The sequence below is a fragment of the Argiope bruennichi genome, chromosome X2 (genome assembly GCF_947563725.1).
Source record: "Argiope bruennichi chromosome X2, qqArgBrue1.1, whole genome shotgun sequence".
NCBI classification, from domain to species: domain Eukaryota; kingdom Metazoa; phylum Arthropoda; class Arachnida; order Araneae; family Araneidae; genus Argiope; species Argiope bruennichi.
In genome coordinates, this window is record NC_079163.1 from 80,396,353 (window position 1) to 80,499,988 (window position 103,636).

Here is a 103,636-nt window from a genome sequence, read left to right on the forward strand (position 1 = left end):
GCCATGAATACAAGTGCCTGAGTTGCTTATGGTGGTTTATCACTGTTTTCTTCTCTGAATGTGGTGAACCCATCAACTGAATCTAAGTCTGTAGCATACGTTAATCCTGGTTTTATAGACATTTCATAAAATGAAAGAACACATCATTTATCCGAATCACTTATCCGGGATGATTGCGTTTTTAAACACTTGACCAAATTTGGTCAAAATCCTGGAGTTTTAGCAACATATTAAGTATATCTGAAATAAAAAAAAATTATTATAAATAATTAAATAATCAGGATTAATATTTTTGTTTATTGCAGGCATATATTTTTCATTACAGTCGACTCTGCTTAATATGATCACTTTAGGATGGTCATTAAAGAATGTAAAAACTTTTGGGTGGTAATGATGCAAAATGCAGAACAGCTAACCAAAGAAGAAATTAAAAGTAATGCAGAAATAGTATCCTTTTCTACGAATGATACAAACTCAGAATATTATCTTAAACAAACTAATTAATATACATTTGGAAAATATTAACAATTTACCTGTGTAAGGTTGCTTTGCTTGGAAAAGCAGTTTTTTTGTAGCATCTGATATGCATTTGAACTGTGTAAATAAATATTAAGTGCAAATGCTTTTGCTGTGGATGAACTACGCTTTCCTTTGTTTGACCTCCCTTACATATGCAGTTGCGATCGAATAAATTCAAACAAATATGGCTTATCCGCAAATTTTGCCTGTAACTGTCCCATAAGGCGAGAAAAGGTATGATTTTCATATTGACGTTTCTTTCCTTTCGAAACACTTGAAAGCAAAATCTTTATTTTCTTTGTTTTGAGAGTTGTCTGCAGGCGATTATTTGTGGCATATGTTGATATTGTTGGAGTACATACAAGATGTTTAGTATCTTCAACAGATGAACAATTGGATGCAGGTAAAGGCAGAGTCACCATAGGTTGATGTTGTTTTAGAATTTACAGATTACTGTAGATATTCCTTCTATAATAATTGTGTATGCAAATTTGTTTAACCTATTCTTCAGCATGCTAGTAAAAGAGGAATCGGAGAAATGTTTGTTACACACTCTCACACGTTTGTTACATACCTTAAGATGTACTTTAATTTTTCTGGTTGAATGCTCCATTTTAAGGCTAAGAATCATTTTTTGAATCTGGAAAATATTTATAATCAACAGAAATTACATTTCATCAAATTTTAAAATACAATTATACGAGTTAAGATATTAATCCATATGATGAACAGTATGTACTGGCTGAGAAAAAGCAAAGACGAAAGTTACCTCACATATCATGCAAATATACAAATAGTCTGATAAATCATACCTGTCCTCATCTGGAGTGATTCCGAATAAAACTTGTCCAGGAGTTTCACACACAGAACACGTCCTTAAATTATTCTTTTTTCTAATTTTCGGATAGGCATCTTCGGCGTTCAAATCCATAGCGATCCTGAAAAATATTAAAAAAAAAAAAAAAACAGAACACACAGAAACGAATATGTATACAAAGTTATATTCAGGAAAATAATAAGCAAAATATAAAATTTAATCTCAGGAGCAATGAGAACGCAGGCTCGAGAAAAAGCACAATAGAATAACCAACACTAGAAATCCAATATGTCACCCACGTGATGTCACCGTATTGTCTTTTGTAGTTCTCTAGACTTGCGGGATTGAGATGGCGTTGCAATCGTTAACCAAAAGTTGAAGTGAAACCTCTGTCCTCTCCTTTGTGGACATCGTGTTCGAGAATAACAAAGGAACGTCATTTTGGACGATCGATTGCTTCTTCCTTGGTTGCGTAACGGTGGTTCTGCATTCCATATGTCAAGATGGCTATGGCTATGCCTTCTTCACGAAGTGAGTTATCTCTAAAAGAAAAAGCGCTTTTTAAATATACTCAAGAGCGAAATTATGAAGAAGTTAAACGCTTAATTACTGAAGAAGAAAATATATATGTTGATTGCGTTGATGCCGAGGGCATGACACCTCTTCAACATGCCGCATACAAAGGCTGCACTAAATTGTGTAAGTTATTGTTAGATTGTGGAGCAGATGTGAATTATACAAGGCAGGTTTCACGTTATACTGCTCTTACATTTGCTTGCGTAGCTGGAAAAGCCGACGTAGTTCGCCTGCTTTTGGAATACGGAGCTTCAACCTCAAATGTCACTTCCATCAATAAGACCTCAGCCCAGATGGCTGCATTCGTTGGAAATCATCATATCGTAAGTATAATCAATAATTTCATACCTATCCAGGAAATCGAATATTTCAATAGAATACAAGGGTTAGAAACAGAACCCAGACTTCCACCAACAATGAATACCATTGTTCACAAAATGGCCATTATGACGAATATTAATCCGGTAAGATTGATAATGTATGTTCAGAGTAATCCAGTACTTCTTCACAGTGTAAGGAAAGTTGTAAGAGTTTTTAATGCTATGGCTGAGAAATATTTGAGAGTTGAAAATAATGATTTACTGTCTCTCAAGTTCCACCATTTGGCATATGTTTTATCTGCATGTGAGAAATACTACATTGAGCATGCATCTGCAGAGGAAAGTGAAAGAAAATCAATTAGAGAATGTTTAAATCCTTTCATTAAATATCTGATCAAAGGGGATGTCAATGGTTTCCCTGTTAATCTGGAGAAATTTCTTCGACAGGATATCCAAAGGTATCCATTTGTTGAATGTCATTTATTTCTGCAGCTTGTGAGAACTCTATCACCAGTTGAAATTGGAGGTGAACCCAGTGCAATTTCTATTATTGGGGAAGCTGTAAATGGTCAGCGTATGAGTGATAATACTTGTATTTGCTCAACTTGTTGGGAGCCGAATGCTGAAAAGAAATGTTCTGTTTGCAAATCGGTTCAGTATTGTGATAAAGCATGCCAAAAGATGCATTGGTTTACTCATAAATTAATCTGTCCCCACCTTACTAAATTGAATGAGGGTGTCGAAAAGCTTCATTTGGAATCTAATTTTTATGAAAAAGATCCTAATGCTCCAGGTCAACCTGGTTGTAGTTCACGATCATAAAATATATATTCAAAAGAAATCTTATTTCCAACTTCCCTATCTAAATTAAATCCTTTGTTTGCATGCTGCATTGTATTTTATCATTTATTATAGATGTATTTAAGTTGAAGTTCTGTGATTTTATGTCTTTGTTTTTAAGTAGTTTAATTTATTTTTGAGTTAAGTTTTTAGATTGTTTATATAAATTTTGTTTGCCACATGGTATTATGTAATTATCACAGCAGGTATCAAGGCAAGATTGGTATGTTTGGATTGGTTTTATTGGCATAGAGTCAACAACTAATTTGAGATTCCTGATAAAGCATTAACTGTCAGATATCATTAAAAATATGTAAAGGTAAAACCTGTTTCAAGTTTTATAAAAGTACATTGTGGCATTGACCACTAGGATAGCCTTTTAAGTTATGTGTTTAATTACTTATATCAAGACATATTTTAAATTTGTAATTGGATATAGAAAAGATGCATTTGGTTTAGGTTTATAAGTACTGAACATCTATAATTTTTTTTAAAAATTATGTATGTAAAAGAAACAATAAAATTACTTGATTTCTAATATATCATCATTTGAATTTGTTATTTACCACATCAATGAATTATATTTTGAAAATCTTCTTTTTAAAAAAATATCTACTTTGATCTGCTATTTATTTTGAATTTGGTGCAGATTGCTCAATATTCCCAAGATTAAATTTTTATAATAAATTAATAAATGCTTAAATGAAATGAAGTTTTAATATGTCAGAAATTGTAAATGCTAAGAAAATATTATCCTAGAATTTGCTTTAAATCTGTTCTGTAAAAATTAAGTCTTTACCTACTTAATATGTTTTCCCCATCTGAATTGATCACATGTTTTTAAAATGGGAACTTCCTTTATTTATGTGTATATGAAATGTTCACTATTTATTGTGAAACATTGGTGCTTTTGTATATGACCAAGAATGTGAATTTAGTCCGTATTTTATATAATAAATCAATGTATATTATATTCCAGTCAATATTAAATTCTTATAAAATGATTTTTAAAAAATAGACAGATTACAGTGGTATCAGAATGGTGTAAAACCGGTTATGTCTTCCTTTTTTTCCTTCCTCGCAACCATTTGTTTAAAAGTGGGTTCAAAGGAAGTCTAGGTGTTGAAGATAAAATATTAGTATATTTCTTTCATATGATAAAGCCAATAAAAAATATGAAGTATAGTTATTCCTGCCTGGTATCATGTCAAAATTGTCTTGTTTAGGTTAGTTATATTAACTTTGAATCAGTGACTAATTTGAAATTCTTGGTGAAGCATTACTGTCGGATATCATTAAAAAATATATAAAAGAAAAAAAGTTTTTCAAGCTAATAAGAAAAAAAAAAAACTGGCTTTGGTTATTTAGATAGATGTACAGTTGCTTCTATCAAATAATTTCTTTTTAAACTTATAACAAATTCATCCCCCCCCCCCCCCCCCGCATCTAATTATATGTTTTGTTTATGTTTGCTCATGAGTTACGAACTTAAAAAAAAATTTCATTTATGCTTACTGCTGAAAAGATGAATTTGCTTAATTTATAATATATTATTTTGTTATATGCTATTTCTTATCAATGACTTACAGTTATTGTAAAAATTTTCCTTTTAAACTGCAGCGTATAATCATATGAATTTGGCATTGTTCCATTATGTGGGATTTACTGCATCTAGGAATTAGTTAATATGAAAATTTTCCTTTTAATTTGTAATATGCTTTTATGTAAATTTATATCATTTTCTTATGAAGTTTACTTCACCAATGAAATACAATTCTTATTGAGAAAGTTTTCCTTTTAATTTACAATATATCTTCACCACCGCAGCTACAGATTTGGCGTTTTATGCACTAATGCGCCAATAAAGAGCAATCCTGTTGTTCGCACACAACACTTAAAAACCGCAAAATCTGTAGCTGCGGTGGCGTTAATACGTAAGTGCCCTTCCTTTTAATTTGCAACATTTTATTATATGAATTTATGGTTGACTTGTACTTTAGTGTGTTCCCGAGTTTGTCATCAATATGGTAACCCAAGGAAATGATCTTCCAGCAACCCTAATGCTGTTTTGTTTACTACTTTTTACAGTGGTTGAGTTGTACATGAACTACAACTAGTTTATGAAAAATGTTAAATTAAATATAAAAAATATCAATTAAAGATTTTAATTTAGTTCTGTATTATAATTTTAAAAAATTGTATTGTTAATAAGACATTGTAATGTTATTTTTAATATGAATACAAACAGAAAATATTTATTCTTTTTCAATCCTTAATTGTCAGTTTACTGGAAATTTTCCCTTTTAATTTGTGAAGCATCTTCGTATGAATTAATGTCATTGTTATATGTTATGTGTTTTACCTCAACAAGTTACAGCTAGTGTGAAAAATTTCCTTAATTGTAATTCGTCATGTGAATTTATCATTGTTCCATCTTAAGATTTACTACCTCCAAAGAATTAGTTATTGTGAAAATTTTCCTTGTAAATTGTCTGTGTGAATATATATTCCTTCCATTGTTCCATCTTGTGGGATTTACTTCGCCAGTAAAATACAATTGTTATTCCGAAAATTTTTCTTATTTATAATCTCTATGTAAATCCTTGTTACTGCTCCATCTTGTGTATTTTACCTTATTAATGAATAACAGTTATTGTGAAAATTTTCATTTTAAACTGCAGCATATATTCATATGAATTTGGTATTGTTCCATTTTGTGGAATTTACTGCATCTAGAAATTAGTTAATATGAAAGTTTTCCTTTTAACTTGTAATAAGCTTTTATGTAAATTCATATCATTTTCATATGTGGTTTACTTCACCAATGAAATATAATTCTTGCGGAGAAAGTTTTCTTTTTAATTTGCAATATATCTTCATGTATATGTATGATAAAGTTCCATCTTATTTGATTTGCCCCATCAATGAATTACAGTTATTATGAAAAAAATTCCTTTTAATTTGTAATATGTTATTGTATCAATTTATGGCTGACGTACTTTAGTGTATCTCCGAGTTTGTCGTCAATATGGTAACCCAATGAAATGATCTTCCAGCAGCCCTAATGCTGTTTTGTTTACTACTTTTTACAGTGGTTGAGTTGTACATGAACTACAACTATTTTATGAAAAATGTTAAAGTAAAAATAAAGAATATTGATTAAAGATTTTAATTTAGTTCTGTATTATAATTAAAAAAATTTTTATTGTTTATAAGACATCGTAATAGTATTTTTAATATGTACAGAAAATATTTATTCTTTTGCAATTCTTAACTGTCGGTATACTGGAACATTTTCCCTTTTAATTTGTGAAGCATAATCATACAAATTAATGTCATTGTTCCATGTTATATGTTTTACCTCAGTGAGTTGCAGTTATTGTGAATAATTTCTTTAATTGTAATTCTTCATGTAAATTTATCATTGTTTCATCTTAAGATTTACTACCTTAAAAAATTACAGTTATTAAGAAAATTTTTCTTTTAATTTGTAATTTGTGTGTGTAAATATATATTCCTTCCATTGTTCCTTCTTGTGGGATTTACTTTAACAGTAAAATACAATTGTTATTCTGAAAATTTTTCTTATTTATAATCTCCATGTGAAACTTTGTCACTGCTTAATCTTGTGTATTTTACCTTATTAATGAACAATAGTTATTGTGAAAAATTTCTTTCCAATTGTAATATGTCTTCATGCAAAATAATGTCATTGTTCCATCCTATGTGGTTTACTTCATCAATGAATTAAAATTGTGAAAACTTGCTTTGTGTGAATTTGTCATTATTCCATTTCATGGGGTTTATCTCATCAATGGATCACACATGTGATTGAGAAAAATTTCCTTTTAATTTGTGAAGTATCTTCATGTACATTAATGTCATTGTTTCATATTAAATGTTTTATCACATCAATGAAATGCAGTTATTATGAAGTATATCCTTAGTGGTAATATGTCTTCTTGTGAATTTATCATTGTTCCATTTTAAGTAATTTACACCACCAATGAATTAGTTATTGTGAAAATTTTCCTGTAATTTGTAATGTCTTTGTGTGAATATATATCATTGTTCCTTCTTGTGGAGTTTACTTCACCAATGAAATACAATTGTTATTGTGAAATTTTTCCTTCTTATCTATAATAATTTCCATGTGAATTTATGTCACTGTCCCATTTTATTGGGATTATCTCGTCAATGGATTACAGTTATTATTGTGAAAATTTTCCTTTTCATTTGTGAAATATATTCATGTAAATTTACATCATTGTTCCTTCTTAAAAGGTTTATCTCACCATCAGAGCCAGCCTTCTCTATGAAAGGTGCAAGAAGCTATTTGGGGTCCTAAATTTTTTGCAAAGTAAAAATAATAATAATAATATGAACACACATTACTATTGCATGTTTATTTAATGCGTGCTTTCGTTTTTGCTATTAATTAGTTTAGAAAAAATTACAATTTTTGAAGTTTCTTTTTCAATGCTTAGTATAACAAGAGCATTTAAGAGTTATGCACACATGCTTGACCCAAGATAATTCTCTATTAATTTTACTTTTCTGAAAGAGTGCTCAGAATTTATTGTAGTATCTGGCAATGTAAAGAAAAGATTTAATACAGTTATTACCTTTAGAAAAAAATCATTATAATCATTAATTAGTATATATTGCAATATGTGTTGAGCGTTATTTACATCCCTTTCATTCAGAATCAAATCCCGTACCCAAACAATTATTTGGTTTAGGTTTTCATCTACATCGCTATTGTAAAACATTAAAAAATTTTCTAATTCATGTTTTTCTAAAGTTTTTATGTCAGTGATTAATTTAAAATCTATCTTCTGTCTGTAGAATAACAGTATCAGTTACAGAGTTAAAAAATAACATCTAAATTTCTCTACTGGGTTTTCTATAATTTCATCTTCTGCTGTTTTGAAATATAATTTTTTGCTTTTTCTAATTCTTTTTTCAGGAAAATGTTCCGAAAGATTTAAATTGCATTCTATCAGTTTTGCTTCATCTATAAATGAATTAAATTTTGAATATTAGTTTTAATTTTATTGGATAAATTAAAAGCCTAGTCAAGAACAATTGTTTTTACTTGAAATATTTTATTGGTAGTGCTCATTTTTGACAATATTGTAAACCGTACTATTAAGCTTGAAATAAATGCCATTTCTTGTAATAAATCCTATAGACCTTTAGCTTTTGAACCGCTGAATTATTGTTATTTGCATCAATAAATTCTTTTAGGGCATTACAAGTTTGTTAAAACTGTATGTATACTGCTTTAATCATACCTATTTTGGCTTCCCAACAAGTGTTGCATAATGGTTTAAGAGTAATGTTTAAAAGATTTGTAGAATTTTTTTTTTTTTTTTTATTGTATAAGCAGAAAATAAGCAATATAAATGTTGCAATATCCAAAAAAAAAAAAAAAAATGTACATTCAATTTTGCTGGAAGTGGCAATACAAATTATTAAATTAAAAGAGTGTGATAGATAAGGCACATAAATTGTGTAAGGATTTAGAGCAATTATTCTAGATTGTACACCTTTATATTTCCCTTTCATGTTACTAATGTTGTCATATGCCTGTCCACTCACTACAATTCATAATAACTAAATCAAGCTCACTTAATATTTCCAATAGAGCTTTTGCTAGTCCTTCTCCAGTCACATCAGTTAGTTACTTCAATAAACCGTATGAATGACTTATTTATACTTAATCTTTTTTTTTTTTTTTTTTTCAAAATTTGCATGCCTAATAAAGCCTGGAGTTTGATTTTTATGGGAAATATCAGAAGTAGAATCTATTTGGATACTGTAATACATGACTACTTTTGTATAGTCTTCAATTTTGTTAAGAACTTCATTTCTTAACTGCAGGAATAATTTGTTCTTGTGATGTATGGCTAAATCATGCACCATACTATTTTTAGAATTTTTTTATTCTGTTTATATGAACTATAAGCCCAGAGTCGTATTTACTTAATAATTCGATTAAACTTAAAAAATTTCCATTATTAGGCGTTCCTATTATTTCACGGTTTCCTTGAAGTGGAGGATTCTTGCATGCTAAAAAAAGAATCGCATCTACAATTCTTTGAAATAGTGATTTAAGCCATTCTGTTTCCTTATTTATATTAACTTCATTTGTTTTATCAGAGTCGAACATAAATTTAGTCGTTTCAGTAACTCTTTCTAAGCAATAAATGAATTGACAAATGGAATACTCATGGTCTGGAATTATAGTTGATTACTTTCACTAGTTATTATAAACACCTGTAAATAGTGTAGATTTTTCATTTCTTCAGGAAAATGTACAAAAAAAGAAGAAAAAAAACTAGTCTTTCGGTGATCATTTCACCATTTTAGCACTTCTAAAAAAATAAGTAGTGGAAAATGATCTACCTTCAGCATTCTTAGCAAAAACTCCTTTGTGTTCAACAGGTCTGTTTTTAACACAAAATATTTTAAACTTATCATTTATAATGCTCGTTCATAAACCTGAATCATTTATATGCACTTGATCACATTTGTTGTTGTCATTTTTGTCGTTATTTTCTAATTCAAACCTATTTATATAAACATACAGTTCTTCAAGGATTTTCAGTTTCTATTCTTTCATTGTAAGATTATGTAGTTTGTGCAAAACTTTCTTCACCAGTTGAAGCTTGAATTGTAACTTCTGAAGTTGAAGCAATTTCATTGTGAGAATTACATCATAGAGAAGAAAACAGATATACTCACGACTTTTTGAAATTTAGTTTTTCTTTTTTTGAAACCAAGTCTTGACACCCAGAGGGAGACTTCCTTGCCATGGACATGATTATATCTAATAATATTAAGCATTTTATAGTATGAATTATCAAAGTAATAGATGCAATTTAACCTATTCAGTGAGGTAAATGGCCGTACTTTATGTTTATAATATGTTGCACACTTGCACTAAAATGTAATATATTTTCAAACTTTGCATATTTCAAAACATTTTTAATTTCTTTCTATCTTCTTTCCGTCCCTCTATTACCGTTCAGAACATTATTTTAGTTCTTAATTATGCTGGGGCCTCCATTGAATTTACATTGTTATTATGAATTTTTTTTTCTTTTAAGAAAATTCTGCTTTAGTTGATTATTTGTGTGAAATTTTGTATAAATTATTCATTATTCCCTAGATTTTTTTCATTACTGAATCAATATTTATGGAATAAATGTTGTAATTTAACAAAAAAATACTTTTGTGAATGATTATATATTCACAATAATCCAAGAAAATATTATTAGAAAATTTGCTTTAATTCTGTGATGAAAAAAATGAAATCCTTCTCTGCATAATATATGTTTTCCCATTTAAATTAATTTCCAGTGTTTTGTGTGGGAATTTCATTGTGTCATATGTACATGCAAAATTCACTATTTTTTGTGGAAAATAGATGCTGTTGTAAATAACTAGGGATATGAATTTAGTCTGTATTTTATATAATGAGAACCAAAGTATATTTATATTCCATTTAATATTCAATTCTTGTAACATGTTAACTTAAGTGAAAAATCAATAGATTGCAGTAACATTGCTTCAGAGGGCCATAAAACTAGCTATGCCACCCTTTCTTTCTTTCTTGACATCAATTTCTTTCTTGACATGATGTAGGATCCAGTTGTATTGAAGGGGTTTAGAAAAAAATCTGTGTGTTGGAAGATGAAATAGTGTATTTCTTTCATTTGATAAAGCCAACTTAAATGAGGTAGATAAAAAATAATAGTATTGACTTTGGCACAATTTATTCTAATTAATTGCTACTATCAGACTGAAAGTGCAATTGAATCCATTAATTTATAATCTAAAATTTTTGAAAAGGAAATCATTTACTGATGTTTGAATTATCTTTTCAGTAAAAATCAGTGAATCATTTCCAAAGGTTAAAAATCATATAGAATTTTATAATGTTGGAATTTAAAAGTTTTATTGAAGATATTACTTCTCATATCTGCATGTATGGAATGAAAATGTTCAGTAGATTTTATTTCACAATTCAATGAAAAATTATCATTTGTACTTTTAACATTAACCTATTAATCAACAAGAATACTGTCTACTAATATGAATAAATTTTTACTATATTATCTTGCATATTGATGCTACTCTTTATGATAAAAGCAAAATTTTGATATGTATCTCTTGCTTGTGCATGCTATAAGTCACTGTGGCCCAGATAGCTTCAGATAGTTCTGCTGATTCAAATGTTCCATCATATTCTGATTGTAACTTAATATTATAATAACTTTCCATAGTAACTCATTTTATAAGTTAAAATGCAATATCTAAATATAACTTGGTTAAATAATTACATTTATTTGATATCATGATTTTGATGCAAAATCTTCCTAAACTATTAGATGAAAGGAAATATATTTGATGAGGAATGAGCTAAAATATTCATAGTTTTCTAAAAGTGTTTTTGAAAATGTCTGAAAAATTTAATTTTTGTACTATCAAATTTTTGCATATACTACAGTTAACATTATTGACTGTTACCATATTATATATTTTGTATGCAATTCTCATCAATCGCATCATTGATTGGAGAGGGTTACTGTGAACCCCTTCTGCTTAAAATTTTCTTTTTGTGTTCTTGCAGAATTCTAATAGCAGTTCTTTGCAATGTTGTTCATGCTGTTTTTAAATGTTTATATATGTACATGTATGTCATTTAGATGTTGAAATAAAAGGTTGTGTTTTGTGAACGAGTGAGTTTTGTTATCAAATTGGTAAAAAATATGATTAACTATTCATAAAATATCAAAAATGACTATTTCCTCAAGGAGGATCTTCTTCTCTCATTCCTCATAAGCTATTCATTTTCAAAGAAGTATTTTGTCCTCATTGTTGAAAATGCTATTGTATTAAATTAAGTGAACAGTGTTAATTTTTGCTTTCAAGTGTGACAATGCAATCATTTTAAATCCAGCATTTTTATGATTGACTGTTTCTAGTCTATGCATCAGATGATATTAATCAAAAACAGGAAGTTAAACTTTCAGTACCACATTTATTTTAAAATCTAGTTTGATTTGTTGCATATGGAAAGTTGGCAAAAATGTTTGTGCATACTGCCTAAAAAGTTGCTTAGGTTTTACACTAAGCTATGCATTTATAAAATGAGAGAAAGTTTATTGAATTGTAGACTTTAAAAGTAAAGCTGAAGGGCAATCCTCTTGCAAATAAGAGTGGCAGTTTTTAGTGTAGGGATTCTGTCTGAAGAAATCTAATATTCTTATTCGTAATTAAATATTTTCTATTGCATGACAGTTCTTCGTGCAATATTGAAAGTAATCACATTTGAACTTCATGGTATTGTATAATATCTGCTCTAAAAATGTTATAAAATTGCCACAAGTAACGGAAACAAGATAGTCTCAAGTAAATCTAGACTGTTATTATTTTTTGCCTACGATATTGAATTGAAAAAAATTACTCATTACCGCTTTGTACATTTCAAGAACAGTAAGGTGTGTATTCTGATTTTGGTGAACCAAATGCATTAAGAATTATATATAACAAGCGTGAACGTCATTCCGATTTAATTTATGCGAAATGTATTTTGACCGACCAAACGACTATTCTTTAATTGCAATTTAAATCATTGACGCCATAAAACCAAACCAATGTAACAGTGGAGTATCGGTACGTTCTCAATATCGTATCATTGCATTTCCATTTCCTTAGAAACTGCAATAGAAGACTTGTATTGTTTTACAATAAGGGTCGGCTTGAAGAGTGCATAAGCAATCAGAATTCAATGCACACATTATTTGATTTCTACGCGTGTTGCAATTCTAATTTTTAATTAAATGTAAAATATATAGTAGAGATTTATGCTTATTCAAGTATTTTTTTTCAAATTGCTATTTACTGTACAGAATAAATAGCAATGTATATAAATCCGCAGCGTCATATTAATTTCAACAAGTAAAAAAGTGCTGCCATCTATTGCATATTCGAAGAGACGACCTGGTTTGCGGAATCGGATAATACACGCACAATATCCTTTTCATGTATTTTAATAAATAAGGAGATGCGGGTACCAGTATTTGGTATTGATATATATCCAAAGACCGGATCTAATGAATTGAAGTATTTCAGTTGCTTGTCTTAGTTAAAAAAAATTAAGAAAAAGAGTATAATAATGAAATTAGTGTCACTAGAAAGCAAATTTTTAAATTTTAAGAGTGCACTGAATACTCCATCTACAATTTTGAAACGAAATCTCTCTCTCTCTCTTTTAATGTAATCAACTGATATTGGTAGAGGGAATAAAAATAAAAGTTTCTGCCAAAGGAATATTTTTTGGACTTCTCAAAGCATTTTTAAATATTTATTAAAAGTCGAAAAATTACAACTTTGCCATGTAAACAATTTCAGAAAAAATTCTATCATAAATAAAATAAAAATAGTACGCCAGAAACATCCATTTTGATATTTTTTTTCCCGATACATATTTTAATCTTTTTTACCTTTTAGACGAAATTATGAAGTATTAAACAAATATATATATAATATATATTATTTGGTATACTGGGTACTACAGCATAGAGTATCTTATAAACAAAATTTAAAGTCTATAGATGAAAAATTTAAAAAGTTACAATTACGAAGTCGGAATGTCCAGTATTCCGAAACAACAGCTGTAAAATGCATTTAACAAAATTTTATCTTTTAACGTGTTGGTTTTAAGTTTTAGAACTTTCTATATTAATATAAAACATTATAAATTTTACTGATATTATTTTTTCAAAAATAAAAAAAAATTAGAAAATTGTCTATAGAAACTCATTTCTACTTTATATTATTGTGCAGTATATAAAACTGCAAATATATTTTTGATAATCTGATAGTACTTTCTTTAATATCGCTTATTTTTAATTTTATTATTTCTTAATAAAAAACGCAACAAAAAGAAAAACTTGTATTCATTTTTTTTTCTTCTAATTTTTAAAAGTAAAATGTATAATTTGTAACTTTCAGAATTTTATTGTCAATTTAGTGAATATATATTGTAAATAGCTATTCAGTAAATAAGGAAAGTTAGATAAAAACAATTATACAATGTGAAAAGTTTACTTAAATGTCTGAAAAAATAATCACTGCGAAGAGAGTATGTAAAGTACATGGTATAATTTTTCATGGAAATTCTTGAAATAATTTTTTAGTTTTTCTAGATAAAAGCACACTTTGTATTTAATATATGTTGTTAGTCTTACCTCTGTACTCAACTTAGAAATATCATATTTTCAAGATTTTGATAAATCAAAACTTGATCATGCGGGTTTGATAATCTAATATACAGAGAAATTCAAAAAAATTAAATAGTTATATCAATGTCATATTTTACATCTACAGAATTTATTATACTATTCTGTTAAAAAAAAGATTTGAATAGAATAAAAATAATAAATTCAGGTTGCAGCTTAGCAGCATTACAGCTGCTCGAAGCATGCACTGAGTGAGTCGGAATGTCCGGTATAGCAGACATACATTTTGATTTAAATATTTTTACTAACGAAAAATATGAAATACCAACAAAATTCATTATATAATGTTTACCAAATAGTAAAAAATCATCATACAAGCATTGGAAATGGCAAATAAAAGATTAAATACTAATAATAACTTAAAAGAGTAGAACTCATTTTTGGGGAAAGAATACGTGATTCCAAAAAAGTAAATAAATTAATCAATTGTCAGTCCCGCAACCAGAAATTTTTACAAAGTTAATAATAATATGAAAGTAGGGAATCAACTAAAAAAAATAGAATGGAATTCCGTCATTATTGGATAAATAACAGCTATTCAGTGTTGATGTCCGATATACCCGAGACCAGGTCTGAAGGGGTTAAAAAATATACAAAAGCTATATTTTGGTCATATATATGTATATATATTTAATATTCTGCACCTTCCCCCATAATCCTTTAACCCCGCCTATTTTTCGGAGGAATAAGTCGTAAACTCTCCCTCTGACCACTGATTGATTGTGACAGTAGCCTAATCGCTACATTGTAAAATCTTACCTACAGCAAGTAAATACTTTTTTATTTATGTTTTGTTTGGTACACAGCTGTGGTCATCTGGACACTTACAATGTACATGTGTTTCTACGAGTGGATATGGCAGACTAGACCAAAAAGATGCTAAATTAGGCTTGCGGCTTAATGTATATCGAAATAGCCCTAAGAATTGTTTCCCAACAGTAGTAAAAAATTTATTCTAATAAACTATTACTGCAATTTAGAAATGACGTATAAACAGAAGGATACGGTATTATAGCAGCTGCAACAACTTATCCCTAATTGTAGAGAAATTCAGAAATCTATCTTTCACTACCTTCCCTCCTTTTTCCCTTTCTTCTCCTGGAAGGTTTTTAAATGATGATAATGCGATTAAAGATGCTGTTGAAAAACAGAAAATTTGAAATATGACATTTAAAGTAAAAAATTGTGATGAGTTGTAATTAAACGACAATTTTCAATAATTTTCCCCCGTATTGATCGTGTATATGCTGGCGAGCCCTCACTGCGCTAGTGAATACTAAACTAAAACAATAAATTTTATTAAACTATTCACTTCTTAGTTTCTTTTACCACTAAATCTGTCTCGGATTTTTGAGCAATTGTTAGAAGCATAGAAGCACTCATCTCATGCCTTAAGATCTTGGAGGGAGGATTCAAAATCTAAACGATATGAATCACACTGCTAAAGTTATACAATTTTACACCATTGGATAAAGATAGGAGCTTCAAGGCAATTTTGAGTGCTGCCTCGTATTGGCTAAATCTGCCACTGCGCCCAATTGGCGAAAGGACGAATTACCCCCAACGGATTTAAGTGTAGCAGGCATACGTCTGATCCATCTTAAGCGAAATCTGCTACTCTCCTGTTCTGGAGCCAATATTCTACCGCACCTTTACCTTTCTAAAAGTTACTTTCACTCTTCTAAGTTTCAGTTAATTAATAAATAAATAGATAATCAATTGTACTTACTTCATTAGCGAATTTTTGACAGATTAAAAATAAAAATGACGGAAAAAATAAAAGCGTTTTATATTCACTTCGTAGATATATGTTGAGGAACATCATGATTATTTTAACCAAATAAACCATTCTAAAGCATTTTTCATGAAAGTATCTTGACCAAATATTATTGAAATCTAAATTGAGATCTAGACTACTAATTCTAAAATTCACTGTATGCAGCTTTTCGATTCTAACAATTTCTTAATTATCCTATATTGCATTTAAAATAAGTGAAACAACAAATGTTTCATAAAGAAAGAGAAAATTAATTTTATTTGCAAATCTCAAAACAAAAATTGTTGCCGTATATAAAGTTGTACTGAATGACGGCATTGTAAAATATTAAATAAAATATTAACATTAATATTGTTTATTTACGATTTTAAATGAGAAATAAAAGAATAATGTTTCTGAGTCTGAATTAAATACAACCTCTGGAACCTACGATACTTTATCTAGGTCAATAGCTCTCAGACTGAGATATATAGACATACATTTTGATAAAAAATGCAGGATTTCGGGAAATGTATTTTTTATCCTGAAATTTGAAAATGGTTTCCATTATAACTGTAAATTTTATTAATTTTTTAAAGTTCCTTTTATAATTTTCATATATTTACAGTTCAGAAATATAAAAAATAAACAGTTTTGCTCAATTTATTTTATTCTATACACCGTATAACTAGGTTTTTTTTTTTTTTTTTTAATTATAAAACTCGTGTATTCAGGTCTGCCGGAGAAAAAAAAATCTTAATACATGAATGGTAATATAATAAAATAATTTTATACGTATAAAATTAATCTCATTAAATTTTAGTTATACGGAAAGTCTTAAAATTAGTAATTTTCGTTTATTTTCGTATGTAAATAAAAAAAAAATTACAGCACTTTTTTTATCCTAGTATATATATATATATATATATATATATATATATATATATATATATATATATATATATATATATATATATATATATATATATATATATATATATATATATATATATATTGTAACTACTTTCGTGGAAGAATATATGGAGGAATAAAATATCAAACTCAAATACTTCACAATAATTCAGGATTGAAACATAAAGTGAATTTTTAGATTTGGACTGGATTTAACTTTCAAATATAGGCTGATGTAGAACTTAAAAGACCATGAGAAATTTGGCAAGTATATACTTGGTATCCAAAGTCATCCTTGCCTCTTTGAAGCATGTTCTATGATGTAGTGCCAGGTTTGAAAAAAAAATTACTTTCTCAATCATTTCGACACAAAGACGTTGTTTTTCAAACTGGCGAAACCAGCTATGATACTCCAACTTTTGGAAGGAATAATTCCATACTTCTGACGAAATAGTCTTTCAATAAACTTAACCAACCAAATTGTATAATACAGAGCATTTTCTGTTGTAATCTCATCACTTTGATGTTAACACAAAAATCAAATTATTGTAGTTCTAATGAGGATGCTCCTACATAGTCATATTTCTGACGAACAAATGAAATTTCAGAATGTCTGTCTCATAATGATATTCAATATATCATTGTGAGGGAGACATTCTGAAGTTCATTTATTTAGTTGCGAAGATACAAATTTTCAGATTTGATATATTCTTTTGTAATTACGCTGTGCTTTTCACATGTATTATTATTCATGATAGAAAACGCTTTCAAAGTTGATTATTTAGTTTTGATAATGGCACAAAAGTTTCGAAGACACATGAAGGAGCTTTATCTTTGACTTAAAAACAGTAGTTATTCCCTCTGTTTTAACCAATATGATATGATATACAGAGCAAAAAGGTACATGAAAGAAGTTTAAGACACAAATTACTTTTAGAAGTTTTTCAGTGTGTTTAACTAGAAACACCAATGTATATTCAAAAAAAATATTATTAGAATTAAATAATGTCCTCTTTCCCTGAATTAATAAATGATTTTAAAAGTTAACTACTGCGTTAAAGATTTTTTGTTCAATGAAAAGTCATAATTAATCATATAAATTATAATAATTAAATGGGAAATTGTTTTTATATGTTTCTTTTTAGTAAAGAAGGTCCTTTATCTGATTTATCTATTTAACCCTAATTTTTCGATATCAATTAAAAATTATTTATGACAAAATTTATCTTTGCTATCTGCTCTACGTTTAAAAAACTGATTATACATGGTGAGTACAAATGATAGACAAGATTTTAAAAAATCATATTTTTGAAACTACTGCACATATTACAATAAGTAATGCATGAATTTCAAGAGAAAAATATCAAGTTTTTTTCAGTTACAAATGTTCTATGTGTGACCCTCTTGTTACACTTCATACGTCCAATCTGTAATCCAGTTCGTTCCAAACATTTTGTAATATCATTCTGTCAATGATTCTGAAACCTACACAAATGCGTTCTTTAAATTCTGGCTCTGTTTTCGGCATTGGTGGCACATAAGCAATGTCTTGTCTCAATGATTTCTTTTTGTAGGGTTATGTCAAAGATAACAGACAAAACAAAATGCTGCAAAATGTTTGGAACGAACTGGATTACAGTTTGAACGCATGCCGTGTAACAAGACGGTCACACATCGAACATTTGTAATTGAAAAAAATGTGGCATATTTCTCTTTAAATACATGTATCACTTATTGTAACATGTGCAGTAATTTCAAAAATAAGATTTTTTTTTTCACCCTGTATATTGTTATCTGAAGGAATATCCAATACATGAAAATCACGCAAAACTTATTACTTTTAAGAATAATGAAAACGCTACTGTGGCCGTAAGCAACTTAAAGGGTAATTTCCTATTTTCAGAAAATAGAATCTTTTTGCCATCTTTTTATCCTCAGAAGCTTACAGCCGGGCTTGCAAAAGGTCTATAAATGTCTAGAACACAATGGAAAGAAAACGTTAGTGGTATTAAAGCCAATTATGCTAGGGGGCGAAAAATTATACCTCAGCCCGGCCATCATTTACAGTTACCACTCATTATGGCGGGGGCTAAAAGCTGTTTTATGAACGTGCCATCATTTAACCTCGCTACGTTACTACATGTCCGTAGATCCTAAATCTCTACGCACGGCTTATTAAATGGTTTCTTTTCGCTACTAAGTTCTATTCTAAAAAAACGTCTTGCAATTTCAGACATATATGTATGCAGAGAAATATTAAATCTGCGAATGAAGAATGCTGGTACTTTAAAGCATAATGATGTATAATTTTTTTACAAATAATATCAATGAAAAGTTTTACATCAAGGTAATTAATAATATATTCATTATTGTTTCTGAAGAAACTGATAGTTTTGTTAGTTTAACGTCCCATTTTGAAACTAAGACCAAAGCAATTTGGGACCGATCTGTTAATTATGAGCTATGGTCTAATTACAACGACGATTAGTGGGCCGGGTTCTCCATTCTCTCATATCAATCTATGCTGATAGATTTGATCTGCACCGAGGACAGATATATAGCGAATTTTCGGAAGATAACTAAAGTGACCAGTTTTCTGGACTTTGACTTTTTGTCCTGTCTTGGAAAATATATTTCAGATTTAAAGCAAATATCACTGACTGCTTCTTTTTTTATTTGTCTATAAAGAGTTCACTGCTAAACAATAAAAATGTTTACTTAAAAAAATTAACATCTGAAAAATTTTCTTACGTAATGCTTATTATTCACAAAATATGGCTCCACTATTTCAGTGAATAAAGGCATTACAATTTTTATTTATAAAGATTTCTTTAAATATTGTTAAATTCAGTCATGATTATCACATGATATGCTTTATGTCAGTGGTAAAGTTACCTGACATCTTAGATTAGTCGGAATAATACTGAACTTTGACTGTTTGTCATGACTTTACACTCTACTCCCTCAATATGTACATCTTAGGTTAAAATTCAGAAAATATGTTCACCATACTTAAACCTGCGATTATTCGATATTGAAACCAATACTTATACCAGCAATTTATTAATATTTGTGATATATGTAAGATTAACGTTCCTTCAGTTTAAGATGGTTTGTTATTAGCGACCAGTGATTTAAATTCACTGATCACTAATAGCAACTAGCAATTATACACTAGTTCAAAATTTCAATTTTACTGAAAATATATTATGGAATATAATTAATACTTAATTATTAAAAAAGGTTTTTAATCTGTTTACTAATTAAGAAACTACAAATATTTGGGAAATTTGGTAACCAGGAGGATTAATGTAGAAGTTTTAATCAAAATAACAGAAATTAATAAGCACATAATTAAAAAATCGATTCTCCCCTTAATTTTTTTTAGGCATCTAAACTTTTTATATGCCAAAACTGATTTTATATAGATGATATACAGAAAGCATACGATTGAATATATTTTTATTGAGTATATATTAAGTACAGGCCATTAGATGATTACAAAAGTAAGTACAGTTTGTGAGCACAAAAAGTTCAATATTTTTCATTTCAATATTGACATATGAATTGAAAAAAAAAATTCTAAATTAGCAGTTTGATATAATCGCAGATATTTTAGAAATTTATGACTTGTGTTGATTCCTGGTTGTAAAAGTGATGCATTTGATTACCAAATAAATATAATCCATTACTTTACTTCTTCAGGGAAAGGTCCTGCCATAACAGTCTTTGCAAAAGCTGCAAGAAAAAAGAAGTGTTTATTAATATAATTTGCATTCTATACTAAGCTTTGATATAAAATGTAAAACAGTATAATGTAACATATTTTTTTTTAAAAATGTCTGGCCACCTCTGTATAGGAAATTTTGTGTATATTGAAAAATTACGCAATGTAGTTTTAAGGACAGTTATATTAATTTTCTGGTCAGCAAAATTTAATTCGCTCAGGTAAACTTATAACTTTAAAGATGCATTAACTTTTTCAAGTATCAAAAAATTTCCGAAATAGAAATAGTTAAGGATTTATCATATAGAATGATTTCAAGAACTAACGATCTTCTGCAATTAAAAGAAAGAAACACACAAAAAACAATTTGATTGAAAATATTAATAGAGAAAGTCCGTTAAAAGTGTAGAGATATAAATCGGTTTTACGGAAATAAAATGAAACAATTTTTTATTCTTTTATTTCCCTAAAGTAGTACAGTATTACTATTCTTTTACATTTCTCTTACATCCAATATGACGTAAAAGATATCAACAAAATTTTTAGTGTTACTATTATAAATTGGACTCAATCTTATTTATTTTCAAATTTTAAAAGTCACGATAAAATTCTAATTTAATTGGGATCCTGAGCGGAAAAAGTTAAACATTAAAGGATTAGGAATTGAAAAGAAGTTTTCAACCTATTATAAGCAATACAAGATTTTTGACATTTTATAAAATTGCAATTTGCATTAATGCATACAGACTAAAAGAATGTTCCATTGTAAGTTAAACTGTAGATTGCTGTCTTTTAAGTTGTAATATAATTTAACTTTACTTTCATCATTTATTTTACGAAGTAACTGCTTCTTAGTATATCTTTGAAATTTGTTTCTACAATAGTTTTCATTCATATATAAAATTATTCGTTAAAAATATTTTGTATAAATGAAATGTATAAAGTCATTTGTAAAAATGATAAAAATTAGTTACTGTACTGCAGTTAATATAGTTAATGTCTTGCAATTTTTGTATAGAATGAAGGCGATAGCTAAAAATTGTTTAAAAAACCAATTATCTGTTGTTATTTTTAAAAAATGCAATTCAATTAATTAATTTAAAATTGACATGCAAACCTTCAAAAAATATTAAATAATTTAACATTCTTTGAACAAATGGTTTTTTTTAATTCATAATATTTAATGTACTTTATTTAATTTCTTTATTATCATAATAATATTTTCTATAAGCAGCTAGAAAAATTGGCTTTGAAAATATCCTTCCAATGTTGAAATTTGTTTCAACCAATTTAAAAATCTATGACATCATGTGTAAAAACAAAGATAAAGTATTTGAGATGTAAAATAAAAGCCTGAAATCTATTTCTCGTAATTTCATGAAGTTGTCAAAAGTGTCAAAATTATTTAAATCCCTCCCCCATATAAACTACTAAATAATAATATGGAAGAATACCATAGCATTTTATTATCTATTATCTCAGAAGCAGCTATAAAAACTAAATTTATTGGTTTGTAAATTAACTGAATATTCCTTTTTTTTTATTACAATTTGAGTAAAGTATTGAATTGCTGAAAAAAAAAAAAAACTAATAATAATTTCTTACTCATCGCTGTGGACATTTGCATTTTCGAGTAATGAAACACATTAATTAATATAAATGATCCTCCTGAGCTGAATGAAAAAATGGAATTCTTCTATCGATCAGCTAATGAATTTTACGGTGATTAGATTACTGCTTTAATTAGATAAAAGATTTAAATACAAACTCATTTTATGAGCAAGTATTTGAATTTTTTATCTAATTAAAGAAGTCATCTAATCACTTCGATATTTAATCTTATTATATTTAATCTAAACAAAGCTGCTGTTTATTTCTAAAGATAACGTATTAATAATATGTTATCGATGAAAAAATGTTAATGACTTTTTTATGTCTTCTTTCTTGGGAGACAGGATAAGATTGATAAACAATCGTTGGAAGAACGAACTTGCTCAAAACTGGATACTGTAAAACCATTAGAGATGCTTATCTTATCTAAATATGGTAAGTGCGAATAATTAATTGCCAAATATTTCATTTTATTAAAAGTTTTGTTTTCTAGTTGAAGAAAATCATATAACACATGTCATAAAAATGTTTTCCGAGAATTAACGAATCAACATTATAAATTTTAAATAGATTCTTTATCTGAAATATAATTTCAAATTTAAGATTAATAGTTCAAGCGAGGGCGTACCACAACAAAAAGCATTTTTCTTTTCTAAAGACGGGCTAAACTTTACCGTCGTAATTACGACTATAGTTAACAGTTTATTTTCCCAGGAGATTATATCGCTTGAAATTATCTTGTTATATTCACATTAATGTATTCTCGAATATGTATCGCCTCCCCCGTAAATTTTATTTAATCTATTAATCTGAAATCATAGCTTTTTTTATTCAATAAGTTATCGCTAATTTGATTCAATACAAAGTTAACGGCAATTTTCACATAATTTTTAAATTTGCCCTCTCCTCTGGCTTTTGTTTTTTTTCAGATAGAATTTGTAGTTCTTCTCAATATTTCTGGAAAATTATTATTTGCTTAATTTTCTGCCTCTAATATAGACAAAGAGAATGCTTCGATTCTTATTTTAACAGAATTTTTTTTTCACAATCATTTTACAATTTAAATGTATTTAAACACGACTATTTTAAACTATGCAAGTTATGCGAGCTAAACAACGAGGTTTTTTTTTTTTTTTTTTAATAAAAAATGTTATTGAGAATAGATTTTATATTCCTCAACTCTATTAAACATTACTTTAGCTAAATAAATTTAGTGCTATTAAATTATTTCAGAAGAATTAAGTGTTTCGGTTATAATAATTATTATAGGCTCATTGCATTCACCAGACTTATTATTTTCGCTATCTCACAGCTACAAATCACTTCTCAATCTCTTTGACTAACAGCTCAAACATTGCTATGATCTTAAAAGACGACAGATGACTGCTAAACTTTTGAACTTAAAATGTTTATTTTACACATAATTTGACATTACTTAATATGCAAGCAACTATTTCTCCTTGGAAGAGCCAATGAAGCGAAGAAGGTTAAACGAAATATTTGCTTGAAGAATGCACAATTTTTTCTTATAAGGAAAAGGTTTGCAACTATCCAATTGGAAGCGAAAAAAGACAAAATGCCGCCGGAGACCATTTTTATATCAATCCTTTCTATTATTTTTTTATATTTCATGCCCTCCGGGACAGATTTAAATTTCCAATGCGTCGCATCAGCCGTGTGCATTGTACTTTTTCATAAAATCTTCTTTAAAAAATGTTATTTATTTTTCCGTATGCATGGGTTGTCTTCTTTTCTGTGTTTACATAGCATCACACTGTTTCCCTGGCTTATCACCTTCTTTCTAAATATCCGGTTGTCGGCAAGGGAGGGTAAATTAGTTTCAGATGACGCTTGAGTTCCGAAGCAAGCTGCTTTGTTATTGCAGCTGTGCGAAGATCTTAAAAACTGCAAAAATATGGCAGCGATTGCATAAATAGTTTATATGATTTATGTTACAATAGACTGAAAAGTAAATACTTTCTAAAGATACAAAAATTTCAAATACTTTCAAAACTTTTTTTTTTTTTTTTTTTTTGAAGATTCTTATATATTAACTCTAAGAATTTTCTATTGGCTCTTTCAATTTCCTGAAATATGATATAAAACAAAAACATGTTCCATAAAACTTCAAAATTGTCGTATATTTGTTTTAGAACAAATTAATTTCATTTTAAATTAAACCCATTTAGGAACTAAATAATACTCATAAATATTTATTCATATTTTTTAATATAAAAACACATACATTTTTTTTTTTTTTACTGGAGATGAATTTGATGAAAAATATATTCATTTAAGTGTAAGGGAATATCTTTTGAAACTTATTACATATTTATTAAAAAACGTTTACTTAAATAATTTAAAATAACATTTTCTATTTTTGAAGAGTAAATGAGCCACTGGATTTAAATAATTATTTTTTTCTTACTATAATAGAAACTTTTTTTTGTTGTTGTTGAAAATGAATTCTTTAACTTAAGACAATATAAAATAATGTTTTTTCATAATTTAACATCAGGTAAAAGGTATTATTGAAAAACTTAAGGACATCCAACAACATAAGCGTAATTTTGATGTAAACTATTTTTCTTAAGTTCTTTCCTTCATTTATTTATATTTATGTAGTGAAAGCGTTTGGTAAAAATGCTTAAATAGCTTTCTTTATTATAAACAGATTAACCTAAGCGAATGAATTTTTAATGCTTCATATATTGAATATCAATTGCAAAACAATTTGCTCCCTTCAAGTAGTCCTTTTCTTATAAAGGCAATACATTTTAATATAACGTATAATTCACTCAAAATTTTAAGTTCACTAAAATTTAATATTTTATAAATATTTTTAAAAATATTGAAATTAGAAAAAAAATATTGAATATTGATTATTTGTAGAAAAAAAAAAACTTTTCTTCACAGGCACTATTCAATTTAATAAACAAATTAACATCAAAATTTTGAAATTATACCGACTGATAAATCCTCAATAAATCCATCAAAACAAATTCTGTAACTATGGGCTCATTTTTCTTTCATAATTAATTATTCTTGGGTAACATAAAAACAGACAAGTTTTGAAACTTAATATATCGCCTAATATATTAAGTTTATGAAAAATATGCAATTACAAGTTTATTTTACTTTAATAATAAATCTCTCTATTTGCTGCTCCCTACTGATACCATTAAAAAAACATAGTTTAACGCTATTAAAGTAATTATCTCTGTGTATTAAAAAAAATTTGCAATTGAATATATATACACATAGCCGAATTAAATTCTGTAGACCTCAAAGCAATGCACGTTTCGGGGTCCTCTTTTCCCTCCATAATTTTCAAAATCAAATATTTTTTATTGATTTTTAATTTAATATTTATTTTATCATCCCCTGAGAAACAATTATTCTTTTTACAGTGTTTATGTATATACTTGTGTTTAATAATATAATCTTTGATTGCGAGTCACTTTCATAAAGATTGTTTTTTAACATCTTTCGTGTAATATATAAGTATATAAAGAATATAATAATATATAGTGAGAATATATATATTATTATATAAAGAAATTTTGAACAAAATGGTAAGAAAATTCCAGAGTCTTTTTTAAACGATCCAAATACTATATTTTTCCTATATACCAAATACTACAAAATTTATTTCCTTCCTAAAAAAGGGGGGGAGGGGATTAAAACTAACCTAGAGTCAAGAAAATCAATAGAATAATGTTTTAAAATTTAATTGATATTTGATTTTAATTGACATAAGTTCGAATATATGGCCTTTGTAAAGCAAATTAAAAAGCACAAAATTAAATATCTTCGAAACGCTGCAAAAAACTCAAGGTCTTGGGGGAATCAAAACTTTGTTGGGCCACTAGGCAGTTGTCTAGTTTGCTTATTTGATAATTCATCTCTCTATATAATTAACGAAACGATAAAAAAATGATCAGAATGTATTACTTTACGCACTTTTCACTCTGCAGAACTGTTGATTAATCAATGAGAAATAATCCTCAGTATGATTCCAAATGTTGAACTTTTGTGACTGAAAGTATACAACTAGCAAAATAATAATAATAAATCTGAATGAGAAAGCTAATGCCAAGCATTTTTCATTTTTCAGAACTGTTTATTTGGCAATTATCGCTGTCTACTGCTTTCTTCTCTTTCCGGAAAAAAATTTGCTGGTGATTCATGAAAAATTCTAAAACTGGACCAATGATTACGATACTTGCCATGTAAAATTAGTTTTAAATTATTATTTAAATGAAATCATTTTGTAATTTGACTATGTTTGACAAATTTGTAAATTAAATTAAAGGTCGTTTTTCTCCATTCTAGCAATTACAAAACAAGATATGAAAATGTTTTTGAATAAGATCCTTTTTAATAACCCATTCCAAAGAAAGATATGAATCGCAATGAGCATTAACTTTCGTCTAACCGAAAATATCATGCTCTTTTACTCTATGAATCACTTCAATACTTTTCTCTTTCACAAATCTTTTTTAAGAAAAGAACGTCTGCGAAAATAAGTATCACTTGCTATGCACAATCCATTTCGAAATGTCCGAAAACCAAGAGGAAATATAACTCATCGCCTTTTAAAAAATTGTTCTCCCATCCCTCCTTCGAAGAGAGATCATGATTCCTTCCCCTTACACATGCCTACTTTGTACATCTTCCAATGCATAAATAACCGAGCCACTCAAAAATGGGGTAAAAGTTAAAAAAGTTAATAAATTTTTCTCGCCTGTTTTCTGTCAACGGCAGTCTCCGGAATCGGGAAGTGTTTTCTGCTGATTCATCTTCAACTCCCCCGCTTCGATTAAAATAGCGTCTGAAGCAAGTAAAATGTTGCATACTTAAAATGCAGAGATGGTTTGTGAAGAAATGTTCCTTCCGCTCAGATATTTTTAGTAGGGGCAGCCTTTATCCAAAACCCCTCAAAGATTAAAAGTTTGGATGCCTTCCAAAAATATTAAACACCGAAAGGTCGCGTCTTTCGATCACCGAACATGTTTCGTAAAACGTCCGAGAAACTTTGGAAAATAATTCTTCCTATCGTCATCAGAAAGAAATTTTCATAGAATTTTATCTATTTTGGCCTTTATTTTTGAATTACACTGATTTAAAATACGAATATCAAAAAGCAATGAAAGGTAATTCGATATAATATTCTACGTGGACTTAGGAAATTAACTGAGCATTCCCGTGTTGACGACATTACTCCCCCTCTCCTTGAAAGCTATATAACTGCTTCAGACAAAGAAATAAAAGGCTCTCAGTTTGTTAACGTAAATGATATGATATCGAGTTATTAGCTACTTACTCTACATTTAAAAAACTCTTATAATAAAGATACTGTTGAAACGACTTGAATGTAGATACTATATAAGAAATTTGTTTTTTCAGTCACATCACAAATACTACACCATATATTGAATGTGAAAGGATTAATTTTATCGCGTTATTCACTATATAGAAGGTGTTTCTATGAGTCATATATTTTGTAAATCAAAAATATATCTTGAGAGATTTTTAAGGATCTTTCATCTTCCCTGCAGTTAATGCAACTCATTGATGTAATAAGCTCAGTAATTTTGGCTAGGTGAGATAAAGCGATTACTAGCATATAACAATTTTTGCGCCTATAATAATTTTACAGTGATGAAAATGATATTTCCTCTACTTTTCTAAATAAAGGCACCTTATCTACACCACTGAAAGAGATGTTTCAGGCTTGCTTCGGTTTAGCTTTTCTTTCTAGTAAAGTAATTTCAATAATTTTTTATAAACTAGTTTATAAATAAGTTACTTTTTTGTAATTGATTTTTAACTATGCATTGCCTATTACATATTTCCTCATTCTATTTACATCTTTAAATAAAATCTATGTTGAAGGCAGCGCAAAAAAGTTCAATAATTTAGATGAAAAACAGAACCATAAAAATGTAGCTATTATTAGCATTTAAGATTTAGATAGGATGAGCCATTATATAAATAAAATGAGCCATTCGATTATTGTTAAATAATTTAAATGAAATTTCGATACCAATCATATGACCTTTGAATGACCGACGATTTGAATATGAATGAGATTGCCAATTTGGTCAGGCATTGATTAATAAAAAAATCGAGTAAAATGTGTACCTTGAAAATTATATTTGGCATACAAAATGATGAAGGAAGAATTTTGTTGATAAGTAATGGAAGTATTTTAAACAAATGTATATTATCTTTATCAGGAACTTAACAATTAAGATAATGAAGTAACAGAAGGCATTTATTTAATAAAATATATTTGATCATGAAATAAGAAGAACGTTAAGATTACATTTGGGAATAAACGGAGAATTATAACGGTGGATGAATATTTTATTGAAGAGGGGATTTTTCTGTATATTTCATTCTCTCTGTGTTACTTACAGCAATGATTTTGAGAAAATTTTCAAATGCATTTAAAAGTTCAAAAATATTGGACACGAGTAAATTTAGTAATATGTTGCTGTTAATAATATAAATGAAACTATATGTATATAAAACCAAATCTCAATATATGCTTGTAACTCATATCTATTATCATATAAAGCAGCAGAACTTAGAAATAGAGGAATTTTTCAACGTTATAAATGCACCATGAGTACTTACGTTCATATTTAATGAATCCATCATCATCTTCTGTTCCACCGCATGATCTCAAGATGTCCTCACATTCAGCATCATTTAAACGTTCACCTACAAGAAAAATAAAATTGCCATGATAAAATTAAAATAATAATAAAGAATTATTTTAGATATGCGCTAAAAATTACAATGATTCTAGATTTTCAAGGATTTTTATGGTTTATTCTGGGCATTCATATAATGATTATGCGTGTTTTTGAAAAATTTATTTAACGATTCACACATGTTTATGCAAAATTCTGCTCAACGAACCACGTTGTATGTTTCATAGCTGTATAGCATATACAATTACAGAAATTCTCAGATACTAATGAATTAAAAATAAGGTATTAAAAATCTGAAAAAAATCATTAAAGAAATTATATTGTAATTCACTATTTCACTATTGGGTATTTGTTGGCATATGGACATTTATTTCCATTCTCATTGTACACATACGACGCTAATTTTTTTATTTTTTTTATTTTTTAATGTGGATGTTAGACGACAAAGTAATATCCGAATACTCAAAGTATCAGCTAGCAGGAAATTACTTCAACAATTTCCTCAATTGATAACAGTAGCTGAAGTAAAACGCACATCATTAACTAAATGAATTCAAATGCAAGCATATGTAGGAAATGGTTTTGTTCATCATGAATAGAAAAGATTGAAAAATATCACTCAGAAAAATGATTCCACAAAATTGTTCCATATTATCCGAAATATAAGTAAGGTAATATTCTCAGAGAAAAGATAAACGAACAGGATATAACGATGCCGAACTATTGGCGCAAACCGAAACATTACTGTATCTAAACAGCAATTTTTGCAACAGCAGACCTTTTGGATACCCATATAAAAGTAGTATTACAAATGACCTTCTATCCAAGGTATGAGGTTTTCTCCTTAAACATCTCTACATAATTAATCTGGAAACATGTTTATGTAGAATAATTGTATTACTTTTTTAAAAAATAAGGTTTATATTAATCTTACATTATTCTGAGAATTCGATTAACTCTTCCTATCGACTGCAGTGGATTTTTATATGTAAACAAATAGTTCTTTGAAACTGCTATCTGAATAGATATTTGCAGTAGCCGGAAGGGACCTTCCTATCTCTGGACCAATCACAAAGGAAACCGAAGGGGATAATCTGGAAATGGGATTTTTGCATGTCGAATCAGCCTTATCAATTGATCATGCCCTATCGAATGACTGTTTACAAAGCATGATCACTAAAGATTTAATCAGAACTTTCCTGCAAATGCAATAAATCTACTAAGAAAACACGAAGTTTGCATTCTTTTAAAAGAAAGTTCGACTATCGAAATTAATCAGACAGCAAATAAACTTTAAAAAAGTTATGGGGGAAAATTACCGCATTATAGATATACTCAGTCGCATCTTAAGCCAAATATTTTTTGTCTCTAATAATCAAAACTTCCAATAATTAGGCGATTTTAAATTTGCTTCTGTTTAAGATTATTTTTTTATTATTATTACTTCTTACTGGCATGCTACTGTTTATTATGCTTGAAGACTAAAATTTAATATTCTGCTCAGATATACTACATTCTCAATCGAAATAACTATCGATTGCTATTTGTTATTCTATGAAATTTCTCTTCAACATGCAAGTTGAAATGAACATGCTTGAGAAACTTACCTAGGGAAAGTAAAACGTGGGCTAATTCTGCTGCCAGCATAGTTCCATTTTCAGCTTTATCATATACCTTCAAACCTTCCATAAAGTCTTCTAATGTGCCGACTTCTTTTTCTTTCCTAATTTGACTGTAGATTGGTAAAAATTCTTCAAAGGTGAACTTTTTTTCACCTGAAAATTAATCGCTTTATAAGTTTAGCTTTATTGAAAATATTGTTTACAAATTTATAGATTCTGAATTAATTATTCTGTTAAAATACTGAAGTAATTTTCCTAAGTTTGTTGTAAATATTACATTTATGATACGAAAATTTATAAAGAAGTCTGATTTAAAACGACATTATTAAATAAATATTCTAGAAATACAATAGGTAGGTAAAATATTCTTCGCTGACCTTTCTTTTTGGTTCCTCCATTCTTTTCTACAGTTGCAAGGGTAGGCTTACAGTCCAAAGATCTTAGAAGATCTCCGAGATCCCTTGCATCGATCTTACCTTCTCCTTCGAAATCATAGATTTCGAAATGTTCTCGGGCCTCTGTAATTTTAAACAAGAAAAAAAATAGACAAAATAAGAATTCAATAAGATTTTTAAAATTAATTTTTTAAATAGTTGCTTTAGCTACTTTGTATAATGTTGTATAGATTAAGTGTTATTATCAGGTATCGCACCGTTTCAAAACGGGATATCACTACGACACCCAGACTAAATGAAATCAAAATTTCTTATGTGAATACTATTGAAATATCTTTCTAGTATGCTGAAAGTTTTATCATTGTGAAAGTGCTAATGATGGAATATTTCCTTAAATAACTAACTTGTTCTCTATTTGTGCTCCAAAATACATTATCGTCCCAGCACGTAATAGTACAACTTCAAACTGCGATGTCGACCCAGTAAATGAAGTCGACTGTTATATTTTAAAGAAATTCATGAAAACTCTTAAAATACCAGAAAATCCACTCAGCATAGCATAAATGAATATTGAAGTTCAAGATTATATAAACCGATTTTCAGTTATGAAGGTAATTAGGATTTGGTTACTAAAGGAGCGACAGTTCCCATGCTTTGAGTACAAAATATTATAATCTGTTTTTTTTAATGCAAATGCCAATTTGATAAGAAAACCAGAAAGCATTTAGCATAAAATTATTTTCCGAAAATCCAAATTATTTTCTTATTATCTTCGTCGATTTTCGAGCATCTATGGAATAGTCATAGATTTCAAGAAGTTTTCAAGAATTCGTTCTTTTGCAAAAATCCAGGATGGTGGCAAATTCTAGTATCCATTCTTTGTATTAGCTTTTTTAATAAGTAAATAATGAATAAATATCTCCACTCTCTCATAACGACAAACAGATAAGTTTACCTTACTTGGCAGTTCCAAATGATGATTCGTTTTTGTTTCGTTTTCCTAATAATTTGACACTTTTATTCATTGTTCACTTAACTATTCTTTTACATTGTATGCTATTTTAGAAAATTCTGAGAGAAAATACTCTTTTAAATAAGCATCGCTTTCTCCCTTTCTTTCCAAAATGATGGTTGAAAGGTACTACTCCTGCGTAATAAAGCTAATGAACGTCATTTCCGTTTCTTTCTGACAAGATGAATGTTTAGTGCTTTCTTAGTCATCCCTCCGTAAAAATTTTAAGTGCAGGAAGCTTCCAAGAAAAATACAAGTAGGTGATACACCGTAAGAGAAATGACCTAGTTTTCATTTTTTTTTTCCTTTGAAATCAATATAAAATTATGAGATCTCGCTTTCCTTTTATGAGATAATTCTTAAAATTAAGAAATGTTATCTAAAAAGTAGAGAGAAATGCTCATCCGTTGAGTTAAAATCATTACCTTTCAATTCTGTTATCAGAATTTCACAATTCTCTTTACTATTCGAAGACTTTTCCTCACAGAAATTTTATAAATATATATATATATATATATATATGTTGAAGAATTCGGCATCATGACCTAGTTTTCATTTTTTCTCTTGAAAATCAATATAAAATTGTGAGATTTATCTTTCCTTTTATAAGATATTTGTTAAAATTAAAAAGTGTTAGCTAAAAATAAGAGAGAAATGCACATTCATTGAGTTAAAATTCATTATATTTCAATTCTGTTATCAGAATTTCACAATTCTCTTCCTCACTAAAATTTCATAAATATTTTTTTTTGAAGAATTTGGCATTATGTATCGATTTTTAAAGTGACTTTGTTTATTTAACTTAATTATAGGTAAATCCAACAAAGTTATTCCATCATATAAAATTTTATACATGATTTATTTTTCTTGTAGCAAATATCAAAATCGCTATAATTTACGAGCCAACAAGTGGCCGATTTTATTGAGTAAAAATCGCTTCATCTCTGATTTTTTTAAAATTAATATAGGGTTAATCAGACATATTTCAATCTAGAGAGGAAACAAATTATTCAAGCATCATTTATTGGACTTACCATTATCAATTTTAATCAGTGATAATTTTTTCCTTATAAAGCTTTGAATTATAGAATATTCCCTAAAGTATGCATATATTTCACAAGATAAACTTTATTGTAAAATTATGGCTTCGAGAAGGGGAATTTTGCCCGAAATAATTTTATATATTTTCAAATATTGCAAACGCTATTCCTGTAAAAACTTGATCTTGCCTGTTCAATGAAAAGTAATTTCAAATTTTGTAATAGTAAACTAGTATTTTCCGTTGCTTTGAAGTAGAAGATATACTAATATTTTTAAGAAAAATCAAATCCTAACCTGAGTTTTAGTGTTTTACACAAGTTGCAATATTTTTTAATTATAAAACTTCTCATTTTGCAACATTTCATTCCTAAATACCTTTCTCAAATAGTTCAACAATGCAAAGTTCAAAACTGCTTTGCATATAATTATTACTGACTTCGTAATTATTAAAGTAAAAAAATATTTTAATAAAAGACAGCTATTTGTAACTTGGAATTGAGCAAATTTTTTAAATGGTTATCTGACAATCGTCATGAAATTTGATTATCCATTTTCTTTTATTATGCACTTTCACTAGTAAGGATGTGACAGTTTATTGTAAATACAGAAAATTATTTTTTCATTACAATAGAAACATTAAAATACAAAACTTTATTTCATTAATTATTTATCACAAGAATAGCAAAATCTTGTATTTATTACCAAGATTTAAGAATTAAGTAAATTTTTACATTTACATAATGATAAGGTATACATTATCACAAAATATGTTTAAAATATATTGATTTCAATACATTATTTTTCTTAATTTTAAATTAATTAAATTTAAATGTTAACTGGACATAAGAAGTTGTCAAGAACGCCACATATTTATTAAAATTTATACACTGAATATTCGTCCAATATTAACATTAAATAAGGTATTCAAAGAATCAAAGACGTGCGAATCTCATTTATTGGTATAACATAAATAAAACAGGGTTTCTCCTCAAAATTAAAAGATAATAAAATATACAAATACACGTTAATGTATTATAATTCCGTGAATAAAAATACAAGATTCAATGTTTTCTATCAAAAGGACAGGAAGAGACTGGAAAAAGGAAGAGACTGGAATTGATGTTCTTGCAAAACATTCTTGAATAGTTTGCTTTAATATTTCTATCATGAAATGTTTTCTCATTAAAGAATACGTAAAAATAAACCAGTAAATTTTAGAACAGATTAGTCGCTTCGTATAGCTGATATTAGAATTTGAATCAGAATCTGAAAAGGTGGCTATCTGGTCTATTTCAATATTAATTAACGATATGAAGTAGTCAACGTGTATCCATTCCTTGGTTCCAATTCCTTTTCTGTGATTAAAAGTTTTCACACCACGGCTGCCTCTTTTATATATCCAATCGATAGCTTTTTAGAATTCTAAAAATGTTCTTTTAGAATGGTCTTTGATATTCTTATCTAAATATAAATATTCGGAATGTATTGTTCTTTATATCCAGTTACTAGTCAATGCTAGTGACATATTGAATGAAGAGAGAAAGAAGAAATGAAAATCTAAGTTCTAAATCACACAAGAAGTAAGTTGAAAGAAATGGGTTTACTAACTGTTAGCTTTATTAATTGTGTATATGAAATTTCCAATGTACTCAATAGTTACATGTTTACTTTTAAAACTAAGAGAGAGCTGCATTTTCATGTTTTTAATTTGCAGCTTTTGAAAAATCTCGTGATCTTATCACAACATAAAGTACCAAATAGTACAATAATTTTAATATAATCCTTTATCGGATGTAATACGAAGTACAGTTTTAAATTTGTTGACCATTGAAACAGAGTTTTGCTGCCTTACAGTCACTCGTTTTAAAAAGCTGCCTGTACAAAAAATAAGCATTTGAGATATTAGAAATTCCTTAACTTTAGAAATGGTAATGTAACTACTAAGTGGGTGCATTATCAGAACTCTTTGTATAAAACCATCTTTAAGTATACCTCGTCCTACAATAACACTGAAAATATTGCAACACTTTCTATCCAACCCCTTGATGATGATACGGAAGGATGGCTGCTCCTCTTGGAGAGAAACGATAACTCCCAGATGAGATAAGGTGTGGGGAAAGGAGGTAAAGGAGGAGGTACCGTTTCTGAATCAAATTGGATGCCATGGTGAGATGAAGAGAGGATGAGTGGGAGAGAGAGAGAGGACAGAAAGGCGGATGCCTCTTAGATTCATCGTTGCCCCAGAGTAAACAGGCAATTCCCGAGGTTACGTGGTCCAAGTAGTGGAAGCGGGGGTGTTATCACCACTCGCCTAATAAGGAAGGCACGACAAGATCTGGATGAGGTTCATGAGGCTCTAAAAATGGCACGCACTAATATGAAGGACCCAGAAAAAAAAAAAATAAAATTTCCGAAAACATCAACATATTTGCCAAGAATGTAGTCAACTGTCTCAAAGTAAAAGCACGAGAAAAAAAAAATTGATGTTTGTTTAAATTTTGAATTAAAAAAGAAATAAGCTGTGAAGAACTCGTCACAAGTAACAGTCAGTTTTTCCTCGTTTATTTAGAAAATAAGGAGTGAAGCCAAAAATGATATTTTATTTCTTGTATTTTTTCCCCCTTATCCCAATAATCCACTTTGCACATCTAGTTTAATTTGGATAGATCGTTACCAGGTAATTAGAAGAACACGAAAAAAGTGTGATGTTCTGTATTTACAGGGGAAGTATCATTTTCGTCAAGTAAAAAGAACATCTGCTGATATGAGCACAAATAATCATGCAGCATTTCACTTCAAAATTTGTGAAAAAGATCTTTTCAAAGAAATGCAATGAAATGCTCTAGATTTCAGCTTATTTGAGGTACAAATTCTTTTAGATTATTTTTGTATTTAAATCTTAATAGAAAATTCGGGAAATTTCAAACTGCAGAAAATTAAAACCAAACAAAAAGAAAAAAAAAAAAACAATTTTAAAACTGTAAATGACATTACAAATCTCAAAACAGCACCAAATCGCTGAAAATCAAACGAGGAATGTTATTTCCAAATCCTTAATTTTTATAAACATCAAATGAATACCAGAGGAATGTTTTAAAGGGAAAGTAACTTCAGATTCAAAACGATTATTCGAAAGGAGACTGCAAATTCTATTTCTTTTTCTTTTTTTTTAATGTAACTTTTATTTTGAAGAAAAAAAAGAAGCAGAAAATGTTGTTTTTTGGATATCTGGGCTATTATAGAAATTCATTTGCTAAATCTATAACTAAGAAGGTTTCACAGAAGAAAAAAAAATTTCTTTCGAATCTTCTGCTGTTAAAAAATGATATTCATATATTTGTGATGGTCTAAATTTCTCTTTTGAATGCAGTTTACATAAAATGCAACTGTTTTATGAAAGAACCAAGGCACAAGCACCAACAGATTTGAAATTTACTCCTCCATTCCTAACAGTCAATATCAGAAAGTTCCTCTTGTCTAAAATTGATAAATGATATTATAATACTTTTTAAGGAATCGAATTTATATACAATGTTTTGGAAAATGCTATAATTTCAGAATTTTCACAACTCATGCTTTTCAAATAATGTAATTTTTTTTTACGTATCTAAAATTTTCATTAGTAAAGATTAATATTAATGTGCAATTAAAGCATTGTAAGGAGACGAACTTTACAATTGAAATAAAAATAGCTATTTCAATAAAAATAATTTTAAAGATAAAATTTACTTACTTTCAACTTCAGCAGGTTTAAGGTCAGCCTGTAATAATAAAAAAAAATCACATAATTAATTTATATCCATATGTGATATTTAAAATTATTTTATAAATTGTTCATAAAATTCTATGAATAATATTTTTCATTGATAAGCACATTAGATAACTGCTATCTATTTCTCGTTCAGTTAGATATAATTCACACAAGGAAATCTATAAAGCATATATATAAAAAAATTATATAACTTATGAAAAAAAATGAAAAAAAGCACAGAAAATAAAATTTTCTAGAAATTTTAAAATTGTTAACTTAAAAAGCACTCCTTTTTTGTATTAAGATGTTAAGTATTCATATTTCTTTATCTCCTGTTTTATAAACACTCATTTTGTGGAAGATGAGTTGACTGATTATCGATGAAGTAATTAAAGCATGAAACAATATCAACCCAATTTTTTAAATCACAATTTGGCAGCAGCTCTTCTTTAAATACTTCCCATTAATTACGATTAAAGAATTTAATCATGCAGTAAAAAATAAATAAACTTTAAAAAATTGTTTATTTTTTAGAATAAAACAAGGAATCAAAAAGCGTTTATTACGTCTTTCAGCTATTAACCGATGGAGCATTTGTAGGGAAAGCCTGGGCAGGAAATCTATAATTTCCGTTCTTTAAAAATTTCTTCTTCAATAACATAACAAGAGTAATTTAAACCGGATAATAAGCAATGTTGGTAATAGTTATTAAAGATAAGATTTAGTTTTAATTGTTGAAAACTTATGAGAGAGAGAGAGAGGAAGGCAGAAAAAGAGAAAGGTGAAAAATTCGTAAATTAATGTTCACATATTTGTAAGTGAAGGTGGAGAATTTCGAATTCTAGCGGGTTCAAAAGCATTCGGGTCTTCGTTTTCCGACTAATAGAGGAACATATAAGCTTATATGTAGAGAAAAACTTTTCAAAATAGGTTGCAACACAAGTAGAAGTAAAATAAATTTTAATCAATAATTCAATTCAGGACACATTAATCAAGTTTCGGGGGGAGGTCTTTCTTTTTCTTATTTTTTATAAATATAATTATCTTAAACAAGCAAGCAATATATATATATATATATATATATGCATTTGAAGCAGGATATTATAAGTAATTATCATGGGCTCAAGAAGGAATATCAGGATTTAGTTTCAATAACAACCTAGTTTATGCACATACGTAAACAATTTTTTTTAAATCAAGTTTTGGAAGACATGCCATATATTCTGTGATTTTAAGCCATAAATAAAATTCAGTGGCAGTAAACTTATGAAACGATGCGTTTATGTAATTATACACTTTTATGCCGGAGAGTCACCTCGGGAACGATGATGAAAAGCTGTCGTGTAAGTAAGCAAATCCCCGGCTTTTAGGCAGCACAATAATCATATTGTGGGTATTTAACGACTTCACAACTGATGACAGTATATATGATTAATACATGTACGAAAAACTTGTAATAATTTGCATCGTTCTCAGCACTCGTGCTGTTAACCATAGTGGTCTGATAATATAGTTTTCTACTTCACTTAGGATTGGATCTTTTAGGCTTTTGCATTTAAACGAATCATTTTTACCCAAAAGAGGCTTTAATATATTATATTATCTACATGAAATGCTCACAATCCAGATTAAAGTCCTCCCCATAGAGTTATTATGTAGTAAATCGACCAATTATTATAGATAAGATATTTTCTATTGATAAAATTTTAAAATTAAGAAACTGGTAGATGAAATAAAGAAAATTCTCTAGCTACATTATACTTGTTATATAGAATAAACTTTAGTTATGTAGAGAATGTTCGTATAAAATTTTCATGTTGTTCTTTGTAACTTCCTTATTATCTAAGAATCACTTTTATACAAAAAGCCGCATGGTTAGTAAATGAACCAGTTTACGAAATAATATCCATAGAGAAAGGAATAATTAAATTTTCATAGACACAAAAGGGTGTATAAAAAAAAAGACAATTTTTATTAATAAAAAGATTTATTAGTAGAGACAAAATTTATAACGGAATTTTACTATTTTCCGAGGGGGAGGGTAGCTATAGCAAGATTATAAGTTAAAATTTTCTTATTTTGTCGCTCTGGAATGTTAAGGAAAATTAATATTTCTAACGAAGAGCTCCATCTGAGGCCATCTCCCCGATATAATATTAATTTTAAATTTAATTATGGATTATCTTCAAAAATAGGATAAACAAATAATATGTTGATATTTTGGAATACTAGGAAAATATTGAGTTTTAATTATGCGCGTTTTATGTATTTATTTACTCTTTTCTTTTAATTTTCACGTTTTCAGGGAATCTCTAAAATTGTGAAAATGCAGTCAGATATTTTTCCTGCATTCAAGCTGATAAATAAAGTACTGATGAAAGAAAATAGACAAGCAGAGAAATTTTCGTCTTCTGTGGAGGCTTGCTCCAAAAGTAAAAAACTTATTAAAGTTCGCTCATAAATACAAAATTAAGTTATGGAGTATGAATTAAATACCTAACCCAAACTTCATATCTGCAAAATACCAAGCTTTACATTGAAAGTAATGCTTGATGAATGCGCATTATCGATTTAATATGAAAAAGATCTATCAAAACTTCTATTTCACTTAACAGCAAAATATCGCATGACGATATAGTTTAATTCTACGTTTTTAAGTTACAAAATTAATATTTCATTGATAAGCAACGACAAAACAAAAATGAATTAAGTAGTCTGTTCACTTTAAAGAGGGAAAACCAAAAAATGTAATTCGTTTCGTAACTAAGCAGTTTCATAATAACTACCAAAATTTCAGATAAAAAGAAATATTATTTGAATATTCAGTAATCATGCTATATAAGATAACTTAGTATTCATCTTGATAAACGTGTATTACTTTTTAAACCATAGATTTTTCGTTACAATCGAAGGAATATATTTTGAACATAACTTATTTGTTATTTAAAGCAATCTATTTTGTTAACAGTTTATATTTATTCTTTTCAAACCAAACTGAATTGATATAAGCATAAATTAAGCCATACCAGAGAAATGTTATGTCTGAATATCGTATGTTGTGTTAAAATTAGTTTGATTCTTTTTTTTTTTTAAGGAAAACTGAACTGATTTATTTTAGGCGAAAGTGAAAAGATGTTACATTAAATTTTGAAAAAATTTCAACCACCCATGGTTACAAAAAAAAAAAAAAAAAAAAAAAAAAAGGTCAAATCATTCTGAGTGCCTATATCAATATTTTAAAAAATCATTTGCACCATTCAAAATGCTGATCTCTGCGAGCAGTTAATAAGGGAAGGAGGATGATTATTCGAAGAATGCTGCATTTTTGCAATGATTGGTTAATTTTTCTTTGCTACTGAAAAAAAAAAAAAAAAAACTTATTTATCATTTAAAATTTGACATTGCAGAGAAAATTTTCAAAGATAATTTTCATTTTCTATAAATTGTACTAGGAAAATTTCGAAGGTTTGAAAATTATATCGCTAAGTTAGCATTAAATAAGTGAACAGCTTATGAAATAGAAAATAATTTGATCAAAATTATCGAAATATTTAGATAATAATATTAATAATTGGAATTAATTTTTGGTTTACCGAATTTTCTTAAATTACGAATCATAAAATTTTCTCACTATTATTTGATATTTTGGAGGTATCCAAGACAATGAATTTCATTCTGTTTTAAAATAATGTGTGCTAATAACTTTTTTGTGCTTTTAACATCCTTTATTAATTTTTAATACGTTTGATACAAAGTTATAAAATCGCAATAAATTTGCAGATTAATCTGATTTATTATTAAATCTATGAATAAATTTCTTGTTAATTAATTTTTTGGAAAAAACAATTCAATGGCTTTAATTTTGTATTGAATTCTTTCTCCCCACTTGATAAAAAATAAAAAGGAACCAGCTAAATTAATGAATAGAATTTTTTATTTAAAAATAAACAAAGCACTTGATAAAGCTCAAACATTATTTAATTCTTCCATGAGAGGAAGAACAAACATTAGAAATCATTAGAAATTGCATTTTCAAAATAGTTAACAATTTTTAAATGTTGGTCTATGAATTCCAAAACTTGGAGAATATGCAACTAAGTTCAAAAGAAAAAAGCGGAATCTAAAAATATATTAAAATTTTCACTTCCAAGTAGAAAATTTCAGTTAATGAACAAATGAATATTTTTTGGTAAACTTTCATAAAACTAAACAAAAAAGTAAGATTAAATAAGAGATCAAAATCTCCAGTTTTTATATTTTACAAATATATTTCCTACTAATTAAAATTATCATTTTTTGAAATAGCTTTTAACAGAAAAAAAATCATAAAATTAATTATCTTAATTTATTTCTTAATATTGAAAAGAAAACATATTTTCATTTGATACATAAATTTTTACAAGTATTTTCGAACTATGTAATTTTTTTCAAAAATATAAATTTGAAGGAACAGTGGGGACTTAGATGAAATCGAAACTTGTGGTAGTAATTTTTCTCTCCTTTTTTAAGCGTGGAAAATATTTCGCGCAACAAAAGTATTTTATCATGCAAAGTTAAGTAGAATAGTAAGTCTGAACTTACCATGGCACTCAAGAAATATCCTTTCTTGCGGTCTATGCACAAAAATTTTAAATGACGGGGAAACCGCTCCAAAAATTTCGAATTATATAGTATTTTAGTCGGTTTACTAAAGAGGGCGCAACAGTGTTCTAAATTAACAAAAAATAAATGGACTTCATTTTTTGTTGATTGTATCTCCGTTAAGATGAATAATTTTATGAGAAAATTTAAAACTCGTAATTTTAAGGAATTACCATTTTTTAATCATATTGGAAATAATCTGCGGTACATCTGTGACGCAAACTTTTAGGGTTTCGTTTTTAACACTCTATTGCGGTTTTGGCGTATTTAACAAATTTTCATATTATTTTATTTAAGAAAGCATTTATTTTTTTATGTTACTCGTAAACTCATGAAAAAGAGTAAATTAATACAACTTACAACTAATAGATTGTATTTTCTATATAAATAAATTAATTTCATTACATGATATCTTTTTTTAAGACATTGGCGTCCAGTTAGCTTCTATGGTAACCCAGCTGGCGGAAAATGGAGTTCATGCCGTATTACAGAACGTAGTACACCGGATGGATAGATATGTTGTCAGCTAGTATTAAAAACATTAATGAATGAGTTTCGAAATTTAGTCTTAATGAGATGACAAAGCTGATTTGTTAGTGTATTTAATTGCCAAAGTCTTCCTCGATCTTATAATATCGTTTTGTTTACTGTGTCTATCATTTTGTATGAAGAACAAGATTTTATCGAAATACCACTGCAAACTTAAATGTTTGCAAATTAACAAAATAGCAAATTAAACTAATTTGAATCTCGAATAATGGCAGAAGTGACCCATTCAGGTAAATGTATGCTTAAAAAGAAATTAAGACGCTTTTTTAATATGTTTACATATGATCGATGCATTGTCACACGAATCGGAAATTATTTCATTATCTGAATCTTTTAATAATCTAATTTTAATCGTTTTTTAAATATTTAAAAAAACTCACGACATTAAATGAGTAACGGTTAATATTTGGTAATTTAATAAACTTTATTATGTATGCTCTTTAAAATCACATTATCATTTTTTAAGCAATACTATGTTACAGTGCATCATATAGTATTTTGTTTTTGTAAAAGAATGTATGAAATGTTTTAGAACCTCCAAACCTATGAAAAAAAAAAAAAAAATGCACACATAATAAGTTAATTGGGAAGTGATTTTAAACAGCGTTCAGCCACATTTTTCCAATAAATAAGTTGTTATTGTTAGGAATAATTTATTATTTTACATGTATTGCACTTACTCTCAATTTTTTAAATATCAGTTAAATATAATTTAAAACTATTAATGCTATAAAAAATTTATAGTAAATAAAAGAAAATCGTTTGTCTTTTTTATCAATATTCTTGAATTTTTCTGTGCAGTAAACTTCCTTTAAAAATGTTATTGATTCTCAGATTAAAATTCATTGACATGATTTTTATTTTACTTGGAATAGCTTTCAGATTAGGTCTTTTTTTTTTTTTTTGTTTATTTGTTTAAATGGAAAAAATCATTAATTTTTTTAGTAAAATTAAACGGTATGTGTATGATGGAACATTATATTTTATTTTCAAAATAACTATATAAATTTTCAGTGTTGAATTTAAAACTATTTAGCTCTTTTTATGAAAGTTTTATCATTAAATTCTAAATCGCATTCATTAAAAATCTTGTTTAGACTACTGTCTGTCAGGTTCTTTTTTTGATGTTTTAATGCATTTCAATTTCTTTGTATGGTATATTTTTCTTATTGCTTAGAAAGATCTGAGAATTTTTTAATATTGACAAACATCCATATGAATGATACAAATTTTTTCTTCATGAAAAGTAGGGATTTCTTATTAAAAATATTTTTAAATATTGTATGTTTTTATTTAATTCTTCATGTTCTCTTAAGTATAAGCATGCTTGTTTTGATTTCAGTTTTTCTTATATTGCTTTGGAAAATTTTAAGAATATAATGAAAGTGCTTATTTATAGTTACATCTACACAAGAAATTCCTAATATTCCAAGACATCAATTTTAATTTACTTAAACAGTTTGAGAAAAAAAAGAAAGATTAGTGTTATTTTTTTAAATCTCTATTATTTGAAATTTTAGCACAGTGTGATTAATGGTATATGGTTAGATCTATCTCGTCCATTATAAAATTCAACCATATAAACAAGTGAGTGTATGTATTATAGTTTTCAATTAGAGGGAAAATATAATAAGTAGTTTGTTGTTCATTGCTAAATAATTTATACTGTTTCTGTCATTTAAATTTATTCATATAATTACGTTATACAGACTAGCATAACAATGAAGTTTCCATTTATTACTGCGATATATATACACACATTGTGCATTAAATAGTGGGGCAGACCTTTTTTTTTTTTTTTTATGTATATATATAGTTTCAAGACATTGCTAAACTTGATGTGAAAGCATAGCATAATCTTATTAACTTTTCTATTTAAAAAATTTTTTTATGGGTTTTAGGGTTTCATATATGTCTAGAAAAAATATACTTAATTTTTTCATTATTTTTACATTCACAGTGGTTTTCTCATCTGATGGACAGTGGAGGAACAGACCACCCAGCAAAATACCATCTTTGTGGAAGTCTTACTGTAAGAATATTTTTTTATTAATAAAACGTATTGTGTGCAGCTAGCAATTTATCATATTTAATGAATCTTCATGTATTTTTTATTCAATTATGTTATATTTAGCTTTGAATTTTGATGTTACATCTTCAATTTGTTACTGCTGTTTTTTAGCAAATGATGCAAGAAGCTTAAATTTTTTTAATGTGTTATAGGAAAACTGGTTTTTTTTTTTTTTTTTTTTTTTTTTTTAAGTCACTATGAAGTGTTAAAGCACATAAATAAGGCTCTAGTTTGAGTAGAAAATTGGCTTTAAAAATGTGTTAACCGTAAAGATCTCTTATGATTAATTTAGGACATTTTAAACTTATTTGGACTTGAGGTACCCCATGTCAGATGATAGTAAATTGAATAAATAGTGACCCTATTTTCAACTCAAAATTTTTTTTATGACTCTGAAATTGGAAAATATAACAAAAATGTTTTGGATGAGAATGGTAGTGATAAAAAGTAAATTATTCAATTTAAAATAACATTTTAGCTATTTATAATCAGAATTTTTAAGTTCATCTTTTTTACTTATTTATTTATTTTTGTGCAAAAATATGAAAAATTCTGAAAAGTATCATTTAAAATGTTTTGCAACCTTAATATTTTACTTTTCTAAACACCTCTTGGGGGTTGTAACTTATAATTTGAAAAGCCTTGATGTAAATATGTGTTTGAGATTTGAGTAAAATAATGCTACTGAGTATTCATTTTATTTTTGCTTGTAAAATTTTTAAAATTGAATTTGTATGTGTTTAAAATTTTTAAAATTTACAACTGAGTTTAATAGATACCAAATTTAGATTGTGGAAAGCTGAACTGAAAATTTAATGATGTTTCATTATTTTTAATCTATTTTTAAGGTTAAAAAAATGTGGATGTTGGAAATACTCTGTATTTAAAATTTAATGAAAGGGTATTAGCATAGTAAAACTGTACTGGACATATAGTTTAATTTTATTTATTTATTTTTTCCCTTATGGGATTTTTCTAAACAGTGGTATAGCATATAATTTCTGGATAAAATTACCAAAAATTATTTTTATATTATATTCAATTCATAAATTAAAAATAAAAATGTCTGAACTGCATTAATTTTATGTAATTATAAATTATATAGTTCATTTAACAGTTATTCAGTTAGTAAAATGTAAAACAGGTTGCTGACCTTTATTTTACTTAACCCTGCTGTTCTGTTCAGGTATGTAAAAATATATAATACGGGAATATTTTTATGAAACTTCTTGACATCTTTGGTAAATAATATAAATATGCACTCCTAGAGGGATTTAGGTTTATTCTTATTGTGAAGGAATATTTTTAAATTTATACCTAATGTATCGTTCGGGTCAATATGACCCAATGCAAAAAAAAAAAAAAAAAAAAAAAAAAAAAAATTACTCATACTTGTTTAATTTTGTTTGGAATAATTCAGAAGAAAAGAGTAACAATAGTTTCTGTAATTTATCAGTTTTCGAAACCTGTTTCATTGACGTATGTGTTTGATCACATGACAAGAGAGCGTGCAAGGTCCAAAAGTTGATACGATTGGCAGGGGTCCAATCTGTTTGCTCTTATTGCAACATTTCTTTCTTCTGCTGTATTTCACTTTCTGATGCACTGTAAAAGAGTTGTGCCTGGGAATGTGAGAAAAAAAAATGGTGAATAGTAGAAATTAGAGTCACACTGATATAGCTAAACTAATAGAAGCTTCTGACAGCGAAGAAGAAGTATCGAAGTATAAAAATCATACAAGTGATAAAATTGAGAGTGAAAGTTCTGACAACGATTAATACCAATATTCAACAAATGCACTATAAAGTGAGTACTCAGTTCAAGAATCATTAAATAAAGTGGAAGTTGGATCTACTGCCATATTCTTCCCAATCAACCGCTTAATATTATAAAAACTACTCCAGGGGTCACAAGATATGCAATGGCAAGGATATTAGGGGTAAAAAGTGCATTTGAGGTAGTATTCAATTCTACAATTGAAAACGAAATCATAAATATGACTAATATTGAAAGAGAAAGAAAGGGTTTATGGAAAAAAGTGGAAAAGTATTGAAAGTAAAACTTTTCAAGCATATATTGGATTATTATTGTTAGCTGGTGTTTATAAATCATATGGAGAATCAACAAAAAGCTTATGGGATAAAGAAACTGGCAGAAATATATTTTGTGTAACAGTGTCCCTTAAAACATTTTGCACCATATTGAGAGTTATTCGTTTTGATAATAAATTCACTCGTAGAGAAAAAAGAAATTTGGATAAATTAGCTGCAGTGCGAGATATTTGGGAAAAGTGAATAGCATTTCTACCAAAATTATATTATCCAAATGAAAAGATTAGGGTAGATGGACAATTAGTAGGATTTCGTGGCTGATGTCCTTTCAAACAGTATATACCAAGTAAGCCATCTAAATACGAGATAAAAATATGGACTTTATGTGACAGTAAAACTTCATATGTACTGAAAACACAAATTTACACTTGAAAAGAACAATGGTCAAAGCCAGAGAAAAATCAGGTAATACGAGTAATTTGTGATCTTACTTATGAGTATTCGGGGAGCAATATTGCATGCAATAATTTTTTCACATCTTACAACTTAGGACAACTTCTTCTAAAACGGAAAATGACTATGCTTGGCACCATTAGAAAAAATAAATCAGAATTTCCTGAACAAATGCCAAACAAAGAAGTTCACAGCTTATTATTTAATTTTACAGAAGACCCAACAGTTGTAAAGTACATCCCAAAAAAGAACAAGAATGTTATTCTTATGAGCACTTTGCATCATGACCAAGAAGTTATCAACAGACCTGACAAAAAAAAAACAATTAATGAATGATCTTATATTATAATTCAACTAAAGGGGCTGTGAATACTCTTAATCAACTTTTAAACACATACACTTATAAAAGAAAAACGAATCGCAGGCCCATGATAGTATTCTATAACATACTTGATATTTCTGCATACAATGCATTTGTTCTAGGGATTTCAATACATAGTGAATGGAATGAAAACAAATTGACTAAACAAAGACTATTTTTGGAAGAATTGGGGAAATCACTCATTTTTCCACACTTTGAAGCAAGGCCACACCTACCAAGAAGTGAGGACTCAATAAAAATAGTGAAACGAATACAGAGAAATAAGGAAAACATATCATCGGGATGTGCTGAGAATACTTCCTTGTGTGCCAAACATGCAAGGTGCAAGCTCTATCTGTCAAGCAATGATAGCAAAACTACTATGTTATGCTACAATTGTAAGAATTGCATTTGCAAATCTTGTGTAAAATATTATTGTTCAAATTGTAAATAAAAGCAAGTTTCAATTTCGAATATTTTTGTTATTTTTATAGATGCTTTATATTATTGTAAGTTTCATTTTCAAACATTTTTTTTATTTTTATAGCTGCTTTATATTATTAGATCTATTTTTAAACTTATATTACTATTGTTTAAACCATTTCTTAAATGACACCTGTCAATTACTGCAAGAAAGGTTAGTTTTCTGAGTCGGGTCATATTGACTCAAACGCTACATACGTGAAGTAAATACGAACAGAACAGCAGGGTTAAATTTGTATTTCCATGAAACCTTAAGAAATATATTATGATTGTTGTTTCTGAATATTTTGTTTGCTAACTTGTAAAATAAAAGATGTTAAATATATATATATATTTCCTTCTTTTCTAAATAGTGTATCAGTTGCAACAAGAAGCTCCAATCCCTAAAAGAATTCTTTGCAATCGAGAAGTATGTTTTGATTTATTTTGCCTGTATTTAAAATTTGCTTAATTTGATTATTTATTATACATTTATATATTTTTTTTCCTTTAAAAAGATTCCTGGGAGACCAGCTCATTATGGAAGAGAGTAAGTAAACTAAAAGTTATCTTTAATTTAATATTTTAAAATATTTTTTTAACTTTGCATGCTATTAATTGAATAACTAATGAATTGCTAATTTTATTTAGGCTTGAAGTTACTCTTTTAATGAATTAAAAATATTTGACAATTTTATATTTCTCTTTTTTTTTTTTTTTTTTCAAAAGAGCAAAATAAATTTCTGATTGTTTTGTTTTGTCACATTTGCAGTTTGCATGTCTTGTTTTGGAATTTCATGAATAAGACATGTCTTTGAAATCCATATTTATTAGTTGATCTTTTAATCCTATTGTAAAAATAATTGTTCTCTTTGAATAATTAATAATTGGATTCAACGGTAACTTCTGAATCGATTTTGCATGGCAACATTTTGCAGAATAATGAAGCACACATATTTTTAAAAACATTTCTTTGTTTGCATGTATTGAGATTTAGCGTTATTTCGTGTGTAATTGTGCGAATATACTTTAAAAAAATAAACTGCCTAGTAAAATAATTTTGCGGTTCAGGGAAACTTTTTTTTATATATAAAAGAATTTTTTTATAGTTTTATGAATCAAGGCTTGTTAATCCGTTAAAGTAAAAGCTATTATTATATGTAATTTTTTTAAAGAGAGAGAAGAGATTTTGAATTATTAAGTTTGCTTTTATTCTATCCTGGGAGGCATAATATATGTACAAGCAGGATGTGACAAGGCACGCTCATTCACAGAGTGGCACGAGAGCAGAAGAAAGCGAAAAAGGGAAGAAAATAATTTTCCTGACTTATTTATACTATGAGATTTTGATAGGGATTTCTTTACACGTGTCAATTTAGGCAAGGGAATTTAAAGGGATCGTTTAAAAGAATGTCTTAGATCAACAAATTTTTTCCCTTCATTCAGAGTGTGGGAACTTGTTGATGTTGCAATTTTACAGAGCTTCTGTTGCATTAATTAAATAAAAAGGTGGAATTGGATTGAGAAATAAGAGTATTTTTGAATAAATATGGGCTAAATTAAGATTAAACTTTGGAAATTAGTTGGGATTAAATTAAATTTTAAAATATAATTACACACACACACATATATATGCAGTAATTTCAAATTAGCTATGCTCTTAAATTATTTCATGATCATTCAAACTTCGTTTTGTTTGCAAATTCCATCTAAAACTATATAAAATTAAAATTCTTTCCCATACTCGCTCTTTCATCTTTTTCGCTGTTCTACTCGGTACACCTCTCTACTCTTGCCATGTCTTGAACAGAAGCTAAAAATTGGATTATGGTAATTGGAAAAATTGGATTATAAATTATAAAGATTAAAAAAAATATTAAAAACTTAATGACTGCTTCTTCAAGTTTTACAAAAATGCCACCAGGATTATCATCTGTGTGGTGAAACCCACCCTTTAGAAAGTCAATTCTATTGCTCAATTTTGCCTACCAATTTTTCTGAAATATTTGATGCTTCATCTGAAACTTCAAATTGTTTTCAGTTTCATGCATATAAATCTTATCTCCGTAGTTAAATTTGTATGATCAGGCTTCATATCATTTCTATGAACCTCCATCATAAAGGAAAGTCTATTCATATCATTGAAATGTTTGTAGAATTAAGTTCAACGAGAGTTAAAGTTATGTAGCCTATAAAGTGTAAAGTTTATTCTTCTAGTAAAGTGAAATAGTTTCTTCAACCTTCTTCAGAATCTGACATATTTTAGTTTTACACTCTTCGTTTCTGGATTCGAAAATCCTCCTTCTTTTTGCTTATGCATCAGGATGTTTTTATTTATTCAAAATAAGGGTGAAAGGAAAGAATAACAATAAGATGAATTCAAATTATCTGCAAATCTGGGAGTCATGAAAACTGCAGGTAACTTTTAGTATTATCAGTTATTTTATTGTAAATTGGTACTTTTGTACTAATTCATAATAAAATATCTTAGAGCAATTTTTATTTATTGCAGGGGGCCTAAATATTAAATTATGATGAATAAATGAAGAATTCTGTTCTTAAAATTTGCTTTTTTATGAAATAATAATTTTTTTATGTTAAAACACTTATTTATTATGGAATTTTTTATTAACATTTTTAGATTAACAGTAGATAATCTCGGTTACATTTATAATATTATACAACATATTTTTTCATGCCACTCCTGGAAGTTTTTTTGCCATTTCAACTAGCCATCTAAACAATCAGTATTCAATTTTGATTTAAAATAAAATGATCTGGTAAGAAAAGATGCAATACTCACATACATGTGGGAAAAGAAAAAAAAACTGAATGAAAAGGTATCTATTGGACCAGAAATCAAGGTCAAAGAATTCTGGAAGTGCACCCTTCCTTTCACATCTCGCCCCTTAGCTAGGTAGAATCATTGAAAAGTGGTAATCTTGGAATACTGAATTGAACAGTAGACAGTGTAAAAATATAACATTTTCTACCAAAAAAAAAAAAAACCACCAAGTCACCAAATTTTTTATGCAGGCATAAAAATTACAAAAAATGATGTTACTTAATTATCAAGATTTAAGGAAAAATATTTTTGCTTTCCAGATTTTAAAATTTAATATAATTTATTGTGAAAAAAGTTTTCTTTTGCTTGTTTATATATTGATAATTTAGTATATTGTAAATTTTTTGGTATACTTCTGTAAGTCTTTCTTTAGTTTTAACTTTTGTGACTTCATGAAGCGGATTTCAAAATGAATAAAGATCAAAATAAATCTTTAATTTGTTAATGTAATCTCCTCTAACTTTTTTAGCAGTAGTTCTCTTAGCTGAATTTCTTATGACCCAGATAATAACATGGATATAAATTATTGGTTAAAATATTTTAATCAATAATGCCAACTTTACAATTCTTGATGACAGTTGGAAAATGTTACATATCTGTAACCACTTAAAAAATAATACTCTGAGTACATTGATAACTATGAAAAAATTAAAAATTGCAAAGAATTTATATGGTTTGTAATTGAAAAATATGTTTAACTTAAAATCATTAGATTAAGTGACTTCACAATTGGAATTTTAAATTATGGAGATTAATGAATATTTTCATGCTAAATTTAATTTAGGATGTTGATTGTCTCTTCAACTCGAATGATCAACATTTATGGTATTAAAAGGATTAACAGATGGTTTTCTTACTAATCTCTAGTAACTTCAATCTATAAATCCTCCTAAAACCCCTACAGAATGATTGATAATTACTATTAAGATTCAAAGAAATAATAATAGCAGTTTTGAAAATTTTGGCTCTGGCAAAAATTCCGAATTATTTTCAAGTGCAAAAAAAAAAAAAAAAAAAAAAATATTAACATTGGCAACCTTATGATTTCAAATAAAAAAATTTATCAATTTCTCCTCCTTCAAAAAATTTTAGGCCTTTAAAAAAAAAATTTAAAAAAATCTTTTTTGGCAAGTTGGAAGACAATGGTAGATTCCTTTACATCTTAGTGACATCTATCTAGCAACATAAATTGTTGATAGTAGAAACAGTCAAAATTAGGGCTTGAAAATCATGTTTCATCCTCTAAGAAATGAAGAAATTTTCCCAAAGTCTTGCCATGAGAACCATTGCAATAGGTAGTCTTCCTGTAGGAGTCTTTCTAAATATGCACTTTCAAATTAGTTGCCATTTGCTCTCTGTAGACTTCGTGAAAACCAAGGAATGGAAAACACCTATCTAATAATAGGTGTTCCGAACAGACCTGTCCTTTTAGACTACCTACTGTACCACTAAACCTTCCTAACTCTAATTGACCTAATGTTGCCTTTCAAAGGAAGAGACCCAAGTTGGACAATTACTAAAAGTATCTAGATACTATAAAAGCAAACCCCTACCTGGCGTCCTAGATACTTATTTGACAATGTCCATCATACAAAGGCATTATTGTGTAGCAGATATGGTGTTCGTTTTTTCTTAAAATGATTAATATATCGCGAAAAGTGGCTTTGTATATTCTAAATTGTACTTTACCTTTTATTATACTAGGCCTGCCTGAGTTGTAAAAATATAACCTTACTATATACTTCTGTCCCTTCTCTGATAAAAATCTGAGTCAGTTTTTTAAAAATGTAAACAAATATATTCTTTACATATATTTGAAAATAAAAACTTCAGTTCCGACTAATCACAGACCTCTGAAGATAAAACTTGCATACCTCAGATTATCATAGAGGATAAGTTAATTTAAGAAAGCAGTGAAAGAGTTAATGAAAAAAAACATGATTACATTTTTGGTGAGGGTGATGTAGATGAACTCAGAGTTGAACCACTCAAAGAATGGTGCTCACCTCTGACTTACCAGTTAGTCTGAGACTTTATCATTCTTCGCCTCTTAAAGAACACGGAATAAAGAGTCAGATTGAGCAATTATTGCAAGCATATATAATAAAAGAAAGCAATAGTTCCTTATTCATCTTCTGTAACTTTAGTTTTTAAACATGATGAAGGTAAAAAGACTATTTTATATATTCAGAAAATTAAATGCTTTATGGAAGTCAAATTCTGAACTTTTACCTGTAATGGATAGTCTGATAAATAAATTGTCAAAAGCAATTTTTTTTCCCTTTAGATTTGGCTTCAGGTTGACATGTAACTGTTTATCCAAAAGGTATTGAAAAATTGGCTTTCTGCACAAGTTTTGGTTTATATGAATGGCATAGATTTCCCTTTGCATTGAAGTAGCTCCTGCAGTTTTCAATAGATTAATCAGAAGCGTGTTAACCAAATGCAAAATTTATTTTGCCTGCAATTATTTTAATGATATCATTGTGTACTCTTCATCTAAACAAGAACATAGGAAACATCTTAATACTATTAGTGATATTTGTCAGAAAGCAAACATTAAGTTGACACTATCTAAATATGTTTGTTTAAACTAAAATTAACTTCTTATGTTATGAGATTGAGTAAAGTAAAGTTACTCTAAATATACTCTTAACATAGAAACCATCAAACAATTTAAATCCAATTAATGTAAAATAGCTTCAAAAGTTCTGTAAATTTTTATTATAAATTTTATCTTAAATATGCTAAACTAGATATCCATTAAATAAGTTGTTGAAAAGAGATGTTAAATTTAAATGGTCTGATGAATGCTAAAATGTTTTTCAATTACTAAAAGAAATATAATAAAACCTGATTTAAAATTATATAATCCTGATGTAACCTGTTATGTTTTTGTTTGTTGTATCACAAAAGAGTGTTAGAGTTGTATTGAAATTACTTGATGCTTCTAATGTGTCATATTCAATAGCCTATCATTTCAGAGATTATGAAAAAATTACTGACTACGAAATTAAGTACCAAAAAGACTCTACTAATATTACAGCAGGTATGTTATCTAGGCATCCAGTTTCTCACCATCTTCAAAATTTATCTTATTTAAAGAAATCAAAACTGAGCAAAAGCATCTTAATTTATATGGAATTAAATACCATGAAATCAAAGATGTCATAATAATTAAAAAGAAAAAAATTGTATATAATACTTGCCCTCTTCTTCTTAAGATTTAAATTATTAAAACAAGCTCATAAACAAATTATCAACCTGGCGTTCAAAAATGATTAATTTGATTACTTCTTAATACTGTTGGCCTAATATTACTTCTCATATTTTTGAATTTATTAAGCAAATGTACTGTATGCCAATTTAATAAGAAAAGGAGAAAACAACAAATTGTTTGTCACGACATATGCCTTCTACAAGTAAACCTTTGGAATGCATCTCTGTTGATACTCTTGCAGATTTTAAATATTATAACTCAACAGAAAAGTTTAGTATATTGTAATTGTAACAAGACATGTTTAGGCTTTTTCATCAAAAAATGAAAATTCTGGAACTTACATTGATATTATAAAAACAAATTTTCCAAATTCAAGTCCCTGTAAAATTATTACTGATAGAAATATTGCATTTATCCCTTCTAGATTCAAAAAATTCTAAAGAAGCTTAAGTGCCAACCATCTTTTAACTTCAGCTCATCCTCAAACTAACGGTGAAGTTGAACACGATAATCAAATCTTATCTAAACTTAAATGTAAATTCCCCCTCCGCTAAAGTTTCATAGACTAAATTACTGGAACAAGCTGTTAGTGAATATAATTTTACTCCTCATTCAATAACTAAATATCCTCCAGCATACTTACTGTCTGGCACATAATCCTATGTTTACTCTATTGATCGATATAATATTATAACTTGTTAACGGAATCTATAATTTGGCTTTACACAGAACAAGACTTCCAGAACAAAAATAAATTATGATGCTCACTTCATTGACGGGGGTGACCAGCCGACCTGAAAAACCTGGAATCGTTAGGGAATTCCGGGAAATTGGGGAAAAAAGAGTCAGAGGAAAGTGAGAGAATTTTTTTTTATAAAACTGGAGATCATTTTATAAATCGATAATTTTTTTCGAATATTAATTTGCTGGAATATTTTCTTAAGTAGAATGAAACACCGTTGGCAACTAATAAAAATCAATTATTTACTGATAGTCTAAAACAGACTATAGAAAAGAAAGATTAACGACCATATCTAATTTATTGCATATATATATATATATATATAAATATTTTCTTTTAAGTTTTTGTTTGCTTTTTACAGAACGTTAAGTTATCGACATAATTAGCGAAAGTGGTTTTGCGTACTATGGGAAAAGGCAGCCTAACTAAGACCCAGCTCTTGTCACCGTTATAATTTTGAACTTTAATGGGTGTCTATTTAATAAGGATATATATGGAGCCATCCCCTCCCCCTCCTGCTTTCCTTCCTCCTTCGAACGTCAGATCGATCATACGTCATGTTATGAAAGCGAAAGTATGAATTTTGTGAAGTAAGATTTAAAGCTATTTAAACTGAGTGTAAAATATTGGCATTATTATCCGAAACAATTTATTTTAATTAAATAAATATTTTACAATATTTTTTTCCTCTTCTCGAAGATCTTTTAGTTGAATTATGAACTATGGGGCGGTATTGCTATTATTTCCGTAAAACATTTTATTTTTAAACATTATGAATTACTGATATACTAAATTGTTCATATGGATCAATGTTATGGACGACATGTAATGGACGTTATTGCTAATATTTTCTTTTAACGCTCGCGCGCGCGCGTGTGTGTGTGTGTGTGAAATTCCTCATCAATTCACCAAAATGCTCTATAATTTAAAAATATTAATTTGTTTGATATATTATAGGTAAACATTTCTCATGTAATTTTTAAAAAAATTTTTAGAGAAGGGTAACATTTTTAATATTTTTTATGTATATGAAATTTACATTTTTTTTCACCATTTTATGATTAGATTATTTTTTTTATGACAGCTGATAAGATAAGCAATCATAATAATAAAAAAAAAAGTTGGTGAGCTAAAAATCAATGCTATTTTGATATCATTGAAGAATTTTTCCTATTTTAATTAAGAAATTTCATTTTATATTTGTAAAGGATTTTTTTTTTCTGTTAGTAAAATTATTGTTTAGTTCTGATTTGTGCATTGGTAAACAGTATAGATTGGGGAGAGCCCACTGAAAGGAAACAAATTTTTTCATTCTTAAGGTCTCTGCGAAAGTGCATATATTTTTGTGCTGCATTTTTGATGAATAAATTTGAAATATTACTGATTGGCTAAAAGTCGGTATAGATGGCTATGTATCTTCTAGTATTAGTTAATATATATATATATATATATATATATATATATATATATATATATATATATATATTAGTATACGGGGAGGGAAACGTGTTACGTAACTGAAATTTACCTGCAATTCAATAAGTAAAAATAAATGAAATCTTTTTTTGGGCAATAAATTTTATTTTACATTGATTTTAGTTAAAAGAGTAAACAATTTATCAAATGCAATTAAGAGCATATTGCGTAGTAATTAAAAAAAAGAAAGTAAACGACATCGTTCTTAGAATACAGATACATCCGAAAAAGTCAGGGAAATTTCTTTAAAAACCTGGAAATGTCGGGAACAAATGTCAGTGGCCCTTAAAGTTTGGGCTCTTGCTAGCACCGAGATTGGGACGTTCAGAATCGGTGGCTGCTGTCTTCCCTTGTTGGGCTCGGTGGCGGGCAGTGCCGTCTGAACCAGAATTTTGTTGTTCTTGCATTGTTCCTCTTACTAACACAGTCATCAAATTCTTCATTATGCATGCTACTAATACATTTTATAATGTTTCATTATTTTTGGTTCACAAATATATCATATCAATAGCTGGCAAGGTAAAATTATTAAAAAAAATTGCGTTCTGACGATTCGCTAATCGAAACAGCAAATCCTTCCCAAACTGCAAATTAACTCAATTGATAATTTACTAATAACAGTCTCACCTCATCAATCGTGTAACGTTTCCCGTGATGTTATTTCCAATCAAACCCTGAAATCTATTTCTGAATTTGAAATTGTTGCTGATTAAGTGTAATTAGTGTATTAGGTAATTTTTGAATAAGCTCTGAATGAATAATTCTATACCCAAGATGCTTGAAATGTGTTTTCTGCATTTAAAAAAAGTATGCAAGGTCATCTGTAACTTCCTTTAAAGAACATAGGGGAAGTTATGTATGTCTGTAGTGAAGTGATTATGTTAAATTTTTGACAGATTACAGTGCTCCTTACGGCGAAATAAAGAACTTACAAAATATAACTATAAAATGGCGATCGATCAAAAAGTCCATTTAACATGTTGGATAAATATTAGGCACGATGGCCTTATATCTATTCAGCATATCGTTTTGACTTTTTCATTCCCAGAAGCACCGAGCTGGTTATATACACTGCAATATCTGCAAATATGTGTCGAATCCTGTTAGATGTTTTAAGTGTCAACGATACGAGCACTCCCATTCTCATTGTAGCACACCAACATGCGCCAGATGTACCGATACCAGTCATGAAATAAATTCTTGTGGGTCTAACACTCTTAAATGCATGAGCTTCTCTGGGCCTCATCCTGTCAATTCAAGAAATTGCCCAAAATAGAACTCTGAAAATGAGATTTTATTTGTTAACAACAACAAAAAAAAAAAGGCCATTTCTAGAGCCAAGGAAAATTGTTACAAGCCATACACCAAAAGAAGGGATTTCATATGCTTTATCCCTCGCAGGTATCGGTAATTTGGCGGAATCCAAAAGATCTCTCAGTACCTACTAAAATTCTTAACCTTAGAGTTTCTCCAAAAATAACTTCAAAATCCCCTAAAAACCCTGTAGAAATTCTAGTTCCAGAACAAAGAAGTCTACTGAACCTTCTAAATCGCAAAAATCCTTAATTACAATTTGTATTCCTTCAACATCGAATAGAACTCCCAAACAATTTCACAAACAATTAAAAAAAGACAAAACTTTGCTTCTAAAAAAGAACAAAAGACAAAAAACGTCGTTTTTTAACACTTAACTGAGAAACAAGCATCTGCTACATTCTCAAGCCGCCACACTTTAACTAAAGAGGATTTTCTTAAAAAAGCAAAAATTAATAAAAGCAGCGACTATTGCTGAGGATCTTTTAGATACTGGTGAAATGCCTACCAGTGAAATCGAGGATTTCGCATCCTCTACTTGTGATATGAAGACACTTCTACGATTTTGAATACTGGGAATTGCAAATAAAAGCTAAAAAGAAAAATATGCAATTAAATCCTAAACATAATGGCGCTTTTTTTTTTTTTGTGTGTGGAAGTTATGGGGTTTACTTCTTAAGTTTGACCATATCAAACATCTGATTTATAATAAACATTCAGTTTACATCGTATTGCAAGGAATCTTTTTGAAACCGATGGACATAGCTGAAATCAAAATATATGGTACAGTACATAAGAATCTTATCGCTCACATAGACTCAGGAGTTGTTGCTATACTTGTTTCACATAGCAATACATCCTTCATTATTCCTTTGCATACAAACTTATAAGCTGTGGCTGTGAGAGTTTCCAAACAATAGTCAATTAATGTATTTAGTTTGTAACTATCTTCCATTGCTCCCATTTCTTGAAGAAAGCTTTATTAGCTGATCAAGCTCTCTTGGAGACCCATGGTACTAAAGTTTTTGGAGGAGTTTTAAAAGAATCACAGACATTAACTTATAAATTTTGACTTCTAAGGTATTCATAGAAATTTGTTGCGTTGTTTTTTCATATTATTTATTCTATTGCTTCTGAATTTTTGTACATTTGTTATTATTTTGGTTGTATTTTTGCATAAAGAATATTTAAGTCATGACGAATGACCGTTTAAGTTTTAAATTTATTTACTAAACTGCTTTTTCCATCTTATTTTCTAATTCTGCTCCATCTCCGCAGAATCGTATAACAGAAGCCCAACATTCATATAAGAATTGCTGAGAGTGGAAATTGTAATAATTTCAAAACAGCTACTCTCCTAAAATGATTTCCTTATCGCCAGAACTTTGTAATCTTAACTTCTTAATTTAGCGGGAAATTTATTTTCTCACGGATTCAAAATGCTGAACTTTGCAAATTTCTTCCAAATTTGTGTAAGATTCAATTCTTTTTCACGCTCACTCTTTCATCCTTTCTGTTTACCTGCTCAGTTAGCCGCTCTGCTCTTGTGAAGGCTTGTACAAAGAAAACTTGTCAAAATCTAAAAATGGGACAATACCCATAAAATTAAAAAAAAGGGGAAAAAAGGGCATTAAAAACGTTGATTGCTTTAATCGAAGTTTTACATGTATAATTTTGATTCTCTTAACAGATCCTTTTTAAACTTTCAACTAAGATTTCTGTAGAGAAATATTTCTCATTTTTAAATTATTACATAAACAATATTTAAGTATAGGATGTAATTTTACTTCTAGATTTCATGGTAAAATTTCTAGAGAAGAAGCTGAAAGATTATTAGTTGAAGATGGATGTTATCTAGTTCGAGAAAGTCAGCGAGCTGTTGGTCAATACACATTAAGCATGAAGTATGATATAATCTTTGTCATTTGTATATTTATTTTTTTAATAGTGGAAGTTCTATGTTAAACATTATTATTGAATAAAGTTATTTTTACTTTTTTTTTATTGTAGTCTTGGCAAATTTTAAAATATATGCCTTGTCATTGTTTGTTGTCAAAATTCAAAAATATAATTTTCATGTACATTTTCTCCCCGTGGTGTTATGAATTTAGCAGTTCTTTTCCTTGTCATGTATAGATAATTTTATCTTGATTTATTATTTTTAGTGTCGTAGTTAGCAAGAAATATTCTTTTTTTCATCAATGAATAACAGTTTCATTTAACATTTCATCTTGGTCTAGAAATCTTGAGTTCAATACTTCAATTTAAAGTACTTTATCTTTTTTCCTTTTTCTTTTTACAACTGAAAAAGAAACCCTGAATAATTGTTGATGAAAAACATTCTTAGTGTATTATAATTTGTGAATATGGAAGGGTGAGAGTTATGAAAATGTAAAAAAGTTGCAGGGGAAGACATAAAAAAAACATTGATAATACCTTGAATGAATTATATATTTTAATATTTTGTTAGAAAGCACTAAGCAAAATCCAGAATAACTAAAATTTGAAGTAATATCTTCCTATGAACATAATGCAGTACCACAAGTAATATAGTCCATATATTAACTGTCCATGGCTATTCCATTACATGTTGTATATTACTTTCATGTTTCTTGTAATACTTTAATGTGAATATGGTTGGTTCGTATAAGATTGATGTCTAAAGGAAATATGAATTAACTGTTTTAGAACTTCTTATTCAAGAATGGAAAAAAAAAAAAAAAACACTGAAGAACTCAAAAATGTGCAAATTAGGTTTTAAGCGAAGTTAAAATCATTTATGCTGCATTATGAAATCCTTGCACATGAAAATTACTGTAATTTTGTTTCTTTCAGGATCCGTATTTTAGTTTTTACTGTGAGTAGTGGAATTCTTTTAAAAATCCAGTGGAATTTTAATTTGTCATATTTAATATTGTTATTTTTATTTTAATTTTTTTTTTTTGCTAGTCAGCATATGCGTTTCTTGAGTGCTGCACAACTGTGTTTATGTAAATGAAGAAATTATCTTTGATTAAATTTTTGCTCTGAAGTTTCCTTAAAAGTTAATTTCAAATTGTTGAGGACTGATGCTCAATATATATCTTCTGTAGTTAAATATTTTATTATTATTTTAATAAATGGATATTTTTAATATTATTACTTTTTGACTGATTAAATAATTACTGATTATAAAAATTTTGTTCTGATGTTCTCAAAAAAGCACTATTTATAATCCCAACACAGCAAAAGGTTCGATTCATCAATAATTAAGGGACACTGGATACAATCACAGTATGAATTCATAACTAAATAAATTTTTTTTTCTTAAAGCTATAGCTTTGTATATTATAGAAATTTAATTTATTTATATATAGAATTTAATTTCTATTTTTGCTTACTTTTTTAACTATCATGATCAAACATTATTTCTTTAATGTTATTTCCTTTAAATTAGGTTAAATTTTCATAAAATTCTAATAGCAACATTCGAAATTTCTTATTTTCTTTCACTATAGCCAATATTACGCAATATAATTTCATTGAAATATTTTTTCTTTTTAGATTTGCTGGTGTAACTAAAAATTTTAAGTTGTATTATGACAAAAAGCATTATGTTGGAGAAAAACGATTTGACACTATACAAGATCTTGTGGCAGATGGTCTTATTTCAATGTACCTTGAGGCTCATGCGGGCGATTATATTGCTACAATGTGTATGGAATCCAAATATGAAGATAGCCCATATATGACTTTAAATTCATATAAAAGAAAAATTACACGCAATCGCTCTAGAAGTAGTATAAAACATGCTAAAGATGAAGTTGCATTAAAAAAGGATATTTCTAAATGTGATACATTCCATGAGTATGATAGACCACCTATTGAAGTAAGTTTTCCTTTTTAAAATTTCTCTTTTCAGTTTGTCAAGTTCTTGTTGTATTAAAAGGCTTTTTTATTTTTGTTAGACGTCAACAAATGATGTGTTTGTTCCTGAAGATGGAGACGACATAGATGTTCTGCAGTTTGAAAAACCTCATGTGTTTAAAGTGAGATATTACAATGAAGCTCTCTAATTAAAGATTGTAAAATTCCTTACATTCTCAAGATTTTATTTTTCTTCAAGTTTTAATATTTTTGCAGATAAGGGCTCTAAGCTACTTTTTCGTTTTCATTAATTTACGAACCCCTGGATCAGCAAATCAATATGTTACCAACATGGAAAAAAAAAACTTTTAAGAATGTGTCTTCACTTAAAAAAATCATAGTTGGAACGTCATTTGTTATTTTATTAAATTTTTACAGTTTCCAACAATTTTCGGACTTCCTGTATTTTTGCGATTTTCACCTACTAGGCGTCGTTTGGATCCTATGTTGTATGGTTATTTTTTTTTTTTTTTTTTTTTTTTTTATCCACTTAATGCCTACTATCACTTCTCTGAATTTGTCGGTCGAATTCGGCAACACTGTGTGTGTGTGGCAGATGGTCAAACTAGTTTTTTTTTTTTTTTTTTTTCACAGATGTAAATAAATACAATTGGTTTAATAAAAATTATCTTATGACAGGACTTATTGCCGTGCTTGTACTTTTTTCTGGCTTAGTCTTGATTTTTGCCTCCAAATTATTGATTGTTTTACTATTTGAATTTTTTCCTTACGGTCTATTTTGTGTTATCTGGCAGATGTGTTACTCATTTATCAAATAAAGTAACGTATGAAATTCTGAATGTCAGAATTTTATAACGTTTAATAAATATTGATGAAATTATACAAATTCTCAGTAAATATAATACTAAAAAATCTTTTGACAGGCATAAACTGTATGCAGAGATTCAAAAATTTAAAGTTATTGGATGCCTTTTCATTTAGGAATATGGCTTATTTATTTATTTATTTAATCTTAGAAAATTTATTGTTTTTTAATGCAAATAGCCATTAATATTTTAATATTAAATTTCCCTCAATTTCTTATAGTAATAATTTTGTTTACTTTCCAGACCAACAATTTCATTGGATTACCATGGTGTGATTTTTGTGGCAATTTTATGTGGGGTTTAATTGCTCAAGGTGTCAAATGTGAAGGTTTGTGCTCCTCAGTTTTTATTATTTTTAATTGTTGGATATAATGTTAGCTGATTGTTTAATGAGCGAAGTTAATGTCTCTCAGCCATTAGTGTAGGTTAGTATCATCTGAGGTACAGTGTATATTCCTCCCTTGTCTTATTTATGAAATTATGAAAATGTCTGCCTGGATGTTAATACTGAAATAAGATGTTTTAATATATTATCTGTGCAAAACGCATTTATTTACATACATTAAAATTCATAATGAAATTTATTTTACTTTATAACAATCATTGAATTTTCAATGATCTTGCATTTAACCAGCTCTTTTCATTTTTTTTTCACAACAGCTGTTGTGCATCTTTATAAAATAAAATGAGTGAAGTATTTTCAAAAATTAGCTTTGAACTTAAAAAATTTAATTAAAATTAACAAATTAAACTGGGTAATTATTTAATAAAAGTTTTCATATTAAAAAAAAAAAAACATTCTAATTTAACATAAAAAGGTGTAATTTTTAGACATTTCCTGTTAAATTAATCGTAAAGTTGCAAAACTGTAAATGAAGTAATTGTGCATTATTCTTTTATTTAGGATTAAATTGGGAAGAATAGTTCAAATTTTTTTCAGAAACATTTGATAAAATATATTTTATTTCCAAAATTATGGAAGATAATATGATTACTTCACTGCATTTAGTTCTGTGAACTGTTTCTTTTCTTGGAAATGCAATTTTATTTAGATTGTCTTGTGACATTTTTCTTCTCAAAAATGACAAAATGGATTTCAATTTTCTTGAATGTTCACAGCTAGCAGTTTAACCCTGAAATTGTTAAAGTACAGCAATGAAATATTTAGAATTGAGAAAATATCTTGAGATTATGAAATGATAAAATTTAAAGTGCTTCTTTTAGTTTTTGTACAAGCATCTTCTGTATTATGTAATTATATTTTGCAATCACAGATTTTAAATAAAGTTTTTTTCATCGATTCATGATATGAAATTTGTTCTGGCTTTTGCATTTAATTTGCATATTTTTATCTAAGGAAAAATGGTTTCATATAATTTTCATGTCCTCCAAAAATCCAAATTTTGATTTAAAATAATTAAATCAAATTAATTGTATTTTATTTCCTATCAATTAAAATATCAAATTTAATCAAATTGAAACAGAATAGATGAAAGCAAAAACCCAAAATAAAAACTTCCTTTATATGTTGATCATAACAGTGATAATTTGTGATAAAGTAAAAAAATATTCTATTTCGGGTATATTACATAATGCTGACATAGGCATAATAATGAAAATTGTGAGATTAACATTCACAATTTTTATTTGCCTATGTGGAGAACAAAATACAGTGAACATTGTTTATTACTTTATATGAAAGGTAGTAAGGTAGCTACTTGCTTCCTTTAAAGCTAACAGAATTTGTGATATATGCTTCAGGATTTGAAATTTAAATATTATAAATTATCTTATATATGCTAAATCTTTAAGTCCTAATGGTAAAATCTTGGCATCTCAAAGAAAACTAATGACAAATATTCACACTATTTTTAGAAAGCTATTAATGGTGTAAAATTCTTTTTCTTTTTATTTCTTTTTCTACTTTTGCAAAAATCTAACTTCAAGTATGGTGATCATAACTGTATTAAAAATCTGCATTTGTTTTCGACATTTAGTGTGGCACAAGTGCATTAAAATTTTGTAAACTAATATGAAACATAGGTATAATAAACAAAAAATGATTGTCATATTTATGTCAGTTTTATTTTAAATACTTTGCTAATTTGACAGCAGAAATGAGTTGTGGTCTGACTTTAAGCATTGTTATTTATCTAGAACAATTGTATAATTTACTCAAAGTGCAAAAAAAAAAAAAAAAAAAAAAAAAAGTCTTTAAATAGTGGGGTTTTTTTTTTTTTTTTTTTTTGATCAAAAAGTATTTATTTGTGCTGATTGGTTGAAGACCTTTTTATTTTATTTTTATTGTAATGTTAAGTTACGTTAATCATTTTTATCTGAAATGAATTCAGTTGCCTTATTTACTGTTAAATATGTTACTATAAAATGGAGCAAAGATAATAGCAATTCATCTCACTTATCTCAAACAAGAGATGGTCCTCTTCTTTGTCTTTCATTCAAATGGTATCATAATACTTTTTGCATTTTATTTGCCCTGGTAGATTTTATTTGCCTTTATTTAAGAAGCATGAACAGGTTCCAGAGGCTGTACTGTAAAACAAACTGAATCTTTTAAATTTTCCTGCATTTGGCTGCAATTAAATTTTAAATAAATAAAATCCATGGAATTGAGATTAGACAGTACTTCAAGAAATAATCCAGAATCTTAAAAAAAAATGTGAACTAAAATAAAATAATATACATGTAAATTCTTTCACAATATTCCCCTTCCCACCAGATAGACATCTGAAGTGACATTACCTCTCTTCACTCCTTGTTTCAATTTCACTATACATTTAGTGCCTATATCTTTATGCAACTAAGTTATACTCAAACAAGGTAAGCTAGAAAAATAATAGAAATGTTTACCCGTAGCATATATTCACTTTACTTGACATTATTTTTGCAACTCTAGCTCCCTTTGAAAGATGCAGAATGTTTATGTAGTGTATAAGAATACTGTGTATAGTTTAATTTTTATGCTTTGCATTGTTTTAAATGTTCAAGAATGTTAATATTCATAAAATGTTTCAGATTGTGGATTTAATGCTCATAAAAAGTGCTCTGAAAAAGTCCCTAATGACTGCATGCCTGATTTAAAGTATGTAAAAAGGGTGTTTGGTGTTGATCTTATTACTCTTGTTAAAGCGCATAATACCTTAAGGCCATTTGTTGTGGATCTTTGTATTAAAGAAACTGAAAAAAGAGGTGAGATACGGCATTTTTTTAATGAATATTGTTTATATTGTTTGCAATAAATTTAGTAGTCTTTGTGTGTAAATATGCAAAAAATATTAAACATTTGCACCTGAATTCATGTTTGATTATAGCAGATTTAATGAACTAAGGAATTGGAAATTACTTGATTGCTCTTGCAAACATATGTTTTATTCCGTGCAAAATGGTGTAAATTTTTCAAATGTTGTTTGAGAATTAATGTGAATCGTAATAAAATTAATACAAATTCTTTTGTAACACATTGTAACATTGTTCGGAGGATAAACGTATCGATTTCATTGAAAATAATTTTGCCTTTTGTAAAAACTTGGAGTTTTATTCTTAGACAAAGCAATTGGTCCACATTCATAGATTACAAAATTTTGACTATTATAAAATAAAGTTTTTTTCTCCAATTGAATCGTATCACGAAGAATAGATTATAAATCAGTGTTGTGTGAAAGATTAAAATTTAAATTTATTTTGTATTTACACTGCAATGACAATCATAAAACAGATATAAAATGTAATCCAAATATTTTAATTTGATCCCAGCAGCGAAAAACGTAATAATTATCATACTTTCAATATTCCACCATCAGTGTATGTTTTTTGGCCGGGATATCCTGGTTTTTAGGGCGTTGGATTCGCATCCCTTGGATTGTGAGTTCGAAGCCCGCCGGCCAAAGACTCTTTGTACATGGTGGTTGGTGTACTTATAAATCTGTCGTAGCCACAATGTCCTCCAAGTCGAGACAATACCACTGGGGGTACTGGATCAGTGGTGATCGTTCTCAGATCCAGGTCTAAATTATGATTTGTGGATGAGTGAATGAAGTCTTCCCTATGAAAAGGGCTGTGACGCATGAGTAGCTAAGACATACGCTTGACCCTAGATGGCGCTACTGAAACAAGAGACGCTAAAACTCGGCTTAAAAGTGCTGACTACCTCAGCGGGCTTGTCTATGACAAGTGCCATAAGCAACCACAACATGTATGCTTTTCTATATTTCGTAAGATCTTTAATTATTGGAGTTATAAAATTTATTCTGAATGTTATGGATCTCCTGTAAAATTGTAATGATGAACCAACAGAAATTAATTTCAGGTGAAACATTATCAACATATATCAAATGTACAAATTTAATGAAAGTTTTTTGCAGACTGCTTATTTAGGTTTCGTAAATTAGTAGATGCATCGAGTTTGAATAGTAATGATCAGAAATAACTTCTTAGAAATGAATGAAAAATAATCCAGATAACTAATTTTATCGCTGAATAAAAATTCCTGATTTTCTTCATTAAAATGCTGACATTATTTAATTTGCTATTTTACCATGAGGAGATTTTATCTTACCCTTTGTTGAGTTATGTTTTGTAATTTCTAAGAAATATGTTGACTGTAAATTGCAACATATTTATATCCAATGAATGCATTTATTTTTTTAAGAATTTTGCTTTTGTTGGTGATCTTTTTATTCTATTCTAATGTGATCATGAATAATTTGTCCTTAAAATGACAGATAATATATTTAAAATTCAAGATATTTAGCTTAAATTTAAGAAGGTGCTTTTCTTACTTATACTAATAAATTTCATAGTTATAGTTCTTGTTAAAGAACTGATTTCAGACAAATTGCACAATTTTTGCTGCATTTCTTTTGGAAGTTCTGCACTTCTTTTCCATTGTGCCTTGATTATGTAAATTGAGTTGAGTGTGAATAATTAAGTTACTTTTCAAAAGTAATAAGAAATTGTATGTTGTTAATATCATTCAGATTGCATAATTTTCAAAAATTATTGATTACTAAAACTGCATTTAAACAAAAATGAATATATAAATTAATGACTACTTAATAAAATCAAACTTGTTCATTGTTTCCGAAATGAGAAAACTGTATGGAGAATGGAAAAATTCGCAATATGAAGATTTGAAGTTAAATGCATTGTATGCATTAACAAAAATTGTATTCTTCTAAATATCGTTGATATAATACAATCCAAAAGATCTGTTGCTACTTAAGTTATTAAATAGCTGTTTTTTGACATTACAGAATTCTCTGTTGCTGTTTTACATAGATGATTTCACTGAAATTTCTTTCTTTCTTTTTTTTTTTTTTAACTTTAGGGCTTGATGTTGAAGGCCTATATAGAGTATCTGGCTTTAGTGATGAAATCGAAATGTGCAGGATGGTATTTGAAAGGGGTATGCTTTATAGTTTATTTTAATATTATCTGTTATCTCTCTAGCTCTACCCTTAAATTTTCTTAAATAGTTTCAATATTATATTTTATAGACAAGTCAAGATAGACTTGATGATTTCTTAAATTTTTTTGTCTCAAGCATATTTTGTTTCTTGTGTTGTTTGTTTGGTTTTAAGACAGTTTTCTTTATAAATTTTCTTTTTATTGATAAATCTCTGTGAAACTACCACCTTAAAAATTTCATGAAAATCTGAAATAAATGTCTTAGAAAATATAGTAAAAAAATTTTTTTTAAGTATATTTAATTGGAATACAAAATACTTTTGAGAAACAGTATATGTTATGCTGATAACATTAATTAAATTTTTAATTCCAAATATGCTATTTCATTTGTTGGATATTTATGAACATTTTCATTTATAGGTGTTATACTGTGCATTTCTGTATAATTACATTGCTGTATTTTAGGGACTTATTAGGGTTAGAATTTTGAAGTTAACCCTAATGATAATTGAGAAACAACCTTGGCTTATCATTACTAAGATTCAAATATCTCTTTCCTAGACCAATTTTTTTTATCCTTTAATTAATTTTTAACTATAATAAAAGAAAAAAATTGAATATATATCTGTGATATTGGGTTTTAGAATTGAAATAAAAGTATTTCCTTGAAAAATTTGTATTGACATTAGAGTTGAATTCTGATATGATGTAACGTACTTGCGGGAAATTCAACTAGCTATTCCATTTTAAAAACTTTTATTTTGTCATTGTATGGTTCCAATTATCTGTACCTTCATGAAGGTCAGAAATAAAAGAACAAGATCTACAAAGAACAATACATAGATAAATATTCTTGTATCTCACATGCCAGGCATCTAAGAAGAAAAAATCTGCAAAATGAAAATTTTATTAAGAATTATGTTCAATAATTGGAAATAGATTAATTGATGTAAAAGCCAAGAGAAAATTAACTGGGACATAATTCTGTCTGTAAATAAATGTTCAGATCAGGATTATTTTCAAGTATATTTCCTTTGTTTATGAATTTTATTAAGACTTTTGTTTCTACTGATGCACACATTTTGATGCCTAAATTTAGACCAATGTAGATTTGTGTAAAAAGGAAAAACATATCCAAAATTGGACGGGAAAAGAAACATCCGAGATTTTAAAACTATCATAAAAAACATTAAAGCTTTTAAAATACTATCAAAATTTCATTTCTATGAGCAAAAGATTTCTATGACTCACTTAAAACAATTCTAATTAATTCATTTCCAGTATTCTTAAAATTGTGGTATGGCCTGAAGAGAAGGTTAAAGGTTTATGCTGGGTTTTTTTTTAAAATCAATTAGTAATATTATCAGTCAAATGAGCAAAGCTTTATGATGTGGTTAATGTGAAAAGTAACTGGTGCTCATGAGAGTATGTAAAAAGAGCATAAGGAATTCACTAATATGAACATTCCTGTAGTTAGGTTGAAGAGCTTTTTCCGACATTTTCAGTTTTGGCATTTGAAATGTTTACCTGTTTAAATCTGAACTAAAACGTTCAGGATTTAAGACATAATTAATGCGATGTTTTATTTAAGTTTGTGTTAGACTTGATTGTGACTTAGGTAAGGTTTTGATTTGTTCAATCAGAAAAAAAAATATTATTAAACTACTTCTTATTCCGAAACTCATTATCACTCAATGGAAACACATATCACTGTAGAAAATGTTCTCTATAAGTATGAAATATATATATGTAATGATATTTTAAACTCTAATTCAAGAGAAGCTTTGTAAAATTGCTGAATCGGCTAAAAGCCTAAATTTCCCACAATCCGAGTGAAGGCACAAAATACCGCTGACGTGACAAATTCTTTTTTAAAAGATTCCTGTGTTTCCCTTGCCTCTTCGGCGCGTGTAGCGAAAATCCCTATCGAAATCTCATCATATTTAAGCATTATGGAGAAATATTTTCCCTATCAATATCTCAAGTTATATAAGACCAGGAATAAAATATTCAAGAGCTTTTCTCTCATTTCTTGCTGTGTCGTTCTGTGTTGTGAGTGTGCTCGTCGCTTGTAAATAATGCGTACTTCTCCAAGATGAAATAAAACGACTTCACGCAATCGAAAGTTTTCACTGTCTTCGAAACTGCATTCTACTTCATATAAAATAATGCTTACATATATATATATATATATATATGTTCATGCTTCGTATTTAGATTTGCATAAACTCAATTTTTTCTAATCTCAGTGCCTAATTCAAATACATATCGTAATTCTTCAAATAAGAATAGCTCGAATTCATAAGGCATGTTGTAATTTTGACGAGTTATAAACAATTGTTTTCAATTTCTAATGCTAAATTATAGGTCTATATTTTTCAATATATTTCGAGATGTTATAATTCTTTGACAATAATTCTCATTTTACAGCAAAATATTGAATAAAAAGAAAAAAGTTATGCCTTTCTAAAAATATAAAAGTGCATTTTATATTTTTAATTTTTAAATTCTTAGGTGAATAATTTTTAATAGAAACTCGCCGTAATTTTGATGTCAATCATTGGGAACAAGACCTGAAACATCACTGTCCCGGATTTTATCGGTTTCCTTCAGATATTTTTTAAAGATATTTCTATCACCAAATACTTTCAGAACAGCGTGATTTTTGCTTTCTTTCGGGGGGGGGGCATCTTAACTTCACAAAAGGACTTTATTTGCTGAAATAAAAAATTACTTAATTGGAACTAGAGAAAATGCGTCTGCACATTGTTGCTTCAGATTAAGATATATATTCTTTTTGAAACAGAGGTGATGTAGAAAAATTAGTATATATAATAGATTTTACTTCAAGCATTGTTTAAAGCAAATAAAAAGCAATGACAGTTGTAGAAGTGATTAGTAAATTCTTTCAGTAATGAAAAAAAAAAAAAATTCTGTGCAAAGTACGTGTTCATGTATTGCTAAATGCATTAATGAATAAGGCATTGGATAAAATACAAAAGTAACTCCTTGTGTGTGGATAATGAAAAAAGAATTTCTGCACTTTTAACAAAATGCATTTTTTTAAACCAGCGGGAGCGGTCTGTCCGAAACTTTTTCGCATATTCTTCTGCATAAAATCTTGGATGAGGCTGCGAATACTTCACTAGGCATTGGTGAAAGGTAATTAAAGAAATATAGATATTTAGAGTGAATCTAACATTTTTACTGTATCTATCGCAAAATTGTGAATTTTGGATGCCTTTTTACAGGTCAGTTGGCATCAAAATCACAAGATAACATACCGAATTTCATTGATTTAAGTCATTGCTCTTACATGCTCCGAAAGTACAGACAGACGGTCAACTGTTTGACAGATTTCGTTCAAAATTTGATAAGTGTATCTATATTTTAGATGCTAAACCTTTTCACCAAATGTTATCAACCTAATCTCTTTCCATTTTGTTGTTGTCGAGTTCATTTGTACGCGAACGGCCAGACTGACAGACTGCCTGTGAATGAATATTGTTCAAAATATAATAGAAATCTGCAAACTGGGTCATAATTCCTTATACCAAATTTCAGCCTTCTAGCTCAAAATGTTAATTGAATTGTCGTGTTTATAGAGAGACAGTCAGAGATAATTCCAAAAATGTTTTTTCGGTCTCACGGAGGTCTGCAACTCGGAGATTCTTCAAAAGCTTGTGATCGAATTTTTCGACGATTACAATACTTCCTCTGTACTTCATATACGCAAAAGTAAAAATGAAACAAAATCTTAAAAGTGTTTTGGTAAATTAATTTGTCATATTTAATACTCTTTATGATAAAAAACGATTCTAAAAATTTTTTAAAAAAATGATTTAAAGTATCGCTTGGTGGAAGTTTGAATGTACATATCAGCAACATCAGCTATTTATGTTTCCGTTATAAAGGAACGTTTGAGGAAATTAGCGTCCGTCTATATTTTCTGCTGCAAAAATTTTTTGAATTAAGCTTGTTTTATTCATGTTAATTGCTAAACTTATTTAGAATTTTTAATTATTTTAAACAAAATACCTTAAAAATATTATTTAACTATATTTTTAAAATTATGTAAGTAAAATCATGTGTTTATAATACTTATTTTGTTATATTTCATTGCTCCTAAGAGTGAAGTTAAAATAGCAACAACATTGAACTTTTTTAGAGGATAACCATATTAATGACTAATGTGAAAAAAATAATAATGTGACACATTTGCTACGTTTGCATATGTTCAAAACAATCCCTAATTTTTTTTATTATCTCCTATAGTTTTGAATTAACCAATCTTCAGATTTTATATCTGGGCATTTCTCATTCAGAATCATTTAAAAGAAGAAAAGTCTGGAGTTGCTGTTTGAAAATTCGATAACGTAAATCTAAATATGTGTATGGTTTGTTAAGTAAATGCAATTTGAATATTTTTAACGAGAATATATTCCTAAGGGGAATGACATTTTTTCTCTGAATTTAGTTTTTTATAGATTACAAGCAATAAGAAATGTCCAGATACTTTTTGGATGAATTGTCTAAGCTTTTACTAAAACAGTTTCTGTTGACAGATGCTAATTTTTTATAAGAATGATGCCTTGTGTGTTTGATATAAAAAAACAGAAAAGGTAAAGTCTAATTTTAGCACCATTGAGCTAACGCAATCAAACAGTTCTTGTCTTGACCTTGCCATAGAATGGGGAAAATTCAGGTCTCAAAATGAGGCACACACTACACCTGAAATTTTTCTTAGATTTCTGTTCTGCTCTCTTTTCCCTAGGTAGATGGAGAAGACTTGCCTGTTCAGTCTACAGAATTTAAATAGGGATTATTAGTTGAAATTTATATGTGTTTCCATGGATCTCATATTGCATTTCCATTCCAGTTTTAAAATCTAATTAATGGATTTTGTTAAATGTGTTTATTGTTCAACTTTTTTCAGTTTTTAATATTTCAATATCATTTTATTTTGGCTAACTCTGCTGCTTTTCATTCGTCGTGCGAAAATCTAAACGAATAGTTTTAATTGCTGTGATGCAGATCATTTTGCATTTTCAGTGTCAGTCTAATGCAGATGTTATGAATTGTTGATACTATATCCATTTACATTCAGGTTTTATCCTGTTTCTCTGTCGCAACTAGAATTTGCTATAGAGGTGCATCTAAAACAAAATGAAGAATAATGTACTTTGGAAATCGCTGGCTCCTCAAACCTCTGACCTGGATTCGAACATCTGATTTTCATATTTGTTAATATAAATCAAATTTTGAGGATTTGCAATGTTTTTAAGAAACAGTGTGGAAATAGCAATATTTCTGTCTAAGATTTTATAGTTCATTCACATATAATGTAAAATTTGAAAGTGAATAATTTTCTTTCCATCTGCTTTCTCAGAATGTTAATATAAACCATGGATTTTTTTTAAAGAATTGATTTGTTGGACTAATTCGCGATTTTGAAAAATTATTATTTATTTAACAAATTCATTGATTTCAGTTAAAATATGAATGCTAAAAACATAAGGTTAATTCTTCTGGTTCTCATTTAAAAGTAATATAGAAGTTCACACTCATAATAATCATTTTAAACAAAATTTTGACATTAGCTCTAGTCTATACATCTGTACACAGATTCTGAAATATATATCTTTTACTTTCTGAATGAACATTTTATTACTTTGTGTGAATTTTTATAGAAATTCTGTTTAATGATTGTGGAAAATATTCTGGTTTCTAACATTGAAGCATATATTGAAGATGTTCTACTATCCATTTATCATATTAGGAGTTCTTTTAGGTGAGTATGGAATTCAAATTCTCAAGATGACCAAGTGATGCGCATTTTCATCTCATGAAGTTTGTTTTTGGTAATTGTGGCTGACTCATGTTACTGAATGGTCCTTTATATCATTGCCTTCCCATCTTCTGTGTATTGTTTGTATGTTCATTGCCTTGGTCCTATTGTCAGATATATATGATTTATATGTTTGTCCTTCATGATTTTCTCTGGAATCAAAAAAATTTCTTCATTTGCGGTCTATTCTTTCTTTTTCAGTAACATAAAAATGGAGTACTCGGTTTATTCATTTGCTACATGAAACATTTCTGTTTTGAATTCCCGAGGAGTTGTTCTGTCATTTAGAAATTTTTCTTATACCTATGCATCCTTTGTATGTTTTTATCTTCTTTATTGGACTCCAAAGAAAAAAGTCATTATTTTAAGTCTTAAATTAGTATTTTTGATAAATGTTTCCAAAACAGGAGGGTTCTATTTTCATTTATATGTATTTTTAACTAGAGACATTACCTGCTGTTCATTTTGAAAGCAAAGTTTATTTTTTCTGAAGAATGAATTTGAATTTTTTATGTTTCAATCTCTTACCTTGTTCTGGAAATTTATGCTTAAATCCGTGATGAAATTTGGACTTCTGAATGATAAATAAAGAATTCGAATATTTTTTGTAGTTGTAGATGTGCATAATGCTCATATTTACTAAATAATGATTTTGATTAAAATTCGGATTTTTTTATTGATATTCAAAATGAATACGGAAATTTAATGAGAAAAATTAAACTTTGTTGAATTTGGAAATTATAAAGGAAAGATGTTTGTGGTCTTGTACAGAATACCATGTCTATAATGAGAGAGAAAGTATCAGTTCAACTAGTGATTGGTTATAAGTGAAAAATTTGTTGGATTTAAGTTGTGGATGCTGAAATGCTCTTGTATTAGTTCAGTGTGGGAAAATATATCGTCTAATTAGATCTTTACATTTTTATATCTATATATTTATTTGCTCAAGATTCAAAGTTATAAGATTCGATTTTTGTTGACCAATTTTAAACGTTTTACATAATGAAAAACTAGAATATTTTTGCAGTAAGCATCTTATTACCTATATTTTTTTAGTGCAACATTATTTTGAAGTCCTCTGTGTAATCTAAAATAATGTTGTGAAATTTTCTTTAAAGTATTTAATTCTTTGCCATATCTAGTCTTGAATTACGAAAAGTTGTTGGTTTAACTTTTGTCTGAAATCGAATGGCCTGATTTTTGTCTTGCCAATTTATTTAATCTGAATCTGTGCTTTCAAAGCTTATATTTTCAATTCACTTAAAACTAAAAATTTATTTTGGAAATGTAGATAAGAAAAAAACTTGGTTGAAACAAGAAGTGAATCATAATTATTCTTATTGTGCATGCATATCATAGAGCTGAACTTTATGATACATATCCTTTTACTGATTTTTAAAAAGTTCCATAAATGGTATTTGAAGGGAGGACGATAAAAAAATTCTTTCCTTTTCTTTTTCTCCTTCTGTGTGCTTTTGTGTATGTCTATTTATTGCATATGTCATATGTATATGTATTACATTTTTTTTACTTACATTTGTTATCCTTTTGCTTTTTTAAAAATCTAGATTGTGAATGTGCTGATATCAGTAGAAATGCCTTTGAAGATATTAATGTTATAACCGGTGTTTTGAAATTGTTCTTTCGCCTTCTTCCTATACCTCTTATAACTTTTGAAGCATATAGTTCCTTTATTGCAGCCGCAAGTAATAATAAATTTTTTGAACTTTGTACTGCTAATTATTTTTTAATTATCTTGGTTATTATATTGTCTTAATATTGTTAATTTGAAGTAACATATTAAACTGTCATTTGTAATAAATAATTTTATAAATATACTTTTCTTCTAATCTTAACTTTGCTTTATAATACTCTACTTAAGATGTAGTTATCAGTAATATAATGTAATCCTTGAATCTAAAGCCTTATTTCTTAAATGTATATGTTTTTATATATTTTTTATTATTGTTTAGATGTTTCATTAAGATACTATTCCTTCTTCAAGGATTTCATTTGTTTTATAAATTTGTTCCAATTATAAAAATGTATTTATGTATACATGTAAAGATATATTTATTTTAAGGTCTACTATAGACAAAAGCAATTTAATATGTAATATAGTTTAAATATGAGATACGATTTTCATTTTTAAATTAAAAAAAAGTTATTATTGAAGAAATATTTTATTAGTGTTAGTTTAAAATAGGATATAAAAGTGTGGATACTTGTTTCCTTCATTTTAAAGCTTAAGTATAATGGAAACTTTTTCTGTAGCTCTGGGAGAATTCGTAATTTAAAATAAAGTATGTGAAGTATGTTCGTTCTTTATAAAGCAGTTTTGAAAACTTAAAATATAATTATTATAAGTGTTTTCTTTAATTGCATTTGCATTTAATCAAAATGATCAAACTTATTTTAGAGAAACCTGCCTTAGGAGAACGATTAGAAGCTTTAAAAGAGGCATTGAAAAGTTTGCCTCCAGCTCATTACCAAACCCTCAAATTCTTAATGGCTCATTTGTACAGGTAAGTTATTTGATTTACCTCTGATATTAATGATTTTATTAATCATTAATTAATAAATTAATGATTAATAAAATGATAATATTAATCCCAACAAATACTATTTGATATGAAGCATTAAGACTTATCAGATTATTATTTTAAGATATTTGTATCTAATAATCCATTAATATTATCCTTGAAATCTCCTTTGAAACTTATTTCATATTACCTCTAATCATCTAATAATTTCATATTACCTTTTTTTTAACACTAATGATTTTGATAACTTTTAGATTCACATTTTCTAGTTGTTTCTGCTTTAGAATATATCATTGGTATGGCATATCATTTGAACTATCACAAAACCATTTGTATTTCATATAATGTTCCTTCTCATTTCAGTATTATGACTATGTAAATTTTTGTGGTCTAGTCAATAGTTAGTAAAGAACTTTGTTGCATCATCGGCCAAATGTCATTTTATCAGGATTTATATTGTGTATTTAATTTGCAAAAAAAAAAAAAAAAATTAATTTTTTAAACCTTATATTATATTGCTTGTAAAATTCAGAAGTTCTATACATATTTATTTTTAATTCTTGAATATGTTTTTTTTTTAAGTTTTATTTGAAATTTCGCTTTGTTGTATTAGTTTAAATTTTTCTGTAAATCCATAAATATAGAAATTAAGAGAGAGAAAGAACTTTTCTTATTGAATTTGCTCTCAAAGACTACTTTAAAAGCCAGCTTTCCCCTGCTGAAAATATTTGCTTATTTCTGGGTACTTGTTTCCTAAGATCATTTGTATCTGTTGTGTCAATTTTAGGAATTTTGAATTCACCTAATTCATTTTCAAATCAATTTTCCACTATTAATAATGACAGATGTTTAATTATATTAGATCGTATTAAACTTCCTTAGATCAATAAAATTGTATCAAATTAAATGTTTCAAATTGTTGACTGTATTCAAATTTATCATCATTCTTATTCCATGCCAATTTTCTTAATTCTCTTCATACAAAGACATTTTAGTAAATGCTTTTGGCTTATACATTAAATGGCTTTTGGTGATCATTCCTCTTTGTAGTGTATTCCTTGAACACTTTCAAAATGCGTATAGAGTAAGAAATTCTTCTCTCTTACCTATATAAAACATTTAATTTCATAAGCAAAAGTGTAATATTCCAAAAAAAAATTTCAATTATTTTTATAGTTAATGAAAGGTATAAAATAGAATTGGCATTTGTATCTTTGCTATAGGTTTAGGAGGTAGCATTTTCTGTTGATACATGTTTCTGCAATTCTGTAATCTCTTGTTTTCCTGTCTTTTGTCTTAACTCGGAATTCTAAGAAACTTAATATTTTTAATTTACTATTTAAATGTTTTGCTGCATGAACTCTTGTTTATTCTAAATTGATGAAAGTTCAGAAAATGTACATGCATTTTTTTAAAAATTGCTTTCATAATTAATCTCTTAAAATAATGACCTAGTTTTGATAAATCAGGAACAAAAATTATATATCTTAGTTCTTACGAAGTAAAATACCTAATGTAGCTTTGCAATTTATTGTAGTCAATATATATATTTTTTAATGAGTAGGTTTCATTTTAATATTTTAATTGTAAAATGCATTGTATAATTTTTCAGGGTTGCTGAAAGACAAAAGTACAATCTAATGACTCCACAGAACTTAAGTACTGTGTTTTGTCCGACTCTTATGCGATGCCCTGAAATAGGTGGTGTTCCGGATCAACTGACTGCTTGGCATGCTGAAAGTACTGTAATAGAAATGCTAATTACACATCACAGACAACTTTTCGATCATTGACATAATAAGGTATTTCATTTTGTGATATAAAAATTTGAATTGTTTTATATAACTTACTGAATACCTCTATATTCATACTTCCACTTATATTATGGAACTGTTAAATTTTTCAAAAGATTAGAATTTCGAGTTCAACTTCAAATATAAAATCGCATTTCAGAATATAGAGATTTGTTTCAGGCATGCCTGCCATATATTAGAAATATGAGATTTCAGTGATTCCTAATTCATTTGAAGTTTATTCAATTTAATTTCAGTTCAATTTCTCTGCTCTCTTGCAGTTACTAGTTGTATTTAAAAAAATTGTTTTCGATTCTACAACTGTAGAGTTAGCATATATATATGCTGTTAATAATATATGAGAATGTTTAGAGAAAAATTTTAATGGGAAATCTAACCACCATAGGCTTTGAAGTTTGTTATTTATCTTTTGAAAGATATTAGTTCTTATTTTTTAATTACAATGGTGTCTATAAATTAGAGAATTTTCATGCACAAAAGAAGATGTCTATATTCATGCACAAAAGCAAATTGTAAGTGTCTAAAGGACGTTGATATAATTGCCAGGAAAATAATCTTTACTTATTAGTTAGATATGCAAATATTTTGAATCACATGACAGGCATATTATAAGTCACATGAAGGGATAAAATGTGTAAATTTGTATTATGAAATGAATATACTAGATATGTGCAGATGGTAAATGGGTCCACTGTAGTAAGAAGAAATCTCTGTAGTTGCATTAGTGGCTTACTTTCAGAGTTTGAACATAATTATCAAAATTTTATTCCGGGAGTGCATGCATTTTACGTAGGAGGATAAACGTCTAGAAAAGTCAGAAATATTACTTTTTTTTTTCTCACGTTGAGTAGAACAAAAAAAATGATGCAGAATAAATAAAAAAATATATATGTAGTTTTTTTAAATTATTTAATTTTTCATCTTAAGTATGCGATTTTTATGAAACAATCGGTGTCTTGAACATCCGATGTTGACATTTTTTAAAAAAATCGAGTTTTTAGAGAAAAAAATATAAATTATTATGAAACTTTTTTCCTTCAAGGAATGAAATGCTCATGGTGAATCATAAAATTGTGACAGTTCTTAAAATTCTCAAAACATTTTATGATTTGAATAATGTATGTATGTATTGATGTATAATATGCACCCACGTTTAGAGAATGTTAGTTCAGGATTTCAAGAACGAAGATTTTTCCTTGTTATCGTGTAGTTTGCTGTACTTAACTGCTTATCAAGTTTCTTTCTGAATTTAACTATCATCTGCAGAAAAAAAAAAAGGAAATAACCCCTATATGATCTATACTCTGTTTCACCCTAACTTGGCAGTACTGTAAAAGGCAGAAAATGTGACGCTCCGCGTTGGAAAAGAATTTCCCATCAATCCTTCAAGTAACTAAAACGCCCAGAAATTTATCAAATAATATAACAAATTACGAGAATCTTTTTTTTTTATCAGCATGTATTTAAAATTATTCTCATGTTAGAAGTGCTTACTTGTTTAGTAATTTGTAAATAAAGCGAACGAATAAAACCAAAAGATTGACATAATGAATTCCACTTTGGCTAGAACCTGCTTCAAGGTCAAATATTTGGCGCTCTTTTTTCGTGCATCACTGCCAAATTTGCTTAATTTTATTCGCAAACGTTATTATCATCATTCGTACTTTTTTACCAGCTAATATTTTTGACACTGTTAATCACATTAGTAGTTATTAGTTTAGATTGTTGAATATTGATTCAAGTCGTCCTTTCTATTCACTTCTAAAATGTCTGAAAAAGTGTTATCACCCAAGTCGACGGAAACCAATAAAATGTGCAGCACGCAGAAACTCATTAAATGTATAGAAGAAAACCCTAAACATTCTATCTATCAAATCGTTGATAAAGTTTCGCATCTTACAGGTATTTCTCAAAGAAAAGTTTTCCGCTTGAAAAAAGAAATAAAGGCATACAGTCCTTTAAGTACCACTGGAAAGAAGCGACCAGGCTCAGTAGGTAAACATTCAAGGCTTGTAAAATATGATGACTTTACATTATCCTGTATTCGACGAAAAAAAACCTGCATTTTTCCGTAGAAATGAGATCCCAACATTAGATAACCAACATTAGTTTTAAAAGATGTGAAGGATGATAGAGATATCTTTTCGAAAAACATTAGCTGAACAACGCTTTACAGAATATTGAAAGATTTGGGATTTTTTTTTTTTTCCCCTTCCTTTGAAAAACGATGAAACGAAATGAAATTTTAAAGATTTATTAAAATAATATATCAATAATTGAACAAAATAATAAAAATAAGGAAAGAATTAATTCTCTGATTTAAAATGATAATATAATAAAGTTAATAAATATCTACTATTTGGCGAACAACCAGCGATCTGCATTTCTAGTAACTTTGTACTTTAAAGTAACTCAGTTGCCCTGACAACGACTGCGATTCGACATGCGTAGAATATACACTACTGCCAAGTTGGGTTGGAACAGAGTATAGTTAGAGAGAAAGAAGGAAACTAATGCAAGAATGAAAAATAAAAACAGAAGAGGTTAAAATGAGCAGCTATTGAGTGTCAATCATTAAAGGTCTTCAATAAATATTAGTATCTCATAAACAGGTACACTTTAATAAAAACTCTTTATATAATAGTAATCCTTTTTCTCTTAAATAACATATCATCTATGTGATTTTTATACCAAAATAATAAAATTTTCACAGTTTTTTCCTGACATCTGTTTTGATAAAAGTTATTACATGAAATGTATTTCTCAATGGTTCTTTTTATGTTGGAAATTAATCCTAAGAATAATGTTTCCAGAAATTTCATCCTAGGAAAATTCAAATTATTATAAATACCTTGTTCATTATGAACATTTTTTAAAAAAAGAATTCATAAATGTTATTTTATGTTTGAAAATATTAAGTAAATGCTGAAATAAGTAAATGGGAAACAACCAAATTAAAATTGTTTCATTTTTTAATTATTATTTTATGTCCATTGCTTTTTGTTATAAATTGTGTTCAGTTTTTTTTTTTTTTTTTTTTTTTTTTTTTTTTTAATGTGTGAACGTACACAGAAAATGTATTCATGAATTCTCTTTAAACCATTTTAAAATGAAAATTGATAAAGATTTATGATAGCTGAGAAAAATGGCATTTTAAAATTTAAAAATCCTGATGTGTGTCTAGATTTAAAAGAGAGTCCAGTAACTAGCTATCTTAAAAATTAGGTTAAAAAAAATAGTTGCTAATATCTTATGAGAATCAAAAATTGCAATGGTTTAAAAATTATAGACAATATGCAGAACGAAAACTTACAAAAGTCTAAAGGAAACCATGCTGTCCCCTCGATATAAGGTTAAGTGGGTATATATCACATTCCCTCTTCTTCTTGAAGGGAGTGGTTTTCATTCTTTAAATATAACATTGTGCCTCTGTAGTGTGAACTTCATATCTTCAATTTTTGTTTTTTGCAGAATTACATCAAAATCGGGAAAGTTGCTTATACTGAATTCCCTAAGTGTTGCTACTCAGTTAGTTAAACTTAGAAATAAGCCAATCGCATGTAATATCTCGCTTTCTGTAATTTAATGATAATATATTAAAAAGATTTTAAGAAACATTTTAAGTTATTTGCTATAATATTTCCTTGTAACTTTCAGAAACATTGTACTCCAGAATTAAGAATATGTTTGTAATATTCATATTTTCTTTAATATCTGAGCAATATAATTTTTATCGAAAGAAGCAAAGTAATATGATTTTGAATGCAATTTTTTCCCTATTTAAAAATATTCAGTAACAGCTACTGTAAAAATTGCAGCTTACTGTTTGATGCTGCAAAGTTGATTTTGAAATATTTAGATTTCTCTTGTTCCATGAGTTTATGAATTATACATTTTGAATGCAGGTTTATTTTTATGTACAATAGTTTTTGTGCAAAACCATCAAATGTTTTTTTTTTCAGTATTTTACACTTTAAAGTACAGAACAATATATTTTCTGAGGTAGACTGTCTGTATTCATTTTTTTAGATGCTTTTTCTATGGTTTTGATTGATTTGAATTGGTTATAAGTCTTCAACAAAATTTAAGCTTGAAAGTTATTTTTACATGAAAATCGGACGAAATATTATTGCATGCTTTGGGAGTTTGTATTTGCTGTTTAAAATCACAGTAAAAATATATATATAAAAAATGCACTTTTTGTATTCTAAAAAGAACGTTTTTTAAAGTTTTCGAATTTAATTTTTAAATTTTAGTTCGAGAACTTCAAACGTTTTATTCTATAGCTTTCTTATTTTACATAAAATATTTGCATTCTTTTATGCACTATATGTTGCTTTCTTGTATTTAATTTAGATGTAGTATTTTGTTTGATCATGTGATATTTTGCAATAATATGATAACTTCTTTCATTATCACAAAATTCTTTTGGGAACCAAAAATCTTTCATTAACAAAGGTTTAAATTCTGCATATTTTATAACATTTTTTTTTAATTGGCAGAAAAATTAATAAAATGTTTTAAGATAGTGTTAAAAAATTAAGTTTGTTATAAGAAAATGCATTTAATTGCACCTAAAGTATTATGTTACTATTAAAAAGAAAAGAACACTTTATGTTTTGTGAATGGGAATTTCATTTTCGTGAAATAAAAATGGTCCCAATACAAATATTTTTAACAGCTTTCCTGCAAGAAATGACGTATATCTGCATAATTCTGAAATTGTTTATTTTAAGAAAGAAATGTTTTTATTTGCTCCTTTCTTATTACTTATGTATTCCATGATTTACATATTTGCTGCATCTTCACACATATATTTTTTATTAATGATTGCTTGTTTTGGTTTGGTTGGATATTTAAACTATTAGAACTAATATGTAAAAGGTAGGATAAAATTGCGCCATTTTTATTGCATCTGGAATAGTACTCATTTAATCAATTTTGCCTTTTCAAAAAATTTTCTTGTACATTTGCTTGTCTTTTCATAAAAGCTGCAGTGTTGATCTAACTAACATTTTCGTTGTTGTCAGTATATATATATAATAAAAGAAACTGAAAATATTTAATGAAATATTTAATAATGTATTGAAAATATTTAATTTTTTCCAAATTCGTAAAAGATGGTACTGTTTAACATTGTTATGTGAAAGGAATAACATTGGTGGCATAAGAATAGTTGTTAAAATTATTTGTAATAAATTTATTTAAAGTGACTGCCAACCAATTGAAATAAGTTACCTTATATGATTTTTTTTTCTCTCTTTCTTAATAGAGCTTTTGAAAGAGGAGAATCAACTTATACAAGCTATCTAAAGAATGGGAAGAAAGAGTTTTGTTACTGCTTTGATTCTCTGATGCAGTAGTGAATGAATTGTCAATTTGCAGCTTTGAAAAACTGGACAGAAGTAGTATTTTGAAAGTAATTTCTTCTGTGAATTTACAGAAAGGTTTGAAATAACATTGTCTTATTTAATTTGTACATCGAATATTTTAATGCCTAGGTCTCTTAATAACCATTTTCTGAATGAGAACAAGCATTACTACATATATATATATTTTTTCTTTACAAAATAACTACCACCGTAAATGCAAAATGATTTGAAATTATAAACTCGTATTTCCGTTTTTCATAGTTAAAAAGTATTTGTACATTGCATGTATGATAATTGTTCTTATTTCTATTATGTGATTCATTTGTAAATACAGTACAAAATCTTTGTATAAATGCTTGATGATATGCAATTTGTGCATTGTTTTAGCGTAATTTATTTTCTTAAGAATTCTCGTGTATATTCAAAAAAGTTTTATCAAAATTTTTAAAAAAATGAATAAATTATAACTACTTTGTTCAGAAATTATTGCCCATTTTCAGCAGGGTCGTATTTGTATTGAAGCTTGTTGGTATTGACACTCCATTAGATGTGCACGTTTTTAAGCTGCTGCTTTATCTTGTTGTGTGTTTCTAAAAATTATTTTATTTTGATTGCAGGAAGTGTGCTTGAAATATAAAATATGTGTTAAGTAAATATTTACCGTTATTAAGGTGCTATTCTGTATGATAGCAGCATTCAAATTGCATAGATATAAAATGAATGTTTTGAAAGAAAGAAGTGTTAAGCTCTCTATTTTGAACTAAGTTTTGTGCATTGTTTACGTATGATTAAAATCTGAAATTTTTCTGTGATATGTTACCTAAATATATTAGCTCTGTAAATTTGTTTTGGATATTGAGATTTTCTTTAATATTAAAATTATTTGTGCAATATAATGCACAAACTATTGATTTGCTATGGTCGTCATATTTTGGATTATAAATAAGATTTATTAATTAGAATTGAATAAAATTAAGTCTTTTTGTTATGAGTTAAACGAATTTTATATTATCATGCATTTGTTGGTTCTTTGTTTTAAACGAAAAAAAAATTCTCTTATATACAAATTTTAATGTATATACTTGTATATAACTTATTACAGTATTACTTCATTGTTTACATTTTCCTAGTAAGTTTTGAGTGACTTAAATATTTTGACTACAGTATTTCATTCCATTCGAAAAATTATCTTTAGTGATTTTTCAAATTTCTCTAACTTTTTTTTCTCTCATTAGTTTCATTAGAAATCTTTGTTGGTTTGCTATTATTGGTGCTATAGTATAAATTTCTCTGGATTTAATCGAATAATTTTTGTTCAGTTACATTTCCAAAAGTGTTTTTAAAATTTATTTTTGCTATACTTTTAAATTAACAGAATTTTTGAAAGGAATTGCTTTATCTTAAATGCAAGGAGTCATATTCTATTTATTATATCATTGTTCTGGACATTCTTTAGCTTTAATATTTATGTTGGAAAGGAAAGGTGTGTGTATAGTGTAAGTGAGAAATTGGAAGAATTATTGCACACATGCTTTATTTTTTTGTGTATAAATATTGTATATAATTTTATTAAAACAAATGAACAGTATCTAATTTAAGGGAAACTTTTTGTAACTATTTTTCTAAAATTTAATTTATTTAAATAAAACTTGTATGGATAAATTACAGTTTTTCAGTTTATCTAAACAATTCAATAAAGAAACTATTTAATAGTTTTAGTTTTATAGAAATATTTAAGTAATTTACGAAGTTGATTTTGTCAATTTCTGATAATTTTGAAATGCATTAGAAACTTCATTCCATATATTCATTCATTCGTTTCCATGCCTTTGGTAATTCCATGACAAAACTGTAAAATGTGGATTAGGCTTTCTCTTGCACTTCAATAATTTGCAATTCTAGTCTATTTTAGTTGTATTTACTGAGTACTTCAATATTATATCAACAATGATTATTAATGGTGGTAATAAAAATAACAGTAAAGTAATTGGAGTTTGAACATTTCCTAGCATGTGTGCAAGAATTTTCCTCCTCTCAAACTATTCAATCTGTGATGTTTTATGCAAAGGTTTTGTTTTTATGAGTGTTTCAAATTTTATAAATCATTTTATTTTTGACTTAAAAATCATGTCCTGTTCATTTTCTATTGTATAAGAAATAGAAATGTTTCCCATTTACTATAAGTTTTGTAAGTCTTAAATAAAATTTTTATAACTTTTAACGGTGTATTATTGCATGGATATTCAAATAAATTCCATTACCCATTTTATTAGAAAATGTTAAGCATCTTTTAGTAATCATGCATTTTAAGGCTCTTATAATTATTATATAATTAGTTCAAGTATAATTATAAATTTTATCAATGTAAAGAAAGCAATATTCAAAAGAATTTGAAATGGAGAGACTTTTAAATGCATATAAAATTGTGCATTTTAGCTGAATGCGTATTTGAAGATGAATACTTTTCAGTTGCGGTAGTTAAAGAGTGATCAAGAAGGCAGAAATTTTCGTATATACCAGGAAAGCCGAAAACGGAATCGAGAAATATTCGAAAAAGAACATGAAGAATTTAGCTAATTATTTAAAAACTTTACGAAATATCACCTTATTTTGTATTTCAAAAAAGAAAATCTAATTGTAAAACTGTTTTGAATTAGTTTTCTTCCTTCACACAAAATTAATTTTGCACTTGAAATTTAAGCATATTTTCATCAAATGCACACTTGAAATTTATTATCAGAATTCTTTTGTATTAAATTATGTTAGTGATTATAGGAAATCGTAGAATGTGTACATAATTGGAAGTCTTTCAGTTTATCCACGATGCTTTTTTATGTCGCGTATACAGATAATAAATGAATACATACAGAAACCATAATAAAGCCGTTAGTCTCAATTGCTTGTTTTACATTCTATGGAAACATGACAATTTAAGTAAGCATTTATGTGTTAAAAAATGAGTTGCTTTGGTGAAGTTATCCTGGAAAAGGGGCAACTTTGTTAACTGTGTTAAAACTAGTAGGAACACCTTGCCCGCGAAAAATTATTTTTTTTAATTATGAAACTACTTTACACATTAGTTGTTAATTCTTTGTTGCATTGTAAAGATATTCAAAATATAAAAATGGAGATGTAATTTTTTTTATATATATATTTTGAGGTTAGTGAATTTTAATTAGTTGTATCAGAAAAAGTAAATTTTGCCTCAGGGAATTAGGTTAGTGATTTTTGAGATTAGTGAATTTTGCTTCATTGTAAAGAGGGCCTTGTATGTGTTCATGATATTTTGTACATTCAGCGAAGCTACATTATGCACGTTTGGGAAGTGAAAGGATTTCCTTTTGTCGTTTATACTAATATATACCTCAAACACCGGTACAAGTGAGTGAGTTCATGAACAAAACACTTGATATTCTTTTCCCCTCTAAGAACTTTACCTTAAAAAATATTCCAAGCTTTAATTTTAAAGAATCATACTATTAATCTCCTGGGTCTTAATGACTCGCAACATTTCATCGTGTTCGTCAGATATGTCACATAAAGAAAATGTACAGCCAGATTCATCTATGATGTTATGGACATTCATCCGATTGTTCTTCCATTTACATGCCCTACCACTGTTAAACTCATTTGTTTCAGTACTTGGAAGAAATTGGTATTTTCCAGTTAACCATATAATTACCGAAAAATCTAAATCCTTTCTAAAAAAAATCTTTCATGATGAAACATACCAAATGGCATTCCCCAGTTTGTAATAATAAAGAGTTTTTCAAGGATCTCGTCGCCTTTAACACTGCTCAATAAAGTTTAGGATGTTTGGTTTTCCCGAATGGAGACATTTGACTTTTATTCTCAATGATTCTTCAAGAAATATTTCTTTCAAATGCTTCTTTGATTGTCATTTTCTTATTAACCACAGCAGGGATAGAAAATTGCAACTAATATCATTATAATTTTGATACCTGCAGCTTCCCAAGATGTCCTAATGCGTCTCATGATCTAAAATATCTAATCGTCATCCAAGGAGCCCCTCGCCAGAATACAATTTATTTTTAATGAATGTTATACTTTTAGGCTGCTATAAGAGCAGCCATATATTAAAGTGTTGAAATATTCGTTTGGTTTATTAATTCCAGTAAAAAGCATGTTACTACTTGCTTACTATTCAAATACAAAGGTTTGAAGTTTATGTTGGTTTTCAGGTATTTATTAAGATTTTAAAAGAAGTGAAATGAGATGAAAGCGCATAAAATATTCACAAATTTCGTATGATACGACAAAAGATTGAACACAATGAGAATTAAAAGAAAGGCTTTAAACTAAAATGCGATTCACTGTAAAATCAATCCAGTGAAGTCTGTTGCATTCTTTTAAGTAACTTGTTTCGTTTCATTTTATAAATATGAAATTTTATAATGGATTTTTCACTCTTTCCAGTTAGAATTTTGAGAATTTATACACTTGCAATTTCTCTACTATTATAACAATTCAATGTTCAACTTTCTTATGAATTAATCCATCAAAATTAATTTTTCCCTTATGTGAGAGGCGGTATTTGTTAATGAATTTGAGGAAAATTTAATATTCCATAATATATTTTAATAACAATTACTAAAAAGTAGGAAACAATTTTAAAAATATCTTTTTTGGTATACTAATAAAAGTATTTTTATGAATTTTTTTATATATATATTCTGATTTTACTAACATTAATGAAAGTTGGTTGCTATCGAAAGTCGCTTCCAATTGCTCCCCGCAATTCCTAAGGCCAACCATAATAGAAGAATTCAAAAAGACAAAACTCTAGATTGGCAAAGTTGTCCTATTTTTTTCCCATATACCTGGTGCAATATTGTCAAGTTGTATTAAGCAGAAATGTAACATTTAAATCTAAAAGTAATTCTGAAATGTGGTTATATGCTAATTTTGCAAAACAAATAGTTTCTTACATAGTTAAACAGGCCAATTTATTTAAAACTTGACTACTAAAAACACTTATTCAACAAGTTAAAAATTTAAACACTGATTTCAACATGTAAATAATTCATAGAAGTTAAAATGCATAAAAAAAGTTATCGTTAATATTAAAACTACCAGAAATCGATATAGATTAGATTCCAACAGAGATCGACCAATCATTTTGACTGCTCCGGTAGTAATAGTGTTAAATATCTTACCAGTATGATCAAAACGTTGACACGATGCTTGACTCCAGAATTTAATTGGGAACCAAACATTTTTTTTTTTTTTTTTTTTTTTTTTTTTTTTTTTTTTTTCAAAAGCTGTCTAAGTTGCTTTATGTGACACAGTTGCCCCAGTTTGCGATATCTAAAGAAATCAGCAATTGACTTGCATGGGTTGAGAGAGAGTGCTTATTTCGAAAACACTAAATTGTTTTTGTTTTTTTTACAATGTAATATTTGTTGCTGCTAACATAATCATTCATATCAGGAACGATGAACAATTTTATTTGAGGGCTCTTAAAATTGATTCCAGTGGCAGCTCATGTAATGTAATTTTGGACTTGCTGTAGTTTTAATCTTTTATTGTACATGATGTATATTTGAACAATTTACATTTTTGTCTTTTTTTTAAAATCAACTTTGAGAGATTTAATGTTTTGTTATCAAAATTTTATTTAGTTATCAAATATTTATCTTTACTTCAAATAAGTAAATATTACTTACTAATTGTAATAATAATAAAAAAAAATTTAAACTCAAAATATGTTCTTTCAACGTTTGCAAATAGTTTTGCAAATTTTCTCCCTGTTTCAATGAATCGATGGTCTTAAATAGGCATGTTTGAAATTTAACAATGAAACCTTTGCCTCATACGCGCCAGTCGAGATGGATAGATGAATAATCCCGTTTAAATTTCAATTAAGAGAAGATTTTTATTTCTCTATGAATTAACCAAAAAAAAAATGATAATATTAAACATTTTAACACTTTTCATCGCGGCAATGGCGCACCTTTGTCCCACCCTCTGTACTAAGATATATATACTTATTATATATATAAGATGCGCTGCAATAATATAGAAAACCTTGAGTAGAGGACGAGTTATCTCATCCCTCGCGCATAGCGAATTTTCCTGGAAGACGAGTTATCTCGTCTTTCGCGATGAAAGTGTTAAACATATAAAATTCATTTTATATGTATAATCTTAGTTTTGTGGTACAAAATGTTAATGTTTCAATTCTCTAAAAACTAAGAATTTTAATATTTCACAGGCTTCTGGAAATTTAAATGAATTAGATACTTCTTAAAAAAATATACATATTGTAAAGGTTTTAATGATTTGCTCTCGGATAGTAAACAATTAGCATCTTCTTTAGATGTTGATAGAAGTTCCAAAAGACAAGAAATGGTCTACACAGAACGAAGCGAACTTTCACGTAAATAGTTTTTTTTTCTTTCCCCTTGAGTGTTAGATGCTGCGTTACAGCCTTTAAGGGAAACGTTTGATTTCCCAAATAGTATAAAACTTATGCATGGATTACAGGTTTTGCAAAATTTTAGAGAAAATGTTGCATCGCCGATCGAAACTCTCATCTATATCGTTGTCAGTAGTTTAATTCACTCCTGTCGTAACATTCATATTGTGTATCTTCACGTAACTTCATTTGTGCCTTTCATAAACCATTCAAGTCTCAGGAGCTATAGCAGAGAAATCAATTTTCAATCTGAAAATGGGGGGAAAAAAATCCTGATATCTATTATGGCTCAAAAGAAATTGACAAATCTTGTAATCATTTCAATTAAAAAATAATATTTTACAAAAATTAGATATAAATTTATCTATAAATCAATTTGCCTAAAACAAAGTACGAAAAGTTCAATTTTTATAATTTAAATCCAGCCAAACGCTTAAATTATTTTGGCTAGAACTGTTTCAGTTTATATACATATAATATGTCCTTTTAACGTGATTCGACAGAGTTTGCGTGAACTAGATCCAATGTATTAATATAAATTAGCGTTAATAAATATTTAAAATGAAATATTATTTACTTGTCTAAATTTCTATATAAGACATATTTCTTTAGCTATATATTTTTCAAATATTTAACATATTACATATGTAAATTAATTTGTTTCTAATTACAAGATGATAGTATTAATAATATATTTGGCATTCGATGTTTTTAGTGTATTATTTCACTTCGGTTACAATGTCATTTTTTATGACATATATATTATAAAAATAGGCATGGAATGGTGTTGTGTCTAGTTAATAATACAAAAGTACATTTACTAGAGAGTATGCTAACATGTTTCAGGGCAACTCACTCCCGCTTGTTAAAAGTAACGAAAACGTGAAGCTTTAATTATCTAAATATGTAATTTGTACCTTCCTTGTAGAATAAGATGCAATAAACCAAACTTAATTTCGGTTTTGCAATAAAAAGAAACCCTACTTGAAATTGTAATATTGAGTAAATGTTTTCTTTTTTTGCCGATTAAATGTTTTGAAATTAGTACCTTTAACTATCCTAACAAAGAACACTGAAAATTAAATTCACCACAGAATGTTTTAAGAAATAATTAAGATTAAAATCAGTAAAGTGCATTTGTGACTAAGCCATTAAGAATTATAGCAGGGGAAGAAGAAACAAACGTTTGTTAATGGCTTTCGCTGATAATACAGTCATGGATGTATCGCCAAATCAATTTTCTCGACTCTCTTCCTATTTAATTCATCACGGACAGCATAATAAGAAGTAAAGAATCGCATGATTCATTTAAATATTATCTTAGTTAATCGATATACATTTTAGACATTATGAACAATCAAATAGTTAATATGCTGTTTTTCCCAAAGGTGAGATAATGTATAAATAAAATAAATGTTATTTAATAAAATGCTATTCTACATCAAGTTAATTATCGTAATAAGTATCAAAATTCAGAAATTCTTTTTGAAAATAAATAAATTCCATCAAATGAGAAAAAATAAATATCGGTACCTTTAATTTATGTTTAATTATCACACATATATATAGAGAGAATAATGGCAATTTGTAGGAATTAAACCAAAAAAGACAAGAAAAATTGTTGCTTACCTGAAAAATATCGAATAATCAAATGTAAAGAGCAAAAAATATGGTACATATTACAAAATAAAAAAAAAAATTGCTCCCTGAATGAATGAATGCAAAAAGAAAATGCGTGTCTCGTTCATATGGGTACTTTGCCATATTTCTTGTTACTGATTTTGGTGAAAATTCGATTTTGCATTTAGTCAGCTTATCATAGTTTTTTCCACAGAAATTCTTCATGAAGGACTGCATTAAAAGGCCTATGGTTTTTTGAAACGCATTTTGTGATCAAAATTGTCCGGATACTTTCGAATTTACTTGGTTTCCCCCCCCCTCAGGAAAATTGGTTGAACCATCCTTGAACTTCGACCAATTAAACTATAAACTATGTTGTACATTTAACAGTGAAAATTTGTTTCGAGTATATTTAAGGAACTAATCAAAAATTGATAAAAAAGGAATAGAATTTTCGCTCACACGCTTTTACAGATAGTAAATAATGATTTGAAACATTCATCAATCATTTTATTTACTGTGAACAACTATTACAAATATTTCCGTAAAAAGCAACGTCTATTTGGAACGATATGATTTTTGAAAAAATCACAATTTTTTCTCGTTTTGCTTATAAGTTGCATAATTTTTTATCAAATACTTCAAATTTTATATAATATCTGACAAAGTAATGACACATTATATAAAAATATGAAGTAATTCTATAAATATTCGAGGAAATAATTTTTAATGTATGCGAAAAATATAACCTAATTACCTATTTTTTCATTATTTATTTATTTTTATCCCAAATTTCAAAACTAAATATATAAGGTAACTTATATAAAATCTTCAGATGAATATCATAAAGATGTAGAAAGATATCGGCATTGCAGTTAATTAAATTTCACTTACTCTCCAAGAGAAGTCAAATAATGAAGATCGTTCTACGAATGGAAATTCTTTTAAACTTGAATTTTCAAATAGTGACCATCCATGAAAAATCCCTTCTCGTTACTTTGAATTTCTAATTTTTACTTTCTTGTGTACATAGTATATAGAAAGTATAGTAATAGTAAAAAAATAAAAAATCGAACTTGAGAGTTTGACGAATCTACACGTTTTAGACCTACCTGGGTTCGAAAAACACATTTCTGGAAAATGTCCGTCAGTCTGTGACAAAAATAACTCAAAAACGATTTGAGTTCGATCGTTGAAATTTGGTACATAACCTTTACACCAAATTTGCAGTTTTCTATCAAATTTTGAGCAATATCTATTTAAAGGAAATCCGGCTGTTCGAATATAAGTTAACACGATAACTACAAAACGATGAGAGCTAGATAGATAAAATTCGGTGCATAGAGTTAACATCTAAATTGTAGACACCTTCAAAGTTTGAGCTAAATGCAACTACGGGCTGACTGTCTGTTGGTCGGTACTTTCAGAAACATGCAAACGAACGAGATAGCTCAAAAATGCAATGGTTTAAATATAGGGTGTTCATTAATTATGGTCGGGGTTTCCGTACCTCATAACTTTCGAATAAAAAATATTACGCAAAAACCGATTACGTATTCGTAAATTACAACTCAAAGAATTTTATTAATGATATTAAAGTGTAAAGCTTGCACACAATTTGCACTTTGTAGGCATTCAGTTGAAGGTGATTATGTATTCGTAAATTCGCTGAACAAATTTTGACTTTTGATAATCGTGCGGGTTCTCCGAGCCCCATATTCTACAGTTATGTTTATTCACTTTTTCTGACACATGAAAAGTGGGTTCGTCACTGAAGAACCATTTCCGAAGGTAATTTTCATCATCCTCAATTCGAGTCAAAATTTGTTCTGAGAATTTACGAATACATAATCGCCTTCAGCTGAATGCCTACAAAGTGCAAATTGTGCAAGCTTTACCCTTTAATATCATTAATAAAATTCTTTGAGTTGTAATTTACGAATACGTAATCGGTTTTTGTGTAATATTTTTTATTCGAAAGTTATGAGGTACGGAAACCCCGACAATAATTAATGAACACCCTATATATCAAATTTGGCATAGAATTTTGTGACTAAAAGTGCAGTTTTGTATCAAATTTTTGTTTCAGTCTGTGAGGAAAAACGCGTCTAAAGCACAAATTCGATTTTTGGATACTATTAACACATGTCAAGGATTAATCGCCAAATATCTCACCAAGGATGACACGATATATTCAGGAAAAATGCTAAATTCACGCAAAAAATTAATATTTTGTAACTATTGTATGGTAATGCGAAATAAGGCGTTCTGTAGCATGACAAATTTATTTGAGAGTATACGAGAAAGTTTTGAGGAGACAACACCCACTGGTTATTCAGGATAAACGAATGAGGAATGAGAATTTATCGGGTGCAAATCTGCTAGCTTCAAAATCTTGAGCTGATCACAAATAAATCCTCCTATTCTTTTGGACAATAATTAGGTTGTCATTTACAACAATGTACCATGTTGTTTGCATTGATTCTGTTAATATGTGATATGTCTTGATTGCTTTAAAACAAACAGTATTATCAAATAATTTTGAATGCTAATCCATTTTATGCATGCTCTAGATAAAAAAGGCCAATAAAAAAAAAAACTCTACTCCTAAATAAGGACCGAGAGATGAAATGAAAATAAAATACCACTTTACTTACATTTAAAAGTTTCTGAAAGCTGTTACAGTAGTTAATTCATAAAACATTAAAATTTCACAGAAACGTATAGTTTGAAATCATACGAAAACATCAATGGCGAACGGTGAGACGATTTATTTGATATAAGACCGCTTTAATTCAAGTTCAAAATAATACATGAGGAACATTTATAAACCTCACGATTGTTAATTGCTGTCAAATTTTGAAATAATAGGCATTTGAGAACAGCAATCCAATTTAATAACATACAATATTAAATTTAATGTACACCCAGTTTGCATACAAATCAGATCATCAATAAAGTAGGATCTCTAAGTCATGACTCACAATGCCACCGTGGTTTCCGGAGAAAACCATTTGATCGAAGAAGATCGATTTTATGTAAATGTACTTCTGAACTCAGATTGAAAAAAAAAATGGAACAAATTTGATTGGTTGAAATATATTCAAGATATTATAAAACATACTGATTGCGAACTGGTTTCATCTTTCGTTGTACTTCTAAATTGCTATAATGATGTTTATGAGGTTGTGTTTTCAAAATACGTTTGGCTGCTTTAATTAGAGTTATGATGCACATTTTGATAGTTAAACTACCCGTCTTTTCTCGGTAAGTGAATTTTAAGTTGAATACAAGTTTTGAATTTTAGGGTAGTTTTTTTTTTTTTGCATAAATTAAATGCAAAATTATCTCTTTTTAGAAAGCTAGTTATGTATCTGTATTCAAATTCCCGAGTTAAATTAAAATAAATCTGTTCCTGACTCTTCTTCATTCTCCTATTTTTTTCTAAGTCTTCATGTGGATGACTATAATAAAAAATTCTAGTTGGATTAGAGACAAAGAGTAATTTTTTGCTGATTGGCAAGATTTCATACAATTCTTTACCATTTGTTTCTACATCGGATCTTTTTTGCTGCAGTGCCGATTCTTAAACACTTCTATACCGACTTCTAACTGCTATTTTAATGCTTTGGGGCGCGAATTGTGTTAGTTGTAAACATTATTGTACAACTAAGACATTACTCCTATATTTAACTAATAAAATCTGTTCTGGTCACGTGGAACTCGGTCGTTTTAAATCTCCATTTTAAATTAATCTCAATCTAAACTCTAGAATTTAAACTTAGAGCTATCTAATCGAATTTAATCTCCAATCGCTTACTTGCAATCTGAATAGATCTTCTGCAACTACTCTTAAACCTTATTTTTCACTGTTTAAAAGAAGTGATCTGTAAGTCGCATGCATGTTAATGTACACAAGCCTGCGTTGATGCATGCCGACCAGTGAACCAAATTAGGAAATTAAGAGGCTGTATATTCTATTTCACTTCAATATTATAACCAATCTTTTATTAAAAAGCGAAACTGCAGAGTGCGCAAACGGGTCATACTGTTTGGAGCTTGTTAAATTGAGTGTGGATTTCTAATTTGAAGTTGCTAAAACGGTGGGTTTCTTTAATTGGTATTCGGTGCCTTTAGAACTAAAAGCGTTATCATTAGCAATTCAATGAGTACCCACTATAGGAGATACACTACACGATGGAAATTCTATACTTGTCCTTTAGTACTTACTGATATTCTGTGACAAAAATTCTTTATTAAAACTCCTCCAAGTGAGAAACGTCTGATAAGCAAATTTAATATCAAAGCTAATTTCTCCGAATTTCTTGATTGTTGAAGCTACAAAATGTTCACGAATCATTTAGTAAATTCTTCATTGCTGAACGTCAAAGGAGCTTGAAAGTGGCTTCTAAACTCCGAATAAAATATTCTTCAAAATTTTGAATAAAGCCAAAAGGATGGTTAAGTTAAAGGCTATTATGAAAAAGATTTTCTTGATGACTCACAAGAAATACAAACCGGTGCTTCTAAAGGACTGATCTTAAATGGATTTCAGATGCAATTTGCAACAAACCTTCAGTTAAAGAATCTTGTAACAAAATTACCGAACGCACTCGTGACATGCCTTCTTGTAAATCTTTAGTTTTGCCGACTATATTTCCTGGAATTGAAAGTGCTTTGCTAATTTCATTGTGCAATCTCCTACTGATTAAATTGGGTTCTGATTTGAACTGTAGAGATGCGGTGGAGGGTAATATAATCAATCCATTTATGGTCACGACTAATGGGCATTGTCTAATTTTTCATAAAATTAGAAGTAGAGATGAGAACACGTCTTCAACCAACTAACGTGAATGGTTTTTGTACCAAAGTTCCAACGCTTTCGTTCTCATCTAACCCCTCTTTCATCCTCATGGCTTCAATTCAAATGAAATCGAAAGAATTAACGAAGTGGGAACTATTTAAGGATCAAATATCTACCTTCACTTTCCAACATGTTAAGGACATTTTTACTGATCTATAAATTCTAGTTTGCATTCGAATGGCAATCGCATCCAGAATATTTTTTACGAACGTTACCCAGTCCCTGCATTGCATTGTTACAAAAAGATGGCTGGATCTATAAACTGACCACTAGAAAAATATTAGATTTTTCTATATGCTTTTTCTAAGCTTTTTGCTACAACGTATATTAGTTTGATTTTGCTAGACGCCTTAACCAGAGAATTTTTACACTCGTATTCCCCCATTAAGTCTAGTTTTCCTGTGTTGAAATGTCATCTGACTTGCAACTAATTGCTTTCACATACTCCAATGTTGCCTCTGCATCTTAATGCATGTAGACGTTTTTAACAGGATTTCTTTTTTCTAGGAACTTCAGTTTGCTCTGGAGGAGTTAAATTCGAATGGAAAGCAGCCGCGACAGCATGAAGTTAACATACCTTCTAGAAGATGCAAATAAACTGAAGCAATTGAAAGCTTCATTCATTGGAATTGATCCTACCTGAGGATATCGGGATGAAAGTCCAAAGGTAAGAAATTTGAAAGCTTTCAAGATCTTGTACTCTGCGGTGGGGTTTAATCGCCGATAATCAATGGATATGACCAAGATTATCATATTTACTATTCCAGGTGAATGGCACGATTCCAGATTTTGCCATCTCTAAAATAGCGAGTGTTGCATGCAAACTTAATGTTGATTCTTTGTAAATATCTCGACGAGGTTCGGAGGAAAACGTCACAACTGACGTCATTTAAGGAGAGACTTAGGATTTGATTATAACAGTTATAAATGTCCTCTTCACTGCTAGCTTCTTGACTCTTAATATTCAATTTTTTCGTTCAGTCTGTCTTTTATAAGATGTATAATTAATCGCTACTTGCCACAAACCTTTTGATCGGGTGTAATTTTATTGCCATATAAAAACCAATGCTAGCGGCTACTTAGAGACAATTTGGAATAATCGTCAGGGTATTTCATTTCTATAGATATTCGCGCTCAAATTTTAATAACGGGAATTGGTTCTTTAATTTGCATCTTTTGTATATACAAATTTTCTCGACCCTTCCATAAGACTTGAAATTTCAATCTACAGCAATCTCTAATTCTTGCAATGCCAAGATCTCGCACATGCAAGAAGGGCTTCTAATGCCTTGTGCTGTTAGAAAAGATGCAGTATGAAGTATCGATAGCTGGTTATCGTATTAAGCTAAATCTGCAATGCCTCTAGAAGAAAATGCGCCACGAGAGAAATCAGCGTGGTACTTAGAATATTCTGTAATCTTCAATTCAAATTAGAGTACCGCTATATGGAAATGCTATGTACAGTCGCAAGAACAGGAGTGTCCCAGATTTTGCAATCGATCATATGTGAAAACTAAAAGTGCGCTTTTAAAGGAATGTACTGAAAGATGCACGAAGTTTGTGTAGAGGGCTCTATATATTCAAAATTGTACTGGCTTTGTTTCCTATGACAACGCCTTTTTTGATGCCCTAAATAAATACCCGCGTACAATTTTCATTAATATACCAAAACATCACGAGATTTGACCCTTTCTGTTAAAGGGTAGTTTGCATATTTAGATATAAGATGTTGATATTCTCTACGCGTCTGTAATATTTTTATGCACTTTATAGCTCTGTAGATGTTTTAAATCTATATAGTAAAACTCGTTATTTCCTCCAAGAAATGTACAGTGACATTTTTAGAATAGATTAATTTCTGCAAAGAAATACTACAGAGCATTAAGTTGCACTTGTGTTTGTAACTTCTTGGTATATAGGAAGCACCCAAGTGGAAAGATATTTTGTATAAAATGTAAAATTAAATATTTAAAAGAAATGTGTACTTCTGTGTTAAAAGTAATCTTATCGATTAAGAAAAATTGACTTATTCTTCTGTGCTTCTCCAGTTTCTTTCGGCATATACTATTCCTATATAATTTCAATCGTCCCGTTTCTTAAACTATAATTCGCTTATCTTGCTGCTTATATGAATAGAAATTTTAAGAGACATTGTTTTATATAACTGCATACAATTCTAACTAAAAATATCAACAATTATTCCTTTGCATGTCTTTAAGTAACCAGCTAAACATTTTGCAGTCCGGTAGCAGCCTGCTGATGGCATGCGAGAACTAACGGGCGAATGTCGTTGCCACCGCATTAATGCCACCCGAATTTTGACTTTGATTTAATATTTATCCAATTAAAATTTTATAAAAATCGGTTTTAAGAAACTCGTCCGTGACAGGCCTACCGCCACCAAACAAATCCGATCAGGCGTGTGGGTGGCGTAGTGTTAATAATCGAAAATTTATATTGAAACCTATTGGCATTAAATTAAAGGCGTTGAAAAATTTAGTATTTACCAATCGACTCCATTAAATGGATTAAGGAAATCGGTCAACAATTGTATTTCATTATTACGAAACAACAAATATTAAATGCTTAATGTTAGAAACCTGAATTTTTTATTCCATTTGTGATCGTATGCAATTACAGATTAATCTTGTGAAATTTGACTTGTAAAAGAAACCTTGAGCACATAAACAACAATAAGCTTGCTTTCTTGTACAAGAATATTGGAGTTCATTATTCGCAATTGAAAGAAATATGTTGATGTTTGTAAAATTAGTTGTATTCCAATTTTTCTGGCATTTCTTGTGCTGCAAGTAGCATATGAACTAACGGTTAAAAATTCTAACCTTATTACAAGGATGGACTACCCACCCCAATTAAAAGTGGCGACTACTGATAAAATTATGCAAATAAGAAATCTTCACTTGCGTTCCATCGTTACCGCTAACGAATTTCTTTATTTTTATTAGAACAATGTTGAAAACAATGTTTAAAGGAATGTATTATTCAGAATGTCATTGCTGAACGAAAAGCTGCGAAATCGGAACTTTTCAATGACCCCTAAATACATCGTTTAAGAAGAAATACAAAAAATTTTAATGCAAAGGGAAAATGAATCGTGAGACTGAGCTGGAATTCTGCTTATCATAAAGTGGTCTTGTTATTAGATTTATGCTAAAATTTAAGCGTGTTGCAATATAGAAATTTTTCACTTTTTCACAAATTAATAAAGTAAATATTTTACGAACTTTTTCTTACGAGTTTAGGCTTAACTTTACGACTTTAAAACGTGAATAAAATTTTAATTACAAAACTGACTTCCTAGCTTATTTCGAAACGAAAAGTCCAGAACTAATGAAACTTCATTTCCACAAACTTTTAATGCAGTCCTGAAATTTGAGAAATCCAAGTGGTTACCATTGGAAATTTTGAAGGCTACTCTTATTTCACTATATAGATGGCCATTTATGAAATAAGTCCAAGAATATGTTAAACCCTTTCAAATGACGTCTTTTTGAAAATACGATAAACGATGCCAGAATAAAGTAGGGTGGTTCCTTTATCCGCGACTGTACATGAATAGTGCATATAAAGGTCATTCAAACCTATTCCCAAATATCTTAGCTTTATTAATCTTGTTTTCATCGCCAAGCACACGTTAAAATTTCTGTGAAGGCGTCAGATTTAATGATTTGTTCAGGTGAAGTTTGTTAAATTACCTAAATATAATCGGAAGTAATTTTGTTCTATTAGTTATGGGAGTTTAATGTAAAAGTCGGTCAGATTACATACTGAAGTTGCTCCTTTTCTTGTAGTATAATGTAGTCGAAAAATAAGATGCAAAATTTACCGAAGATTAGTCCAGGTCACTGCTTTAAGAAACGACTACAATCGCCTTCATACAAATCTGAAAATTCAATTGATATAAATTCTTGTATATGAATACCCTGATTCTTGTATAAATTACAAACGTAATCCTCTGACTAGTCCAAGGTTTTGGTTTTTCACCGCGCAAGATATTTTTAACCTTCTATCCTAGATTACTATGTATTGCAATTGATATCAATGGGTTTGATATGGAGTATGGGAAGTAGGTTACTTGAAACTACTCGCAAGCGCTCAAACTCTAGAAAATACTCGTAGACGGGCATATTAAGGAGAGCAATTTATTTTTTGTAAGTAAAGTTTAGTATGACTCGGAACAGCTGAAACTAAATCTGAATTGCCATTTTATAATGGAAGTAGTCATCGAGCCAATTTAGCTGTCTTCCTTGACCTTGCATTTAGAAGACAACATAGGCTCAAACCCCGACAGTATTTGATCAATGTGAGCCTGTTATATTTCTTGCATGTAGTTAACTGAACAAAATTCTCGCCTAGACGGCATTTAAACTTGATCAATCCTTTCTTTTTAGGTCAATTCTTATCAGCGTTCGTAAGCAGTTGTTAAAGCAATTCAACAAAGCACCGATGAACATCCAGTGAGCTTTCAAATGGCCATTATCGAGAATGCATCGCTTCAGTCAGAGGTAAGTCTGAGATTTGCAATAGAGTAAGATTGTAAAAACTTGGAATATAAGAATCTTGAGCCTTCTCAATCTTTCCAAATGATTCAAATATAACCAGCATAGGAAAAATTGTGTTTCCCATCTAGATAACTCTTGGTGGTTCCGAAAACCTCGATATTCTATATATTCTACTCTACAGCAGAAGACCGTTTGATTAAGCGACTTTCAAATCGCATAAAATTTATCTGGCATAGTATGGCCTAGCTTCACTTTCTCCATAAAACCAGAAACTAGTTTCCGGAAATTCCTGCGATTGCTAATTTTAAATGTACTGTATGGTTGTTATAGAAGCATGAACGGAATAGTTTCGCGAGTTTTATCAGATCGCGTTTTGGTTCAGAAGTTCTTGCATCTCTATTCTTAGTTTAACATGAATTGAAGCGTTGAAGGTAAAGAAAGTGAAGTCATAAACATCCTATGAAAGTACTAAATGTGTTACGAAAAAACCTCTTCGAAATACCGACGTTCTAAAATATTAAAACTAAGGTTACGAAAAGCGGAATTTTGTACGTTGATGCATGTTAATTTCAACAAATGCCAATTCTAATAAAATCGAAATTGCATTATTTCGTCTTCGATCATTATTGGGGCCCAAACACTTCAAGCAAAAAATTACCCAAGATTTACAAATTTAGTCTAAAACCTATATACCAAATTTGTCTAGCTAAAATCTTTCGAGTTATCTTGTTCAGATATGGATATGCATAATACCAAATAAGGCAAGTTACCTGGAGATTTGTCATTATATGATAAAATAAAAGGAAAATGATCCAGACACAATGACGATACTTTGTTCAATGAATCCGGCTTGCATGTAACAAAACATTGCATAAAGTTTTGTTATTGTACAAGCATAAGCCCATTAACAAATTAGAAAAGGAATGCAATCAATCTCCTTTAATGCTAGCGTATTAACTTGATCTTTCGCCACAATTTTACAATGCATTAAATGCGGTTAATTTCTTAAGTATTCACCCAGTAAAAGTGTAAGTATTTGCATTATGGCAGGTAAAATCGATTGCGTTGGTGCGCTCAGCTTAATATGTTTACCGATAAAAGAATGTTTGGCAAACTGCCCCGTGCGCCAAGTCTTGAACTCCCCCTCGGAATCGAACAATATTTTCGAAATGAAGACGCAATCTCAACCGTCTAGTTTTAAGCGTCTATTTAAATCTTGTCACTAGTTTCATGCCTTTTGACAAGACACTTAACAAACTATGGCTTAGAAAATGAGCGAACTCCTATAAAATCAGCTTCGGATTTTTGAATCGCTTTGCTAGGCAAACTTTGCGTGAACTTCAGTTATTCTTGTAATACAAGTTTGTAAAATTTTAGTTTAATCAATTTACTTAAATATTGATCATATTTTACGTCTTAATCTTGTTCTATTTTCAGGATGCAAGAGAAATTCCATTCATGAAAACTTGGAATCAAGATTGCCAGTCCGTTCCTGCAAATCTGCAGAGGCATATTTTATTATCCAGCTGTGCCGAGGATCCGTCAAGTGAATGCTACTGTTCCACATACTTGGACGATAATGTGCAAGTCTTTGCAGTGCCTTGCTTATTTCAAGTATGATTAGATTATTATTGGAAATCAACATGACTTTGTGCCTTAACTCTTGCGCTGGATTGACTAGCTAAGCAATTCTGAATTAAAAGAATGCTACATGATGTACACTACTTGATTTTTAGTGTCCGGAATTCGCAAAAAACGATAACAATGTTAAAACTTAAGTATTTTAGTACAACTTAAAATTTTTAATTTCTTGATAATATAAAGGTTATATCTATACGTAAAATATTTGTAGATTGTTATTAATATTCCATTAGAAGTTATCTTAATTTCAAATAACGTGCAAGTTGCATTAGACTAATTTTAAAATTTAAAATGATAAAATCTTTTCTGTGTCACGAGGTACTCTCCAAAGAAAATGCCCTCACTTTAAGCTTTTATTTGCTAATCAGAGCGATATCAAGTTCGTTTTAGTCTATAGGAACTTTCAACAGATTTCTGTCAATCGTAAAGTGAGGAATTGTCATAATAAAACTTAAAGCTAATGTTCCTGCATGCATCAAATGAAACGGATGATTATGGAAAGCCAATCCTACAAAGCAGTTAAAATTAATGTTAGATTTGCATTCAAATAATGTACGCGACACCAAATCGAAATCGCGCATTTGGAATTCAAGTCCATTTCGTGAATCTTAATCATTAAATGGTTTCTAAAATTATTTGAAGCTAAATTCTGTTCAATCTAATTCGAAACCGCGTGACAAACTTGGCATAAACATTAATTTAATGTAAAAATATGAAACTGATTGGGATCCAATTCGAGCTGTATAACAAAATGAAGATAATGGTATCGCATCAATATACAGGTTCAGCATGTAAACTTTAGTAATCGGCTTCAGTTAACTTAACAACTAAAACGGTTGGACTGTTGAACATATTCATAATTCTCGCGATTCTCCGGAATGAAGGTATAAGCAAAGGTTCTAGAATGGAAGGGTAGCAGTAGTCGCATTTTAGGGCAATTTTGGCTAACAAAAAAATGGGTTATCGACAGCTTTTTCGGTGTGAAAAGTAAAAATTGCACTGAATAGGTTTTTAGAATCGATTTGGTCAATAAGATAAGGCTTCAAAAAGGGGCAGTTTGGAGGATAGTTTGCACGTTAATGCTGGTACCTGATGACTTTCTGTTTAGGCAGCAGGGACCGGCTGCCTAAGCAGAAAGTTCCGGTCCCCAGGGAACCGGTATTTAACGTGTAAGTGGAGGGATTTATTGTGGGGAAAGTAGCCGAGAATTTAACGAGTGATTGCTAGGCGAAATTGGTAGGATGCGAAATAGTTGGCTTTAAATGTTTATATCGTATCGGTGAGAAATCATTTATAGTGCAATTTCTACTTGAAACGCCAACGTCTGATCGAAGCCTGAAACAGAAGCCTTGTAAACATATGCCCTAAAATGTTGTAAATCAACTAACGCATCGGGATAAATTCACTATCGTTAATGTAGGTAGTAAAATGTTGAATGCCTTTAACATTAGTGGGCAATTTTTTAAATTTCAAACATTAAGACGTTAAAAATTTATGGCAATTCCACTCGGTAACCAATACTACAGGTGAACCTTTTGTCAGTGTAGTGTTTATAGCAATATATTTCGTCGGTAACTTTATAAGCATCTTAAATTCCCAGATCCTAAGAATAAAGTTAAACGTAAATTATAAACCCATGGGCTTGAATTTCAATTCTAAGTTTCAACTTTCTGATAAATCGGTTGCATTTG

General features: G+C 28.4%; 3 protein-coding genes and 1 long non-coding RNA gene across 5 annotated transcripts; 3 read left to right on the plus strand and 1 right to left on the minus strand.

Moving 5' to 3' along the window:
* Window positions 1-1,728: 1,728 nt before the first annotated feature.
* Window positions 1,729-11,819, plus strand: LOC129960946 (ankyrin repeat and MYND domain-containing protein 2-like). The gene has a single exon (XM_056074708.1). It carries the CDS (start codon window positions 1,840-1,842, stop codon window positions 3,052-3,054), a length of 1,215 nt encoding a protein of 404 aa, XP_055930683.1. The 5' UTR covers window positions 1,729-1,839; the 3' UTR covers window positions 3,055-11,819.
* Window positions 11,820-20,500: 8,681 nt separating this feature from the next.
* Window positions 20,501-41,760, minus strand: LOC129960947 (myosin light chain 1-like). Its single transcript, XM_056074709.1, has 6 exons — window positions 41,521-41,760; window positions 36,922-36,949; window positions 31,118-31,258; window positions 30,726-30,893; window positions 29,039-29,125; window positions 20,501-20,793 (listed from the first exon to the last, which is right to left on the minus strand). Exons 1-6 carry the CDS (start codon window positions 41,521-41,523, stop codon window positions 20,744-20,746), a joined length of 477 nt encoding a protein of 158 aa, XP_055930684.1. The 5' UTR covers window positions 41,524-41,760; the 3' UTR covers window positions 20,501-20,743.
* Window positions 41,761-42,043: 283 nt separating this feature from the next.
* Window positions 42,044-85,079, plus strand: LOC129960120 (N-chimaerin-like). Of its 2 annotated transcripts, XM_056073258.1 has the most exons (14): window positions 42,044-42,359; window positions 44,090-44,161; window positions 47,902-47,957; window positions 48,046-48,077; window positions 58,918-59,028; window positions 60,668-60,992; window positions 61,072-61,152; window positions 62,101-62,185; window positions 64,891-65,064; window positions 67,202-67,279; window positions 74,698-74,835; window positions 75,549-75,654; window positions 77,285-77,474; window positions 82,759-85,079. In XM_056073258.1, the coding sequence occupies exons 1-13, from the start codon at window positions 42,338-42,340 to the stop codon at window positions 77,463-77,465; spliced, it is 1,461 nt and encodes a 486-aa protein (XP_055929233.1). In that variant the 5' UTR covers window positions 42,044-42,337; the 3' UTR covers window positions 77,466-77,474; window positions 82,759-85,079. The 2 variants fall into 2 exon arrangements, with proteins under 2 accessions (XP_055929233.1, XP_055929234.1); XM_056073259.1 differs by lacking the exon at window positions 74,698-74,835.
* An 8,980-nt stretch (window positions 85,080-94,059) lies between these two features.
* Window positions 94,060-102,125, plus strand: LOC129961024 (uncharacterized). Its single transcript, XR_008783747.1, has 4 exons — window positions 94,060-94,184; window positions 96,289-96,448; window positions 100,194-100,307; window positions 101,742-102,125. It is a non-coding gene; the product is annotated as an uncharacterized LOC129961024 (long non-coding RNA).
* Window positions 102,126-103,636: the final 1,511 nt, after the last annotated feature.

Bases quoted from the DNA above. Each gene is read 5' to 3' on its own strand.
- LOC129960946 (XM_056074708.1), top strand. From the start codon at position 1,840: ATGGCTATGGCTATGCCTTCTTCACGAAGTGAGTTATCTCTAAAAGAA.
- LOC129960947 (XM_056074709.1), bottom strand. The intron at 30,894-31,117 runs GTCAGCGAAGAA...ATTAATTTTCAG, and splicing joins TGGAGGAACCAAAAAGAAAG to GTGAAAAAAAGTTCACCTTT. The intron at 29,126-30,725 runs GTAAGTTTCTCA...TTTTTCTTGTAG, and splicing joins CCACGTTTTACTTTCCCTAG to GTGAACGTTTAAATGATGCT.
- LOC129960120 (XM_056073258.1), top strand. From the start codon at position 42,338: ATGGCAGAAGTGACCCATTCAG. The intron at 42,360-44,089 runs GTAAATGTATGC...TTACATTCACAG, and splicing joins GGCAGAAGTGACCCATTCAG to TGGTTTTCTCATCTGATGGA. The intron at 74,836-75,548 runs GTAATAATAAAT...AACTTATTTTAG, and splicing joins TTCCTTTATTGCAGCCGCAA to AGAAACCTGCCTTAGGAGAA.